Source organism: Marmota flaviventris, chromosome 2 (genome assembly GCF_047511675.1).
Source record: "Marmota flaviventris isolate mMarFla1 chromosome 2, mMarFla1.hap1, whole genome shotgun sequence".
Taxonomy (NCBI): domain Eukaryota; kingdom Metazoa; phylum Chordata; class Mammalia; order Rodentia; family Sciuridae; genus Marmota; species Marmota flaviventris.
Window position 1 is genome coordinate 87,324,808 of NC_092499.1, and position 144,179 is coordinate 87,468,986.

The window sequence follows — 144,179 nt, forward strand, 5'->3', positions numbered from 1 at the left end:
GGAAAGGATAAATAACTAAATATAGACATTAAACAAATATAGTTAAGAATAGTACAATAGAACATATCAAGAACAGCTATATATATATTTTTTTAATATTTTATTTTCTAGTTTTCGGCGGACACAACATCTTTGTTTGTATGTGTTTGTATGTGGTGCTGAGGATCGAACCCGGGCCGCACGCATGCCAGGCGAGCGCGCTACCGCCTGAGCCACATCCCCAGCCCCAAGAACAGCTATATTTCTAAGATGTAGACTAGACCAAATAATATAGGATTTTAGAAAGCAATGCTATTTTTCCAAATCAATCCCAAAAGCCTTATGGAAAACCTCAGGAGATAGACTTAAAATAGGCAAGAACAATAAGAGAGGTTAAACAAAAAAAAAAAAAAAGACTGTTCAAAGTACATGGCATCGCTTGGCAAAGGACCCAGAAGGAAGTCAGGGACACCCAACAAAGGAAGGAAACTTGAAATAAACAAAGATTGGCTAAAACCCAGGAGGCAATAAGGGTGTGAAGTGTTTAGAGCTTTTAGATAAAGAGCTTTAGTTCTGAAAGTGACATTGTCCAGTGCGAAGGAAAGCCAGGGTCTTCTCAGGATTTTAAATCTTACAGAGAATAAAGATATCTTTTTTTGGGCAGATGTCACTGGAACTAAAGTTTTTATCATCTAATAATTTTTAAATATGGAAGCTTTAATATGGTGTATTTTTTGTTTTATTACACAACAGTATAATATCATAAGATTCCAAAACAGACACATTTAGATATGGTAATAATATTAGTGTCATTAGAAGAAAACAATAACATTGAATTTCATTACTTGCTAGGTTTTCAGTCATACTGCATCTCATATTATCTGAATGTCTCCCTTTGGTTTCCATGTCTTCTTCCAAGCTAGACTAAAATTCCCAGAAAGTAGGCTTCATCCTTGAACCTAAAGTGATCCTGCGAATTCTACCACTGACATGTAGTTCTAACTATCCTCTTTGTTGTAGCCCCATGAGTAGTGCCCTAATTTTCCTTGTATAGACTCTCACAACAGCCTTTTTACTGGTCTCTAAAATCTTATAATACAGCTATGGAGACATGGAAAAACAAATGGAAACATTTAGATTATATAAGATTCTATAAAACATAAAATAAAAGTAACTGTTATTTTTTCCTCAAACATTAATATTTCTTTTATACCTCTCCTCCAGCCTCTACCACCTAAACTTACATATTCTGACTTTGAATTATAATTATTAAACTACACACAGTTACATACACAATTAACATAAAACAATGTCATATGTAAATATAGGTTCTTAAGTTTTGTTTTGCCTTTTAAAATTATAGTAGACCACATGGAAATTACAACAAAATTCAAAGTTTTAAGAACACCTGGGGCTGGGGATATAGCTCAGCTGGTAGAGTGCTTGTCTCACATGTATAAGGCCCTGGGTTCAATCCCCAACACACACACACACCAAAACAAAAACAAAAAACAAAACAAAACAAAAACCCAAACAGGCTTTACATACACCTAATGAAATATGAAAAAATCCAACTCAAATGTGATGGTTACACAGTGGGAAGAAGAGGGAAACTTCAGATAAGCCAGAAACAATTTGAAAAAAAAGTTTTTTTGTTTTGTTTTTTAAAGTAGGGAGATCTGAGAGACAAAAGGGAAAAGGAGAGCAGTTCTTAAGGGCATAATTCCTTGATAATCCCAGGACTACAGAGAACTAAGACAGAGTAGAGGGCTTAATTCTGAGATGAGAGGAGTGAGTGGTCTAAATCACAGGCCAGGAAAAAGAGGCTAAAAGGAAACAAGAACAAAAGACCTGTTTAAGGGGACTAGAAAAAGGACTGGAAATGGTGACAGGAATATTTTATTTTTGTATACTTTGAGATTGGACAAGCCCAGGTCATATTATACCCAGGCAAGGTGAGGAAGGGACATTCTTATAAAGAGATTATTTAAAGCACAGCTTCTTTTTTCAATTTTTTAATTTGTTCTAATTAGTTATATATGACAGTAGAATGCATTTTGATACATCATACATTGATGGAGTATAACCTCTCATTCTTCTGGTTGTACATGATGCAGAGTTATACCTGTCATATAATCATATATGCACATAGGGAAATAATGTCCAACTCATTTTACTATCCTTCCTATACCCACAAAAGCACAGCTTCTTAAACTTTTAATATGCACATGAATCATGTAGCAACATTGTTAAAATATGGATTCTGATTCAGTAAGGCTGGGGTGGAGGCCAAGAGCCCACATTTCTAACAAACTTCCAGGTGAAGTTTGTAGCTTTGGGTAGCTGACTTAAGTATTTAGACAGGAGCACTTAAAGTATCTTTATAAAATAATCAATGAATTTGTTTCTTCCAGATAGATATCTTCTGTGGGTTTTTCAAAGACTCTAATTATGAAATTATATCCTCTCTTTTACCTTTAGTGGATGAACAAATAGATGATCTGAGATCAAAGGAGAGAATTCAGTGCCCTAATTCAAGCCAATAACATTTGAAAGTATAATCATTGTTACATGTCTGCATCAATAACAAGATAACTACCTGCATTGCTTGCAACACATCTGCACATTGAGTGCCAAGAGAACAAAGACTGTCCAAAATGGTAACCACTAGCCACATGTGACTATTGAGGACTCGAAATATGGACAGTATACCTAAGCAATAAATAGTCACACATGACTAGGGAACTACCAGGATAATTAATGGCTGCTAGCATCAACTGGAGGCAACCAGATGTTATTTACCTTCTGATTGAAGTAGTCTTGCTATCAAGGCTTAGATTTGGCTACTAATTTACAAGGAGATCCCAGAGTTCTCCAGACCCTACTCTGACAACTGATGGAATAAGGGATCTTAGATAATGTGAACCATAGGAGGCAGTTGATAACTGTCAAGGAATTTCATTTTCTTTTTTGGATAAACTAAAAGTTGGATTTTCCTGCCAAGTCATCCAAAGTAATATTGAATTGAAAAGAAAGTAATATCCCATCTAGGATTCCTTATCTGAAATATTATATAAAATATTGAAAAAACTCACAGACATTTAGATATGTAGTCATACACACTTCTGGGCTCTTGAAGATTTCAGCTTCACCCATACCTTTATTTCTATGTAACCTCTGGTACATAACCTAACCTGTCTGATCATCAGTTCCCAAGTCTCTCTATAAAAGGAGTTGATAATAATACCTACTGGGCAAGGGTGTTAGGAAGGTAAGCTCCTGAAGGGCATTGTAACTCCTGGACAATGGTTAATTATTACTCACAAAAAGGGAAGTCAATGCCATAAAGCAAAATCCAAGAACTGCCTTTTGTTGTCTAAGAATTTTTGTTGTCCTAAATTTGTGTTGTGGGTATATAGCCTTAAAAATCTTTTGTGATGGCTATTTCAATCCTTCCTATTTGTTGTAATGGAACATAGTTTTTGAAGAATGAACATGCCAAAGTCATTTGGGAGAATGATGGTAAGGGAGGAGTGCTTTATTTAGTAGCAGAGGGTCTGGTAAGCATCCTCCCTGCTAAGATTATACGGAGCATAAAGGAAGTCACAGACTGCTCATTTCCCTTGTACTCCTCGTAATCTTGTGGAAACTTCCTGTAAAAGGCAGTTATAGCATTAAAAGTAAACTGATTTCACACTCACCGGATACTAGCAGACCAACAATTGCAGTCCTTAGGGAGAAAAAGAAAATAGCATACTTATCCTTTATACTTTGTATTAGTTTGGAAGAACATGGAAACTCTAGTGATGGAGAAACAGACTCATGCCAGAGGCAAGGAAACTATTTAGAAACATGGTTACCATTTAGTAATTCTACTGAGAGGCAGAGCTCATTAGCCATGAGACTGGTTACACTTAAAAAAAGAAAAGAAAAATTCATTATGCGAACATTAGTATAGCATGAAAATACAGTCCTTTGATAAATAGTTTTCAAATACAAAATTTTAATAACATCTGCTAAGAAATAATGCTAAGGGGAATTTTAGAAATAGAAATGTTCACTTGTATTTTATTAAGAACTTCAATATTGGCATGGTTGTCTCCTATTTAGTGTCCCAAGTGTACAAACATCTGCTGACAGCTAATAGTCCAAGGAACAGGGTGTATGAAATGCTGAACTCTAATAGTATTCTAGTTGCAAGAGGAAGCCATAGGGAACTCCTGGTTCTACCAGAGTGTCAGGCAAACAGCTTCATTTGTACACATAGAAAAAGATTTGGCATAATATTATACGAAAAGCTCTATTATTTAAAACCACTGCTGAAATGCAGCCTGTCTTCAAGTCACTTAAAATTGAACTGGGGAAACAAGCATAAACTAATAAAATGTTAATTAGCAGTGTGTGTGTGTAAGTGTAAACAACAAAGATAAGAGAATCTGATGTTTTTCTTTTTCTTTTTCTTTTTTTTTTTTTTTTTTTGAGATGGGGTCTCAGATTTCCCAGGCTGGTCCAAACTCTTAGGTTTAAGGGATCCTCCTGCCTCAGCCTTGGCCTCCCAAGTGCTGGGACCATAGGCACATACCACTATGCCTAATGCTGAATGATAGATTCTGAGTTCAAAAGAAAGATGGTAACTATGGAGTGAGCAGCCTGGGAAGAGAAATTCTTGCATTGCAGAGCCACATGCCATCTACCAGTATCACAGTAAGCACAGTGAGGACAGTACATTTTGCTATCCTTGTGAATCCTTGGATTGATACCTATCTGGAATCTAGAGTCCATGTAGGCCTTCTTAACTTTGTTGATATCCTGGCAATTACTTGACAGTCAAGATGTTCTTCCTTTCTCTTTGATCCATGTGTTGCTATTGATCAGCACCTCTAACACGGGGCTGTGGCTAATTCTTATATCTGAGTACAATACTACAGAGAGCCACTGTGAGAACCAGCTACTGTTGATGAGGCTTCTCCCGTGGGCTCACCTGAGAAACTACAATCAAGCAAATATATGTGTTCCCTTCCTTGCTGAAGCCTGATATGACCATAGAGTCCCTCTTGACAAGTATCAACTGAATGGAGTTGGAACTTAAGGTGAAATTATATTCTATATTTAGCTTCTCATAAAGTTATTCATGTCTGGCTGGATCCACCTTTCTTAGCAGAACTATCTGTCTGTCCTCAAATAGTATCTACATAAGCCTATGATATACCCTGGACTACCCCTTTTTTGTGTTTGACTACAATGGAGGCTTTAATTAGGGATGTGCTGGGAGACAGGATGACAAAAAGAGTTGGAAAAAAAAAGGGGGGGGGGAGACTATGAAGGACTTAAAAAGGGTCAGGTACCTGGCATATTTCTGAAAAAGATGTTGTTGGTCCCAGTATAGACCTACAGATTTCAATCTGTGGGCTGGAGCCTAGAAAATCTGCATTTTAAAGAAATGCTCACCGTGTATTTAAAAAAAAAAAAAAAAGCTGATCATGAGAAAATTTTGATTATATAAAAAGATAAAGAGAATATGTTTCTCATTAATCCATAGTTAATCTTATTTCTTTATATCCCTACCCACATTTCTCCCTTTTCACTACACTGAATGATTCTGAAGCAAATCAGATATAATTTTATCTGTGAATATTTGAATATTTATCTTTGAAAGATAAGGACTTAAAAAACATAATCATGAAACAAACCTTGAAAAATTTTTTATCTCATCAAATTTTCAGATAATGTTCAAAGTCCCCCAGTTGTATCAAATTTTAAAATATTTTTTCGAATCAGAATCTAAATAAAGTCTCACATATTGCCTTTGATTGCCAGGCACTGGGACAGATCGGTTGTGATACACCTTGAATTTAGGGCAGCTGCTGACTGAACATCAGCTAGAAGATCCCTAGGCTCTGAGCCTCATTGTAGGATCTTTCTGATTGATCGAAGACTTATACAATTACCAGACCATGGAAATTTTTAAAAAAGTTGGTAAGATCGTCAACAATTGGCTAAGAGGAATGACAAATGTGTTGTTAAAAAGGGCACAAAAGTGTCCCAAGAATGGCATGGAGACCACCAAAGGCAGTGAATGGTTTGGTTATTGTGTCTTGGCCATAGGGGTTCAGTACAATCTAAAAAGGGCCAATTCGAGCTGTCAATCACATCTTGACTCTTTAAGTAAGTCATGTGTTTAAAAGTGGCCTACACTGCCTGGTACATGACAACAAAGATGGTTTTCATATCATCTCCTAAAACTGGTATGGATGATTTCCCTGATGTGCCAGAACTTTAAACAGATGTACATCTTCAAAAGTGAAAATTGCTTTTGCAAATGACCAACTTTCTTTACACTTATCCATTACAGTGATAGTTATCTTATCAATAGCTTCTAAAGACCTCATATGTCTAGCAAGGGGAATACACAAAAGATGAACAGTGAATTATTTGTTGAATGAACACCAATAGTGAATCATTTACATTTAGGACTTTCAGAGAAATTGCCATCATTTTGCCATGGAGCTTATCATCTCTGTTTTACAAAATAATCATAATAGCTAGGATTTCTTGAGTTCAATGAACTCAATCTTTTCTAAGTGTTTTGTGAGTTTCTACTATCTTATTAGAAATCAGTACCTTAGCTTTATGAGTTAGGTACTACTATCTCCATTATACACAGGCAAAGAGTTAAGCAACTTGCCTAAAAACAGTGATTATAAGTGTTAGGAATTGATTCAAACCTGAGTGCCCAAAGTGTTTAATGGGTTTTGGAAGAAGAGGCCCAACACTCCCAATTACATGTTCTTCGCAAGGACAAGTTATAAAAGGCGGGTCTTCCTATCATCTTTCCCCATCACTAACGTTGTCCTTCCTTGATGAAGAAGGAAGTTAGTTAAATAAAAAACCCTCAGAAACCAATAGGATGATTTTGGGGCATACTGACTGCTTTCAGTTCTTCCGTTCATTCTTCAAACATTTACTAAGTGCTACCATGTGCAAAACACTATTAATAGGTTAGTATGCACGCTCATCCAGAGAACAATCCTGAAGCTTCCAGAGACAGAGGAGAAGTGTTGGTTTGTTTGGGAGGTTTTCTCACTTTCTTCTTCCTCAGGAATTATTCTACTCCTCAAACTGGCTGGAGCGGCAAGTCTCATTCTCAGGCCACAGAAACCTGAGAGTGAAGTGAAAAGCATTGCGCACAGAGCTAGGCTGACGCCTGGAGTGATGCGTCAGGAACTTGGGAGCGTTTGGGATTCGGTCCTCCAGGCTGCAGCATGTATAGGCTGGCTTTCTAGGTAGAGAAAAGATAATAGAATGTGCAGAATTAGGAGCTCCGAGTCCTCAGTAGGACAGACACTAGGCTTCAGCTCACAATTCCAGGAGTTTTCTTTGCAAAAACCTTTTCGAAATAAATGCATACATTGTCCTCTGACAATGCAAACGTGACAGCTGCCTATCCAATAAGCGTTCCACCTCCTTTCAGAGCAGTTGGTGCTACAGAGGCATCTCCTGCGCTACAGTTATGCAACCTCTCTCGCAGCGGGAGTTATTTCCTGTGCTTCTGGATGCGCCAGATTCATGTAACACGCCTACCCTGGGTTTCAATGGAAGTCATTCTCCATTAACAACCACTCTGGCTTTCAGAGATGAATGCCCTGCACGGCAAATCTCTTGCGCAGTAAGAATCAGGCAGCGAGCTATTAAAACACCCTCCCTCTCCCCACCCCCCCTCTCGTTCTCTCTCTCCTTGTGCATGAAGCTAGGGGACTGCAGCAATGCAACCTTAGGGACAGCAGGAGGAGCTGTCTTTGCAGTCCCAGCCCGTAACCCCCACTAACGATGAACTCAAGCCAGTTCCATTCTTCGTTCTGCAAGACACACACACACACACACACACACACACACCACAAACAGAACAGAGCACCATCCAGATTTGCTCCTTGAGCACACTGTCTTTGTAGCTAATTTGTTCAAGCAACCCAGATATTCCAAGCAGAGTAACGAGGGGTAACGCACCGCAACAATGCAACCTCCCAAGCAGCTCCCCTAGCAGCTCACACCCCCGCCCCCTTTCGCAGCGTGCCAAGAGTTTGGAGCGCGCGCACGCACACCAAGCGCGGTGCAGTGACATATCCCTCCGCCTCCCTCCCCCTTTCCCCGCTCAAGTGGCTCGACAACGATTTGGGAAATGAAGGGAGGAGGGAACTACTTTCCTGAAACTTGCTATGCTGCACACGACTTCGAGTTGCAGTGATTCGTCCGGGGGCTGCAGTTTTTAGTCCTCCCACCCACTGCCCGCCACGGCCGGGGCACCCCCCGCTTGGCAGCCCCACCCCGCGTCCGCTCTGGCCCCCGGGGGAAGCAGGCGGCCGAGAGAAGTCGCGAGGGACTACTTCTCCTCCTTCTCCCGCGGGCGCCCCCGGTTCGGGCAGCGGCGGCGGCGGAAGGAGCGGGCGGCGTGAGCGCTTCCGCGGCCCCCCTCGCAGCTCCCCTCTGGCGGGCGAGAGGAGCTGGCCCGCGGAGCTGTTGGTGGGCACCGGTTGGTGGGGACCTGCGGCCGCTCTCCTCTGCCGCGGCTTCTCGGGACCCTGTATCTACGAGCTCGCCCGCTCTTCTCCGGCTCGGGTGGGAGCAACCAGCTCGTCTGCCCCTCGCCTCTCACGCTCCTCGCCGCCCCTGCCTCCCCCTTCAGGAGGAGTCCCGGCTGGAGCGTGTCTGGAGGAATCCGCCGTCGCGGGCCCCCTTGTCCGGTTCCGCTCGTGCCTGAGGGCCGACCCCGGCGCCGCCGGTGGCTGAGCGGGCAGCCGGCGGCGGGGCGGGAGATGGTGGGGTGGGCTCCGGCAGGACCGCGCCGCCGCCGCCCGGAGCCTGGGCTTGGCACCCCCCCGCCGGCCCCCACCGAGCGGAGCTCTGCTTCCTCCTCGCCGCATCCCTGAGGGAAGCGCCGCCTCTGCTCCCGGCTTCTCCGCCCGCCCGCTTCTTCCTGGCCGGACCGACCCCGCGGCGCTCCACCCCAGTGGCTGGAGGAGCAGCTCTCCAGCCAGCCTTTGCAGCCCCTCTTCCATTTTCCCTTTTCCACCCGGCCTCTCAGGATCTCCCTGGCCGGGCGCTGAGGCGAGGGAAGAGGCTGGGGTCACCACGGCAAAGATTCCTGCTGCCACCCCCCTGCGGGGGTGGCCGGGGTTCCCGGCTGGGGGGGCACCGTTCTGGGTGAGGCATCCACCATGGTGAGGCCCCTGAGCCGCTGCCCCCGCGCCCCCCCGGCCGCCGCTGCCTGCTGCCCCTCGGTGCTGCTGCTACTACCCCGCCTGCTGTTGCTCCTCCATCTCCGGATCGGATCACGGTGAGGGAAAGATGAGCGAGGAGACGGCGACTTCTGACAACGAGTAAGCGCCTCATTGATCTTGATTGCTAACTCCCCTCCCCCAGTTCTCCCTCGGCACTTCCCCAGACTTGGTGGAGACTTGGGTGCCGGAAAACTGGCAGCCCTGGAGAGTTGGTGCATCTTGTGTTGGAGATAACCTATTTTTGGGGCCATTTTATTTAATGGCAGCAACCCCCTCCATCTCTTAGATTTAGTTGCTCTCTGCCTGGGAAGGGTATTAAGTGAAGAAGTGGGATGGCAATTGTTGATGGAGAACTGTGGATGGATAGAAGTGGAATAGAAATTGCCCCTCTGCCTCGAAGACCCCAGCCTCGTCCTTCTTTGCTCTGTCATGCCAGGCAACATACCTTAGATATCCATCCTTCTTCCTTTATAGCTATTTCACTTGGAAACTAATGTGTGGGAGCACCTCCTGCAGCAAACTGCTTTTGAATCTTAATTCGATGAGTCAGTGACTCTTAAATACCGATTAAGCCTTTGTCTTCCCCCTTCGTCTGTCCTTTTAAACTTATGACCTGTAAGATTCTTGTAAAAAATAGGGTTAGGGAAACATTTTTGAAATTTAATAGGATTAAGGTCACCTGGAGTGTGGGAGATGTTGACCTATTGTGTTTACCTTTGTAAATATTGGATGTGTCTTCTCGTAAAGAACTCAGAATTAAGAATTTTGAGTGCTGGTTTCTACTTTTCCGGCTATATTAAGACACAGCAATTACGTTGATTTAACAGAATCTCATAATGCTTGAACATTTTGGTGACTTCATCAACTTCTAGAGTATTCCAGTTTTAAGTTTTTGCTTATTTGGGCTGCCTTTATGTTTTCCAAACGAAATAGTTTGCCTGTTAAATATTTTGTTTCATCGTAGGAGCCGCCTGGGGGAATAATGCTGTGGTGGTAACAGTTTCCTACGGAGAAAGGATTTAATTCTGTGCAGAATATTAGTATCCGTTTTCTTGTAGTTGAGTTTTTGTTTATCTTTGGAGGGTTAGAAAGAGTTAAGTGAGTTAGGACTAGTTCTTAGGATGCGTTCCTTTAAACAAAGTGCATTCCTCTAGTCAGACCTTTTGAGGAAACTTTAAAGTCCGGTGCCGAGGCCAGTTTGACATGAAATAACTACAAAAATGACAAGCAGTATTCCCCCTCCATAAAAAAAAAAAAAAAAACAACAACAACAACAACAAAACCACCCTTCTGATGAGCGGGTGTAGAAGGAGGTAATTGCTGCAGTGTCAGCGCAGTCTGGAAGCAGAAGTGGCCGCCATGTTCTCTCTCTTTTTGTGAATCGCCCTCATTTGCATAACACACTCTTCATTCATAAAAAAATAATTAAACATCCATCACCTTGGACACCTTGTAAGAATTTCCCAAGAAAAAATTCGAAGCTTCTTTGTCTATATGTATATTTTTGATTTCAGGAAGTAAGGAGAACTTGAAGTTTTCGATTAAATTTAGAAACATAACGCACACACAAACAACTACCCCAGTTCTCAGAATGTTGACACAGTTATGTGGGAAATATCAGTTCTGGGAGGTGCTGGGATCACGTGATTGCCTCCATTCATAAAATACCTGGCTGTCCATTCACAGTGCAGAACAGTGTCTCACTGCCTTCCGCAGATTAGACCTACTTTGAGGGAGATCAAGAAGTCTGTCTTAGTGCTTAGTTGGGAGAAAAACTGCTGAAAAGCTGTACGGAATAACGGTAACTTTTGGTATTTTTTAAGTGAGTAGCTGGGATCAAAATGTTAAGTTTCTATTTTAGAAATGGGAAAAGACTTCCTATCAATTTTTGTTTTAAAGTGTTGAATATCTCCTTGTGGCTGCAGCTGATAGAAAAACAAATGGTGGAATTTGAATTTGACACACGTGTAAAATAGATTGTTTCTAAATGGGCCCTTTTAAAAAAAAAAATAAATACTTACCATCATTGATAGATAAACCGGAGTACAAGTGTTTGTGTAAAGCACTGGATGATACATACCCCAGTTACAATAAAATGAGAAAATATTTTAAGAGGTTTATAATTATCAAGATGTTGATTTTTGGAAATACTGAACTTCATTGGTATGATTACTTTTTTCTTTTTAATTCTAAATGTGCTTAGTATGGGACCACTTGGAAATTACCTTACTCATCTAGACTCAACATTCAATTTTCTCAAATGTATCCTGCTTTATTATAAATTATTCTCTACAAACTATATAATACTGTTAAATATTTATTTGGTATTAATATTTTGGTATGAGATGTTAACTCTATATGGGGAAAAATCCTGGTTTCATTTTTAAAAACTATAATAGAAAGTGATGTTCATCTGGTAATAAATTATGCTTGAGCTGACATTGTTTGCTTGTGCATTAGCTAAACCACAAAGAGTGAACTTCTTTGGAATGTAGCTTTTAATCTGATAATTTATGTCTCACTATCTTTAATATATGAAGTAATGTTTTCATGAAAATTTATTATTTATAATCACAATATGAAGAAATAAAAGAGATATTACGGCACAAGCTCTTAATGTCTTAGCATAGTTTAAAACTGTACTGTAATAAGGATTTTATTTGGGCTTTTTACTCATATTCTTTTTTAAAGCCACAGTTCATAGGGATTTAATTACATCAAAGAGTGTTCTTAACCCCAGTCATTTTTTTTTTTTTTAAACCTGATTTCAACAGTATATTTTTGAGGGACACAATTCACTTTAAAAGAAGTGAAAATCACCCATTTCTTGGGATATTAACTTTTTCTAGATAGCTTTTGTGTTAAAATTCAGTAAGGCCTCTAGAGGTCTTAATGTGAAGTCTTATTTGACTTTAGAGTTCTGTGTAGAGAAAAAGATAACTCCTAGAGGATGGTTGTGAATATGTGTTTAAGAATTAATGAAGAATCTGTTTAAGATTTTGTCTTAAACAGTAAACAAGCTAAATGAGGAAGAAAGGAATTTGAATAGCATAAAACATTTGTATCTCAATCTTTCAAATTTGGGTTTAAAATTCTTAACTTTTGAAAATAGGGTAAAATGCTTTCTGTTGTAAATAAATGAAGGGATTAGCTAAACATAATTTTTTTGTCTATAACCTTACAGAAATTATTAATATTCCAGACAAATGCTTCCATTAAAACCATGTGTGTGATTGAATAGAATTTAAGTAGAATTGTAAATATTTAAAGGCAAATTATGTGATACTAAAGGTCTTTGTCCTTTGCTGGTGAGTGAATATAATACTGCATATCCTCTGCCATTTTGGCAAAGTCTTGAAAAGTGAAATAGCTGAAATATTAAACATTTTACTTAGTATGCTCTCATTAGCGAGACATACTTACTATGTCAGTACTAGGTTTTCTAATGGCAAATTGGGATTATATAAGATATTAAAACTAGGTTAACTAGAATTAGGTCACTTGTGATAAACTTGGTGTAATCTGGGTTAGAACCTTTTTATTTCATAAATAAAACACATTTTTATGATTATATTATTTGATGCCTTATTAAAAATGTACCTTGTGATGGATTATTCTGAAGATGTATGTGAAAAAATATATATATTCACGATATATTCACCTACATATATCTTTATGTGTATATGTGCATGCATATATACATGTGTAATTGGAAAGCTCTCTAGATATGAACAGAAGCATTGGAGAGCTGTGTAATATTGTCAAGTAATGTTTATAAATATAGATGTAGTGTATACATAATATAAACGTTTGCTTAGAATGTTTGAGTTAAATGAGCTAAATGACTGCCTAATTGCGTCAGCTTTATTTCCTTCTGCTTTCTGACTTAAAACTTTATGACCTTGAATTGTATTTTTTTAAATACAGCATGCCAGCACACCTAAAATAATCTCTCCCCTGAAGAAATTTTCTCTTAACTTTTGGTATGAGATGTTAACTCAAATCAAAAGATTTTCTCATTTATGCTTTACTGCTCCTCCAACATTCCCTCCTTATGTATTGTCTTGTACCTAGTACATATTTATATTAGGGATTTTTTACAAATCACATAGTATGAAATAATTTGCTTATTTCTGTGTCCCCTTTTACATAATCCCTTGCTTTCATTTGTATGACTAGCACAATTCTTGGTGATAGATGCTTAATAAATAGGTTGAATTAATGTAGTCATACTACCTTGTATTTGTTTCTTGTGAATTTATGCATTTGAGAGCATTAGCTGTGTTAGAAAAATAGATTGAAAATTATGAGAAAAGTAAATCAATATATTATCCTATTCTTTTTATTTTAGGTCAAAATTTGCCTCATTTTTTATTTCAGTAAATTTGAGAAATAACTTAGTTCAGGCTTAAACCTATCCTAGGTGCTGTTGGAATATTTGAATGTACTTAGCCTCTGAGCTTTGTGATATATCTGAAGAACCACGTCATCAGCAAGGAGTGGTAGATGTTTGTCTTTTTTAACATAGAAAATTGAATATATCTCTGGCTTGGATCACTTTAAGTTCTTTAAATCTGATCTTCTCCCCCCAGCTCCTCCAAGGTGCCAATTATGAGAAAGTGACTAGGGATAAAGAATTGGAAATTGAACTGGAAAGGATAAAACATACAGATTTCTTAGTTTTATGGTGTACCTCTTGGTTTTTACATAAAAATGGAGAACTTTGTACTGCTTATTAAAAAAATATATAACATGGTTGAGATGAATAAGTGAGCAGAAGGCTCTTGAACTTAAATGTCAACTTGAATAGTTCTATAAGGAATTACAGCGTACCGATCTTCATTCTTTAATGACCACAAAGTACCAAAAATAATACTTCTCACTTGGTCATTTATTCAAATTATATTGATCTAACACTAAGGAATAATTGTATGTTTATTTAGTTTAAGAAGTTAACATAGATAATGAGTTTTATTATTATTTAATATTTAGATTTAATTCTTCACTGTGACACATGGTGTCAGGAGCTGCATCTCAGTCCAAAAACAAAGTCATTACAAGTCTGTGAGATTTTGTTTTTGTAACATGGAATGGAAAACTGGGTTTTTGTCAAAACAATACACTAATAATGGATCTTAAGCCAAGGTGTTAAATGACTGTAGACAAAGGTTCTTAAAATTCAGAGTGTTTGTGGGCTTGAATGGGAAAAAGTGACATTTTAATTAATATCAAAATTTGTTTATATTCATAAATGAAGAAAATGCCGACAAGCCATAGTGTATTAGAGATACTTATGATAGCAAATATTAGTTTTCTAGGGCTTCCTTAACAAAGCCCCACAAACTCAGTTTTTTTTATAACAAAAGAAATTTATTGCCTCACAATTCTTGAGGGTAAAAGTCCAAAATCAAGTGTTGGTTGTACTATGTTCCTATGTTCCCTCTGAAATGGGGTGTTGGGGGAGGGGGTTCAGCAATCTCACACACACACACACACACACACACACACACACACACACCCCACATGGCACTCCTTCCTTGCTTCTTGGTGGTTGCTGAGAATCCTTGTCATTCCTTGGCTTGCAGCTACATAACCTCAGTCACTGCCTACATCATCATATGTCCTTTTTCCCGTGTGTCTCTATTTTAATCTGATCTTATAAGGATACCAATCATTGGATTAGGAGCCAACCTTACTTCAGAATGACTTCATCTTAATTAATAGATCTGTAAAAACCTTGTTTCTAAGTAAGGTCACATTCTAAGGTATTGGGGATTAGGGACTTCAACAGTATATTTTTGAGGGACACAATTCATCCCATAATACCCACAGAAATTACAGATTTTTTCTTACAGCATAATTTCTGTTCAATTGTTACAGCTATCCTAACAAATATTTATAGTCATCACTACCTTGAAATTATTCTAGTTATTAAAACCATTGCTATATCTTATGTTAAATGTGTTAAGGAACCACCTTATTACTATATAAAAATGAAAAATACTTAGGTCTTCAACATTGATCTGAGAAGGGGGCCATAGGCTTCATTGTACTGCAGAAAGTCCATTACACACAAGATTAAAATCTTCTCTTACAGACTATATGGAGGCTCTAAAAGTTGAAATTAAAGATGGAGATATAAAATATAAAGATTAAGAAATATGAAGGAGATGATGAACAATATAATATATAGCTAATTCCCTAAGAATAGAGATGAGGAGAGTGAATATTTAGAGATATTGGTTATGCATTTTCAAAAACTAAAAAGATCAAACCCAATTCAGTGAACTAAATATAAAACAAAATCTCACAGGGTTTATTTTGAGAATGCTGGATAAACATGAAAAAAAATCAGTTTATCACATCTAAAGATTAGAGGAGAGAAATGATAATATGATCTTAATAAATGTCAGAAATGTAATATTGTCTAATTTCTCCCCATAGGAAATGTTCATAAGTATAGATATATTTTTCTGCTCTTTAGAAATCTAGATTTTTAATTTTTCTGATTTAACTTGAGTATTGGATTTGATCAATTTTAGGGTTTCTTTTAGTTCTAGAATCCTAATTTTTTTCATACTTCTGAAATTCTTTTTTACTAGATCATATCAGTTACTCTTAAATGTAGGATTGACTACTGGAAACTGTGAAATTTTAAAATTATCTTGCAGAGTGTTAGGGAACAAAGAATAAGCTTAGTAAACTCAAGAATAATTGGAAATTTCTATCCATAAGTTTAGTAATTTTATTTTCAAATATTACTTTAGTGTAAATGAATGCTATCTTGACTTAGAATGTGGAATGTAATTATTTTCCTGGTAGTATTTAGTGATACTATTACATACGATTAGATATGTCTTGCTTGGAGAGTACACATGGTTATAAAATGTTTTTGCAAATGCATAGTATTTGTTAATGTCTTCTCTTTAGGATTATTGTAGTAATACCAAAAATTTAGTTGAAATTTAATGAGTTATGACTTTTCTGGACCTTTTTTTTTTTTTTAACCTTAACTTTTACCACATTAGAATGTTATATTAACTTCAACACAAAGTCACCATACCTTTTTTGTTTGTTTGTTTGTTTGTTTTTACTAGCTTATTGTTTTATTTTTGAAACTGAGATTGGATTAGGAATCAGTTCTGGATTTTTCTTCTTGATATGTAACAACATTTTTAGTTACTGGAATACAAACATACATCATACATGTATGTATACATATTTCTTATGCATTAAGGTAAACAGATTTGAACAGACAAAAATGATTTTTTTCTTCAAGGATTTCAGTTTAGTCACATTTGAGTACTTCCCAGGCACTTGACTTTTTCAACTCTGGAGATATAAAGATAAGTAAACTTTTAACTCTTTCACAATTCTCCAAGGAAGATAGATCCTTCAGAAATGTGATGAGCATTCTGCTTATGAAGTTCTTCAAGACTCACGGGGAGGCGATCCTGTCTGGGGGTAGATAGCCTTGGAGGGAATGTGTGAAGAAAGGCTTCAGGATAGAGGTAGCATTTTAGGAGTCATTGATGGATAAGGGCATGGAAAGCAGAAAGGGCATTCCAACCAAGAAGTGGTGGGGGGCTAGCATAGAATGAGAAAAGGAAAAAGGAGAAAAGCAATAGTTTTTTGGATACTTTTGTTTGGAGGAGTTGTGAGGGAGTAAGTATTGGGGGACAAAATTGTTAGTAGTTTAGATTTGTGCTTAATTGTATATCAGCAGTCTTGGGGCAAAGAGAGGTGACTGAACCTGTAACATAAAGCAAATTTATTTAACTGGTCTGTAATGTCATGAATTTTGAACAGAATTTTCGTTAATTTTTCAGATGAAGCACTGAAGAGTTCAAAGAAAATTTTTTCTTTGAAATACTCTCCCAGCACCACAACCCTCTTTAGTCAGTAAGGATACTTAATGAGAAGCACTAGAGGTTTTATTAATGTAGGCAGCAACAGGGAGTCATTATTTTAAGTGAGAGAGTAATAGCAAATTTGTGTGGAAAGCAAACAAAACAAATAAATAGACTCACCAACGCCTGAAGTAGTAAAGTATTTGGAAGTATTTGAGATAAATTTGAGGGGCAATTCAGATGTTTAATACATAGGATTACTTGACTGGATGTAAAGAAAGGAATAGGAAAAATGTGGAATCAACTTAAATAAGGTGAAAATATTGGCAGAATAGGTTTTTTTAATATTTATTTTTTAGTTATATGTGGACACAGTGTCTTTATTTTATTTTTATGTGGTGCTGAGGATCGAACCCAGTGCCTCATGCTTGCCAGGTGAGCGCACTACCACTTGAACCACGTCCCCAGCTCCCAGAATAGGTTTTTAATGGGGAAAAAAAGTCCAGTTTTGAACTTTTAAAGTCTGAGTGCTCGCTAGGTATCAAGGTAGAGAATGTCTCATAATGTGTTATAAATATAGGTTTAGTTTCCAAAGAGAAGTTTTAAGAGAGCAGAGTTAGAAGTGATATCTTAGACTGATGTAATAGTTGAATTCAATGCAAAATTGTCCATGGAAAATATGAAGTATGGGAAAATGAGTAGTGAGAAGCATCAATTTTAAGGGAAAGGAGAAGAAAGAAGAAGTACCAAAAGATAGAAAGTGTTTTAGAAGCCAAGGGTTAAAGGAATCCAAAGAAGGCCACCAGTGTTAGGATATTGCAGAAAGACTGGTGATACCCAAAAGAAGGATTTAATGTTAGGATGTCACTGACGTACTTTGTGGGAGTAGTAGTGGAAGCAAAAATCAGTTATTGCTGTAGATTGAAGAGAAAATGAGAATTGATCAACTAGTGAAGGCAAAGAGTAGATAGTACTCAGAGGAGGAGTTGAGATTATTTGTTGGCTGAGGTGATGTCAACAGTGGAGAGGAAGAGGGCAAAAAAAAATTAAAACGACTAATAATGAGCAAGGCCCAGGAAAGAGGAGTCTCAAACTGTCTTACTACTTGGACAATGTTTGATTTAATCTTTATAAGGACTGTGAATTAAGTATTATCCATAGTTAATAAATAACTTAAACTCATGAAAGATTTAGTAACTTTTCTACAGCTGCACAAAGGAGTAAGTTGTAGAATTGATATTGGAATTGCATAGTATGAGCAGGGCAATGTGGCACACATCTGTAATCCCAGCAGCTCAGGAGACTAAGGTAGAAGGATCACAGATTCAAGGCTAGCTTTGGCAATTTAGTGAGACTCTATCTCAAAATAGTCTGGGGATGTAGCTCAGTCAGTGGTAGAATGGCCTTGGGTTTTGTACCATGCCAAAAAAAAAAAAAAAAAAAAGAATTACGTTGTATCTGTATCATACTGTATTCCACACACCTAATAAGCTATATTTTTTTTTAAAGAGAGAGAGACTTTTTTTTTTAATATTTATTTTTTAGTTTTCGGCGGACACAACATCTGTTTGTATGTGGTGCTGAGGATCGAACCCGCACACATGCCAGGCAAGTGCGCTACCGCTTGAGCCACGTCCCCAGCCCAAATAAGCTATATTTTTAAGATGTGCTTGAAGTGATAGATAGGCATGTAGAACTTATGACTGTATTGAAGGTTTAGTAAAGTTACAGCGCATGTAGATTGCAAGTGGGAGAAATTGAAAGATAAAGAAATTTTTGATCAGAGAACAAGTTCTCTAGAGTGACTTGAGGGAAGATTAAAAAGTAGAAAGAGAGATGAAGGTTATTGGAGTAGAGAAGCCAGGATCTGCTAGTGTGTTTTTTAAAAAGTCAGTTATACAAGTGTTAAAGTTGCTGGAGTGGCATCAGAAATTGAGGAGGAGAGGTACTCTGAGCCAGTGGCAGCATGATTGAGTGAGTGTAGGTTGAGTGACTTAGAGTAGAAATATAAATGTTGCCATCTGTCTCTACAATTTAAAGAGGCAGGAGTAAGAATTTTGGAATTGGAAGTTGAAGAGAAGGGTGTTGGTGGTGAAAGAGGTGTTGAAAGTATGTAGTTTTTGTGAACTTCATTCTTAATGGGGTTTGAGCAGCCCTTTCAAAAGAAAATTTAGTAATTTAATTTCTACAGTTAACCTGTAGTTCACAATTAACATGATCCTGGAGTTAACTGCTGATGTTAGCATTAAAACTTTGGCAAATTGTATAACCTGTCCTTGTGTTTGATTTTCCAACTGTAAAACTAGGATAATGTGTGCCTACTTCATTTTAAGACAAATGTAAACTCTTCTCCCCAATAATATTTTTTTTTCCATTGGAGATAAAAGAATATTAAAAAGAACTTTTAGTTCTTCAGAAGAGTGGTACTATGTTCATGAAATAATTAGTGCTCATTTTCATTTAGCCTGAAGGTGGGGTTACTTTTTTTTTTTTTTTTAAAGGATTATAACCTGTTTGAAAAACTGATTTCAGTTTAAATGTTAGAAAACAGCTCTTCACAAAAACTTAAAATCTAAAAGTTCCAGTAAACAAAAAAGTAGCTACTAATCTGTACTGTGAATGTTTTCTTCCATGTTCTCATCAGACAGTGAAAAATTAGGTAGATAGGATTAGCGTTGGGCAGGACATTGAGACAATGACTTCATTCTGTACATCACGTTTTTGTCTTATTTGTCTTTAATTCACCTTGAAGTTTGTATAGCAGGCTAGCTTTTATGTCTTCTTAACTCATCTTTTTTTAAGAAAATCCTTACATATTCTTTTTTTTATATACCTTTATTTCACTTATTTATTTTTATGTGGTGCTGTGGAATGAACCCAGGGTCTCGCACATGTGAGGCGAGCACTCTACTGCTAAGCCACCACCCCAACCCCTTCTTAACTCATCTTAGGGTTAAAGATTTAATGTTTGTTAACAACATAGAGAAAAGGACCAAAAGAATATTTTGACCTTAGTCTTTCTATAACTGCTAAATTCACATTTTATGTCTTGTAAATAAAATTTTATTTATATGTATATGCATTATACTTTATTTGCTGGGTGGGATTTTAATATTTTTTAAAAATCAGTTCCTTCACTAACAAGCATTTTGAAATGAATAATTTGTAATTCTATGATAATTAGCCCAATTGGGTTAGGATTTAATATAAGAGCTTAAGATGTGTTATTCTATGACATATAAATGGTCCATACAGCCTAGAATTCTGATTGAGAAATGAAGGGGTATTTTAAGTGAAGAACACAGTTATGATTCCAGACTCCTCAAATAATTTGTCATGAACCTACTGATCTAAATTTCTCTCTCCCATCCCATTCAGTTATTTATACTAAAAAACTGAAGATTGTATGGGTGAGAGGTCAAAGTAGAAATAGTGAAGAGATTATATAAACAATGCTTGACTGTCATTGCTGCTTGCCAAATTTGGTAGTCTTGAGAATTTTTAACTGTTACATACTAGAGTTATCAAAGATAGGTGGCAGGTAAAGTAATTATAAACTAAACCTCCTCATATTGCTGTGTTCCTTCAAAAAATTCTTACACTTTAAGGTCCATAGTGAATACCAAGAATGTACAGTGTGTACAAAGAATACACATATGCTCTTCAGGCAGTGTCCAAAATGTTAACATCTTACATCAAGTCAGAAAATTAACATCTAAACAATATTATTATCTATTGATTTAATTCAGGTTTTCTAGTTAGGATACAATCCATTATCACATATTGCATTAAGTTGTCATGTGTCTTTAATTTTATTTAATCTAAAACAGCTCTTCAGACTTTTTTTAATAATCTTGACACTTTTGAAGAGTACTGGCTAGGTATTTTGTAGAATGTTCCAAGTTCAAGTTATTTTTATCAACAGTTTTGTAGTATAGTGAAAGTCTTCTGGTGCATCAGATTAGGAGATTAAAGTTGATCGTACTGACCATTTGTTAAAGATGATATTTGTAGGTTTCTCACATATTAACTTCTCTTTGAAATAAGCATCTTCTGGGAAAATACTTTGAGACCATGTACATATCCTATTTTCTATCATACATTTGTTTACCATTTTTAACATTGTTGATGATTCCTCCCTGCAGTAATTATTGTGATGTTTGCCAAATGATGATTTTTTTCCTAGTCCCACCATTTCTTCTACTTTTATTAATTGAAATTTTATAAACTTTCTTTTTCACATTTATGTATTTCCATTAGTGTGGATTATAGTCCTTTGTTATAATTTTTTTTTTTAATGCTCAGAAGTCCCAGATTTGACTATTGGGATGCCCCATCAAGTTGGCTTCTGTTCTTTTGTCCATCCCTGTATTTGAGCACTTCCTTTCTGGTATCACAAGATGTTCCAGGTTCATTGCATGCTTTCTTTGCCCTAGCTTTTTGGAATCATCCCACTTTTTCCAAGGAACTCTGGTTCCTGTTATTAGAGAATATGTTAGAATTAGGTGCTAGGTGTGCTTAATTTGCTTTGGGGTGAGGTTTTATATATGCAGAAAAACAAGCTGAAGTTGTCTTATTCATAACACCCAGATAAAGTCATAAGAGTTGGAATGTAAACTTGGGCCTTTTTTGTCCAAAGACTGTATCTCTACTTGCCCATATTAGTCCTTTCTTATATTTTCTTTTCCATTATTTTTGCTATTTGTCTTTCCTGGCAAGGAAGAGGGAACAACCTACTTAAAATATATTTAAGAAACGTATTTGATAATAATAAGTACGGTTATTTCAAAACAGAAATAGTTACTGTAGTTCCAAAAGTATTTATTACATGCTTGCTAGGAGTAAGGCAGTATTTTAGACATTGGTGACAAAATTTGAGTGTGATATATTATACTGAGAATGTTTCTGTTTATTGGGACTTTTCCCTAGGTGTATAGTTAAGTAGTGATAGATAATATGGTGATTGTAAATTATTTCAATATCCATGAATTCAAATGGCTTAGAATTTGTATATAAGGTCTAAACATATAATACATAAATATAATACTAGATTTAGTTATTTTTATGTGTGCCTTTTATCACACTGTCATTTCATAATTGTAGTAATTTAATATACTCTAAATCATATCTAACTGTTTAACATTTATAGGGATCTTGTTTGTTACATTTATTCTCAGAACATCTTCATGAGTTGGAATTACTTTTCCCATATTCCAAGTGAGTAAACAAACAGTCTGTGTGAAGAACTGTTTCTGTTCTTTGATATATTTTGTTCAGGCTTTCACACTGTCCTTTAGTTTTAAGATTGATAATCTGGTGAGTAAGTAAGTCTTTTCTGTTTAAAAATTATTTTGGCTTGCACATGTTGATCCTGTTCATTCTCAGTTTATACTTGATTCATAAAACAGTGTAGTTTATCCTTAATAATCTTAGAGTCACTTTATTAGTTTTTATGGGACGTTCTTATGGTGTATTAAATTTTGCTGGACTAGAGACTGACATGTATAAGTACAAAAAGGGATGTACTTCGTGTAGTTCCAAGTTTTAGGCTGATGCTTGTTTGGTAAACATTTTTTTCATAGGCTTCTGTGATAGTTTGTAGTCTATCTTTGTCAAAAAGAATAATATTCTTAAATCTTATATTTGTGCTTCTGTGTTAAAGGAAAAAAAGTGTATTTAAAATTTCTGACCAAGCATGTGGCATGGTCAACACCTTGGGAGGCTGAGGCATGAAGGTTGCAGGTTCACGGCCAGGCTGGGTGACCCTGCTGCAAAATAAAAAATAAAAAGGGATGCAGAAATAGTTCTGGTAGAGCACCCCTGGATGCTAATTTGCCTCCTTAGAATAGAATAGAATGTAGAATAATAATAATAATAATAATAACAACAACAACAACAACAATAACCTTAACACCATAATAATTATTATTATTATTATGGTGTTAAGGTAATATCAGTGGCAAGTAATATGGGATTATGTCTTAGCTATTTCAAAGCAGATTGAAAGATGAAAACCTGTATGAAGGAGTGTATGGTAGAACTGTGTATGTGCTGTTTTCACTAGTAGTAATGAAAATAGATCTCAAGACAAAAATTCATCTTTTTTTATTAGAACCCTTAGAAATGATTCTTTATGTTTACTTAGCACATATGTGTACTCAGTGAATTTGTTTTTTATTGTCTTAGTATAGTGCTTTGAAAGTTGGTGAGTGAACAAGAATTCTAACAGTTTTTAAAATTATATTTTAAATAAGAGTTGATCTATCTGTATAAAGCAATTTCCCAGTGGAAGGCTAAGGCCATTGTTTACATTGGCTGTGGTTTTGCAGTTCAGGTTAAGTTTAGTAAGATTTAGTTTTAAGAGTAGGTGCAGAATTTTGTTTCTTGTTTTCTTAGTATTATCTTATTAAGTTGTAAGTCAGCCTTGTGACCAAAAGAGGATGTGTGTGGTTTTGTGCTATCTTATTTTAATCACAACCTTTGAAATACACTTCTACAGGAAATTTGAGTTCCTTCTAATGACCAGGTTCAGGGCTCCACTATGCCATTTGCCATTTACCAGTTATGTGGTCTTAGACTTCCACAATCCTTAGTTTTCTCATCTCCAAAATGAGGATAATAACCATACCTGTCTGGAAGGTGATTATAAGGATTAAATATAATCCATATAAAGCATTAAACTGTTTCTATACATAGCAAGTACTAAAGTGTTAGCTATCTACTGATGTTACTAGTGGAAGTAATAGAAGCGGAAATTCGTTGCAAAGAAATGTTAAAAGTAACTGCTGTTGGATAAGTGTTGAATAATGCATGCCAAGCATTTATGGGAACTATCTAGCATAAAACCAAGTCTTGGGTGTTTCACAGAATCAAAGAAATTTGGAATTGGAAAGGATTTTGATTAAATAAGATCTTCCTTATTCCTATAGATGAGACCTGGAATTATAAAATAACTTCCCCAAAATATAACAGTTGCATTGTGTCCTTTTAATAGAAAGTATATCTTCAGTGTTTTTTTAACTGAAAATTTCACCTATTGATTTTTCCTACAATATGTCTGTGATCTCATCTCTATGGGGGAAATAATTTGTTTGGAGAACTTATCTTCTTTCTTTATTTTTAGGGATTGTTAGTACCAATAATCACTGATTTTTAAATATATATATATAAATTAAAAGAGAAAATCTAATTTGCCTCCTTAGAGGGATATGAGGGTATAAAAATGCTTTTAATCAGAATTTTTTTATTAATCCCTGCCATAAGGCAATGAAAAAAAAAAACTTTTCTAAAAGGACTATTCAGATTCTCACGGTAACCAACTGGGTCTTGCCAAGAAATAAGTTTATTATTTAGCTTATGGGTAAGTTGCTTTTTTATTTTTAAGAAATTTAAAAAGTACGAATGTACAAAGAAAACAGATATTCTATATCCTTGTTAGGCACAATTAGCCACTTTTACTTTTGTCCCAGATTTTTTAAAAAAATATATTTTATTGTTTTTGTGGGTGTGATTACAGATTGAATTAGGCTATCAATTTAATCTTGCTTAAAAATATATGTCATGAAAAATGATATGATTTTTCAGTTTGGGGCATTTTAGAATAAGTAACATACTCATGAAGTTAATGAGTCTGTATGTGAACATGCATACTGCATTTTCTTTGATCATAAGAAACAGTTGTTTGCAAAACCAAATGATTTAGAATGAATCAATACTAATTTATTATCTCTTACAGGTAAAAGAACTACTTAGGTTGTAAGCATATAACCCAGTGCAGTGGGTTTGACTCTTGGTGACTGCAGAGCCTATCAGCTCCACTGGAAAATAAAAAAAGTGTAGGTTTATTATTACTTGCAGCAAGTAAGGAGAGCACTTGTAGCTATCAAGATCTATTTACCTTCATTTTGAGCAGAGTTGATAAATGAAAACTATTTCTATAGTCAGATAAAAAATCTAGATGTTTTTGTATAGTAGGAATAAACTTAGACTCTGAGAGAAAAAATTAGAATAAGTGAATGGGAATTAATCAAGTAGAGAGCAGATTTTTGTTCTATGAAAGAGGACTTGCTAATGATGTGATTTGTCTGATAGTGGAATGGATTGTGGTGGAAAGTTAGGAGCTTCTTAGTTACTCTCCAACTACAGAAGATTGATCATCCATGTAGATCTTTTTAAAAGAGTGTCATGTTGTGTATTATGTTAGCCTAGATCTTTAAGGTTCCTTATGTCTGCTTAAGTTCCATGCTTTTAATTTTTATACATGCTATTTTTTAGGTTTTTCACCCTCTGAAAATGCATTTTTGTATAAAAATAAAACAAAATACATAGCTTTAAAGAAATGCTGTACAGTTTGAAATTTAAGGATGAGGAACAAATTTTCAGCCAGGCGCCGTAATCTCAGGAGCTTTGGAGGCTGAGGCAGGAGGATTGTGAGTTCAAAGCCAGCCTCAGCAAAAAGTGAGGTACTAAGTAACTCAATGAAATCCTGTCTCTAAATAAAATACAAAATAGGGCTAGGGATGTGGCTCAGTGGTTGAGTATCTCTGAGTTCAATCCCTAGTACCAAAAAAATAAAATAAGAACAAATTATTGTCAACCTCCCTTAATCCTTTCTTATAAAGAAAAGCACGCAGTTTATGCTAAGTTATAAAACTTCCTGAAAATTCTAATTATTAAATTGATTATTAGATTGGTTTTACACAACCAGTTCAATATTAGCTTTTACAGGGAAATTACTAAAGAAAGTAACAGATGGGAGTATAGCTCAGTAATAGATGGGGAGAGCCTGAGAATTTTGATAATCTGTTGGACACCAGCATTACTCAGTTCATACATAGTGAATAATTTTCCATACATAGTCCATAAATACATCTTTTTGGGATTTATTCCTTGTTATGCTGTAGAAACTGTGGGTAGTATGTTTGATTCACTCCAGCTTTGTTTGATTAAAAAAAAAAGCTACTGAATTGATGGTTGTATTATTCAGGATTCTCTAGAGGAACAGAATCAGCAGGAGGTATGACTGTAAAAAGGGGATTTATTAGATTGGTTTACACAATCAGAAGCCTGGATAGTCCATAATGGCCATCTGTAGGCTGGAGAGCTGGAGGAACCAGTAGCTATGCAGTCCAAGATGCTAAAGTCTCACAACAAGAGGGATCAATGATGCTTACTCTGTGACGGGGTAGACAGTACCCCCACAGAGCATCTTCCTGCTCATGAGGTGTGAGCTGCCTAGGAAAATAAAAAGTCTTAAATAATCAGTAAGAAATAAGACAAAGCCAAAGATTAGATTTTAAAAGCGGGTGCCTGGTGAGTCTTCTAGACCTGATAGGAACTGGAACTGAACACTGAAAAGGCCCCAATTCTTTATTTAAGGGGGAGTACATCAAAGAATAAGATTTCAGTGGGAGGAATCTTGTTTAGGTGCTTGCTTCTTAGTGTGGCAGGGGTCTTCAGGTAAACATGTTGGTTGGTGTTTAGCAAGCTATGCCCATCTCTGGGAGTCTGTTTGGCTCCAGTGGTTACTCCTATCTTGGGAGCTGTGTTTGAACTTGAGCTCTGAGCTAGATCAGGACGCCAATGTGAATTGGGCATTCTTGCAGGAGGGCTTTCCACCTTGGAATTCCCAAGACCTGTCTTCCCTGCCTAATGGCTCCAGTGTGGCTCAGTTTGTGGCTTCCTGCACTACTCCAGTCTAAGACCAAAGGCTTTTGGAAAGTCCCTGGAGCATCACTGCCAGAGTCCACTTGGGAAGAGTGAAGGAGGGAGAATCTGTCCTCAGGCAATTGCAGCAACAATAAAGTGCCCATTCAGGAAGAATCAAGCTTGCATCTGCTGCTGCTTCCTTTTCTTCCAACTTTTATTCCATCCAAGCCTCCAACTGATTGGATGGTGCTGCCCACACTTAGGGAGGGTCTCCACTTCAATTCATTATTCCACACTCAGTCATCTCTAAACACACCCAGAAATCTCTTAATCTTCCACATATCTTAATCTAATCAAGTTGGCAGTTCAGATTGCCCATTATAATGTATAAGTGATATTAGAGTGGTTTTAGTTTGGGGATCTTGCAAGTATTTGAAATTTGTTGTCTATGCCCATTTCCCAGTATCAGTAAAAATATATTCTGCATGTCTTTATAGTAATCTTTTGATCATTATAATTTTAGAAATGAAAAGTTTATAACTTTTTTCTAATGGTTATTTTTATTTTGTCATTATGTGTTTTTTTTCTTCTAAGTAGAACCATGGCTTTTTTTTTTTGTTTGTTTATTTATTTATTTTTTTGTAAGTGCCTCACATTTCTATTGCTAGTTTGAATGCCGATTTGAATTCAGTATGGCTTATTGTTAAAAAGTTTCTTGTAAAGCTGAGTGTAGTGGAACATGGCTGGAGCCTAGCTACTTGAGAGGCTGAGGCAGGAGGATGGTGAGTCCAACCCCAGACTGGACAATTGTGCAAGACCATGACTCAAAACAAAAAAAACCTTTTAATTTCTAGTGTATTTTCATGATGATCTGGATTGTTGAACATTTTAGGGAAGAAGAGGAGTTTGTAGGGAAGAAGAAAGAATCTGTAGAAAAGGTGGGCAGATCTGTGAAATAGGATTACAAATTTGAGACTTGTTTCTTTGTGGCAGTAGGACAGGAACATGATTGTGGAATCCTGTTTTGTTTTTCCTGGTAGATGCTCTGATCTCACATTTAGACTTTTCATCTAGACATTTGACCCAGAATATATTAAACTACGTAAATGTTTGCAATTAGGTGTTTACTATTAAATATTAAAGCTCAGATTGCTATTTCATTTTTGGTAGTTTTACTTTTTTTGTGTGTGTGATCATAAAAGAAGAAATTAAGATAATCTCTACTTTTGAGAGATAATCATGATGACTTATACTGTGAGTTTTTCCAGCATAGTTTTTTTTAAAGCAAATTATATACTTTTAAAGTTATTTCTCCAAAACAGATCACACTATTTCATATTGCTTTGCAGTCTGTATTTTTACTGTCAGCCTATACAAAATACACATCCTAATACCTAATGGCTGAAAATTATTTTTGGTATTTTACTAATCCTTAGCCAATTTATAGGTTTTTTAAAATTGTAATAAACAATGCTGTGATGAATAGTTTTATGCATACATTCCCAAATGCACTTCCCTGTTTCTTTACAATAAATTTCTAGACATAAAATTTATGGGTTTAAAGGTATATATATTGTATATTACAAGAATATTTCTAAATGCACACTTTTAATTGTAGTTTATTTTATTTATTTATTTGTAAGCATCAGAAATTTATTGGTTGCTCAAAACATTACATTGATCTTGACATATCATATATCATACATTTGTTTCAAATGGGGTATGAATTCTTATTATTCCCCCGTGTACAGATTGCAGAATCACATTGATTATACAGCCACGTTTATACATACTGCCAAACAAGTGTCTGTTGTATTCTGCTGCCCTTCCTGTCCCCTTTCTATCCCCTCACCCCTCCCCTCCCCTCCCTCTACCCCATCTACCATAGCTCATTTCTCTCACTCTCTCTAATTTATTTATTTATTTATTTTCCTCCCCTTCGCCTCACATCCTCTTATATGTGTATTTGTATAACAGTGCAGGTCTCCTTCCCTCTTCCGTGCAATTCCCCCTCTCTCTCCCATTCCCTCCCACCTCTCATCCATGTTTGATGATAATCTTCTTCTCATGCTCTTCCTCCCTGCTCTGTTTTGAGTCGCCCCCCTTATATCAAAGAAGACATTCAGCATTTGTTTTTAAGGGATTGGCTGACTTCACTTAGCATAATCTGCTCTAATGTCATCCATTTCCCTGCAAATGCCATGATTTTGTTGTTTTTTATTGCTGAGTAATATTCCATTGTGTATATATGCCACATTTTTTTAATCCATTCATCTGTTGAAGGGCATCTAGGTTGGTTCCACAGTCTAGCTATTGTGAATTGTGCTGCTATGAACATTGATGACGCTGTATCCCTGTAGTATGCTCTTTTTAGGTCTTTTGGGAATAGTCCGAGAAGGGGAACAGCTGGGTTGAATGGTGGTTCCATTCCCAACTTTCCGAGGAATCTCCATACTGATTTCCAAATTGGTCCAACCAGTTTGCAGTCATACCAGCAGTGCACCAGTGTACCCTTTTCCCCACATCCTCGCCAGCACTTTTTCTTGTTTGACTTCATAATGGCTTCCTTTTTTACTGGGGTGAGATGGTACCTTAGGGTGGTTTTAATTTGCATTTCTCTGATTGCTAGCGATGGATGGTGAGCATTTTTTCATGTATTTGCTGATTGATTGTATATCCTCCTCCGAGAAGTGTCTATTCAAATCCTTGGCCCATTTGTTGATTGGGTTGTTTGTTTTCTTATTGTTCAATTTTTTGAGTTCTTTGTATGCTCTGGAGATGAGGGCTCTATCTGAGGTGTGAGGGGTAAAAATTTGTTCCCAGGATGTAGGCTCCCTATTTACCTCTCTTATTGTTTCTCTTGCTGAGAAAAAACTCTTTAGTTTGAGTAAGTCCCATTTGTTGATTCTTGATTTTAACTCTTGAGCTACAGGTGAATTGTAGTTTAACGTAGAGATTCAAGTTCTAATTTGTTGTCAGAAGGCTTGCCTTTTACTTTGACACTATTCTTTAAATAATCTGTTGTCCATAGATTTGATATACCTTATTGTTATCACATATTAAATATTTTTGAGTCTGGACTCCATTCCTGTGGCATTCATACATATTCTGTATAAGTATCAGTTCATTTTTTTTTTTTTTTAAATAAAGCATCTCCATGGGCCTTACCTTCAGGAAATCTTGATTCAAAACTTTGGGATTTAGGAGTCAGTTTTATAATAAATACAGTAGATTATTGTGATGCATGAATTTTATGAACTGTAAACTGAGAAACCTTGTTCCATTTCATCTATACCACACTATTTTAAATACTTTATCTTAATTTTTTTTTCTCCACTACCCCTGCTGCCCGGTTGAAAGAACCTCCTGTCGACTCACTCTTTCAAATACTATATATTTACCATATTCTGTGATAATTACTATGAAAATCTCCTCTTCCTAATTGAAATGTTATTTATTCAGTGGATATTATTTAGTGCTGACTCACTGCCAGGTACTCTTCTAGATTAGGGATTATTTAGAGAACAAAACAAAGATCTTTGAGCTTTGCAGTAAGTAGGGGACAGGTGGGAAGTATCACAGAAAATAACAGTGAAATATAGCAAATAAGTTGTAGTGTTGTGGTAGTACAGGATATATGGGATGGTTAGTAGGTAATGGTCATTATCCCATTAATTCTTTGTTTAAAATACGTAAAAACATCTTTATTTCAGACAATGGAAGCAATTGAAAAGGCACAGAGATACATCAGAGAGATCAGAGTTTTGGAAGCACTCTGCGTACAATTTTACCTCCAAAGTATGTCTTTAGTCCATTAAATTTTCTGGTCCATTTTTCCAGTTATCTCATCTTAGTCTTTATTTCTCACCTGGATTAGTAAACTACTGTTTGTGTTCACTCTTCACTCCCTTTTCTTCTATCATCTTTTCCTTTAATTTCTAAGGCAGTGTGATTTTCCTTTTTAAGTGTAGATTTTATATTATTTTTCTTTTAAAAATCTGGTTTTTCTTAATATTAAAAGTAGAATCCTTAATACGATTCTGTGTGAGCCAGTCTATATGTCCTATTAGTGCTCCCTTTCTCGTCTTTAATAAAAAAATCTGTATGAATCTTTTAGTTTATCATTTTCTCTATTGCTCTTTCTTCCTTTGTGTCTTTTACATAAAATAGTTTTCTATCAGGAAAACTCTTTTTTCCTTTTCCTCTTCTAATTTACCTCTATTCTTCCTTCAACTCTCTTAGGATACAGAGTATACCTGGTTCCTGGAAGGACTTGAAATCACTCTGAGATCTGAAATAGTCTTATCTTCTATGAAAATGACATGTAATTGTGAAAAATTCTGTATTTTATGGTTTTTGTCTGGATTGTAAGAATGTACCTATTTCTACCTCTCTATGTCATTAGAGTTGTTATGAAATGTTTTATATTGATCTGACCTAAAGGGCACAGGGCGAATGGTGGCTTCTAGAGAAAAAGAACTCAAAAGATTATGGTAGAGGACGCTGGGATTTGAAAGTTTCCTACATCATCTTGCTAAAATTTCAAAAAATATTTTGTTTTTATAGAGAATCATAGAAATGGCGTGTTAATATTGTAAGGAAGGTTGGGAATTTGTATGCCTTTCCATTCATTTACTCAGCATCCACTATATCCCAGATAATGTTCTGTTAGATACAGTAGTGAGCAAGGAAAACAAAGATTCTGCACACATGAAAAAGAAATCTTATTAAAAAGAAACAGATCCAAAGTTCCCCCATTCTTCCCTTGCCCCGCACCCATTATGGATCAGCATTTACTTACCTGAGAAAACATTTGGCCTTTGGTTTTTGGGGATTGGCTTACATCAATTAGCATGATATTCTCTAACTCTGTCCATTCTCCTTTAAGGGTGAGTAGTATTCCATTTTGTATATATACCGCAGTTTCTTTATTCGTGTATCTATTGAAGGGCATCTAGGCTGTTTCCAAAGGTTAGCATTGTGAATTGAGCTGCTATAAACATTGAGGTGGCTGCATCACTGTAGCATGCTGCTTTAAGTCCTTTGGGTATAGACCTAGGAGTGGGATAGCTGGGTCAAATGGTGGTTCCATTCTGAGTTTTCTAAGGTATTTCTACTGCTTTCCAAAGTGGTTGTACCGTTTTACAATCCTAGCAATGAATCAGTGTACCTTTTTCCCTACACCTTCATCAGCACTTATTGTTGCTTGATTTTTTTGATAATTGCCATTCTGACTAGAGTGAGATAAAGAGGGGAGGGGAGTGTGAGTGTGTGTGTGTGTGGGGGGGGGAAGATAATTGAATGAGATGGACAGTGTTACCCCTATGTATGGGTATGATGGCACAAATGGTGAGACCTACATATGTACAACCAGAGAAATGAAAAGTTGTACTCCATTTGTGTAAAAAGACAAAAATATTTTTTTTAAAAAAGAAACAATAATTGTTTAAATTGATAAGTAAATAAAATAATTTCAGGAAAATAAAGAGAGAGTAGCCTGGTCCTACTCATTTGAGGATGATTCACATTAGCTGATACTGAAGAAGGAGTAAGCCAATAGAATATCTCAGGGGAGAAACCCAGTAAAGGAAAAAGGAAGTATAGAGACCTGGGGTAGAAGAGAACTACTTAAGGAGTAGAGAGATGCGGTTGTAGTTGCAGATTAGTGATTGAGCAATAGAAGGGATCATAAAGGCAAGTAGCTTCTGTTAATGCATTGGCTGAGGTCTTGCAAGTTTGGGATTTTATGTTTAGAACCTAAATATATTTAACACTTTGAAGTGAAAAATGCATTAAAGTGATAGTGTAAGTAAGTAAATAGAATACTAATAGTTCCTTGTTGCTAATGAATTATTTGGTAGATCCCAAAGCATGCTCTGTTTATTTGTATAGTTTTTATTATATAGTTGTTTAGTTTTAAAACAGATAAATGCAGTGGTAAAATGGATAAAAACAATTTATATTTCTCTTTGATTAAAAAGTCATTTAAGACAGAAGATGAAAATTTCTTATATGAGTCAATGCATAAGAAATCATGAGATTTCAATAGGCACAATTTCCAGCATTTTTAAAAACATCAAACCATTCTCATAATAATGAACTTGCATTTCTACAAGGCAGCTGCTGGAGTGGAGTTTGAAGTATCCCTTTAGATAGCTATAGCCTCCACCACTACAAGCTTATAAGCACTCAGAGCCACTTACTTTGCTCATTTGTCTGCTTTAAGACCTGAATACTATTACAAGCAACAGGGTAGGTCACTCTGAATCTAATGTGAAGTAAGAGTAAATTCAAATATTTGAGCTGCTAACTTCATTCTAAAAGACAGACTGTCTTACTTAAAATGATTTGGCCTAACTAAAGATATCAGAAGCTGAATTTATGACTTTATTAATTATTTTAAGTGGAGGAATCAGTGTTCTACCTTAATTGTACCAATCTATTAGTACTTTTGCATTTTAAGAGAAAAACATTGTTTAGACTTTCATCATACTTTATTTTGCAAGTTTTCCACCTGTCTTAAGTATTCCAACCCCTATCAGTGATCTCTTTTCTTTAAAAGGAGTATTTCTAGTTTCCTTTTACATAGGCTTTTGATTTACTTCAGAGCTTCCATTACCAGGAAAAAATCACTTTTTCCTCTGAACTTTGGGTAATGTCTAAAAATTATTGCCCGTATTATATTGAAGATAGTTGTTTTGTGAATACTTTGAGAAAAGGGACCTATGTTTATTCATCTTTGGTTATGTTCTGCTTAATATAGTGTTTGGCTTATAAAAGAGATCAATAAATTCATTCATTGTTTTAGATTTTATGTTGCCATGACCAAAGTACTTCACAACAACTTAGAGGAGGAAAAGTTTATTTGGGCTCATGGTTTCAGAGGTTCAGTCCATTGTTGGCTGGCTCCATTTCTCTGGGCCTGAGGTAGGAAACCATCATGGTGGGAGAGCATGGTGGAGGAAAGCTGCTTAGCTTATCATGGCCAGAAAGGGTGGGGGTGCTCGGGGATCATCAGGGTGACAAAATTTAATCCCCTAGTGACCCGTCTCCTCCATGCCTTACCTGCCTACATTTACCACCTAGTTAGTCCATTCAAATTATTAATTTATCAAATGAACCAGTCCACTTATTAAACATAACTTTTGTAATTTAATCATTTCATCTCTAATATTCCTGCATTAATATAGGAGCTTTGGGGAGACAACTCATATCCAAACCATAGCATGCATGTATACAATTTATTTTTAAATCAAATATCTATATGTGCTAGGTAACTAGTACATAAGATTTCCATGTTTTTTTAGTTACTTTCTTTGAATCTTTTTACTGTGTGTGTTGGCTTTCCATTGCTGTGACAAAATACCGGAACATATGTATAAAGAGGAAAGTTTTATTTCAGTTCACAGCTTCAGAAGTTTCAGTCAGTGGTTGCTTGACTATGTTGCTTGGGCCTGTAATGTGTTGAGCAGCACATCATGTCAGGGAGTGAATAATGAAGCAGAGTTTCTCCCCTCTTGGTGGCCTGGAAGCAGAGAGGGAAAAATGGGTTGAGGTTCTCATATCTCCTTGAAGGGCATGTCTCCTGATAACCTAACTTCTGCCTACTAATCCCCACCTCCTGGAGGTTTCACAACCTCTAAGTAGCACCACAGGCTGGCCACCAAGCCTTTTAGTACATGGCCTCTAGAGGACATTTAAGATCCAAACATTAATACCACATTTCTTAAGTAAACTGTTTTTCTGAGTTTTTTTTTTTTTTTTTTAACTCCTCCCTAAAAGAATAGGTCCAGGATTCTACATTCTACCTCTGTCTTCAAAGACATTGCATACCTTGGCTTTTAATCTTTTTAATCTACTTTTCCTGGGGGACTCATTCGTTCTTCACTTTCAGGCCTTTTCCAGGTGTGTGATTGGTTCAGAGATTAGCAAATAATCTAAGGCAGACAAATCAGACAGTGAGCCTCAGTTCTAGGAATTTTGAACTCTGAAAAGAGGCACTCTGTTGGAACTATAAGGATTTTTATGAATTTGGAGCTAATAAGAAAAGATCAGTGAGGAATCCTTAACAGTTAAGTTTAAAAATGAACTTCATTTTATTTTAAAAACAAAACTTGCCAAATGTGGTGGCAAACACCTGTAATCCCAGCAATTTGGGGGAATGAGACAGGAGGATCACAAGTTCAAGGCTAATCTGGACAACTTAATGAGTCCCTGTCTCAAAATAAAAAGTGCTAGGGATGTTGTTGCTCAGTGGTAAAGAGTCCCTGGGTTTAATCCCTAGTAATTAATAAATAAATAAATAAATAAGAGGCTTCTAGATTTTTAAGATGTCTTTTTGTGTAGTGTTACCTATTTTTATAATCTTCTCATTAGCTGTCCAGTATTATAATTGTTGAGAGCTAGTCAGAATTGACATATACTACGACATGCGTAAAATGCACATCAAATTTCAAAAACTTAAATGTGAAAATCTTTTATTTTTTAATTGAGTGTCATTTTGGATTTACAGATTAAAATAATTAACATTTTACCTGTATTAAGCATTGAGTGAAATTGCATGACATGAATTTAACCATTTTCAAGTAAAAAATTAGTGGCATTTAGTGTAGTCACAATGTTGTACAACATCACCCCTGTCTAGTTTCAAAACATTTTTATCATCCTTAAAGAAAATTCCATATACATTCTATTACCCCTCTTCCCCATCCCTTGGCAACCGCCAAATGGCTTTGTGTTTTGGGGTTTACCTATTCAAAATAATTTAAAACGTGACCTTTTATGTATGGCCTCTTTAATTTGCGACCTTTCACATAAATCAATAGACTGAATGCTTATTCTTTCATGTCTATTTTTATGCCAGTACCACAGTGTTTTGATTACTATAACTTTGTAGTAAGTTTCACAGTTCAGAAGTGTAAGTCCTGAAGTCTCTATTTATTTACCACATGGTCATATTATGATTTGACAGAGATTTCCTTAAGTACCAGAAGTTTAAAAAAGAAAGAAAAACCCAGTCTTTGAAGATTGTGCTATATGGCAGCACTATTGCAAAATTTAGCCATGCCATCTACAGTTCTGTCTTACATCCTTTACTTTGTGCTTATACTGAGCCTAGAGATCAGCTTTCTAAATCCCCCAGAATGTGAGGTCAGTTTTGATTGTCCTAACCCCTGAAGGACTTTCCCCAACTTTTCCTCCTAGACCTTTTTGTGATTATATTGTTGGTGCCAACTGTAATATTTTACCCTTTACCCCTGCCTGGATTCAACTATTCAAGTATGTATCGAATGCTTATTTTGTGGAGATACTTTTAGGACTTCTAATTGTCAGTCATATCCAGAACAATCAGATGTTGGTGGTTTTTAGTCATGTTTTGTAGAAATACTTCCATTTTAAATCAAGTGTAATGGTATACACCTGTAATTCCAGCATCTCAGGAAGCTGAGTCAGGAGGATCCAAGGTTGAGGCCAACCTTGGCAATTTAGTCTCAAAAAATAAAATGGGCTGGAGATGTAGCTCAGTGGTAGAGTGCCCTTGGGTTTGATTCCTAGTATTGGACCAAACCAAACCAAACCAAACAAAAAACTTATTTTCCTTAGGAGATTATTCTGTTGATAAATCTAGGTCCCTGCTACTATCTCCATATATTTTTTTGTATTTCCAGTTTGGTTGTGTATGATCCCTGAAGAATTGTCATCCTAGACATTCAAGGTTGGTGGCTAATCCTTGTTATTCCTTACTTCTTTGACATTAAATGCCAAGATTTTGTGTGTATTCTTAAATTTGGTCTTTTTATGCTATCCCATATTTCTTGAATGTTCTGCTCATGGTTTCTTACCATTTTCACTGTGTGGTCTACAGTCTTTTCAAGATTATCTATTTTGTCTTCATTGTCTGAGGTCCTGTCTTCCAAGTGGTCTAATCTGTTTGTGATGCTTTCAGTTAAACTTTTAATTTGGTTTATTTAGGACTTCTATCTCCCTATTGAAGTAATCTTTTGCTTCCTGTATTTGTTTATGTAGCTCTTTGTCAAAATGATCTTTTGCTGCCTGTATTTGCTCTCTTATATCATCCTTTAATTTGCAGAACATTTTAATCATGTACATCATGAACTCCTTCTCTGTATTTTCTTCTGCTGTGCTGGCCATGAATTCTAATAATGTGGTGTCTTGATTTGTTTGGGGCACTTTCTTCCCTTGTCTTTTTATATTGCTTGTGTCTTCCCTTCTAGCACTGTGGATCCTCGGTACTACTGTTTTTACCCTGTAGGCTTATAGTGCCCCTATAGGGATCCAAAGGGTCTCCTATGAGGTGAAGGACAATATTATCAGATCCCAATGTAAACAGTATACACACTGAAAACAAATGTTTGCTATTAAAACGTTTACAGTTTGGTCACAATGTACAGAAATGGTGAATTCAATTATTATCTACAGTATACTCAGTAGGTTTGTAAAAGGGTTTATAGTTTCTGATGGTGGACAAAGAAGCCGGGTGAGGAGAAGGATGATATGCTGAGGAGGTAGGATGTGAGGATATAGAGTTGTTATGTCTTAGGAAGTATGAAAGAGAAATCTAAAGAGGAAGATAAGTAGCAGGAGAAGGGAGAGGAAGTAATTTGGAGTAGACAAGTAAATGGGAAGACAGTAGAGTACATAAAACAAACACACATATATGTTAAGAAAAATAAAAAATGTTAAAATAGTTGAAATTGGTGGGAAAAAAGAGAAAAAAAGAATATACAACACAACTGTAATACACTATTCAGACGTCCCAGTCCTCAAAATCCTAATTCATGCAAAGTACTTGGTTTCACATATGTTGGGGATGTGAGGACAGGAGAATAGAAAGGAAGAAGAAAAAAAAAATCTCTAAGGAAGAAATAGGGATTGTTTTGGTGCATGATCAGTATCTTTCCTGCTTCCCTTCTCATCTAATATGCAGGGTTGTTTGTTGTTAGCTGGTATCTCTGCCCTCAGGATGGTGAAGGTAACCAGGGTGGGAGGGTTGGTCCTGATTGGAGGGTACCTGGAAGTGGGGTGTGGTACCTGCTGATCATGAAGGGAGACTGCACCTCAAGGATCTCTTTTTGGGCCCACTCATGTGATGTGAAAGCCTGATCTTATTTCCATATTTCGCCTGAAGACCTCTCAGTTCCTCATCTCTGTGTTAGTCTCTAAACTGTATCACACTCACCCTCTCCCTTACTACTTCCTAATAAGGGACCTTTCTCTCTGGGGCTCTTGAGCTTGGCGCTTTCGGCATGCTGCGCACCTGCCCTACTGAGAACTGTTTTGTGTTGGGCAGCCACTGTGCTGGATTAGCCGCTGCTGGGGAGAAGGGGGAGTTAGAAACTGGGAACCTGGCCAGCCAGAGTTCCAAACTGGGAGTCGCCCCCACTAAAGATGGTGATGAAGGTGACCAAAGGTAGTTGCTTTCAGCTATCGGGGGTCAGTTGGGTCGGGTCGGTCGGGTCGGGTGGAGGGAGCCAGGCAGTGGCATTGGATTATGAGTTCAGAGACGAGCTCTGAGGCATGTAGTGTTTGGCTTGTCTGCAGACTTCAGAGCCTGTGTGAAGTTCTTTGGTACATGCAGGCTACTGTGCATAGGGGACTATCTCTGTTGCTACAGAGTCCCAAGATATGTAAGCCACCCGGGGAGCCCCACGTTGGTAGATGGGGGTCCACAAGGGAGGGGTGGGCGGCCGGAGTTCCTGCATGTGGGAAGCTGCAGGGTGTTCTTTATGGGAGCCGCATCTGGGATTTCTGCTTGGGTGGTTGGCCGAAAATTCTGTGCAGGTGCTGATGCCAATGGTCCTGCTCGGGCACCTGGTAGTCCTGTGTGTGGGAGTAGTTGGGAGACCTACTCTGACACTGAGGCCTTGAGCCCTCTTTGGGCACATGGCTCTGATTCCTGTGCGGGAGCAGGAACATCACTGGCAGAGATGCTGTATTCTCACTACTTTAGTCCCAGGTCACAGAGCAACACAGAATGCTGCCTTCCTCTGGCCCTGCCAGCTTGGATCTCCCCTTAGGTGCGTTCTTAACATGGATAAAGCCACACTCTAAATATGTGCCTTTAGGTGCATTTGGAAAAATAGTGCTTTTCACCACTCCTTAATGAAGTTACATGAACAGAACCTTTGAAAAGGAGTTGGCAATGTATTCAGAAGTTTTGGGTATTCAGTGTAACGGATTCTGCTGGCTTCTTTAGTAAAACCCATCTTCAGATGTTGACAATGAAGAAATTACCTTCACCGGAAGGTCACCTGAATCTCCCTGAATGGAGAGAAAAAGATCTCTCACTGAATGCTCTTGCCACTCCCCTAAAGTGGTCAGAAGAATAATACTTTATCCCATGCATAAACCCACAGTTGTCATTATAATCTCTGGTAGCACAAATACGACCCAAATATAATTTTACTAAAAACATTAGAAACAAGAATAATAAACACCTATGCTTTATTTCTAGCTATTTAAAAGGAACTTCTCATATGACACTATAGTGGTAGACATAAGATATCACATACTTAATCTAAGCCAGAAAAATGGAATGGTGTCCAACTTTTATTTTAAGTAAGAATCATTGGCTACAATGAACCATCAAAGACATGGTAACCATCAATTATAAGGTAACTATCAATTATATAAGTCTTCCACTCTCACCTTACATGATGGAAACATTTACAAAAGATAATAACCCATTACTAGCATCAGGGTAGACTTCCTGAAGAGTAACATCTATAATTAGATAATGATTTACAAGTTCAAGATCATCCATGTTCACCTTGGAATATGTAGACATACCTCACTTAGACCTATGCTTCCTTTAGAAAGGTAAGAATCTTATTTCTTCTGCCATTCAGGAACTCCTCTCAAGTGTATCTTTCTTTCTTGAAATCTAGATCCAAGCATAATAAGACTAAAATACTTCCCCTGCTTGCCTACCTTGTGAATTCACATCTTCTTTCTTAGGACTTGTCTATTTTTTGTATATGTAATATAAGAACATCCAGCCTTTCTTCAGATGAGATCTTATTTGCTGATTACCCTACAATTCCTATAGAACAATTACTTTAATGATATGATTCCAGCATCTCTAGAAGAATTAAATGCATATGATGTGAATTGTTGGCTACTTTGTAGAAGAAGAAACTGGGTTGCCAAGACTGTATTTGAGCAAGTTAGGGTGTATTGGGGAGAACTATAAATTTTAAGTAGGTGGGAAAAGAGTTATTGTTAGTTTTCAGAAGTTTTTGGAAAGGGTGCATTGTGTAAGGTACACTAGGTTTTGACATCAGGGCAGGGGTTAATGCTGTTAAAATCTGTATACCATTGAAAATTCTCAGTTGTATTTTAAAGGGAAAGTATACAAAATTTGCTAATTCCTGTTATAGAGACAAGTACTGTTTTTAATTCATAGCCCTTCAGGGTCTATATACCGTGTGTGTGTATATGTTTAGAAGTGAAGTTTGAAAAACAGATTTTTGAATGGATAATGCCTACACCTGGTATAAAATTCAAAAAATAGAAGAGTATTTAATGAAAAGAAAGTTGCCTTTGTCCTTCTGTCCCATTTTCTCCTATTCATATATAAGACAATGGATTCCCTCCTGCTCCAAATGGTGACTTTTAAACATATTTATCTACCTTTTGGGGTGGGAGGAAACTGAATAAATGGAGATTAGCTCCCTTGACCATAGAAGGAGCTTCCTCATTTTTGTCATGGTTGCTTAGTATCCCATTAGATAGATGTTTCATAATTCTCTTTAAATTCTGCTCATAGTGGTATAATTTATACATGGAATAGAAGTTGAATTTGTTACGTCAGAGAATATGTGCATCTTAAATTTTGATGGATATTTTCAAATGACCTTTAAAATTGGTCAGACTAATTTATTCTTCTATACACCTGAATCAACTCCTTTATTAACAAATGTCTTGATAGTTGCTCATCTCTTTAATTTGTGTTTTTCTTGTAAGTAGTTTATTTTCTTTATATATTTGATGGCATATACATTTTTCTTTTGTGGACTTTATTCATGAGCTCTGCCTGTTTTCCCTCTGTTCCTTCCTTTTTTCTTTCCTCCTGTTTTGAGAGTTATTTTTAAGAGAATATCATTTTTTTCTATTACGTTTATGGTAGAATAATGTGCCCTCTATTCCTCCCCTCCCCAAAGATGGCCTTGCCCTAATCCCCAGAGCTTGTAAATAGACTAGGACTTCGCAGGTATGGTTGCAGTTATGAGTTTTGATATAGGGAAGATTAACCTGGATTATCTGCATGGCTATAGTCTAATCACAAGTGTTTAAAAAGTAGAGAACCTTTTCTGACTGTGGGACTGTGGACAGAAAGAGAAGTTACTACAGAAGGCTCATAGAGAAGCAGTATACCTGGCTTGGAAGCAAGAGGGAAGCCAAGGGCCAAAGAATGTGGATGGCTTGTAGGAGCTGTTTTGCTTATAGAACCTCTTGAAAGGGATGCAGTGATACAAATGCCTTGATTTTACCTCAGTGAAACTGTCTGGACTTCCAGTTTCACAGAGTTGTATAAATTTGTAGTGTTTAAGGTACTAACTTAGTGGCGGAATTTATAGTGGCAATAAAAAACTAATATATGCGCGGTATGCTTATTTTATCTCAGTTTGCTAGTTTTTTTTTTTCTTTTTTCTTCTTCTTTTTTTTGGGGTTCGGGGTTTTGAAACCAGGGCTTTGCATGTGAGGTAAGCACTCTACCAACTGAGCTATGTCCCCAGCCCCTTGTTGTTTAATCATCATTTATGGAAATTTCTGCATAGATATGAGTTTAATAAAGTTGAATTATCTTATATTTTAATGCATTCTGAAACTCTCTATTTGTCTATTTTGTATTTATGTTGGTTTTCTTTCTGTAAAATTATTTTTAAATTTTCTGATTTTTATATTCTAATGGTTTTAAGCTCTTCTTTTCTCTGTTCTGATTTCTTGTTGACAGTGAATTCTACTAATAGTTCTTCTGACCCAGACATGGAGAACTTCAATATGAAATCATAGTATCATTGCCGATAACCAAGGAATAATAGTAGTGGTACTAGAAGGCAGGGGACGTACAAAGTCATTAGAGTGTTGAACTACTTTTTAACAGTGGATAATACTGACAATCAGTACCTAGAATGGCTGATTCTAAAGGGATAGTTTGAATATCTTTTTATTTAACCTTCATGTTTTAGTTTTTATTCCCCCCGGCCCCCTTTCTGGAAAACTTACCAGATGTAAGTGCCTCCATCCTGTAAGCAGTTTTGGAAGACTTAGAAAGTGGATTATTTAATTCTTAACCATGGTTAGTGATTCTTCTTTAAACTAAAAAGTCCTGAGAAAGGGACTGCCTCCTGGGTTTGTTATGGACAACCATATAAAATGACGCAAATTTAGACAGTGTCAGAATACAAGTACTATACCAACATAAAGTTGGCTTAACAAATTAAGTCACTGGAACATTATTTGGCATCTATGAGCCAGGTATAATGCTAACCATTTTACATGCATATCGTCATTAACTTCCTTATAACACTATAATAGCTAATCTTATTTTATAGACCTGGCAATGGGAGACACACAGCTTATGTAATCCAAATGTGCTACTTGGGGTAGTTACTACACAGGAAATATTTGCTCCAGTTTTTAAAGTTACTGATGCTAAAGGTGTAATTTAGACTTTTTGTTTCTAACCAATTCATTCCTTAATTTTCTTATCTGTAAGATAGGAAAATGCCTTTTTCATTTAGAGTTGATTCAGCAAAGTTCTTTTAGTTCTTCTATGAAAGATCTTTCAAAACACAAATTGTACTCCTATGTTTATTGCCATTCCTTGTTTTCTTTATTGTAGTAAAATAGATGACTAACCTGAGTATAATATGCAAGGCCTAATTCAGTAAACTAACTGCTGTCTCACTTTCCTTTTCTTGCTTATGTTCATGATTACCTTTTAAATTTAGTTTTGGTCCTTAGCATGACATAGTTGTGTCACACTCCATGAAGTGTCCTGTTTTATAAACTGATACTCAAAATAAACACAAATCAAATGTGAATACTCCTATATTCTCATTATTTATTTTATCTTTGCCCATGAGATGAAGAGTCTCTACAGGAAAGGGACCTTGACTTTTCCATTTTGTTTATGTATGTAGCATATAAATAAGTGCCTATTATTTAACTGAATAAACAAATGAGTAGTGACATGGTTATCTTCTGAATATCTGCAGTCTATATAGTTTGCAAAGCAAGTACTTATATTGTGAAGTGTTATATCATCTTAAATTACTTCTATTAAATACTTATCTTCTAAACTCAGTCTCTGTGATAATGTTTACTGTATGGATGGTATTTGCTTAAAATGTACTATAGAAAGCAAAGGATATTTTGACATTATATGGAAAAAATAGCATAAATTTTTGTGCTGAATAGGATTCTTCTCAATTGTGGTATGTGAGAGGGTTGTTTTAGTACTGTTGTAGTTAGAAATTGAAAATAGTTATGTTTATCTCCTTGCATAGATTGCTTTCATATCCTCAAGAAGGTTTTCTCTTATATTTTATATTAGTTTTCTGTTGCTGCTGAAATAAATTAACACAAACTTCAGGGGCTTGAAACAATAGAAATTGATTACACTGTAGTTTGGAGGCCAGAAATCCAAATGGATCTTATTGGTCTAAAATCAAGGTGTTAATAAGGTATATTGTGGAGAAGAGAGACAAAAGTAGGGAAATAACTTGTTTTAGAAATGTTAAGCTTAAGAACAGTCATCCATTGTATTATAAACTATCAGCAGGAAACTAAAATGTATCTGAACTTAGGAAACAGATCTGAGCAAGAACCAGAGCAGTACAAGTCATTTTGTTTGTTTTTTGTAGTAGGAGTACTTAAAATTGGTTTGCTAGGGTAATCATTTATGCTATTGAAATTGTGATGAAAACTGCGTACTGACTTCTCTAGGAAAATACATATATGTCTAAGAACTCACATTTGAATACAATTTTGGGGATTCACAGTCCCTTCCAAAAGGTGAACAAATGTGAGATTGACTTGGGTCTTGAAAAGTAAGATTGCTCTATAATGGGCTTTTTAGGTCCTTTGATTTATGGCTTTATCAAGATAACATTTCCTTGCAAGTTAGTTAACTTGAGTGTGAGTTAAGTGGAGTCATAGCATTCTCTCAAGTCATAAAATTATTACACTTTGTAAAGAACAAATATATATTTTAAATGGTTCAAAAATAAAACCGATATATGATCAATTACAATTCTGTACAAGTCAATTTTGTATATGGTGATTGATAACTTTTTCCAGTTACTTAGTTGAATGAACTGATAGGTGATAGAACCTTAATTTATAAACACCATGGGCAATTATTTTTTTTTTTTACCTCATAGTAACAAAATCAAACTTATGGTTAATTAATTATTATAAGTTCATGAAAGTATTCAGTGCATTATGCTACCACATATACAAGTCTGCAGTACAGTACATATAGTAGCTATGTTATCTGGCTTTGAATATATTCTGGTTTCCCTATGGTGAGCAAGTGGGAGAAAATGAAAAGGTGGGAACTTTTGGTAGTCATCAGAAAATGAGAAGAATAAGAATCAGTATTAAAACTGTTCAAGTATTCTGTGTACCAAGACATGTCCCAATATGTTATAAGAGTCTGTATATTTTCTAAGGAATTTAATTATTCAAAATTCTGTTTTAAACTTGGTCTTTTCAAACATTTTCTTCTACTTTTCCAGCAGTTGGGAGGGGTCATAGAATAGGCTCAGTAATCACAAAGCAAGAAGGATTTGCAAGGGAGAAAAGAAACTGAAAAAGAAGGTCACTTTAGACCAAAGATACAGTATTTTAACCAGTTAAAACTCTGCAGTGGAAAAATCCAGAATTCCTGTCCTCCAGAAGTTGTATCATCTTGGAAGCAGAGAACTACCTTTAACCAGTGAACCTGCTGGTGACTTGATCCCTCCAGAACTGTGTGAAATAAATTTCTGTTCGTTGTAAATTACTCAGTCTGGTGTTTTATTATAGATTAAAACAGTAGTTTGATTCCTCTACTACATGTGAAAGGATATATTTAGAATAATTGTTTAAATAAAATCAGGGATTAGAAATTTAGGTACAATTTAGATTTTAAATTAGAAGAAACTAAGCATCTTTTAAGAGCTTCTTCATTTGCCTTAGAATTGAAGCTGTCTCCCCAAAGTGATTATTTATGTAGTAATGCTTCCACAGTCTCAAGATGCATACCATGTTTATTTGTAGTAGTAGTACTTGTTCCATCCTACCCTAGAAGAAAGAATATAGTTTGATATCTACACCAAGTTAGCCCTTATGCCTCTTCTCACCAGTTCTCTGTGTTGAAGGTTTTCAGTAATTGGGCCCAAATAAGAATCTGATGAGAGCAATGGAGAATTATGGTTTTCCATGTAAATTTTATTGTTTCCTTACTCTTTCCTGGCTTTGAGTTACCACATGGCAACTTTTTCTATTTTAAATATTTTGTAGACATAATAATAATGATGATAATAATAGTTAATCTTATATTAAATATATGAAAAGATGCTCAACATTATGCATTATCAGGGAAATGAAAAATTATATGAAAAGATGCTCAACATTATGCATTATCAGGGAAATGAAAAATTTAAACCACAGTAGGATACATCACAATGAGTGAAATTTTAAAAACTGAAAACCCTAAATATTGGCAAGGACATAGAACACATGAAACCACCATACATTATTAATGGAATATATAACAGTACAACCACATAGGAAAACTTTCGGTTTTCTGTATAAACTTATATCTATCTTATGATCCATTAATTCAATTTCTAGGTAATTATCTAAGAAAAATGAAAACATCTCCACAAAAAGACTTGTACAAAAGCTTTATTCACAAAGCCAGCAACAAGGAAAAGTCCATAAGCTCATCTGTGTAAGAAAGAATAAAGAAAAAATTGTGATATATTTATTCAACTGAGAATGACTTGGTAAAAAGAAAAATGAACTTCTGATACACGAAACAACATGAGAAAAAGATTTCATATAAAAAGAATGTATGTTGGTCAGTTTTTTGATGCTGTGACCAAAAGACACAGAACAATTTGGAGAAAGAAAAGTTTATTTGGGGTTCATGGTTTCAGAGATTCAGTCCATGGCCAGCCCACTCCATTGCTTTGGCAGAGCATCATGATAGAAGGGCATAATGGAGGAAAGCAGCTCAGTTCAGGGCAGCCAGGAAGCAGAGAGGGAGCTCTAGGAGTCAGGGAAAACAGCATAATCCCAAGGGTACACACCCAGTGGCGTACTTCCTCCAGTACACCTCACCTACTTGTAGTTATCACCCAATAATCTATTTTGATGATTAAACCCATCAAATGGTTTAATCCACAGCTCTCACATTTTACCCCTGAAAATTCCTGCATTGTCTAACATGAGTTTTTTTGGGTGAATGCCTCACATCCAAACCCTAACAGGGTATAGAAGTGATAATTATGTTTGATTCCATGTAATAACAGCTCAGAATAGGTTGAACTAATTGGTATACAAGAAGTCAAAACAATGGTTACTTACTTGGCAGAAAGGAGACATAAAGGAATTTTCTAAAGTGATAAAAATGCCTTCCTTATATCTTGATTATTAGGTTGTTCTACATGTCTTAGTCTGTTTGGGCTACCATAACAAAATACCATGTGTATAAGCTACTTATAGCTTATACACAATAGAAATTTCTCAGTTATAGAGGGTAGGAAGTTCAAGATGAAGGTATCAACAGATTTGGTGTCCAGTGAAGACCTACTTTTGATTCTTGAATCGTACCTTCTAGCCATTACTACATGGTGGAAAGAAAGAGGTAGCTTTGGGGGGTTTCTTTTATAATGATTATAACCTAATGATGAGGGCATTACCTTCGTGATCTAATCACCTGCCCCCGTCTCCCGCCACCTCTGATACCATTACTTTAAGGGTTAGGGATTTCACCATACAAATTTGTGGACTATAGCTGAGATTCAGATAGGACTATCTGTGTGTGTGTGTGTGTGTGTGTGTGTGTGTGTGTGTACACACACATATACATATATACATTTGCTAGCATTCAGTAACTCTAAATTCTGTATTTAAATTGATGCATGTTATTGTATATAAAGTATACTTCAAATAAATATATAAAGTTTTTGGTTTTTTTTTTTTTTTAAAGCAAGGGGAAGCTTTCAGACAGTGACAACAGACAACTTAGTGCAGTGACATGCTAAAAAGCACAGAACCGTTACATAGGCCCTCAATTAATATTCATAATAACCAAGACATGTTTAAGTTACAGTCAGTATAATTTTCTAAGAAGTCAGCAAGGTGTACTGCTCTTAGGATTCTATTACTATTTATTATATTAAAAGTTTCAGAACTAAAAGTCTTAGATGTCGGTTTTGTAGAACATTTAGTATGTTAAACATATTTTCTAGATTTTATGTAAAGATCTTTGTTAACATTGGGAAATGATTCTGAGATGGAACTAGACTGCAGTCTCTTAAGATAGTCTGCCAGAAAGAAATCATGAAAGCTTTCTACACACCAATTTGCTTACTAACTATATTAATATTTATATATTTATTCTGCATATAATTTGTGTAAATTATTTAGATTTCCATTTGTTAGGGAAAAAATGTGACATGTAAGCCTAAGCATGTTTGTTTTAACATTTCATGTATGATGTATTCCAGAATGATTAAGAACTTAGAGATGCTACAGTTAAATGTGCTGAAATATTGCAGTAATTTGTCCTGGCTCTAATGCTGCAACAAATGGACACATAGAGAGAAGTTTGATGATAGCCAGTGTAGTTTGACAATATTTGTCTGTGGGCCTACTTCATGACCCCCTTTGTGAGGATCAAATATGCTTGGACTACTAAAATGATAAATTAAAATATGAGTGTTGTAGCCTTTTATTATAAGGTTAATATTCAAAATAAAGAATAACCTTTAATTGTAGTTATTTTATGATTTTTTTTCAAGTACTTTTTTTTTTTCCTGTGGACTGTCATAGAAATAGTAAACCTGTCAGTTTGCACATGTTAACTATTTGTGACCTTTGGATTCTTAAAACTGACAGCCCGGCTGATTTTTGTTTATGGAAAAGCTAATTCCCAATCTTTGCTTCTATTTTAGTAATAGTTATGCACGAGTGCGAGCTGTGGTGATGACCCGAGATGACTCAAGTGGTGGATGGTTACCCCTTGGAGGGAGTGGACTAAGCAGCGTCACTGTCTTCAAAGTCCCTCATCAGGAAGAGAATGGCTGTGCTGACTTTTTTATCCGTGGAGAGCGACTCAGGGACAAAATGGTAATGAATAATGTATCTATCACTATAAGTTTAGGATATGTTCTACAAAATGGATTATCTATTTAAATTTATGATTAGTATATTACTTACAAGAATTATTTTTTCTTGTGACTCTGATTGTGTTCCTGGAGCTATTTTTTTGTTAAAGACAGTGAAATATGACAGTTTTCAGAACTGGATCTGACATACACATTGGATGTGTGTGCTGCTTTTCTGTTTAAGCTTAGTGCAAGAATATTAATGATTAGCCCAATCATATATAAAAAGCTGAGTGATATAGTATCATTTATGCATAAAGGAAAAGGAGAGCATAAACAACCAAAATGAAAAGTGCTTGAAATTTTTAAGACCCTTGAAAGTAACTAGAATTCCCTTTAAATATACATTTGTGAACCAGTTTATGAGGCTGTTTAACTTATGTGTTGTATTTGTGGAAGTGTGGGTTTTTTTTTTTTTAATATTTATTTTTTGGCAGATACAACACCTTTTGTTTGTATGTGGTGCTGAGGATCGAACCCAGGCCACACACATACCAGGCGAGCGCGCTACCGCTTGAGCTACGTCCCCAGCCCCTGGAAGTGTGTTTTAATAAATAATTCTTTATCCAAATAATTCTTTCATACATGAACATTTTGAATACAACCTTCTTTTATTTGGGGGTTTTGGTTTCTTGAGTTGTTTAACTTATCTGTGGCCCCGTCACATGGAGAGAGAAAGGGAGAGTTACCTTAAATCATCTTGAAAGTGTTTTAACTCCAATGTTTTACAATTTTTAAATTTACTTCTGTTACACACACAGTGTATCTCAATTAACAAGAGTGGCATTTGGTGTTGTAGAAAATCCAGTTGAAGTCAGAAGTGAATATAATAAATTTAACATGTTATCTTTTAAAAAGTTTAAATATTTAAGGTGCTTTTAGCCTTAGATGAAATGATACGTGACACATGATAATACTTTTTAAAGCTTGAAGACATCTAAGAAAAGGCTTATAGTGACCTGTCTAGAGTATAATGTTTTTGGTATGAGCAAAGATAACTGGAAATGTTGCTGAAAAATAAGTTGTAGATTTTAGAAATTGAGCAAAATAAGATCTAAGGTGTTTTTTTTTTTTTAAATGAAACTTTAAAATAATAGAAATAAAAAAAAGTCAAATATGGAGTAAGAGTTGGGGGAGAAAACTTGCTAGGAAAATCATAAGAACAAGGAAAAGATGACTTAGATGTAAAATAGAAAATAAATTAGTAAAACAGAATTTGGGGTATATTAACAGAGATGAACAGTTTATTTTAGAATAATTAAAGGATCAAATCTATATTAACTTAGAGTGAGGCTGGTCAAAGATAACTCAGATTAATGGATTCAGTGATGGTTCAGAATGTGGCTTTTACATAAAGCTAATAAAAATAAACATGGGATTCAGAAAGAACATAAATCTATTCCCTGTGAATAGGGCTTAAGAGGGAGGGAGAAACATACTTAATCTTCTCCTAGAGTATGGAATCATGATATGTTAGCAAGAAAATAGGTTCTTCTGCTAAAGGTACTGACCAGAAATCAGAACACCTGTTGTTCACCTAGTTAATTCTCCTTGAGGAACCCTGTTATTTGTAAAACAGATAATAAACATCTCAGAGTCAACATAAAGGAAAAAATGGAGGGTTGCCATATTTCTTACAGGGATTAGCTATAGTAAAGCATTCTAGGTTGTGGGGACTTATTTGATCAAAGGCAGAGGTAAATCAATTGAAAACAGCAGTGTTGCAGAGTCGGACGAGAAATGAGATGGTAGCATTGAAATAAGCAGATAATTGGCCTCCTCTGCTGAGTGATGGACTTCCAGCACTATTTCTGAAGAACCCAGTGATGAATTAGAAGTATACATACTTTCACAATCATTAATTGGTATTTTTATTGATTAGTGTTTTTCTAGTCTCTCTTTCTGGATTTTGCTTTTTTTCTTTCTTTTTTTCTTTTAAGAAGTACACTGTAACTACCAGGTTATTCCCAAATTAATGATAGCTTTCTTTTAAAAGCTTTCTCAGTAATAAAACAGTCCATTTTCATAGTTTTTCCTATGTAATAATTCATTATATAAAAACGGACAAAAATTATTCTGTACCCATTTGCCTCTTGGTTATATAATTACATGTGAACTTCTTGCCCCAGTGCTCCATGAATAATTTTGTAACCTTTAAGAAATAATAGATAAACAATAAAGGAAAGTGCACATAGTTATTTGTTGGCTAAAAAGACATACTAGATAATATTTTAAAGGATGTTTGTAAGTTAGAATACTAGTAACCATAGTGAAGAAGAAAGAACTTTTCTCAATGATGAGAGAAACAGTGCTATTGCAGAAGACTTTTCCAACCTTTGATTTACAATTATATGTACTAAAAATAATTCTTATTATTTCCTAGAGGGTTATATTATACAATTGGTCCTCGGAATCACAGTTTCTGCATTTGCAGATTCAACCAACTGAGGAATAAAAAAAATTTTTTTAAATACTGAAAACATATACTTTTTTCCTAGTCATTATTCCCTATACAACAGAGTATAAAACTACTTTCATAGCATTTGCAATTGTACTAAGTATCATAAGTAATCTAGAGATAATTTAAACTGTATGGGAGGATGTGTGTAGATTGTGGGCAAATACTACACCTTTTTATGTAAGGGCCTTGGGCATCCTCACCTTTTGGTATCTGCTGGGGCCTGGGTGGGGGTTCTGGAACCAACCTCCTTAAATACTGAGGGACAGCTGTATTCATTTTTTTTTTTTTTTTTTTTTTTTTTTAAATAACAGAGCCAGTACAAATAAAAAGCAGGCTGCCCAGGAATTTTTTCTAAGAAGGCATCATTCTATGTTGAGTCATTACTCATTCACTCACTCATGCATTTTCTTACTAGAAGTAATCAAAAATTATTTCCTATGATATTTACATATAACTTACTCTCTTTTATGATGCCTGTAGAGGAAGAGGTTATTTTCTAGGTTGTCCTTATGATCCTTCTCTAAATTAGAGTTTGCCAGTGCATTTCACCTTTACTGGATTAAAGTAATCAGAACATCCAGACTGATTGCCTTACAGTTTTTTTTTTTTTTTCCCCAAGTGTGTTCTTGAGGAGAAAAATATTGGAAAGCACTGAATAATTGTCTTTCATGCTTTAATTTTGATTGACAAAGACTTTGAAAGAAACACCAGGCTTGGTTGTTATAGCATAAGAAAGTAAATGTACTGTCTTTCTTATAGATACTCTGGGATAGAATGGTCCTCTTTGTAGGAAAGATTTGCAGAATCTCTTTTTTGAGTATGAGTTGCATTCTCCATTTCCTTCTAAATTTGTTCAACCTTGATTTCTTTATTTAATAAAAGTTATTGTTATTTTGGACAACATTTTGTGAGATGCAAACTGAACTTTGACTCAACATGTAACTTAAAAGGAGCTGTACATTCTCATGATAGAAATTTTCTTACATTTAATTTTCATTAGATACAGCTTGTTCTTTAAGTACAACACTCTTATAGATATTTTGTTAAAATATTTACCATTTATACAGGTTGTTATTTGGCCATTTTTAGCTAATTGTATATAGTATGGAAATATAAAATACTAAATTATAATGTACCTTTAGATTCTTTATAGTTACCTAAATTAACTTCAATAGTAGCCTATTAAATTTGCTAAAATATTTATTACTGCCAAACAGTGTTTCATTACCATAGGAATTTAAAATAGCTATTCTTAAGTTTACATATTAGACAAATACTGTAAATTTACTCATATAATTAAAGTAATGCTTTAAAAAGCATATCTGCTAAGAGATGACAGAAGACAGGAGAGGATAAATAAATCAGTAGGATGATCTTTAAAAAACTGAATTACTTAAGATGCTCTGTGAAAACAAGAATAAACAGGGTTAAACGTAGTGTGACAAAGCTAATTTTGAAACGGAAAAAGGGAAAACAAGAAGCATTTCTAGTTTAGGAAGTTGCCACGGAGAGTAAGGAATTATTTTTAGGATTAGTAAATTATTAGGTTGTGAATAAAAAGTTGTTTATAAAACTCAGAGTTTCCTCTTGTTTTAAAAAAAAAAAAACAACCACAGCTTTCGCTGGGGTGCACACCTGTAATTCCATCAACTCATGAAGCCGAAGCAGGAGGGTCCCAAGTTCAAGGTTCAGCAATTTAGCAAGCTCCCAAGATACTTAGTAAGACCTTGTCTCCAAAAAAATACAAGGAATGGGGATGTACATAGGTGGTAAATTGCCCTTGGATTCAATCCCAAGTACCTAAATAAATAGAAAGAACACTTTTTTTCAAAATGGAGTTTCTTGCCGGTTACTAGAGACTAAAATAAAATTGGAATGATTGTTTTCTAGGAAGAAAAATAAAGCATTTATAATATAGCAGTAGCTCTATTAAAAATAAAACTCATCCCCTTTCTATCACAAGAAAGTCTCAGAAGACCAGGGAAACATCTTTTTGCCTTGGGTTGAACCTACACAAGTTCAAAACAGGAATTTCCTGCTAAGCTTTTCCACTATGCCTGTGTGAATTATTCTATTGTGAAACTTCAGTCCTGCAGAATTTTTTATCCATTAAAAACTAGTTGCCTTAACTAGCATTTCTTAGGATTCAGCCTTCCTAGCAGTTTTTTTTTTTTTTTTTTTTTCTCCTGAAAGATATATTCTGATATCTAGAATACCACAGTTAGGTAAAGGGTGGGTAGAGGTGGTACAGAATTGTCATTATTCCTCATTGCTCTTTCCGGCTACTACTGTCACCTGCATACATAAATCTCTTTATTGTTACTCGGTACCATTCCAATCACCATCCTCTAGCTTTCATTCTCATCCACTGACATTAGTAATTGTTTCTCATAAGTAACTTTTCTACACCTGCACCTCATCATCAGTCTTTGCTACTATTCTTTGCAGTCTCTTGACCTTCTGGTCTTTATTTCAGGAGGCTACTTTCCTAGATCTGGTGGTTACTGACAACTGTTCCATTTGAGGAATTTTGTAGTTTCCTGTCATTTTCTTTTTATTCTTCTCTTCAATTTCATGCCTTTTTCTATTACTTTGTCTCCTATTTTCTCCTGTTAACACTAGATTCCCTCTGACTTCGGTATCTTTTATTATTATTATTTATTTATTTTCATTACAATTCTTTTAATTTTTTTCTGCAATCTCGTAAACTACTCTTATTCATATCTTAATAGATGATTTGTTGCCAAGTTTTTTCCTTTATGCTAAAGAAATTTCATATTCCCTTTTACTACTCCCTTTTTAAAGGTGAGTCAATCATTCATGTAACAAAAGTTGAACAGCTACTGTGTGTCAGATACTCTTGTAGGCATTGGGAATATGCAAATGAATACAGGCAGAAATCTCTATTCTTAAATAGAGTATATATTCTATGAGGGTTAAATAAATCAGTAAAATAAATAATATGCTAGATAGTGCTGGGGGAAGGGAATATAGGGAGTTTTTTGGGGGAGGAGGATTGGTTAATATTTAGGTACAGCATCCAAGGAGGGCCTTCCTGAGAAAGTAGATAACATTTGTTTGAAGATGATTTACATTATGAATAACACCTTCTGTTTTAGTTTGTATGTCCAGATTTCCAAATCTTGACCATTCTTAAAAGTAAAATGAATTTATACTCTTTAAGTTTTTATGCCACATTATATAAAATCTTAGCCTTTTTTCCCTCAGTGGATTATTTGCTTTTTTACTATTGAATTTTGAGAGTTCATTATATATTCTAGATACTAGTCCTTTGTGGGAATATGTGGCTTGCAAAAGTTCTTTTTTTTCCCCAGCCAGTAGCTTGCCTCTTCATTCTTTTAACTTGTGGCATGAAATTGTGCAAGAGCAATAGTGGTAAACCTAGGAATTACCAGCGATTCTCCATTTGTTCAAGCAGGTCTTTATTTTTGGTTTTATTTAATCTTTTCCATCTCTCCCTCTCTCATAGCCTACTTGTGCTGCTGCAGTTAAGCCTCCCAGTTTTCATTGCTCCTTTTAGCCTCTTGGTCATTTACCATAAGGAACTTTTTAAAGCTTGGGTCTAATATTTCTTTAGTATTTCCTAATAATTTCCTAGAGACAAACCCATTTTCTTATCTCAACACAAAAAATAGGTTTATGAGCTTGTCCTTACATCATTTGTCTTCAACTGCCTTTTTCTCAAGGAAAAATTTTTGGTATTGCCTTACTGATTTGTTCATGGGTCATCAAAAGTACCATGCATTGAACTTAAGAAAAATGTCCTTTCTTCTTTTCCATTAATAAATATGGAACTATAAAGATAGTATATTATGAGGAATTTATGTAGAGTAGATAATGTTCCTAGATAGCTCACTAGTTCTCAGTAAACAACAGTGACAGCAAACAATTTTCTTTTTTACGGAAAAAAATGAAAAAATAGGAAAATTGGGAAGAGAAAGTATTTGGGCAAACCAGTTTTGCTGTAGATAATTGGAATTGGGAGAATTGTTAATCGTAATTTTCTACCAATCCAAAATTACCTGTTCAATTCAGGGTCAATCCAAATTGAAAAGATAATGAATTGTGCTATTAATATATTTTTCTATAATCATGATTTTTAAAAAAATTTTCTCCCAGCAGTTCTTCTACAACCATTTATTCTTTAACTTTACCAGTATTTCTTTAAGAGGGGAAAAACATCTTCCCCCTCTTGTATATTTGTGATAACTGGTTTTCAAAAATAAAGATTTAGAATATTTGCCAGTTTATCTTCCTGGTAGCTTTTATTTTCTCAGACAACCTCAGCTTAATTCTTTCACTTTCCTTCAATCTACTGTTTACTGTTTTTCACATTTCTTTCTTTTTTTTTTTTAAAGAGAGAGAGAGAACTTTAATATTTATTTTTTAGTTTTTCGGCGGACACAACATCTTTGTTTGTATGTGATGCTGAGGATCAAACCCGGGCCGCACACATGCCAGGCGAGCACGCTACTGCTTGAGCCACATCCCCAGCAGTTTTTCACATTTCATCTTTACTGTTCAGTTATTTGTTTTTAATTAATATAATTCCATTCTTTAGTTATTAACATATATTGGTTTGTACTGATGTTTACTGTTTTGTTCTGTCAAGTTCCTCAGTATTATCTTGGCTTCATCTTTCTCTCATACCTGTTTGTGATATATTTCTGTTACATTCTAATTAGTTAAACTGTTACAATCTCCTTAATAGTTAAATTAAATTCCACACTTTGACCTCAGATTATTGCATTACATGTTAGCCTTCCCTTTCACTACTTTTGTTGTATTAGAATCTAAATTACTATTTGAATCTACCAGTCTTTTAGTTGCTCATTCAATATTATTCCTTATTAAAAAATCAGCTGCTGTTGGAGAAACTTCAGTGTGCTGGGTTTCCTGTATAGACTGTATAGTCTGTCCAGGCTGCCGTAACAAAACATAGATTGGATAGCTTAAACAGAAACTTAATCTTACAGATCTGTAGGCTGGCGAGTCAAAGATAAAGTTATTGACCAATTCTGTTTCTGGTGAGGGCTCTGCCTAGATTGCACACTGTCTCCTTATTGTGTCCTCACATGGCCTAAAGTGAATTGCTCTGATATTTCTTTTATTACAAGGTCACCAATCTTATATGATTATGCTCCCACCTCTGTGATCTGATTTATCACCTTTTCACAAGTCTTAACTCCAGAAAAAGCCACAAGTGGGGTGGGGTATGTGGCAATGGGTGTCCAGGGTCAACATACAACATTTCAGGGGCCTAATTATTATAACTTTTATATAGAGTTTAGTATCTGCTAATAGTAGTTACTCCTTCATTAATTGTCTTTAGCTCTTTTGAAATGCTGTATTTGTTTGCTTATTCTTTCAGAATGCTATAAACAGTTTTTTTAATTTTTTTGGTCCCCCATGGGTACATTCATTTAAATTTTTCATAGCTACATAAGAAATTGGGGAGCTATTGTAAATGATCTCTCTGTCATCTTTTCTGGTATCTGATATCTTTAAAAGCTCTTCCTGTATCTTTTATTTATGGTACTCACTAGAATTTTCAGAATAATGTTAGATAATATTGATGATTGAGGACTTCTATCTTTGTGAATCTAAAGGAATTTATAGTATTATGTGAAGAAATCTGATGGTTATTTTGAGATATCCTTTATCATGAATGGAAATGTCCTTATAGTCCCCACCAGAATTTCATACAGATTTTTATGAAATCTGGTTTTATAAATGTTCCACAGACTTCTAAAATTGATATTTTTATTGAGGAAATTGTAGATTATAAATGTCTTGTGAAAGAATAATATAAAGAGATCCTGTGTACCCTCTAACCAGTTTTTTGAATGGTAATATTTTTTGTAACTATTATAACATTTCAACCAGGATATTCATGTTGATACCATCTACCATATTTAGATTTTTCATTTTACTATTTTTTTAGTGTATTATACAGTTTTATCATTTGTCAACTCTCACAGACAAGATAAAAACAGTCTAGTGACTGTAAGAACTCCTCCCTTGTTACTGTTCTAACCATGTCCATTTCCCTCTTAGACTGGCATCCCCTAATCTGTTTTCTTGATTATTTCTATAATTTATCATTTCAAAGATGTTATAAAAGTGAAATCATAAGTATGCAGTCTTTCAGGATTGGCTTTTTTCTTTCAGCATAATTCACCGAGTTTTCATGAAGGTTGAATGTCAAGAGTTTTTCCATTTTTTGTTGAGTTGTATTCTGTCATATGTATATACCACAGTTTGTTTAGCCATTGAAAGACATCTAGGCTGTTTTCATTGAGGGGCTATTTTACAGATAAGGCTACTATAAGTAATGAAGAGTGTAGTTGCTAGGCTATATGATAGTTGCATGTTTAGTTTTATAAGAAAATGCCAAACTTCTGTTCAGAGTGGCTTGCCATAATACATTGCCACCAACATGTATGAGCAAGTAACTGTCCTAAGGTTCTTTCAACATTTTTGTTTCTTCAGTGCAAGATATTATAGCATCAGCTGAATAATTTCTCAGTCTTTCATGACATAGACATATGTAAGAATACTGGACAATTGTTTTGTAGAAAGTTTGGACTTGCCTAACGTTTCCCCACAATTGGCTTCATTCACATTAAAGCATCCTTGCCCAGAATGTCCTCTATCTTGTGCCACTAAGTAAAGGAGCAAACAAAAGAATCATGTTTAAAAGACAAAAGAATTAGTATGAGAAAGTTCTCTTTGTAAATGATTGTCATACATGGACTAAAATAGGAATCCATGTGATTCGTATCCATAGCTGAACAGGAAAACAAATGAGGTAGAAGAAATTCTTCATTCTTCCTTTTTGTATAATGGGTCTTTTTTTTTGGGGGGGGGAGGGATTGTTATTGGTTTTGTAATTTATATTTCTTATCTTTGTTTCTTTGGATTTATTATATTTAACATTTGACATTGAGTTCTTTTGTTTTCAGATTTTCTTTTTTTCTATTCTTAAATTTTTACTTTATAGATTTCCTTTAAAATTCTGGCTTAGTTATGTACTTTTCTTTTTAATTTATCTTTTCATTTTGTATTTGTGGTTCTGGGGATAAAACTTAAGGCCTCACACATGCTAAGCTACTCACTGAGCTACAACCTCGCCCCCATATGTTTATATGTGGTTATTGCATTATCTGTTGATGATAAGAGTTTTCTAATTTTCATGCTGATTTCCTTGGTTTTTTTCTTTAGAAATTGGTAGAAATTTTTTTCAGAAAAACAGATTATTTTAAACTAGTTTTGATCTGTGTGCTATTTAGAGAATATAGACTGTATGATAACAATTCTTCTTTCAAGACATGTTGTGAGGATATGACTAATTTATTCAAATATTTCTTGTATTTTTGATGAATATTTTTAAGGCATTTATTTTATGCAGGTTTCTATGTGTCACTAGATCAAATTTTTAATGCTGATGTTTAAATATTCTTTATCTTTCCTAATTTTGTGTCTATTTCATCTACCAGTTATTGAGACAGATATTTAAATATTTTACAGTGATTATATATTTGTCAGTTTATTATGGGTCTCATGGAAAATCTGTGGAAGCATTTATCTATTAAGTAAACTGAACTTTTACGTTTCATTGTACTTTTTAATTTAAGAATCCATTTTGTTTGGTTATCATTCAACATTTTTCACTTTTACTTGATATTAGTGATGTCAAATTAGTTTCCAGGTGTACAGTTTTTTAGAACCCTGTAGCCATGGGTGTGCACATACAGTTCAGTTTTATTCTTCAATTTGCAATGTATTCTGATTTTTTTTTTTTTTTTGAAATATTTTTTTGGTTGTTGATGGACCTTTATTTTTTATTTATTTATATGTGGTGCTGAGAATTGAACCCAGTGCCTCACACATGGTAGGCAAGTGCTCTAGCACTGAGCCATGCCCCCAGCCCTCTATTTTGATTTTTATTGTTTGCATAATATGCGTATGCTCTTGCCTCTTATGTGTTTAGTTGTTTATTTTAATGAGAACTAGGTCCAAGTGAGTGCGTATTGTAGTTTGGAAACTAAATATTAGTAGTGTTTCATTTACTGTCTTTTTTGAATGGAAGTAAAATTGTGTGAGTGTGTATGGGTTTGATTGTTGAGTATTTCATCTTTTATATGGTTTAGTCCCACAAAAATAATATGTGTTAAAATATGTGCCATAATTATAAAAATAATACTATTTTCCTTCTTCTCTTTTGTGTTAGCTAAACTATTATTATGTGAGAATCACTGCCATTGTTGCTTCTATTTTTTTAATTTTTAAAATCCTAGCTCAGAACACAGCACTAAACACAATTTTTTTTACTAATAACTAGTAAAAAAAAAAAAAGTACTTTTTACAATATAATTTCATATTTAATAAAAATCATAGTATCTTTCATAAAAGGTAGTACTTTTTATATCATCTAGAAAACTGAAGTTCGTAATATGAGGCAAGTCTGAGATATTAAATCAGTTTGGGTTATTGAATAAATTTAATTTGAATTTGGAATTTTTATTTCAAAAAACAAAATGATTTTTCATTTGATTCAAAGATACTTCAGAAAGCTACAGTAAAATTGTTTTGTTACCAACTACACTGCTTCTTGGATAATATTATTTGTAAACATGTAATTAATTGTAGGTAGTGACTATAATAAAGTACATATTTCTTTAAAAATATATATTTAATTTTACTTTCCTCTCCCAAATTATTATGTTGTTGTTAGTGAAACAAAAATGCACTTGTGTCCATTTTTGGGTTGGTCTATTTTGAAAACTTCTGGCAAACAGTACAGTAATTTTATGATGGGAGCTTTGCTCTATATTTCCCAAAATAGAACACATCTTTAGAAGATTTAGTTTAATGACCACAGTCCCCCACCCCCCTTATCCTCCTTTTTTCCTTTTATAAATTCTTACCCTGGAATTTCTTTCAAATGAAGGGAAAACCTTGCACATTAAAATATTTTCATTGCTTTTAGAATTGATTAACTTAAGCTCTTCAGAATCTATTCACATAAGCTCTTTGAAGTATGGAGTATCTATACTTACCATTCAGAAATTTTCCTGTACTGTACTCAAAAAATATTTCCCCTACAAATCACGACTCCCAGCCTCTCATATCTACTAACTTATCATTGACAAGTGGTATTACCTAGTGACTAACATCATCATCACTACTAGTATTTATTGATAGTTGACTATGAAAGGCATTATTTTGAATAATTCACATATTACATTAATTAATTCTCAGAAGTGAGCTGATTAATAATTGGTGAAGACTAGCTGGGACCCAATTGGTTTTAGCTATTGAGCCCACAAACTTAACTAACAACTATAGCAAACTCCTCTCAACTATACCAATTCTCCATCCTTGGAATCCTGTCCCTTCTATTTTTCATAGCTGAATCATTTTATTTTGACACTTTTTACTCATAGATCCATTCTCATTAACCATCTTTTTTCTCCCTCTCTCTTAACCTGGTAGTATAGGAGGAAGCCTTTTTTTTCCTGTCCCTTTAACAAATTAGATTTTAATACATTTTTGCTGAGTAGTTTTCATTTTGTCTTGAATTCCAGAGTTTACTTATTTATCTATATTTTTCATAGTTAGCATATATTTAACCTTTAGCTAGGATTACAACATATGCCACAATTTCAATTTAACATAATTTCTGAAATACTACTACTCCTACTATTTATAAATGAATATAGTAAAAACATTGCAGCATTCCCTGATGTAATAGTATATTTCTTGAATTCCAGAACTGATTTAATTATCAATTGTATCATTATTATTGTTTCAAAATGTTTGTTTGTTTTGGTACTGGGGATTTAACCCCAAAGTGCTTTACCACTGAGCAACATCCCTATCCCTTTTTATTTTGAGACAGGGTCTTGCTAAGTTGCTAAGGCTGGCTTTGAACTCATCATCCTGCTTGGCCTCCCAAGTCATTGGAATTACAGGCATGTACCACCACCATGCCCAGCAAAATGTTTGTGTAATAAATCTGTGTTAAAATGCCTTAACAAAAAACTAATTCATAAAAGTCATGGATATATGTCTATTCTTTTCTAATACATGTAGAGTCATCAAAGTATAGGTAGCAGAACTGTTGAGGAAGTTTCATTACATTGCTTATAAACAGTCACTTTCTTGGTTATTTATTCTGGAATTAATAAAACTTACTATCAAGAATCATTATAGTTAGTGACATGCTGATAAAGATTTAACAGTTATGGTTGGAGCTGTACCTCAGTGACAAAGTGCTTGCCTAGCATATATGAGGCACTGGTTATTCAATCCTCAGCACCACATAAAAATAAACAAACAAAGGCATTCTGTTCATTTACAACTACAAAAGAAAAAAATTTTAACAGCTTTGAAGATGGAACAAAAGCAGTGATTTCTAGCATTTGCATAATTGCACATTGGTTGATTTCTGTCAGTATAACCTCACTAAATACATCATTGAATTCAGCATTGGAAAGAAATTAGCAGTAGTACAGCTTATGTAATTTTTTCACCATGTAGATAGGAGAGAGATAAACTACTGTTTCAAGAACATATGTAATTGTAAAATGCAGTAAATAATTAGGAAAATATGAATTTTAAATATTTATTACTCTGGTTTTGGTGTAACTTATTTAATTGTAAGGATATATAATTTAGTTTTTAATAATGACCAGCAAAGTTCCTAAAAAAAATTAACATTTGGCTCTCAGAAGCCAGTATTAGTAGGCTCTAGCATACCATTGGTTGTGTTGAACCTAAATCATTCCTAAAGTATCAGAGGTTCTTAATTAATATGATCCATAGGTGAGTTTCAAGGGGAGTACATAAAACCTGATAATTTCTAGAAAAACAGTGTGCATTTTTCTGAGGAGGAATATTTGTTGAGTACTTAATGTATGGTTGCTACTGTATTATAAAAACAGAATATAGTGATGATCAAATGTGGCAGTCTCTGCCCTTACTCAGCTTTTAGATTAATGGCATTGATTAGTCACTCCATTTAAAAAATTATAAATACGGGATGGGGACATAGCTTAGTTGGTAAAGTGCTTGCCCTGGGTTCAATCCCCAGCACCACACACACAAAACAAAATTATAAATACATATAGGAAAGTACACCAGAGACCTTATCAGACCATATCCAATCTAGGGATCAAAAAAGACATTACCTGGGAGGTTAAATGTAAGTTGTTTATTTGAGTTTTAATTTTTGTTTTTGATACTGGAGATTGAACCCGGGGCACTCTTCTACTAAGCTACATCTCCAGCCCATTTTATTTTATTTTATTTTGAGACAGCATCTCTATAAGTTGCTGTGGCCCCAAACTTGAGATCCTCCTGCCTCAGCCTCTTGAGTCCCTGGGGATACAGATGTGCACCACTGTATTCAAACTCAAGAGTTAGTATCTTGAGTAGAATGTTTTTATAAGGTTAAGTTGAAGGAAGAGTTCCAGAGAGGGACTAGTACTGAGTGGGCACCAAAGGGTGTGAATGGTGGATGTAAGTGATGAGTGAACATAGATTTAGGAAGAGTGTGGGAATGAGAATGGAGCTTTGCTCACGCAGGCCCTAGTAGTTCATGATAAGAATTTTGGCTTCAATCTTGAAAGCATTGAGAAGACTGAAGACATTGAAGCAAAGGAGAATTGTCTGATAAGGTTTATACTTGTTCTAAAAGTATTCTGCCTGCATATTAATAAAACTATCTGATCATTATGAGTACTATAAAAAATAAAATAGGATATGGGATCTAGGATTTATTTGGATTGTTTTTAATTCCTCCTGCTTTTTTATAGGATGTTCCCTAAAATATTTAAGATGTGTAGTTTTCGTTTTTGACTAACTAGGCTAATTGCAAGGATTACTACAAATTTACTTTTGTATAGTAATTATGATATCTAATGTTTATTATACTATGAATGTCATGGATATTAAAGGCTAAGAAAAGTGTTCCAGACTGAGAAAGACTGAAGACACATTACAAGTAAATGTAATCTGTCATCCTACAATGGATCCTACACTAGAAGTTTTTAAAAATGCTATAAAAGTTATTATTAGCACACTGGACAGAATTAGAGTATAGACTATAAATTAGATAAAAGTGTTGTCTCAGTTTTAAATTTTCTGAATATGATCAGTGTACAATGATTACATAAAAGAACAGCATTGCTTTTAGGAAATACACTCAAGTATTAAAGAGAATGGACATTATATATGTAAACTTTTTGAAATAGTTCAGAATAAAATAAATGCATGTTTATATAGAGATATTCAGAGAGAAAGAGAGATGGAATGCTAAAAGTAAATGTGATAAATTTGGGTAAAGGGCAGACATGAATTTCTATGTTATTCTTGTTACTTTTCTGTAAAATTTATATCATTTCAAAATAAAAGTGTTGGGGTGGGGGGAATCAAACAAAGTCATATTGTTCCACACAGTTCCTGGAGCTTTTTATGTGAATGCTTATTAAGTAATTCCATAATATGAGGTATTTAATATTGCAATTCTTATTTTCAAGATGAAGAAATTATGGCTTTAAAAGATTAAGTAACCTACTTAATATGTATTCTGAGAAAGTGGCAAAGCAGGAATTTGATCTGCTGCTATGTCCATTAAATTCTCAAACAAAATATTAATGGATTTTTAAAGAATTTAGGGAGGTGCTTTTAAAGTTTCTGTTATCACCACTACCATCACCACCCCTGCCTCTTTCCCAAAAATAATTCCTGTTTTTTTTAAATATGGGAGTATGTATATTCTTTAAAATGAGAGTATAATAAACATCCTGTTTACAAATTGCATGGTCTTTTTGATTCCCATCTTGAGCTTTTTTTTTTTTTTTTTGGTTCTGGAGATTGAACCCAAGGCCTTGTGCATGCAAGGCAAGCACTCTACCAACTGAGCTATATCCCCAGCCCCACCATCTTGAGCTTTTTATTAAATGATTTTGTGATATAAATTGAGATCAAGAGCTTATTACTTTTATGGAGATTCCTTGGAAATCTGGGAATGGAATCACCATTTGACCCAGCTGTCCCTCTCCTCTGTCTATACCCAAAGGACTTAAAATCAGTATACTACAGGGACACAGCCACATCAATGTTTATAGCAGCACAATTCACAATAGCTAAACTATGGAGCCAACCTAGATACCCTTCAGTAGATGAATGGATAAAAAAATGTAATATATACAGAATGGAATTTTACTTAGCAATAAAAGAGAATAAAATCATGGCATTTGCAGGAAAATGTATGTAACTGGAGAAGATAATGCTAAGTGAAGTTAGCCAATCCCCAAAAAACAAATGCTGAATGTTTTCTCTGATATAAGGAGGCTGATTTATAGTAGGGTAGGGAGGGAGCATGGAAGGAAAAGATGAACTCTAGATAGGGCATAGGGGTGGGAGGGAAAAGGAGTGAGCAGGGGGTCAGCAAGGATGGTGGAATGTGATAGACATTATTATCCAAAGTACATGTATGAAGACATGAATTGGTGCAAAAATACTTCATATACAACCAGAGATATGAAAAATTGTGCTGTATATGTGTAACAAGAATTGTAATGCATTCTGCTGTCATTTATTTTTTAAAAAATCAATAAAAAAATAAAATCCTAAATTGAAATTAAAAATAGAATATTTATTATCTATTATTTATTTAAAAAGATAATTTTTCTCACCTTATTTTGTAACTAAGAGCTACCTTAGATACATTTGAAATACATATGTTAATGTTGGTATATGACTTTTGACAGGTGGTTTTGGAATGTATGCTTAAAAAAGACCTTATTTATAATAAGGTCACTCCAACATTTCACCACTGGAAGATTGATGACAAGAAATTTGGCCTTACCTTTCAAAGTCCTGCTGATGCTAGGGCTTTTGATAGAGGCATTCGAAGAGCCATCGAGGATATTTCTCAAGGTAGGTTTCCTTGATTATTTATCAGTTTATGTGTTAAATATACAGAGTAGAGGTCATCTTTCTTAAAAGTTAACCCACAGTAGTTCTTACCAGCTTTTACATTGTGTGATCAGGCCTGGAAATCTCACAATAGGTAAAGATGAAATAATGGACTCCTTAGCCAATTTTATATTTGTCAAATTATAGTCTCTACCAATTGCATTTGTTATTTGGCACATATCAGTAGTCTTCAGCTAAGACTAATGTTTTAAAATAAAGAGTTTGAAGAAGAGGGAACCAGTAAGATCTATCAAAATCCTAGGGAGATATTCTGCTGTATTTGTGGTCTGTCAAGGTGATTAATTTCTAAAGCATGTGGATTTTTTTAAATATATTTTTTAATTGTTGATAGACCTTTACTTTATTTATTTATATGCTGTGCTGAAAATCAAACCCAGGCCAGGCAAGTGCACTACCTCAGGGCAAGTGTCATAGCCCCAGCCCTTTATTTTTTATTTATTTATTTTTATGTGGTGCTGAGGATCAAACCCAGTGCCTCACGTGTGCTAGGCAAGTGGTGCTACCACTGAGCTACAGTCCCAGCTCCTAAAATGTGGATTTTTAAGGAAGTATTTATTTTCATGTAAAACTGGCTTAATGCTTATTTAAACAAAAAGAAATCACATTAAAACTTTTACATAAAGGGAGAAATAACTGAGATATACATTTTTTCTAATTAGGAAGGAAAATATATTTATTAATAGAGATAACTTTCTATATAAAATAACTGAATCAAAACATGTAAGACCACATTATGATTTATATATTTTTAAAAGGGCATGTTACAGGGAAATTTGAAGAAATGAACTAATTTATGACAGGAACATGTAAATGCTTAGTATAGATATTGTTTTCAAAATGCTACTTTAAAAAGATTAGAATTTGAAAAACAATCTAATTTCTACTTCAGGAAAATTACTGTGAAACATTAGCCATTTTCTCTCTATTACAAGACATTATAAATTCTGAAGAGGAAACATCTCTTTAGTAAGTAACTGGAAATTTATCTGTAGATGAAGGAACACCTTTTAACAACAGGATAAGAACCAGTGACCAATATCTAACTGGGTTGCCAGGCAGCCCAGAATAATTTCTGATCAGTCTTCTGAAGGGATTTAATGACACCAGTTAAAAATGAATACTAAAATCTAAGACAGAAATGCTATGCTTAATGAACTTTTACCTGTGTTCTTAGGATGCCCAGCATTGAAAAATGAAGCTGAAGGAGCTGATGACTTACAAGTAAGTACTTTGGCTTGAAAAGAATTTCTAAACATAAAAGATGTAGAGGAAATCACTAGACGTAGTACTAACTAACCTATAAATTATTTAAAAATATTCAAAGATGCTATATTTGTCTGTTTTTTTCAGAGAAATAGAACCAGTATGTGTAGAGGGAGAGTTTTTTATTTTTATTTCTTTAAGGAGTTGGTACACAGGAGTGTGGTGGTTCAAAAGTTTGAAATCCACAGGGCAGGCAGGCGAGCATGCATGCTGGAAATTGACATGGTGTGTCTTCATTTGGATTTCCAGGCAGATCTCAGTCCTTTTCAGCTGTTTAATGAGGCTACCAGTGCTAAGGGAAATCTCCTTGACTTCATGTCTACTGATTTAAATGTTAGTCGCATCTAAAAAACACCTTCATAGCAACATCTAGACTAAAATATGGGCACTGAGCATAGCCTGGCCAAACTAACACATATTATAGACACCCATCCCCAGAAAAAAATGGGCAAGGTTCTTACATACAAAAATGCACAGAAGAGGAATTGCAGATTACTCATGAGCATATGGATACCATTGTGTTTGGACTAACTTATAATTAAAAGATAATATAAATTAAAGCAAATTAACAGTTTTAGTTGCCAAATGACTGAAGTTTTTTAAAAAATGATACTGCCCCATGATGCCCCACTGAAGAGAATGCAGATTGGTAAATTTTTTTCTAGAAAGCAGTTTGTCAGTATGTGTTTAAAAACCTCTACTTGTTCACATGTTGACATTTCTAATTTTTTAAACCTACAGAATCTATTTCTTTTGAAATCTCATAAGTTGCTGGTGTCAATTGAAGAGTAACTTAAAAAAAGAAACATTTGTGTCTCTTTATCTAGGGAATCAGTTTGTAGCAATGTATATGAAGAAAACATACACAAAAATTTTTATACATGGATTTAATATTGTGTGTATATGTATTTAAATATTTGATGATTAAAAAAGTTAAGGCACTATCTAAATAATAGGATGGTGGGAATGGTTGAATAAGGTACATTTGTCATGCAACTATTAAAATTTTGTTATCAGTTTTCCTCATTACTTAGCCAAAATGTTAAAATGCTTTTGTTGTTTACCTTTAAGGTGGAATTCTAAGCAATTTAGCTTTCTTTTTAATGCTCTTCTGTGTTTTTCGTATTTGCTGCTAAAAGTATTAAATTTTTATAAAATACCCAAATTCATACATATATGTCATATTGATATATTACTACTCGTTATTTTTATAAAATAGTTTTGACATAAAGACATGGCAAAATGTTTTATGTACACAGTTGCTCATTTTAATACTTTTAAAATCTGAAATATGAATGTTTGTTTTAGAAAATTTGAGACATATAGCACCACTTAAAGAGAAAGGAAAAAAAAAAAGAAGCCAGACATGGTGGTATGTCCCAGCTATTTGGGAGGCTAAAGCAGGATAATCATGAGTTTAAGGTCAGCCTGGGCAATATAGCAAGAACCTGTAAAGAAAAAAAGAAAGTTATAAATGTGCTACCATCCTTAAGTGGCCCTGGTTGACCTTGAGAGTGTGATCTTCCTGCCTCAACTTCCTAAGTCACTGGGATTATAAGTGTGTGCCATCGCACCTGTTTTTTTTTTATTTTAATATCCTTCTGATTTGGTCTCACATAATTTCTATATTTAATTAACTTTGTGTGGGGAAATAAATGCTGTAACATAATTGTTTGTCAGACTTTATGCAAGTAGCAATTAATTTTGTAAAAAATATTTATTTTCAAAATCATGTTCCCTGATAGTATTATGTGTGTCAAAGTTTTGCCACAGAGTAAGAAAAGCAAAAGATATGAACCAGGAGAAGGTTATTATAGAGACATGCAAAGTAATAAAAAAATTAGAATCAGGAAAGGGAAGCTGGTAAAGAGGGTTATGGTGTAGCAAAAGCAGTAAGAATAATTATTCTGTTTATCTCCATAGGGTCCCTGCTTCATAGTACGCTAGTATCTCTAGTGCCCTCAGTCCAATAATTTACACACAGACCACTAAAGGAGTCTCTATATCTTAGACACTAAAGTACTTGCTTAGTTTTCTTTTTCATAATAAAATAGAAGATAGGCATTATCCCTAGAGATACTAGCCTTTAATTTAAATGTCATTTCAGTAAGAACCATTTTTGTATCAAGTTTTAATTTGTTTTTTAAAAATACTGTGGTGGTGTTAAAGGAGAATCACAGATTTTTAATATTCTTCTTTTTAGTGGAATGTAATCCTCCCACCCCTTGAGTGTGTACTATTAGCGAGTTGTGTTGTTAACAAAGATAATTGTAGAAATGACAGCGTATGACTCCAGGGGTAGGTTATTGCTGCTTCTGTCTTTCTCATACACCACTATTTCTGGGAATGCCCACTTGCTATGTTATGGGGACATTCAAGCTACTCTATGTAGATGTCCATGGGGTGAGGAACTGAAGCCTTGGGACAGTGGCCACATTTACATTTGTCAGTCATCTTGGGAGCCGGTTGTTCATCTCCAGACAAAATCTTCAATGACAATAACTTGCCTGGTGTCCTGACTTAAACCTGGTGAGGAATCCTAAGCCAGAACCATCTAGTTAAGAATTTTTTTGTCGGGGGCAGGGATTGAACTCAGGGGCACTTAACCTCTGAGCCATATCCCCAGCCCTATTTTGTATATTATTTAGAGACAGGGTCTCACTGAGTTGGTTAGTACCTCGCCATTGCTGAGGCTGGCTTTGAACTCTAGATGCTCCTGCCTCAGCCTCCCAAGCCTCTGGGATTACAGGGGCAAGGTGTTTCTTGAATACCAAAAATATCCAAAGTTCCTTTGTTAAGACCTTAGAAAATTCTAAGGTGCTGCCTCAGAGAACCTTTCAGTTAGGATAATAGGGTTTAGAAAAAGTATAAGAATGTGTCCCTTAGCAGAAGTTTAACATAGGTGTCAGAATAATTTATTTTTTGAACCCAGGGGTACTTTACCACTAAGCCACATCCTCGGCCCTTATTATTTTTTATTTTGAGATGGGGTCTCTCTGAGTTGCTCAGGACCTCACTAAGTTGCTGAGCAGGCCCTGAACTTGAGATCCTCCTGCCTCAGCCTCCTGAGTTGCTGGGATTATAGACATTGCCACCACACCCAGCTCAGAATAATTTATGATCGTGCTTTTTAATCTAATGGAGTGAGTCAAAATAAGATTTACAAGACCCACAGAGTTTTCTTTTGGAAGTCAAGGAATCCTGAGCTAGAATCATCTAGTTAAGATATGTTTTTAATTAAATTATTTATTTATTCTAATTTGTTATACACGATGGCAGAATGCAATTCATTTCATATTACACATATAGGGCACAGTTTTTCAAGTACTGATTGTACACAAAGTATTTTCACACCATTCGTGTCTTCATACATGTACTTAGGGTAATGATATCTAACTTATTCCACCATCATCCCCTTGCCCTCTTCCCTCCCCTCCCTCCCCTCACCTCCCTCCCCTTTGCCCTATCTAAAGTTCCTCCATTCCTCCCATGTCCCCCCCCACCGCCATTATGAGTCAGCATCCTTATATCAAAGAAAACATTGGGACTTTGGGTTTTTGGAATTGGCTTGCTTCACTTAGCGTTATATTCTCCAACTCCATCCATTTACCTGCAAATTTTTTTTGCCATGATTTTATTCTCTTAATGCTGAGTAATGTTCCATTGTATATATATACCAAAGTTTCCTTATCCATTCATCTACTGAAGGGCACCTGGCTTGGTTCCACAATTTAACTTTTGAAATATATTGGAGAATATGGTGTATTCTAATTTATTTAACCACTTTACTAGGAATAGAATATATCATCTTAAGTTTCATAATTTATCTTAAATAGGTAAACAGTTATTTCGAATATGAGTTGACTGATTTAAGGTAGTGTTTAGTGTTTATATCAGATTGACTTGTAAAGACAACTAAAATGGTTTAAAAGAATGACCCATTATTTAATTTTTTTTAACCTAGAGTAATAATTGTGTTTATTCAGATTGTAAACATGAAGTCAACAGAAAGAAGCTTGGATTTTTTTGGGGGGGGGTGTGGGGATAGATATTGGGGATTGAATCCAGGCATGCTCTACCACTAAGCTGCATCCCCAGGCCCTTTTATTTTTATTTTGAGATAGGGTCTCACTAAGTTGCTGAGGGTCTCATTAAATTGCTAAGGCTGGCCTCAAACTGGTGGTCATCCTCAGGTTCCCGAGTTGCTGGGATTACAGGTTTGCGCCACCATAATTGTTTGGAATTAAAATCCTATCTTGCTCATGTTTTATTCCTTGTGTCTAGGACAGGACTGATCCAGTACATAGCTGGTACTCAAGAAAGTCTTTTTGAAGAAAAGTCTTAAAAATTAGGATTGTTTTTCTGGGCACAGTGGTGCATGCCTATAATCCCAGTGGCTCCAGAGGCTGAAGCAGGAGGATCCCAAGTTCAGAAGCATTCTTAGCAATTTAGTTACATAAGTTTGATACCGTAGTCAAAACCTATCACCATTCTTTAGTCTTACTATCATACAGTTAATTTCTAAAAGCCTGATATTTTTAGATTAAATTTTATTTATTACCCCAAATTTATGTAAATTTTTGTTTACATATTCAAGTGTGACCTTGGGGTACAATCCTAGAAATGTATTTACCAGCTAAAGAAAGGGTAGTATAAAGATTTATATAGTTAGCAAGAACTGAGTAGCTGTTGCTTATTATCCAAAAAATAGATTCAGATGGTAAACAATTTCTACAAACTTATTATCATGTTTAGAGTAAACTAACATTTCAATAGAAAGGTTTAGTTCTTATATAAGCCAGGACAGCGGACTTTTTTTTCTTCACTATTATTGCCAGACATTGTGTCTTAACACATTTTTTAATGTTCTTTCCATTTAATTCATCACAGATTACTGTTGTGTTCAGGGTGTTTAAAGAAAATACCATATACTATTAATGTTTCTAGACAAAGCTCATAGACAAATAAAAACTAAAAACTAAGGGATTTGTTTATTATCCTTAAAAGTTACTAAAGAAATCTAGTGAACAGAATAGGTGTTGGTTGTGGCCAAAATGAAAATGAATTGATACTGGAAATACTACACCAAAATGTTAATAATGATTTAGTTGGGCTTGTAGAATTATGAGGAGTTTCTTCTGCTCTGTGCCTTTAAGCATATACATATAACTGGTTTAATTTCAGCATATAATTTTAAATATCAATTTTATAATTACTAAAATACCAACAGCATAATTATTAAAACTTCTTGTTAGATATGATGTAGTCACACATTTTTTAATCTTGTGACTTGTGATATACAACTATAAGAATGAAGTTCTAAGCAAATGTAGACTATGATATTTTTCAACACTTATTTATTGGAAATCATTTATTACTTTCCTCTGTCTCAGAATTAACACTGGAAGAAGGGACAAAAGAAGGAGAGAAGCAGAGTCTTTATTTTCTATACAGGTCTTCTATTATGATTTAAGAGATCTGGTATTATTTTATTGCTGTACCCTTTTTTTTTTTAACACACAAAATTACTATAGTAGTCTTGGGAAAAATAAAAAATGAAACAACCTCTTAGCAAGCATAGGAGACTAATTATTATACCAGCTAAGAGTAAAACATATTTCCCTTGTGCATTAAACATTGGCCTGGGTTACTTTATGTATAATACAGATGAGCTTATGCCAGTACACAATATTAAATGCATTGGATTTGGGTGTATATAACTGCCATACATGATTTTTTTAAAAGCTCAGACTAAGTGAGTGAATCAAGTCTTTGTGATATCATATACTAAACTTTTTGCTCTTATGGAAGAATTTTGGCATTTCTCACCTAATTTATGTTCATTTTATTTTATTTATTGCAGTGCTGGTTATTAAACCCAGGGTCTTGTGCATTGTAGGCTACGGAGGTACATCCCTAGCCATTTGTTATATCCAGGTTTCCCTTGTAGCTATTACTTTTCAGGGATTACAGTCGAGCAAAAACAGAAATTTCTTAAAGCTTGAACACTTTTTACTCAGTTATATCCCCAAATTAAGAAAGATGTTTGATCTGGGTGTGGTGTTGCACACCTGTAATCCCAGCAGCTTGGGAGGCGGAGGCAGGAGGATTTCAAGTTCAAAGCCAGCTTCAGCAAAAGTGAGGTGCTACGCAACTCAGTGAGACCCTGTCTTTAAGTAAAATACAGAATGGGGCTGGGGATGTGTTCAGTGGCCAGTTGCTGGTGAGTTCAATCCCCGATACCCCCCCACAAAAAAGAAAGATGTTTGGTTATTATTAATTTTAGTTATAGAAATGATACAGATAATATTTTTGGAAAATAATAAGATATTTTTCTTGGTAGATGGACAAACATTGGTAAAGTGATAAGGCCTAATACAGGTAGAGATGTAAGGAAATAGTCCCTCATATATTATTGAGGGGTTTTCAATTGATACATATGCTTGCTGGAAGTAGCTTGGTAATATAATTGAATATATGCACATGCTTTACTCAACAATTCCATTTATGGAAATTAATCACAAGGAAATATTATTACAGATGTGCTAAGATGTGTCTATAAGGAGTTTCATTGGAGTGTATATGTCAAAAATTTGTAGTGTAAAGATTTATATGGTTAGCAAGAACTAAGTAGCTGTTGCTTATTATCCAAAAAACAGATTTATAAAAATTTATATAGCAATCTATATGCCCATAGTTATACAGATTATTCCATGGGATTTGGATTATGGGAAGGATTTTTTATTTTTGCATAATTTGGATATGTAGCAATTACTAAGAGGTGTTTTGTGTGAAAATTTATTGTTGTTTAAGGAGTTCTCTTTCTGCATTTTTTTTAAGTCACAACATTTACTCCTGAGGTCTGTAATATAATGTGATCTGATTTGTAGATATTTGCATGGCACAGGTTATTTATAGTGTTTTTACTGTGTGCCAGGCTTAATTATTTCTAAGCTAAAGGGATAAAATATGGTCAGAATTTCTTCTTGTTTAGGCTATCCGTGTGTGTGTGTGTGTGTGTGTGTGTGTGTGTGTGTGTGTTTTCCTAGCTGTTTTAACATAGTACCATAGACTGATAGCTTATGAATTACAGAAATTTATTTCTCACAATTTTTGAAGCTGGGAATATCAAAAGCATGGGCAGATTAAATGGTTGATGAGGGCCCACTTTCCAGGTTCCTACATGGCACCTTTTGCTGTGTCCTTACATGGTGGAAAATACTAGACGGCTTTCTGGGTCTAATCCCATCTAATCGCCTCTGAATGGCCCTACATTCAGATATCACTATTTTGATGACTAATATTCCACATGTAGACTTTAGGGGGACAATCATGCAGACCACATAGCACTGGATCATAAGAAAAACATATATACGAGAACATTTAAGAGTATCAGGTTGTAGATATATGTATTTTTATGGAAATTCAAAGAAGGGCATGATTAACTCAAGTAGATCTCCACTGAAGAGTCTATGGTTAAAGTTACGTATAAAGAGGGTTTTCTAGTGAAAAATTTGAAGGTAGCCATTGTGGGAAAAGAAAGAGATGTACAAAATGTACAAAAATGAAATGTCAGGTTGTAATTGAGTGAAAAACTATGTAAGTGTTCTTAAACAGAAATAGATGAGAGTAAAAACACAATGAGCCCTGGTAAGGAAGTATCTTGACTTTTTTTTTTTAAAGAAAGAAACCTGTGCATTCTTGTGTTCATTTTCTTTCTTTCTTTTTTTTTCTTTTAATATTTTTTAGTGTTGATGGACCTTTATTTTTTATTCATTTATTTATATATGTGCTGAGAATTGAACCCAGTGCCTCACACATGTGAGGCAAGCACTCTACCACTGAGCCACAACCCCAGTCCCACATTTTCTAAGTTACTTTTTCATCTAAGGGAAGACATTGTAATTTTGAGTAAGACTGATCCATTGTAGAAATTAAATAGCATATTACATTATATGAGTGAACAATGTGATAATGCCTAGTCTTGGTAAGGATAGGGACCGCTGCTCTGGGGGTATGTGAATTTAAAAACCATCTTGAAAATAATTTTTATCATGAAAACTGGAACATGTATATATCCTGTAACCTAGCATTTCTATCCCTAGATATGTACCAGAGAAACTGTTGTGCATGTGTACTGTGAGGCCTATACAAGATTGTTCATAGCAACATTTTTAAAATAGCAAAAAATTAAAACAACCCAAATATCCAGAGACACAGATTGAGTAGGTGCATTATAGAGTTCTTATTGAGACTCTGCTACATATTAACTTTTATTTTAGGCAAATTCCTTAATTCCCTTGAATTTTAGTTTTTTTGAAGTAGGAAGGATATCTATTTTAGAGGACTGCTGTGGGGATTTAATCAGTTAACATAAAGTACTTGGGACAATGTCTGATACATAGAAAATATTCAGTATGTGTTATTTGTCATTGCTACACAGTTGGTACACATCAATATAAATTTACCCCCAAAAAATTGAGGCAAAAGTTAAGTCTCAGAATGTCCCATGTTGGTGTATTAGCCAAATAAAACTCAAAAGCATCTGGAGCAATCTGTTGTTTAGATAATACTTAGGTAGTAAAACTGTAAAGAAGACTAAGAAAATGAAAATAATGACTTCAAGGTAGTTTTAACTACTGAAGCTCTAAGTGATAGAAAGGAAGAAGGTTTACGTGGAGAAACCCAAGAGTGTTATTTAGTTGTGTTGATTATATTTACTTTTTAAAGTTGAGTCGCAAATATACACATTCATTTCATTATATCATTATAGTGGGTATACCATAATTTTCTTAACCATTCCCTAATTATAGCACATGTAGCTTGTTTTTTTCATGTAGATTGATTTAAATAATCCTTAGAGAAAATGCTTTATACCTAAAAGCTTTTCATTTTTAATACAAGATATTTTTCTTTTTTAGTTTTAAGAAATAGTAAGCATTTGTGGTTTTGATTGTTTGAAACTCTGTTCATAAATATTTTGTTCTTAAGGCATAGTCTAATATTTGAGCACAGGAATTTTGTTTTGGAATGTATTTGTAGTATATTGAGAAAATCCAAATAAAAATACCTTAAAAAATACTATAAAATATAAAATGAGTTCTGAAATGTCTATGCTTTTTAATTTCTTAAATGGCTAAAATGATATAAATGTTTTAAAAGCTGATACATTTATTTAAAATTGCTTTTTAGAAATAGTTGTTACAGATTTGACTTCTGTGTGTATAGAATTAACAATTCTCATGCCCATTTTCCTTATCACTATTTTTAGCATTGTCAGTTTAATCTAAATTTTTAGTTTGGTGAAAAAAAGATATAATTAATAACAAGAAAATCCATTTCGCTAATTTAGAATTCTCTAAAATGTTAATTTGGTTCTCTCAATTCAATGAAAACTTTGAATAGTTCCCTTTTAAAATAAATATATTTAAATAAAATCTGTGTATATATAACTAGAATAGCCTGAGTTATCACAGTAAAATAGGATGGTTATTTGACCTTTTTATGTTTGTTCTGTTTATTTTAATTTACAATTCTTAAATGACTTCTTAGGCTATAATTCAATAAAAGACACCCTAATGAAAACTGTCACCCTTTTAGGCAGGCTTACTTCATGATTATCATTGATGCTCCTGTCACAATTCATACTTGTTTTTGGTTCCCTAATCTCAAGTGTTCCTGTTACGCTGATATAGATACCAAATTTATAATGAAAAGAAATTGTGATTCAGAGAAGTTAGCTGTTTAAGTTCTGTATCTTAATTGGATGAGGCAGAATTTTGAGACCCTTTCTCTTAGACTTTGTGTTTTTTCAGTGTTTTCTTCTATTCATTTTGTTCATGATTTCTGACAATTGACTCATGTATTTTCAGAAATCTCTAGAATAGAAAGTATATTTCTTGAATTTATTTTCTTTTCCCCAAATTGATTGTACATTTTGAAAGAACGGATACAAGTGTTTAGCCAATTCCTTTTCAATAATTTAGCATTAACTGTCTCAACATATTGGGGCATCTGATATGAAAATAAGGTAAAAATAGTGTTTAACTGGTTTTAACATATTTAGTTTTAAGTGAGAGTAAATTCTTTAATATATTGTTTGAAATTTAGTTGCTTATTTCCTGATACAGTAACAGCTTTTAAGAGCATTTTCACTTTTATTATCTCACTAGATCTTATGACAGCACAATGCCATGAATTAGTGTAGGAATTATAAATATTTTGTAATTGAGAAAATTGTGTGCCAAAGAAATTAAATGGCACAAAGCTGTTTTGTTCTAGAGCAAGAACTTGTATTTATAATTTTAAAATCTCCTGGGGGCTTGGAGCATAGCTCAGTGGTAGAGCACTTGCCTAGCATTTTGAGGCCCTGAATTCGAATCTCACACTGCAAAAGGTGGTAATTAAATAAAAAAATAAAATATCACAGTCATTTTATGAATTTTATTGGTTAATTTTAGAAGTAACACCAACAAAAAATTTTTAAGCCCTTTCTTAATTATAAAAAGAAAAGTTTATAAAGGTATGAACCTTTAAATTTGTTAGCCATATATTCTGAATTATTTTAGAATGAGTCTGTAAATATATTTCAGCCTTTTTACTTGTCTATTGCTGTTTTCTCTTAAATAATTATACAACAGTGGAGAAAATTATAGCAGTTACCCACCCACCCCCCTTACCCCGCTTTCTTTAAAAAACTAAATGAATTAAAATAAAACCCTTCTAGGACTTTCTGGTTTGTAGTGTATTAAATTTCCCATTTAACATGTATTTATTTCACAGACCGTATTGTTCATGACCATTTGAAAGCATGTTTTTAGTGCTTGTCTTGTCTAACCATATTCCTCTACCTAAATCTCTTGTGCTGATTTCAACTCTTCTAAGTAAGCAGCAAATTCAGACTAATTGATTGATTCAAAAAGATATGGACTACTACCATCTTCCTTCTTTTTCTCCAGTTCTTGCTACCTAACTGCATACTTTTTATTTTTAACTTGCAAAATAAGACTCTAATTGAACAGTATTTTCTAATAATTTCTTTGGTTTTTTTAGATTCAGATCATTGTTACTATAATTAAAGGCTTTCTTCTAATTAGATGGCTCTTCTACATGGTTACCTTCAATTCTTCCTAAGTTGTTTTCAATAAGAAAGCTTATTTTGCTCAGAAAGTTGATTTATTGTGGTTTTTTTTTTTTTTTTTTCTATTTCTTATTTATTTTAACATGGCTCCCAAATCATGTACCTTGGACTTTTGGAATTGCCATTCATAGCAGTGAGGGTAGTATATACTTAATAATTTGCAAAATACTTGTAATTAAAGTATCTTTTAAAGGATCTTCTTTTGTTAGATCTTTTTTCCCCTGACAACTAATGAGTTGAGGGTTGTTCCCATTAGGCAACTGAAGAGGATACTTCCACTTCTCTAGTGAAAGATCACCTTTTCCAGCAAGAGACAGTTGTTACCAGTGACCCTTACAGGGGCTCAAATATAAGACCATCTCCCTTTGAAGATCTGAATGCCAGAAGAGTCTACCTGCAAAGCCAAGCCAATCAGGTGAGAAAATAAATATTTTTCAGCATGTATAACATATGTGTAGAAATGGTATGTTTTAGAGAAGGATCTTAAGACCATCTTTCTTTACCAGTTAAAATAAACAAAAAGGCAAAAAAACCAGGAATATGATTTACAGTGAATCAAATCCAGAGTGTGACAGCAAACGTAGATCATATAATCCTATGTCAGTATGTAGTAAATGAAGCCATAAATTTTAAATGTTTTGGTGGCAAAGGTAAAAATGGGAAAAGTGTTCAGAGAAATTTTCATTATCCAGAAGGAAAAAGCATCCTAGTCTTTTGAGAAGCAAAAAATATCATTGGTAAACATACATGTGGCAAATACACTGACACATTTCATAAGGTTGCTTCTTATAGCTTACCTCAAAAACTGCTAATGTATTTCTAAATCAGTTCAATGAAAGCATTTCCACTGGGCATTACATATACAATCCGATTTTAGACAACCATTAGATCTAAAAGTGAAGCCTCAGTTATGGAACATAATCCTATTTTTTTGCTATTCACAGATGATATCAAATCTATCAGAATATCTTCAATTCTCTTAGTGAGATAAACAAATATTTTTGTTATTGTTAAATAAGCATTTGAAATTGTTACCTTACGTGAACTCATGGGTTTTAAGTTATACCTGATATCTGTGTACAAAATCAAAGTTCATATGTGTTGTTTTTTGTTGTTGTTGTTGTTTTAATTTTTTTGTAGTTGTAGATGAACAGCATGCCTTTATTTTATTTTTGTATTTTTTTCATATGGTGCTGAGGATCGAACCCAGTGCCTCCCATATCCAAGGCAAGCTCTGCCACTGAGCTATAGCCCCAGCCCCTACATGTGCTTTTAAAAATATTTTAAAAAATCTGTTCTTCTTGATAGATGATATTGAAAAGATGTACAATCGACCCTGTGAATAACAAAGGGTGAGGCAGTGGCCCCTATACATTCAAAACTCCATATTTTGGCACAGTGTCACATGCCTATAATCCCAGCTGTTCGGGAACCTAAGGTAGAAGGATTGCGAGTTCAAAGCTAGCCTCAGCAACTTAGCGAAACCCTGTCTCAAAATAAAACACAAAAAGGGTTGTCAGGGATGTGGCTCAGTGTTCAAGTGCCCCTGGTTCAATCCCTGGTGCCAAAAAATAAAAACAAACACAAAGAACTCCATGTATACCTTTTTTTTGTTTTGAGACAAGTTCTTGTCATGTTGCCTAGGCCAGTCTTGAACTTCTGGGCTCCAGTGATCCTACTGTCTCAGCTCAATACACCTCTCTGGGCTTTTTGAAACATGTTTTCCATTACCAAAAAGAGAGATCTTTAGGTAAAGAGAGATCTTTAGTAAATGCAGATAGTTCTAGTTATATGGTTGGTTGGCAAAAATGAAGTGCTTAAGGTCTTGAACTTCAGGGTTTTTGTTCTTCCATTTTCTGGAATTTCATATTCATTTCGTCTTGTTGGATCACCAGATGATGGTAGCAGTGGTAAACTGACATTTACTATGTCCTGCCCTACTTAGTCCCGGGAATAAATGAATTCTCTAATCCCAAGGCTGGGATCAGTTGCTTTTGTCTCTACCACTCATTGAGGTGGCTGCTGACCTGGGGTCTCACCTTGATTTTCCTTACCCTCTTCATTGTCATCCTTTTCATTGGTGCAGAAAGGCACTATGGAATCATAGTTTATAACCTCGATACATATTGTGTCTCACTGGTTGTTGTTGTCATCCTTTATCTCTTCCTGCACAAGGAGACCCATAGGGTCTCTGTGTGTAGTATGGTGAAAACCTTTGTGTTTGGTGTGGCTGGTATTGTCAGGCCTGACTCAAGAGCATTTTCTAGTCTCTCTTATTGCCCACTCTTACTCTTCTGGAAATTCAACTGATAATTGTATGGAAGACTCCAACTACATGGATAGTGACTATAGTAATTATAGTCTGCTGCATGTTTACTGCCTTCACCTGGAACTTCACCAGATCTTGTAACATTTGCTGTCTCTACTCCTTTTTCTTCTATGACAAAGTCAGACTCCACAGACTCAATATCTCCTGAACTATGAAGAAAGTTCCTGGGGTATTCTTCATGGCAGACTGATTGTATAACTATATCTTGCTTAGTATCAATTCTGTTAATGAAACCATATTTGTTTCTTACATTAAACTATTTTACTGTTCCCCAAACCTTTCTATGACTTTCTTGCACTGGGCGCAAACCAGCTGGGCCATCACTGTTCGTGGTGACGGACTTGGACTTGGCCAGCACTGAGGGTGGTGCCTGCTGGCTGCTTGGTCTTGGCCTTGCTGCTCATGGTTGCAGTGATGATGACTAGGGCCATTGATACCGCCACTGTGGCAGCAATGCCTCCTGGGGTATGATGTAACTAGGCCAGTGCCAGCAGTGGCAGGCTACGTCAGATTCTCTGGGGTCTTCTGTCAACTCCTGCAACTGGTAGAGTTCTTGATATAACTTTTGATTTCCCCCAAATTCAGCTACTAATAGCATGGTCTTGACTGGAAGCCTTACCTATAACATGAATAGTCATTTATACATTTTGTATGTTACATGTATTATATATGGTGAAAAACATGTAAGAATCACAAAGAGGCCAATATTTTCTAAAATATAGAATTTACTGGAAATAAGAGCTGCTTATATGGAAATGATTGGTATCAGAGAGTTAAGCAGATACTTGAAACACTTGCTCTCAAGGCAGTAGCAGTAAGAGTTAGCCACGAAGTTGTTACAGTAGTACAGTACTATTACAGTCATTTCATATAGTAATGATTTAATATTGATGTGTCTATGAACTTGTTTACATTTATCTTGACTGGGAGTGGTGCTATGCACAGTCCGTAAGTATATAAGTTTTTATAAATTTTGACTTTTTGTAATAGATTTGTGTATACTTAATGGTAGTAAATGATATAGACTATCTTCTTCATACTTTATGTAATAATGACATACCTAACTTTTCCTAACTTTTTGATATTTCTAAAGCTATGGAGTTTATCTATAAGCTCTTTCAAATTGTCACATCTCAGAAAAAAAAAAAAAAAATCTACATAAAAGTGGACCCATATAGTTCCAACCCATGTTGTTCAAAGGTCAACAGTATTAGTGTCCAGTGGCAGAGCTGCTCAGCTAAAAGCCTCCCTGATTCTCTCTTAATAATTTTCATTTTGATCTGAGGAATTCAGACATGCAGTTCGTTAAGGAAGAAATTTGCATCTACGTAGATAATGAGACAGATCAAATAAAGCATTCAGTTCAACATATTATTGCCATTAAATATGTTATACAGTATGTATATAGCATCTGTCAGACCCTGAGCTTAGAGTTGAGGGATACAAAGATAAATGAGCCATAATCTAAAGGAGATTCTGATAATATGTGCAAGCTCATAAAGCTATGGAAGTACAGAATGAGTGCATTAAACTCATGCTAGAAGATGACTTTTCTAGATATGCTTAAACTTTTTAAGGATAAGATATATCATTAGCTAATTGAAGGGTTGGGCTAGCAATGAAAATTATGGGAAAGGACACAAGAAGAGTGGAGGATGAGTGTTTAAAATGGGATGTTTTAGCTTAGACTGCAAAGATACAAACTAGGTGGCTCAAACAAAAAATTTTTTTCTTTCAGTTTTAGCAGCTAGAAGGCTAAGGTCAGAGTTGCTACCATGGCTCTGTTCTGGTGAGGCTTTTTTGCCATGTCCTTACTTGTCAGGATAAGAGAACCCAAGTCTGCTGGTGGCTCTCCTTACAAGGACACTGATCCCATCAGACCAGGGCCCTACCCTCATTATCTATCTCTCAAAGTTGTGTCACCAAACAACCATGACCTTGGGGATTAGAAGTTTAATATCTGAACTTTAGGGAGACCTTTTCTGTCTGTAACAGGGAATCAAAGATGTGAATGATCTGGTGGAAAGACAACATGGAGCATTAAAAAGGGGGGGAAAAAAACAGAAAGGACAAGGACCCAATAATTAGATGTTTATGTTGTGCAAAACACGTTAGGCTTTATTTAGGTTGTTTTACAAACCTGGTCTACAGTCATGTGCAAGAAGATACAGGAAACCACAGGCTAAACAAGAACATTTTATGGACTGTTAGTTTTACTCAAAAACAAAAATTCAAATTAGTCTTCCAGTTTACATTTCTACAAGTGGTAGAGGTTTCCCTAAACACATGGTATGGCACCCCACATACACATACCAGTATATCACACGCATCCCTGATTTGGTCTTCTTTATTACTTTGGGTAGAAGCAAAGTTATATTTTATTGTGATTTTAATTTATGTTTTCATAATTTAAAATTATGAAATAATAATTGATATTTATGTTTTTATAATTTAAAATTATGAAATAATAATTGATATTTATATTTTCATAATTATGAACCAGTTAATATACTTATTTACCACTTAGAAACTTTTTCATAAAGTACCTTTTTGGGTCTTTAAGCACATCTTAAATTGAATTTTTGACTTTTTATTATTGATTCATAGGCATTGTTTGTATTTATTAGAGCTAAGTTCTTTGTTGAACGTATGTATCACAATCTCTTTGTGTCTTTGTATCTTTACCTATACATTGTGATGATATTAGTATCTAACTGCTAAAGTTATTATGAAAGTACAATGATTAAATGTATTTATAAAGCACTTAGCAAAAAGTGTTTTGTTAAATAAAACAGTACTATTCCTAGTCACTTATAATTGATACTTTTCCTTATATCCCAAATTAATGTGACATAGAGAAACAAGGGTTTTTGTCTTGGTCCCTTTGTGTTGCTATAACAGAATACCACCAACTAAGTAGTTTATAAAGAAAGGAAATTTATTTCTCATAGTTCCAAAGAATTTTAAATATCAAGGTGCCAGTGTCATGTGAAAGCCTTCTTGCTGTGTCATCCCATGGCAGAAGGCAAGAAGGTGAGAGGGTAAGAGAGAATAAGGGGAAGGAGACCAAATTCATCTTTTAATCAGGAACCTACTCCTGCAATTAAGGCATTCATCCACTTCTAAGATTAGAGCCCTTGTGACCTACTCATCTTTTAAAGGTACCATCTTTCAGTGCTTGTGTTGGGGATTAATTTCCAACACATGAACTTTGTAGTATGTATTCATTCAAACCATAGCAGTGAAATTATATAAACTAAGTGTTCACACATATCTCAATTTAATAGGACTTAGAATGGAATGGTTTTTCTCTTTTAAAGTTACACATATAAGTAAATAAATAGTGTAGAAATTTCTTAAAGGGAATAAAGCACACTTATATTCAGCAAATACTGTTGGGATTTTATACCAGTCATCCATTTGCATGTGACCCAAAAGACATGAAAAATGAATTTCCATTGTACAGAATCTGGCCCTCAGCTTGCTGGTCAGAAGCTTCATTTTTTTCAAGACTAAAGTCATCTTTCAAAGATTTAAATAATTGAGTTTAAGAAAATGATATGCAAAACTCAGAATGTAAAATTTAAACCACTAGTACTATAGGTACTAGTGAATACAAGTTTGTACATTCTCTACATAAAATAGATATTCATGACTTACCAGATCATCTCTGAAAGCTAGTTTGGTGTGTATGAATGCTCAACAGAGTTAATTAATACGCCTTGAATATTTAGTTGTACTTTGGGGATAGTTTGATGAGTCCTTTTCTAAAAAAGAGGAACAGCCTTATCAAAACAACTAGACTATGGCTTTGTTGAACTATAAAGAGTCTTAACATTTTACCTTGGGTTAGAGACAAAGGATTTTATTACTTATAGCACAATATATAACAGCATGAGCTTCATGTTTGTGTTGGTCCCCACACCCTTCCCACCACCACCACCAAGATCCATGAGAGTGATGCTCAAGAAGATGTTTACACAGTCAAGTCTTTTCTAATAGGCAATAAGACTGCCTGATTTACCTTGTGCAAGGAGATACTGTCTGTTTTTTTGATCACTGAACAAGCCTGTCTTCATAGGAGAATACTATCTTCCAAAGGTTTCACTATATGCATGTCCTTGAAAAGATAAACTAAAACAAAGGTAGACGATGCCTATGTGCAGTAAGTAGATTTACAGAAATGAAACCTGTGGTGAATTGTTACCTAATGCTAGCTTAGGTTTTTCCTTCTAGTAATGTTAGTAAAACAATAACATTGTCAATGTTTTGTCTTCGATTATTTTGTATACATTGTGGACTGTTTAAATCCTTTGGATAAATAAATTGATTCAAAATGGTAACACAGGCAGGTTTTAGTTGCAATGTATTGGGCTGAAAGCCATTATTTTTCTTACTTTCAAGTTTTTGAGGATCATTTCATTATAGACAAATAAGAGTGTGTTTGAATAAGCAAATAATGAAAGATTTATAACACATTTAATACCTAAGAAACCATCAAAAAACTTGTAAAGGAAGATCTCCAATGTATTCCCTTTCCTTCATTCTGAAGTAACCATTACCTTGAATTTTATTTCTAATGGGCAATAAGACTGCCTGACTGCCTGATTTATCTTTTTTTTTTAATCACTGAACAAGACTGTCTTCATAGGGAGAACACTATATTCCAACGGTCTCACTATATGCATATCCCTGAAAAGATAATCCTGGGTTTTCTCATGATTTCCACCACTTACATAGTTTTCTTCTGCCAGAGGATAAACCCACTCTTTCTAGGTTTTTGTTGTTATTAGGCATAGTGCAGGTACAAACTTCTTGTCTATGTGCATGAAATTTCTTCAGGATGTATGGAAGTGAGCTTTTGATGATGTATTATTTTTTAAAAAACTGAAATAAATTAACAGTTGATTTGTGTCATGTATACAGGGGATAGTGGAAACAGTGGTTGTTTCTTACAAATCAGCTTTAAATACCTACTCTAACCTGATTGCCGAGTAATAAAATTTTCATTATCAACTTCTTGTGTATTTTGAGTACAAATCCTTCTTAAGTTTTATTTGTGGCTAGCATCTCCTAGTTAGTGATTGTTAATTTTACTCTTATGTTCAGTATTTTAGTGAGCAGACATTCTAGTTTAAGCTTTGTCTTTTAATCTAATTTGAACTGATTTTTTTCATGCTAGGGATCCAGTCCCCTCTGTAACTACTTGTTGATTAACAGTGTCATATTTGTCATGTATCAAGTCTCCATGTATGTTTGGATCTGTTTCTTGTCTCTCTAAACTGATTGGTTGGTCTCCTGTCTGTCATTGCATTAGTCTTTACTATGCAATTGCTGTAGTTCTATGATAAGTCTTAATATATATGTACAGCAAATGCTCTTACTTTGTTTTTCCTTTGAGTTCTTTATTTGACTGCTTGACCTTTCATAAAATTTAGAATCAGTTTGTCAGGTTTGATGAAAAATATTTTTGTGGTTTATGTTCAAATTACACTGAATTTGTGTATTAGCTTAAAGGAAGCTACAGTTTTATCCATGAGTATGATATATCCCTCTATTTAGTTCTCTCTTTTTAAAAAATATTTTTAATTGTCAATGGATCATTTATTTATTTATTTGCGGTGCTGAGGATTGAACTCAGGGCCTCACATATGCCAGGAAAGCACTATACCACTGAGCCACAAACCCAACCCTAGTTCTCTCTTAATAAAACTTTGCATTTTCTTTATGAGTATTTTCCTATTTTAAAAAATCTCTTATCTTTTATAATCTTTTCTTCTTTCATATCATTTTGTTGTCATTTTAAATGGAATCCTTTAAAAATTTTTTTTTGTGACCAACTTTGAAGAAGCACCTCCTGTGTATATCTCAGCTGATAAATTCTTCTGAAGACTATAAAATAGTTTTGGTTCTCAGTGCTTTAAAAAGCAATAGTTAGTTGGGTGTATCTTACAACATCTGTGTTTAATAAGTGTATAGACAACATCCATTTGTCTTTTCACTTACGGATCATGTGGGAGACCTAATAATTATAAACTGTTGACTCAGGTAGATTTCACCGTTACATCTGTTTAAGTAGTACATGTGACTTTTTTCTGAGACAGTAAAATTTAGGTAATAAGTGAAAAAGTAGACGTCCTTGCTTCTTAAGGTATAGGAATGTGTATTTAATATATAAGTTGAAGTCATTAAATTTTATCAGGAAAAAAATTGTTTCTTTTTGGTGGTGGTGGTGGTGATTGTACTTGACCAAATACTTAACTCATTCTGTGTTTACTTCAAGCCCAGTTTCCTTCATGAAGCCTTTCTACACTATTTAATCCATTGTGAATTTTTTCCATTAATTCCTGAATTCTTATATGTTTTACCTATAAGTATACAAAAGTATCTGTAATGTATCACTAACTGTAAGAAAAATCAAGAAAAGCATTCCATTTGTATTTAAAACTTTTAAAGATGTACATGTTTGTGTGTGTAAATTTTTGGAAGAATTCACTAAAAATTGTTTTTTATTAGTTAACTTCTAGGATGGGGACCAAACATCTAATATGGAAGATTTTTATTGTATGTACTTCAATACTGTTTGAAAAATTTGCCATGTTACTTGTATTATTTTTTTATTTTCAAGGTTATAGTCTTATTAATAGTAGGATTTGGATTAAAATAATCCAGGAAAATAATCAATAAGAAAATAAGATTACTGCAGTATTGATAATTATTGAAGCTAGGTGGTAGATGTGGAAATTCATTTATAATAATTTTTTATTATAAAATTCTAAAAATTAAGCTTTGGTAACTTTCAGCTATAAAATCTGGCTCCAATCCCAAAAACCCAAATGCCGAATGTTTTCTTTGATATAAGGAGGCTGATTCACAGTGGGATAGGGAGAGGGAGCAAGGGAGGAATAGACAAACTCTAGATAGGACAGAGGGGTTAGAGGGGAAAGGAAGGGGCATGGAGTTAGAAATGATGGTAGAATGTGATGATCATTATTATCCAAAGTACATGTATGAAGACACGAGTTGGTGTGAATATACTTTGTATACAACCAGAGATATGAAAAATTGTGCTTTAAATGTATAATAAAAATTATAATGCATTTCATTGTCATTAAAAAAAATCTAGCTCCAAAATGGGCTTTGCAATTCAAACAACTAAGAAATGTCCCTATCACATATATATATATATATTATTCATATATCATTAAGTCATCCTTTTAAATGTACAATTTGTTGGTTTTTAGTAAATTCATAAGACTGTGCCACCATCACCACTATTGAATTCCAGGAAATTTTCATCCCCCTCCAAAATTTCGTACCAATTAGCAGTCATTACCACTCCATCTTTTCCTTCAGTCCTTATCAATCACTATTATAACATAATATCAATATTTTATTCCTTTTTTAGCTGAGGAATATTCCACTATATGGATTGCCACATTTTGTTTATACTTTCATCAGTTGATAGATATATTTGGGTGATTTCTAATTTTTTGAGTACTTGTTAATTGGTGAATGTAATGCATACATTTTAAAATGTATAGGAAAATAGCTTTTTTAAAAAAAAATTAAGGTGAGGGGAATTACAATACCTTTTATAAAACCATTTTGAAAATGTGCACTGTGTATGGTTTCATTAAGAGCAAGAAATTCATTCTGTCATCATTTACATAAGACACTGTTTGTATTTTAGATAACATTTGGGCAGCCTGGCCTAGACATTCAGAGCAGAAGTGTGGAATATGTGCAGCGGCAAATACCCAAGGAATGTGGAAGCTTAAAATCCCAAAACCGGGTAAGTAATATCTTCTGCAATGAAATATAGGCAATTAGCATATAGGTGAAGTTTTCTAGTCATTTGAATTCTCTATATAGTTGAAATAATTTCCATGTATAAATTTGCTTCATATTTACTTATAAACCCTGTTATTTAAACTCCATCCAAAATTTTTCTTTTGAATTTGTATGTATATCGGATAGGACCAATAAGAATAATATACTGTTAATTTAGTGGACTTCACCCATCAGCCCATCCTTAGCCCAGACTTGGAATTTAATCCCAATTTCAAATATCTGTAGAATAAAAGATTGCCCCAAACTGGATTAGACACTTGTTTGTACACTAGTCCTTGTATCCTGGAACTAGAACTAGGTAATACAGATTTGACTACTAGAAAACCATCTCCTTTGTGGATGGTGGGTAGGGTCAAAAGACAGTTTTGTTCCCCAACCCCAAAAAGTCATCTATCCACGAGTTGGATACAAAGAGAAGACAAATGAGAGAAAGAGAGATGGGGTTGGTATGTAAGTCATTTTTTAGGGATTTTTCTGTATAGCTGAGCTATAAACATGTATATTCTTATATTAGTTTGAGGGGGCTGCCAGGGTAAAATACCACAGACAAAGTGGCTAAAATAGTAGTTTTATTTTCTCACAGTTTTTGAGGCTGAATTTCAAGATCAAGGTCAAGGGGTTGGTATGTTTAGTTTCTTCTAAGCCCTTTTTCTTTGACTTATTAATGGCTACCATCTCATGTGGTTTTTCTTCTACACATGCTTCCCTACTATATCTCTCTGTGTGTCCAGATTTCCTCTTACAAGGCCACCAGTAAGACTGGTTAAGGTCTACCCTGATTCCTTATTTTAAGGAATCTCTCTCTCTCTCTCTCTCTCTCTCTCTCTCTCTCTCTCTCTCTCTCTCTAAGTCACCTCTTTAAAAGCCCCATCTCCAAATATCATATTCTGATGTTAAGGCCTCAACATATGAATTGGGGAAGGATATGATTCAGCCCATAATATTCTTCCCACTGGCTCCAAAGTTCATGCCTTCTCACATACAAAATACACATGCCTTTATTTCTGTGGCCCCACAGTCTTGACAGATTCCAGTATCTACTCTAATTGCCAAATTTCTTCTAAATAGCATTTCTGCCAGTTGTGGGTGTGTTGAGGTATGATTGAGGTATGATTCATTTTGAGACAGATTTCCCTGCCACCTGTCAGCCTGTGACACTAGACAAGTTATTGCTTCTAAAGTATAGTGTGGTAGGAAAGGCATAGGGTAGACATTCCCATTCAAAATGAGAGAAACTGAAATGAAGAAAATTGTCATATGAGTCCTAAGCAAATCTAAACCTGATGGGAAATTTCATTAGGTTTTAAGACTTGAGATTAATTCTCCTTAGCTTTATGCTCTGTCCTCTAGGCCCACTGGGATGGTGATTCTACACCCAGCCCTGGGTATAAACTTCTCCTCCACGGCCTTGCACTGCTACTGCATGGCCCACTAAAACTCAGAAGTTAGCTTCACCCTCTGGAACTCAGAGGGGACAGTCCTACTTCAGGATCCTCTTTCTCTTTTGAGATATGACATGTCATGAACATGACACTTGTTCACAGCCACATAACTCTTGGCACATTCTGTAGAATCCCACAAGTCCTACAGCCATTCTTTGTTTCATCTTGCTTCTGTCCCTTTACATCCAAATTGGTAACGTCTTGCTTTATCCTGTGATCATCCAGCCACACCCTTAGTATTCTCTTTAGAACACACCTTGCTTAGAAAGTTCCTCTGCTGAATGTTCATGTATATCTCTCCTACCTTCCAAAAAATACTAAAACACAATTCATCCACGTTCTTTGTTATTTTATACCAAGGATTGCCCTTTCTTCCAATGTCCAGTAATGTGTTCATTTCCATCTTAAACCCTACCAGATGCATCTTTAAGTCCATGTTTCTACCAGTTGTCTCTTCAAGGCTCTTTCTAATGTCCATCTTAAAATTTTGTCAGCTTCTGGGGCTGGGGATGTGGCTCAAGCAGTAGCGCGCTCGCCTGGCATGCGTGCCACCCGGGTTCGATCCTCAGCATCACATACAAACAAAGATGTTGTGTCCGCCGAAAAACTAAAAAATAAATATTAAAACTCTCTCTCTCTCTCTCTCTCTCTCTCTCTCTCTCTCTCTCTGACTCTCTCTCTCTTTAAAAAAATATTAAAAAAAAAAGAAAAAAAATTTTGTCAGCTTCTACTTATTACTCAGTTCCAAAACCATTTCCACATTTTCAAGATATTTATTATAGTAGCATGTCACTTCCTGGCATGAAAGTCTGTAATAAGGTTCTCCAGAGAAACAGATTGAGTAGGATTTAGTTTTAATGAATTGGTTCATGCCACCATGGAAATACAGATCTCAAGTTTTCAGGGTAAACTGTGTCAGGCTGAAGACCCAAGGAAGAGTTGCAATCTGAGTCCAAAGGCAGCCTGCTGGCAGAGTTTTTCTTGTCTGGGGAAAGGAATATTTGTTCTATTAAAGTCTTCAGCTGATTAGAAGAGGTCCACCCACATCATAGAAGGTATTGTGCTTAGCTCACAGTCCATCAATTAAAATATTGTTCTTACCCCCCAAAAAATCACTGAAACACCTAGAACAATATTTGAACAAATATCTGGGCAGTGTCACTCCATCAAATTGACACCTAAAATTAACTGCTGTAGTCCTTACTGTATTTTTCATTTTTTAGGTCCCTTTGAAATCAATCAGACATGTCAGCTTTCAAGACGAGGATGAGATTGTCAGAATAAACCCTCGAGATATCTTAATACGTCGGTATGCAGACTACAGACATCCCGACATGTGGAAAAATGACTTGGAGAGAGATGATACTGACTCCAATATTCACTTTCCTAAACCAGACAGTAAAAAGTCAGACTATCTCTACTCTTGTGGGGATGAGACTAAGTTAAGTTCACTCAAAGACTCTGTGGTATTTAAGACACAGCCTTCTTCCTCATTAAAAATTAAGAAGTCAAAACGAAGAAAAGAGGATGGTGAACGTTCTCGCTGCGTATACTGCCAGGAAAGGTTTAATCATGAAGAAAATGGCAGGGGAAAATGTCAGGATGCTCCAGATCCTATTAAAAGATGCATATATCAAGTTAGTTGTATGCTCTGTGCAGAGAGCATGTTGTATCATTGTATGTCAGACTCAGAGGGAGATTTTTCTGATCCCTGTTCATGTGACACTAGTGATGACAAGTTCTGCTTACGATGGTTAGCCCTGGTAGCTTTGTCTTTCATTGTACCATGTATGTGCTGCTACGTCCCTTTGAGAATGTGCCATCGCTGTGGTGAGGCATGTGGGTGCTGTGGTGGGAAACATAAAGCTGCTGGATGAAATGATCCAGTGCCAAAAGGAGCTTAAAATCTTTGTTTCCAGGAATTAGCTAACTTGGTTTTGTGGAAGCTTTTGGCAAGCAATATGGAATCTTGCCTGGTATCACTGGGGCCACACATGGAAGAAGCAGAACTCGTCAGTTCTTGGCATTTCACAGATGCTAGCCATGCATTTTTTTCCTTGAGTGCATGGCATGTTTCATTACAGGTTGTAGAGTATTTGCAGAAGGAAATCATTTTTGGCTATTGACTATAAAAAGTCAGCATAAATATGATCCAACAAAAAGGGATTAATTTTTGGCATTTTTGTATATTTATGCATTAGGTGATGGGAATTTAAAGGTTTGAATTCATGAACTAAAAATAAAAATGCACTAGGGGACAGTTGATTTCAATCTAAGAAAAGTTAACACTTGGGAATTATAAGAAGTAAAATAAGTGCAACTAAAACATTTATTAGTTGTTTTTCTGAAAGCAGTTTTATGTATAAATAACAAAATGTTTATATTTAACTAAATGTAAGGTACGAATTATTACATATTAAACCTTTCTTGCCCTTCCTAATTCTGAAGTAGATACACATTTATCTACTGTCACATTCCATATATTTTGAATATTTAACTCATCTAGTTAATAACATTTTTATTCCATGTGAATGATTTGATATTTTCATCCTTGTTTATCTTTGGCTACAATTTATATTGAGTTATATCTGTACATTCTGGTAATCTAAAAACCTTTAAGATATTCTAATAGCCTTGTGTGACCAACATTTTTTTAAAGCACAGATGTAATTGTCTAATGTTCTGATGGGAACTTAACCCTTATTTTTATATAAAAAGAGACTGAGTAAACAGAAAATTTAAGGGTTTTGGTTGTTTTGTTTTTTTGTGGTATCCAACCAGCAAGTTGTTTTCTTTCAGAGTTTCCTCCTTCAAAAAATAATATTGCAAAAACAAACGTTTTACAAGGCAAAAAGTGTAAATGCATAGTTGGTGTAAAACAGTTTCCTCTTGAAATCTCCATTTATTGTTCTGCTACACCGAAATATGTTCAGCTGCATTACTAATGTTTTAGCTTACTCCTCAGTACTTACTATTCATATAACACTGATCTTTCTCAGCTATATTTTTTTTTTATTTAAACTGGCCAAAAACAAAATTATTTTGTTAAAATGTATGCTAACGTATCCCAGGAAAGTATTTAATCCAACATCATTGTGAATGAAATATCTTGTAGATATAAATTTTATTTCTTTTGCAGAGCATTGTATTACTGCTGTTTAATTTACAAAGTAGTAGGATATGTGTTCCAGCATACCATTTTAAAATACCATGGGGTCATTTTTTTTTTTTTAACATCAAAACTAACCAAATGAGGAATTCTTTAAGAACATTCCCTTACAGGAATAAAGTTGAGACGTGTGCCTTTTTTTTTTTTTTTTTAATTAATGGCTCGAAATACTAGAGGTGATAGAAATTAAAATCACACTACCATTTGAAGCTCATTTTCTATGCAGGTTTTAAATGTCATTTATATATCATTTGTTTTACATATCAAACTTAAGCTTGTGTTAGCATTCTTCTTTTGCCCCCTATCAAACTGAACAATGTATATAACACTATCTTGTCTGTAAAATACTTTTTTTTAAAAAAAAAAAAGAAAGCATTTATATTTATATGACAGCTTGAACTGACAACATTGTACATAGATCATCTTGAAGTATTATTTCACATTGAAAAGAAGAAAATTATATTGTTAACTGTAGATGTTATGAAGAAGAGGTTATTTCTAGTTTTGTACTAAAAATCAATTGGATGAACTAAATCCAAAACATGACATTGTAGCAGCAGTTTTAAGTCTTATTTTTACTGTTTATATATTTGAATGCTGCTACACCTGGTGATCTTCATCCCTGAAGTTTTCAGCTAAACTTGGTTTCCTAGAATAGACTGTTAACTTTCAAAATTCCTTTTTATGGATGAAATGGAAATACTGGTTCTCTTTTTGAATGAATTTTCATATTTGTAAGTACTGAGTTTTTAATTCAGGTTTGAGCGAGGTGTGAATGACTGAAGAAAATAACTTGCTGGCTATATAGGAAAATGCTGTGGAAATGAACTGTGTATATACTTCTGGGAAGAACAAATTTAATCATTTCTTCTGTTAAGCACTAATCAGTATAGTGCAACTCCTGGTTCTGTACTGTATTTTATATGCAACATATATGCTTTAATATTTTAATGTTTGTGCATTAATATTTTCAATTTGTTTAACCACTTTGCTGCTAAGATTTTGCCGTCCCATCCCCGTTTTTTCCTTTACAGTTTTAAACAAGTTTCTTCATTAAAAACTATGGTGATGAAATTGGTTCTTATTTCACCTTGGATCTTTATAACTGAAATAGTCAGTTTCCAAATCAATCTAGGAAACAAAAACTGATAATGTAGTGTAAATTTTCTCTTTGGAGTAGTTGAGAATTCCTATGTGCAAACAAATGGATAGTTTAAGTCTCTGATTCTCAAATGTGTTTTAGGTACATTCAGAAACTGTTTCCATTCTCTATACAGATTTGGCACTGCCATTTGGCATTTCTTCTAAAACTTTTTTATCTGATTGTATAAGCAAATGGCTCAACAAAACTGTTAAAGTAAACACTAAAAATGAGATCATCTAAGTGGCATGATAAGAAAGAATTTGGCCTGATGAGTTTGTTTTGTTTGGAACTGATAGTTTTCAAATGATAATCTGGATCATTTGTTTCCATGTGTGGAACTTCAGCACCACCTACTGGATAATATCCAGACCAGAGAAAAAGATGGCAATAGGCATCTGCAGGGTTCATTCACTACCACCAGTAAAGGGCTAGTCAAGTGGTGGCCACCTCCTACAGGGAAACCAGGAGTAAGAAATATCTCAAAGGAACTGTAAAATGATTCTTTTCTCTAATTAATTTTGTTGGTCACTGAAAGATTTTAAGCACTTTTTTCTTACATATCCTGTTTTGAAATATTTATTGCTATTTGGAGCTGGCAATCAAACTTAATGGATATGCTGAGGCATTTATAGAACCAGTTCCTTTAACTTGGAAGCCATTACCAAAATGGTATTTTTCCCTCCCATTGTCAGTCAGGGAGAATTTTTTTATATATAAATAGATAAACATAACCACCTGTATTTTATCATGACAACTTTAAAGAAAGTGTGTGTATGTTTCTGAGACAAAGATGGGGCAGGGATTAAAATTTAAAGGGAAAAACTTGAAACTACCTATTTTCATTGGTTATTCAATAGTGCCTAAAATGAGCTTTTGAAGTTATACAAATGCACTTTCAATTCATGTGTATAGTGCCATCTAATATCTTTGGTAAGTCATGCTTTTTCTTTACTTTTTCCTCTCTCCTTTCCCCTTAATTGAATGGCTCAAAGATATTTCCTAATATTCATGTAAGTATCCAGAGTACAGGAAACATACTACTTCAGATATGCAGTATAAAGATATTTTAAGGATTTTTCTGTTGTTATTACTGAAACTGACTCTAGATTTTGTGATTATACTTGGAATATGTAACTTGGGTTTAAGATTAGGTTTTTACTTGTAGCCCAAAGGTACATTAAGAAAATACACATTTTTCTACAGAAAAGTTAGAGAACTTTAGTGTTACCTAAAAAACAGATTTCTCAATGATACAATTCTCATTCTTCATTTGACCTCCATGATCACATTTCTAAGGGAAAGTGCTAGAAACTTGCATTATTGTTGCACTTAAAAATGTCTATAAATCCTAATAGCACCATAAGGTGTTTTGCAGTAAGTCAAACATAGAAAAATATTTTTTTAAAAAAAGAAACACGACCAGAGGTGATTTATATTAAAATGAGAGGGAGAGAGAGGGAGAAAAAGGGCTTTAAAGTACTATTTGCCTAGCAGCCAGGTGGTTATAAAACTTTCATATGCTTTGGTACACTGATAAATGATAGCCATTGTTACTGAAAGCTTAAATTGCATAATTGTTTTGAAATTTTTCAAGAATAATCTAGTTGAAAAGCCTTTGTATTAAAGATACACATAGATTTTTGTGAACATTTCCAGTGTGTAGTATCATTTGCTTTCTATTCTCTTGACCTCAAAAGTGCCTCACTTGTACATTATTTCCATTAAAAGCTTGACTGCATTTTTTCTAATGAGCAATGAAAAATTGTTTAACTCATGTCATAATGTTATCTCCTCAGATATAGTTGACTAGCTTGATAGTTTCGAGTATACAATGTAAATACGCATATATACATTTGTAACTTTTTGTTACGATACTCATGTAATTGGACATACCAGATGATATCATAAGAATTTGTTTTAATGGTTCCCTCCCTCTTGGAATTACCTAATTAAACCTATCATGAAATATTAAAGGACTTTTTCTTACTCTTTTAGAGCTATCAAATTATCACATAAGAGATAACAATTACTGGAGGACAATGTAAATGGAAACTTTCGATCAGAATTTTGTTTCATTCTTTTTTTAACTGAAAGTTCACAAATAGTTAATCATATATTTATGCATCCAGTTGTTATGTTTGTTTTTTCCAGTCTGGTATTACATTATGTGTATTGGTTTGGAAATACGTTGCAGTGCTGGGTATGGTGCCACACACCAATAACACCAGCTACTTGGGAGGCAGAGGCAGAAAGATTGCAAATTCAAGGCCAGCCTGGTCAACTTGGCAAGATCCTGTCTCAAAATTTAGGGGTTGGGGATGTAGCTCAGTAATCAAGTGCTTGCTTAGCATGTGCAAGGCCCCAAGTTCAATTTCCCCCACATTATAGGGGAAAAAGTAGTCTGGAAACATAATGTAGTTAAGTTTGGTTTAAAAACCTTAGATGATAGTGGCAGATGTACACAACAGTTGCACTTGTAAACAAAAACAAATGAAAAGTTACTATGGCAGTACTACTCAAAAGTCAGTGTATCTCAACATCAGAATAACTTTGTTTTACTAATTTACAGTTGTAGTCAACTGAAAAAGTCAAGAGTTAACTGTGCCCTTATGTGAATTATAAAATGTAGTCTCATTAGAACTTGCTCTATATTCTTCATATCAAGATATCATGCACAAGTAAGTTGAATAGTTTTTATATCAGAATTGGAACTAGGATTCCTGCTTGGTCCTCAATACAGTGTCATGCACAGTATTCCTTGAAGGGGAAAAAATCAATAGTAATGAAAGTTGGAGTCAATTATTTTTAAATTAACTGCTTTAAGATTTGAAGTTTTAGACCCTTGAAGTGATGGCTCCAAAAGTACCTTTTGTAACAAAAGTCTAACAATTATAATTGAAACCATGTTTATTTTTGTTTCATAACATCTTTTTTAAAAAATATTTTTTGTTGTTGTTGTCAATGGACCTTTATTTTATTTACTTATATGTAGTGCTGATAATTGAACCCAGGGCCTCACACAATCTAGGCAAGCAAGCACTCCACCACTGAGCCACAATCCCAGCCCCTTAATCACTTTTAATCCTTAGAAAAATTTGTAATATGGTATTATCTTCCTCATTTTACTGAAGAGAAGATTGCGACTTTGAGACTACTTGACAGACCACGAGGGTCTGAACCAAATTCTGACTCCAAAGCCCATGCTTTTAAGTCCCAGTGCAGTTTTGCCTTTATATTATAGGGGTGCGGATATACTTAGTAGACCAATCATATCGTTCAAGTGAAATTCTAATGATTATTTTAAGCTATTCACATGTCAGTTATTTCACAGAAAAAATCCTGTCCTTGGAACCGGGGTTGTGTTTATTGTCCAGGCTATTTAAATGTCAGATTGAAGACATTTCTCTTCCCTTGAACTTAAAATTATTGATTCTGCTAATGTGGAAATGATTTAATTTGAAGTTATATTTAAATCAGAAGAAAGGAAGACAGGAGAATCCAGACTATTCAGTGTTGAAATGATTGAGATAATTATGTCTGGACAGGAGACTTGGTATTTCCATCACTTCTTAATTTTGTGTTGCCACACTGCAAGATGCCAATTTAAATGTTTATTTTCTTTTTAAAAAAATATATAGGAAACCTTACAGATTTTGCTTATCCAACCCCTTTTTCATGCCCTTCATATTTTCTGCTCCTCTGTTGCCCTCTTATAGAAATAATGTCCTTTGAACATCCAAGTCTATGAGGGCAAGAATTCATGGAAAAGAATTTGTGTATATACATGTGTGTATTTGTATAGATCAATATATATTTATGTGTATGTTCTATCAATAAATTGATTGATTGATTCTATGCTGTATTCTTCCCAAGAAAGGCCAGGAAGCTTAATTTGTGTCTTTAATAAGTAGGGGAAGTCAGTCTTTTTGACTTTTAGTCATAAAATTTAAAACAAAGTTGTATGAATACTTGAGCTCCCAGCTAGTTAATAGTTTTTGTTCAAATATCAAAGTAAAATGCTCATAGACAGCATGGTACTCCAGAGTTTTAAGATGAGACTGGAAACCAAACCAAACCAAGTTACTTAATGACTAAAGTTGTCAGATTCTCTGAAGTTTTAGGCTGGGAAGTACCAAAGAGATTATCTAGAATAGCATGCTCCTTATAAATGTAGTAACTGAAATTCAAAAGGTTTAGGTGTTAGTGCAAACTCTTTCACTTACAGGAGAACAACCTGCACTAAAACTGTATACCCAGCTGTCCAAGTGCATCTCTTGCAAGCACCTCACATTCAGTATGCCGAAACAGATTTCATGATTTCCCCTGTTCATTCTTTTTTTCTCCTCTGCCATGATAGATGGCATTGACACCACTGCCCAGCTAATTTTTCTAGACATAAACCTGGTCATCATACTTAATTTCTCATTTTCTTCTTGCTTTTCACCCTTGATTCTCAATTTCCTATGGTTCTATTTTCTAAATGTCCCTCAAATCTGTCCCACCTTCCTCTATCCCTAGTGTCACTATCCTAGTAGAAGTCAGATCATACTACTGTCACTGCAAATTAAACAACCAATAAATCACCTGGGTGTCTTTATTAACAAAGGATGGTTTGTATTTTAAATATAATTGGAATATGAAAGCATTTTATACAACAAAATAGTGATATAAAGTTATGATCTTCCAATTGAGATATTCCCAGATTAAGAAAAAAAAATTTTTAAATGGTTTATGATGAGCTGGCACAGTGGCACACGCCTGTAATCCCAGTGACTCAGAAGGCTGAGGCAGGAGGACTGCAAGTTCAGAGCCAGCCTCAGCAACATTGTAAGGCCCTAAACAACTTAGTGAGAACTTGCCTCTAAATGAAAAATAAAAAGCCTTAGGAATGTGGCTTGGTGGTTAAGTGCCACAAGGTTCACTATCTGTACCCCAAAAAAGTTTTTAAGTTGAATCATTGTGACTTATAAGAGCAGTTCAGCATCCTGGCGGTAATTGAGAGCAAATCAAACTATAGAATGCAAACTTACAGAAATGACGAACTGTAATTTATGTCCCTGTTCTCAAATCCAGTTTTTCTAAGTGATTTTAAGCTTGTTATCTATTGTTATTGTTTTCTGAGAACTTGGGTGAAAGAGGCCATTACTAGAAAGTTTTTGAATCTTATTGTTGATAGCATTATAAGTAAATCAATAGCTGCATAACCAGGTGAACCTATTTCAGAAGTTTACCTTTTTTTTTTTTGCAACTCATTTTTTGCTGAAGCAAGGTCAAAAACACCTTGCCTGGTGCAGCTTTCCTCCCCTTTTGTAGGTCACACCTCTAGGAAAGGCTAAGTACTTAAATGATGTTGTGAAGGTACAGGAGAAGGCCATACACCTAAGTGAGAAAGGAACCATTCTGGTTAAAGAAAAGCAAACGCAAAGGCTTTGAGTAGGAAAGGTCTTGGCTTATTGAAGGAGGAGCAAGAAGATTAGTATGGCTAAAGGGACTGAATGAGACAGCTTGGGGAAGAAGCTAAGGACAGACACAGCAAGTGCCAGATCTTGTAGGAATTTGTAGGGCATAGTAAGTTCAGATTTTAATTCTGAGTGTAGAAGAAATCTACTGAAAGGTTTTCAACAGAGAAATTTTATGGCTATGTAGCTTTTTTCTTTTTTTTTTAAACCATAAACCCCATTTCTGGTCTCAGATCTTGTTGGACTGGTATTGCATTACCTCAGGCATTATCTTAGCTATTCAACTGAAATGCTGTCAACAAGATCTACTACTACTTCCACATTTCTGAACTTGGTGGATGTTTTTTTAACCTTCACCTCACTGAGCAGCTTTTGACATATTCTTCACTAGGCTTCCGTGGGAATAAACTGTCCAAATTTCCTCCTCTTTGATTGGTTCTTCCTTTCTGCTGGCTCCTCTTTCTGCTGGCTCCTCTTTCCACTCACTACAAGGTGGAATTCCTCAGGTACAGTAATATATGCTCCCCTCTTGGGGAATTGCATCCATTCTCATAGTTAAATAACATAGGCTAAGGTTATCCACTTTTAGATCTTCTTGATATCTCCACTTGGACGTCTCACAGGCATTTCAATTTTATAAGGCCAAAATAGAACTCTTGTTGGTTCTCTACTCTAAACCTGCTCCACCTATAGTTGCCTCATTTTAAAAAAACGATCATTTACTCAGTTGCTAAAGAGTTAGTCTTTTTGCGTCATGTTTCCAGTCCAGACCATCTGCAAGAGACTCAACTTAAAATAGATTTCAAATCTGAATAGTTCTCACCATGTGCACCACTACCATCTCAGTACAAGGTTCAGTTATCTCCAGCCTACAATTTCTGTAACAGCTTCCTGCTTCTATTCTTTCTCCCCGGGGTGGGGGTGGGGGGGCTTTTATTTTTAGAATGATTCATCACCTCATGTTCATTACATATTAATTTCGGGATTATTACTACCTTTTCTCTGGATTTGACAGTTCCCTTTATCCTATTCCTTTCCTTCTGCCTGCACCTGTAATGAGGAAAAATAACTTAGTGTTTATTGGCTGCCTGTTAGGGACCAGGCACTGTGTTGAACATACTCAATAACTTTGTGAAGTCAGCATAATTACTTCCACTTCAGAGATAAGGAAACTGGGCGTGGAGAAATTTAAAAACTAGATTCTTAATTAAGTGGGGGAACTGAAATCCAAACCTTTCTGTTCCTGACTCCCACATTTTCTTGGCTTACATTTTGCCTCTGTGGGGTGTGTCTCCTTTGTCCCCCTCTTTAAGTCTCCAGCCTCTCCCCTGCTTTTATTTCAGCGCTCCATCTGCATTATCTCCTTTTCTCCCCCTTCAAATTCTGGCCTCAGTGTTCTCTCATTCTGCATTTTCTTTCACACTCACTGGCCTGTCTTACCCACAGTTGAGAGTCAGGTAATACTGAAATTTCAAGACAATCTGGGATTAACTTCATGATTCCCATGAATAGTGAAGCCATGAAAAGATGTTAAGTCTATGCTTTGAAATTTTAGAAAGAAAATGACTCATTAGAAGATCAGGGTGAGCCTCTATAGCATGCTTCTGCAATGCCTGGATTCTAACAAAGAGGTCTTTATTTGCTCTCTGGTAATGGTGCAGCATTAAGTCCATTGTACTTCAGCAAATGTGGGCACCTATCCATTACTTCCTGTATTTTGATCTGCAATTGATTAATCACTTTCCTTTTTTTTTTCTTTGTCACTGGGAATGGAACTCAGAGCCTCATACATGCCAAGTATGTGCTTTCTACCTGCCACTGAGCCACATCCCCACCCCAGACATCTCAACTTCTGATGACACAGGTTTGACCACGGTATATCTTAATAGAGAATATCTACTCTTCTGCATTTAAAAATCTTTTTCTTCTATATAAATGATACTTTCCTTAGGCTTTCCATTTTCTCCACTTAATTTTTAGTAAAAGTGAACCTGTTTTATTCAGCTTTTTCACTGCTATGACTGAAAGACCCAATCAGGACAACTGTAGAGGAGAAATGGTTTATTTAGGTGCTCACAATTTCAGAGGTCTCACTCCATAAGTCCATAAGCTGGCTCCATTCCTTGGAGTCAAAGTGAGGTAGGACATCATGGCGAAAGAGTGCAGCAAAGGGAAGCAGCTCATATGATGATCAGGCAGCTACAGACTCCACTCACCAGATACAAAATATATACCTCAAAGCCATGCCCCCAATGACCACCTCCTCCAGCCACACCCCACCTGCCTCCAGTTACTACTCAATTAATCCCATCAGGGTATAATTCACTGATTCCGTTAAGGCTCTCACAATCCAATCACTTCCCCTCTGAATCCATTGTCTCACACGTGAGCCTTTGGGGGATTTCTCAAATCCAAACCATAACACCTAATGATACATGATAATGTTTTTAATATGAAATAAAGTCATTAGCAGTAGGTTTATCTAATTTTTGCACTCCTCTATGTCTCTCAAGAAGTTGTTTGGCTCAGAAAATCATAAAAGAAAATGGAATAAAGAATAAGAACTCTGGAAAAATGGTGTTAAGGCATAAGACCACTCTTGCTTCACTAAAATTCTATCAGCCAAAAACAGGTGAGAAATCCACAACCTCAAAAGGCCTATTCAAATATAGCCATAGAGGATAATAAACAAAGAGTTACTTCCTATTAGGTACTGCATAATGACAATGAAAGATAGCAGGTCCTAATTCCTCAGAATCTGCAGATATTATATTGGAAAATTGTCTTCACAGTGTGATGAAGAATCTTGAGATGGGGAGATTTTCCAGATTATACGGGTGTATGCTAAATGTGTCCTTATAAGAAAGAGGTAGAGAAGGGAACAACATACTCAGGAGAAGGTGAAGTAAAGAGAGCAGAGCTATGTGAAGATTGCACTTGTGTAGATGAAGCCACAAGCTAAGGAATGCTGGTGGCCAACAAAAGTTGAAATAAGCAGAGAACAGATTCTCCCCTACCTAGAGCCTCCAGATGACTAGCTTTATTTCAGTCCAGCAATTTTAATTTCAAAACAATGGCATCTGGAACTGTAGTAACTTAAAAATGTGATTTCTTAAAACAGTCAAAGAAAACTAATACACTTTCCAAAAGCATCAGATCACAGAGAACAGTGTTTTTTGTTTTGCTTTGTTTTGTTTTGTTTTTATCAGAAGAATCAGGGACTCAAAAGGGATTTATTTTTAAGGCAGAAGACCATTCTAGATCCTCCTGAGTGAGATCTTAGAATTGCTATGGGCTATTGATTTGTATTTACTATTCCCATTCTTTTCAAATGAGAATGTTTATTGCAATTATCCTGTTCTTGCTTCTTATATACTGCATGTGTTGGAGGAATAAGCAACTACTTTGATTCCTGGTTCATAAACCTATGGAGAAGAGCCATAAAGAAGAGAATACACAGATCACCTGGAGATCCAGGACAGCTAGATGCAACAAGAAGACGGAACTTTACATCATCAACCGCAAGAAAGGATTGAGTGTGTTCTTTGGATTTAAAAATAATCATTCAGATGATCGTTAAAACAGAAGAACAAAAGGGCAGACTTTATTCAGGACTATTGTGATAGATGTGGGGTCTACAGCAATTGGAGGTTTTGCAGTCGGGAAGAAAGATTGGTCTCAATTGAATACAATAAGGACAAGTGAGGATTAATAGTTAAGGAGAAGAGAAGGTACCAGTTGATGTAAGTTACTAAGAGGAAATAGGATAGGTTAAGGGGGATTTTTCCTAAATGAACTTAACAATATCCTTTCTGAAGGCAAGCCAGAGTGATATCAAGAGGGGTGGGTGAGGACTTGGATCCAATATAAAGAATAGGGGTGGGGACTGTCACTAAACTGACACAGCAGGATTCTTGCTGGAATTTTACTTAGCTGAGGAGAGAGCCCAAATTTGGAACCTGGTCAAGCAGTGGTCTCACAAGCTGCACTCCAGTCATTCAGAGAATCTTTCTCAGTGGATAGAAAGGGTCAGAGGAATAACTGATGGCCTGATTAAGACAGAGTTAGTGTTTTTCCAGTATCCATTTGCTTTTCTATCTCTCCAAGTTTACAAGAGAGATAGGTTGAGGCTAACCTAATTTTTTTTTTAAAGAAACGAAAGTTTATTATTTTCAAACTGTATAGTTTATAACCAATATGTAAATGAACACTGATATGCAAAATAATGTCAGTTGATAAAAACAATGACAATTACAGTAGGCTTACATCAAACATGATCATGTAACTGCAGAAATCTTTAAACACAAAAATGTAATTACTAGAACCAGAAGTTGAGGGCATTTTAAAGGTATCCTTAATATTATGAGGCCTAGGTGTCAAAAAACTACCAATTCTTGAATGGATTCTACTCTGGAACTGTTTCCTGACTACTTCTTGTTGCATCTCTTTCAGTGTGGAATGAAACCTTTGAAATTCAGGTGTGGCATCCACAAAGTCAAGAAGGTAGTCCAAACTTTCTCTCACAGCAGATAACTTAAATTCAGTAGCCTGCTTCTCAATTCCTTCTCTTTGGGCAACTCCCTTTGTAATTCTACCTTTAGTTTTTGGAGGACAACCCTTTTCTTCATCAATTCCATTTAACCACATCTTATCATCATCTACCTTAGTTTTTAACTCACCACATTTTTCAAGAATCTCTCTGTAATCTCTACTTTCTAAGCCTTGGAGAGCACAGGAGGCTAACCTAATTTAAATTAAGGGACGTGTGACATGAGTCACATGCAGGGCAGGGCAGTTAAGAACTTTGTGCTTTTGTCTCTTTTGCTTAGCTACAGTGATCTTGGAGGTCATGTGTCCTTTGCTGTAGCTACAAAGTGGAGGAAAGCAGCCTGAACTTCACTGGAGTCTGCTAGTTTGACCTAACCTATTGTAATACAGGCCCTGAGGTGAGAGTGAGCTTTATGGGTTACAAGAGAGAAAAGAACAGAACAGGAACTGAGTGAGCAAGGGAGAGAGAGAAGTCAGATTCTATAGGCTTTGTAAACCAAGGTAAGAAGTTTTGATTTTATTCCAAGTATGAGGAAATAATTGAAGGGTTTTACATGGAAAGTGGCACTTTATCATTATAATAGACTATTCTGAGAACTCTATGGAGAATTGATTGAGGAAGAAGGAGGAAAAGAGAATGCAAGAAGACCAATTAGAAGCTATTATAGTGGTCTGAATGAGAGTTATTTTTGTTTGGACCAGGGTAGCAGTTGTAAAGTTGAAAAGAAATAGGCAGATACTACATATGTTTTAATGATAGCACCAACAAGATTTCCTAATGGATTAAATGGGGTAGGAGGAGGGAATCAATGAAAGAAGCTTTTTGCTTTTTGTTTTGTTTTGTTTTGTTTGGTACCAGGGATGCTTACCCACTGAGCCATATCCCCAGTCCTTTCTGTGTTTTATTTTGAGACAGGATCTCACTAAGTTGCTTAGGGCCTCACTAAGTTTCTGAGGCTGGCTTTGAAGTCACCATCCTCCTGCCTCAGACTTCCAAGTTGTTCCACTATGCCCAGTGGAAGAGAATAATCTTTGGTTGCAAATCTGGAACATTAGAAAAATACTGAGAAAAAGATTCTTAGTTCAAAGAGGGACCTATGATAAGAATTTAATATGATTTAAACCAGAACAATAGTAACCAGTATCAAATATCAAAACTTGTAAGCTGTGGCCAAAGCAGTACTTAGAGAGAAATTTATAGATATAAATTAAATTTTAATTTTTAAAAAAAGAAGGACATCTTAATGAGTTACTAAAGAGTTAACATAAGAAGTCGGAAAAGGAGGAGCTCAATAAGGTCAAAGAAAGTAATGGAAGGGAGGAAATATATAATATTAGAACTTAATAAACTAGAAAATAAGCATAGAGTACAGATCAACAGAGCCAAAAGGTGGTTTTTGAAAACACTGATAAAGGTGATAAACCTCTGGCAAGATTGATCAAATAACCAAGGGACAAATAAACAAGATCAGGATTTTATATCCACCAAAATATATTTCAGAAACAAAGGTGAAAGAAAGACTTGTTCAGATATACAAAAGCTGGATGGATCCCTCACCAGCAGACCCATGTGCACAAAGTGTAAAAGGAGGCCTTTCAGCCAGAGTGAGGCGACACCAGATGAAATCTAGACCTTCACAGTGAGAGTGCCAGAGGGAGGAGCCTCCTGATCACATAAAGACTTTATTCATATTTACTTCTTTTAAGGAGAATATTGGCTATTTAACCACAAATAAAACCAATATAGAATGATCTTTAATGTAGAAAACATTTGACAATAGCACAAAGGCTAGCAGGGAAGAAGTGGCTTCACTGAGCTCTGTCTAGATGTAAAACATTATGACATCACTTGAAGATAGATTGTTAAATATATTCCTCTGAAGGAATCACCACAATAGCTAACAGAGCTATGCAAAGATTTCCTCTGTCTACCGGACAGAACCTCTTACATTATTAGAATGGGAAGACTTGGCTCTCCTCATGGATCTCAAAACCTAACTTTGTATTACACATAAACACACACCCGCACACATACACATGCACACGCACACACACACACACCACTCATTAAGGTGTTTTCTGAAACAGAGATGCTAGTCTCATTCCTGATCATTGGCTATCATCAATATAAGCAAACCAGGCTTTGAAATGATAAGTTTTCTTAGGCAGGGCTTCTATCCACACAAGTTTTGGTAAAAGGAAGGAGTGCAATAGAAAAATTTCCAGTCTACACCACAGATGCCTTTTTATGTACATATCAAATCTTCTGTTAAAAAAAAATACAATTTTCCCTTGGGCAGGGACCAAATGTTATTTAAATGTCTTTTTAAAAAATCTTTCAGTACTATAGGGTGCTCTTCATTTTGATTTGTTCCTTTTCTTAGAAGTTCACCAAATATTTGCAGAATAAAGGAATGACTGGCTGCAGGCTATGCAAGCCCATGAGGAAGGAGAAGAAATGAATCCTAGAGATGGGAGGGGATTTTAGAGATGGGAGGTCCCTGCCTTCCCACCTTGCCACTTCAATGTCTATGTGCTGAGAATGTGTCAGTGATGGGACTGTTCTTGCCATCCTTTTGAACTGCATCATGACACTGCACTACTTCTGTGCTTCTGCCATGATTATCCTGGCCTCAAGTCACAAGATCACCTGTACACACTTCTAATTAGCTTGGTCATCAAGCTTGTTCTGCAATGACCAAAAGAGCAATCGTTTTCCACTCCCAACACTGAATAAACTGCATTTATTCTCTGCATTCTCTATCCAGTGTTACAGTCTTTTGAAAACTTAAGAGTTAGAGGAAATAGAGTCAACACAACTCTCACTCTCTTTCTAAAAGACTTCTACTTAATGACATCTCTAGAAAAGTTTATTTTCCTTCCCAGGAAGGTACAAATAATGATGTTTGCAAATACTAATTCATAGAGTTTGATTTATTGGTCTCTTTCTCCCTTTGCTAAATTATCATGGCTTATTAATATTAATTATGCCAGCACTCCTTAAGAAACTCTTTATATGCAATAATGTCACCTGGTATTTAAATAACATGAGATTTGACAAAGTTATCATAGTTTTTGTATGAAAGAATTGGACAGAAAGGAGTGTGAAGAGTTCCACATTTCAGAGTTGCATGCCTTTATCTCTACCTGTAACTTTGGAAATAGTACCTGGGGTGTGGAAAGTTGGGGTTGGGGGGCAGGAATGAAAGTAGGGACAAGAGGTTGAGGTTTCAGGTGGGGAAGGCTGGTGGAGGAGGGCTGGATTGTGGTTCCTCCAACCTCTCTTCACTAGCTCCTCATCTCTAGCTGCTGGGGCACCTAAGATTCCATTCCAGGATCTTTTGCTTCCAATCAGTGCCTACTGCTGGGGAAATTTCACTGGCTTTAGGGAATTCAAACACCAACCAAATGCCAGTGACACTTGCCTCTATGATGTTAGCTCAGATATTCTCAACTGTGTAAAACTAAAGTTCCAATTAACTTTGCAGTAGAGCAGGACTTGGAAAACAATAGCCTGGGGACTAAGCTGGGCCTGCCACCTGGTCTTATTCAGCCTATAATCTAAGAATGGGTTTTACACCTTTAAGTGTTTGGAAAAAAAAGGTGACACTCAGGAGGCTGAGGCAGGAGGTCTGCAAGTTAGAGGCCAGCCTCAGCAATTCAGTGAGACCCTGTCTCCAAATTAAAAAAGGGCTGAAGATGTAGCTCAGTGGTAAACTGCCCCTGAGTTCAAGCCCCAGTACTAAAAACAGATAAATAACAACAACATAACACACACACACACACACACACACACACACACACACAGCCTTACTGTTCTGTATTGTATTGATTGGGGCTACTTTTGTGGTTTAGTGGTTGTTATGGTTTGGATGTGAGATGTCTTCCAAAAGCTCATATGTGAGACAATGTAAGAAAGCTTGAGGTAAAATAATTGGGTTATGATAGTCTTAAACCAATCAGTGAATTAATCCCCTGATAGGAATTAACTGGGTGGTAATTTAAGGCAGGTAGGGTATGGCTGGAAGAGGCCTGTTATTGCGGGCCTGTCTTTTGGGGTATTTATTTTTGTATCTGGTAAGTGGAGTCAGTGTCTCTCTCTCTCTCTCTCTCTCTCTCTCTCTCTCTCTCTCTCTCTCTCTGCTTTATGATCATGTCCTGAGCCACTTTCCTCTGTCACACCTTTCCACCATGATGTTGTGCCTCATCTTTAGCCCCAAGGAATGGAACTGACCTTCTCTGGCCACTGAGACCTCTGAAACCATGAGCCCCCTCAAAAACTCTTCCTCCTCTAAAATTGTTCTTGTCAGGTCTTTTGGTCACAGCAGTGAAAAACTGACTAAACAGTGGTCGAATTGAGTAGTTGTGACAGAGTCCTTATAGCCTACAAAGTCTAGAACATGCACTAGCTGGATTTTTACAGGAAAAAAAAAATTGTCCCACTCTAGAGTACAACTGGAGTGATGCTTTGTGATTTCCAAGACTAGACCATAAAAGGTGACTGAATTCCTGCCTTGCCAACTGGAATGCTCAACTTTGAAGCCTTCAGTTTCCGCAGAAGCAGCCTGACGCCCTGGGCTCACCGTATTGTAAGAATGGTCCACAGCTGACCTGCAGAGTCCCTGAGACTACCCAAGAGAGAGCTGCTCCTGTCCCCTGCCCAGATCCCCCGACCACACTGCAAGTTCAGTGTGGACTCCCAAGCCAGAGCTGCTCAGCTGAGCCCTCCCTGAACTCTAGACCCACAGAAACCATTAGCAACAATAAAATTGCTGTTGTTTTGAATCACTTTGGGTGTGATTTGTTGTGCCACAACAGGCAACAAGAATGCTACCATACTTTTTTCTGGGCCATGATGACAGCTTTTTGCTCATTCCTCCTAAAGCCATCTGTACTATACTGTGTTGTCATTTCCAATCATCTGTTCCCACCTCTGAAAGAGCATTTTACGTATTCATCCTTGCCGTCCCTTCCTATAGGTGGAGTGTGTGTTCTATTCCCCTTGGTGTAGCCATGTAGTTTGCTCAACCCAATGGACATGTGAGTGACTTCCAAGCAGATGCATTATGGGAAGTTCCCTTCTTGCCTTCTGCGTGAGAAGGGAGCACCTCAGAGAAGGGCTGCTCCTTAACCTGAGGCTCTAGAATGAGCATCCATGCAGGGCTGGCATGCAATCCACTTGCCACCTAGAGCAGAACCTCAGAATCACAGAGCTGCTGAACCTCACCAGATCTATTGATGACATGTGACATGAATGATAAATAACATTTGTTTTTGCAAATGCTGAAATTTTGAAGTCATTTGTTCCTCAGCACAATGGTGCTTGTACTGTGCAAAATCAGCTTATACTGTGCCAAAACCCTGGGCAGAAATAGAGCACACTACTCACTACTGTGAGTCACTTCTACTCTTTAGCATGGCGTAGGAATCCTTCATGATCTGATCTCTCATCTCCCGCCATAACCTGACCATCTCTTCCCAGCAGTTCCATGTTCGTATGCCCTTTGAACACACTATCCTCTTCCTGGAATGCTCTTGATTGCCTACCAAATTATATGTACTCTTCAAAACTTCACTGAAGTATCATCTCCTTTTTGAAGTCTCCTCCAGTGGCCCCTAACAGACTCCTAGTACCTTCTCCAGCATTTGTTTACATGCCAGTGAACACCTGTCTTTATTAGTGATATTTGTTCACCAGTCCAAGTGCCCTGCTAGACTCCTTTGCAGATAGAGTGTCTTTGCATGTTTGCATCACATGCCCCAGTCCTAGCACAAGGCCTGGCACTGAAAACTTCTCAAGGAACGTTATTTGAACAAATGGTCCAAATAGAAGGAGTCCTGATGGTGAGGAATAGGATTTAAGTTTGGGCTAAATCCTGTTTAGAACATTTCTTATCTCCAACATTCTCCTACAGAACAAATCAAATTGAAGTAAATTTCAAGCACAAGCTTCAATGATAAAGGAGTCACAAAAAATTTTGTCTCAAACATCATTTTGGTCTTAGGAGTTCTAGATTGATTTTATGTATATAAAGCTTGTTCTGTTTGTTTAAGCACAACTATTCATTCTGTCATCTACTCCTCTCCGTTTAACAATCTTTTTTTTTTTTTTCTCCCATTGCTGGGGATCCAACCCAGGGATAAGCTAGATAAGCACTCTCCACTGAGCTACACTCCCAGCCTATTTAAGAGTCTTCTTGTCCTCACCATTTCCACAACCAAATTCCACAACCATTAAATTTCAGGCAGCCAATTTGCAATATTGTAGCACACCTTCAAAGAATTGCCCTAGCTTCCTGCCAGAGGAGACATTTATGAATCACCTGCTCACTTAAACCCTTTGGGAGTTGCTGAGTGAAGCTTTGGAGAGAAGGCCATTGAAGAAAATGTCTGGTGTGGATCAGTCCCTTCTTAGGAGGGGCAGAGATGAGTAAGGCTTTTCCATTTACCAGTGCCAACAGCATCACTGCATGGAGCCACAGGCCATTTGCTGATTGATGGGACTGCTTGTCAACAGATCTGGGTTGTTCTTTTAGCACATTCATTTCTTTTAAAAACTCTACATGAAAATAATATATCAACTATCAGAGATTGTGAGTGTTAATTGGATGTGTACTTGTTTTATTTGACTACAATCCTGGTTCTTCCTCTGGCTATCTCTTTGGGCCTCAGAAAAATAAGTGGTTTGGTAGTAACTGAGAGCTAATGTTCCCTTAAACCTCAGAGAGTCTAAGATTTCATAATGGATTTAGCAGCTGCAGGTTTTTGATGATGTGCCCAGAAATACACATCATAATTGGACCAAGATTGTGAATGCACTGATCTTTCAATAAGGACGGGTAGGAGAAGCGATGAAATTTTGGTGAGGATAAAGTAAAAGGCTGGATGTGAACATGCTTTGAAAATGTTTATGTATTTTATGCAAGGTCCCACCCATACTGAAGAGTGAAGTACCACATTCAATAGTTTCACCCTCTAATAGTGAGGGTGGTTATTTTGTACTAATGGGAGTCCAAAGAAGAGAAAAGAGCTGAAAACAAGTTCTTTTAAGAGACAGAGGCTCCTCACGTTATTCACAGTCTTCCGCCCCTTTGCTCTGTGAATGGGTGGTTTTCGTCACTGTCCATCACCATCTCACCAGTCTACAAACTAGAAACCCAGAGTCCTTCTGGACCCACCCTCTCCTGCATTCCTGTGCCTTGGCCATTGCTCAGCACCAGCCCCCTAGTCCAAGCTGCCATCAGACTTTTGCATTAGTCTATTTCCACCTACATCGATAGGTACTCCATCCACTCTTCAACTCCTTCCCTATACTTCAAATAGGCTGGGATCCCTTCCAGTTTCCGTTTGGCCTTACTACTGCTGTGTGAACTCCACAGCCCCCTTGTCCTTCTTTTTTTTTTATTTTTTTTAAGAGAGAGAGAGAGAGAATTTTAATATTTATTTATTTATTTACTTTTAGTTTTTGGCGGACACAACATCTTTGTTTGTATGTGGTGCTGAGGATCGAACCCGGGGAGCATGCATGCCAGGCGAGCACGCCACTTCCCCAGCCTCCCCGCCCCCCCTTGTCCTTCTTTCGTTCTTTCTTCCATTCTCCCTCCAACCACAGGGACTTCACTTATGCAAGCTTCACCCCGGCAGCTCCCACCATATGTCCTCTTCTAACCAACCTCTGAACCTTTCAAGCAGCCCTAGCATCATTTCATCAGGAAAGTACTTCTGGAATCCCAAACAGTTATGCCTTTCTCACAGTTCCATGACCACACTTGACATTTATTTGTGTGACTGTCTCACATGCAATAAATTACAATTCCCATGAGACCAGGTGCCAGGTTTTTTTGTTGTTGTTGTTCATTCATCAGCACCCAGCAGTCTAGGAGCTCAACATTTTTGAAGGAATGAATAGTGTTAGGCATTTTCCTCTTTCCCTCAACTTCTCTTAAGGCACAAGTACCCTAGAGTGAGAACTCCCCAGTTATCAGGTCTATTTTCTTTTTTATATTTATTTTTGAGTTGTAGTGGGACACATTACATTTATCTATTTATTTATTTATTTTTATGTGTGCTGAGGATTGAACCCAGGGCCTCACATGTGCTAGGTGAGCGCTCTACTGCTGAGCCCGAGCCCAAGCCCAAGGTCTGTTTTCTTCAGTGGCAATAGCCATCAAGAAGCCAATGAGATCATTTGATACCTTTGCTAGCTCCTCCTCCTCCATCAAGCAGCTAGCTATTCCTCAACTCTTTAATATGGTTAATTAAACACTCTTTAATCTGAGTGTTTTCATCCTGAAATGTGGCTTTAAGTACCACTTATTAACGGGATAGCTCCCAAATGTCTATCTTCACTTATGCCTCTTCCCTGAATCTCAGGCTTGTATAACCCAAAAAACCTTTTTACCATCTGTATTAGTGTGGTAGTGGATGTTTCCATTTACCCTCCAGATTAAATCTCCAGCCATCTCCTTCATATCCTGTGCCCTAGGAGGCTAGTCTGTATGCTGCATCACCAGGCTCTCTGGGCCTGTTGCTACCAGTTGAGTTTGCCCCATGGGAGGTGCTAGCTATCCCAGAGAAGGCAGGAGAAGAGTGAGGGGAGGGTATGCATCTCCTTGTCTTCCCTGTTGCCTACTCACCATGGGTTAGGTATTTTCCTCTACTGAAGTCAACCCTCAGCAGTGACAGCTACTTCCTGGTTTCTGGTCAGTCCAACCTTTCTCCCATTGTCCCTAAAAGCTAGAGGTAGTAATCATTCTGTGCTATGACTTGTGCCAGAGCACTTCACCACCCCCTTGTTGATTTCTTTGTCCATATTTCTTGTATCAGTTCCTTTATTTAACTCTTGTTGATTTTCTAGTTTGAGAATACATCTGGTTCTTGCTTTATCCTGACAGAGAATGGACACCTACAAGATCCCTCAAATTCAATATGGCCAAAGTAAAACCTATCTCCTTCCTAGAGCATCTAGTCCTCATTATCACAATAAGCGCCAGCGTGTATCTCTTGTTCCAGCTAAAAAATTAAGACTCAATTTTATTATAAAATATACTTTTTCTGGGTTCTCAGCATTTTTAGACGGATCTATTTATCTGTGACTCTCCATTTGTACCAATGACAATGTATAATTAGAAGATTGGGACTTGTTCTGAATGCTGTTTTGTCCATGTTTAAAAAGGATTTCCTAGCATTTCTTACCACACTTTGAATTCTTAATAGAATAACCTTATTCATCTTTGTATAATTATGTAGCTCAGAACTTGAAATATAGTAGAAGCCCCCAAAGTGTATGTTAGGTTTATGAGTTAAGGTTTGTTAGGTAATGGTCTAGTTATTGGAACCCTTTTTGTTCTCATGCATTTGAACTTTTAATAAAGGATAAATCTTTTATCTGATAGTGCTATACATTTTGTATGATCTTAACTTGCGTGGAGATAATTCTTTCTTAGTCTTAATATTCTATGACTCTTAGTTTGATTTCTTCTAAAGTGCAGGACATGAAGATTAAGTAGGAATGTTTTTGGCTTTTGAGATGTTTTTCAGCTGAATGAAGTTTGTAAGACTACTGGGAGACTTTTACATGCACATCTGTTATGTGACCCGGTAGAAGGAAATGTGCATTAAAGAAAAAAAAGAGGGGGCAAAGTATAAATAATAAACATGCTGGGAGGTCAAATTGAGAAGAGGAAGAGGAAGGCTGGGAATGGGAGGACTGAGAAAAGGGAATATTTCACATTAGCTCTGAAGGAGCTAAGCATTTTTCCTGATGTCTTTAAAAGAAGTTTTAACCATTTTTGGAGAAGAGATGATTGTGGCTATTTATGAACATCGCGTTGCTAGGTGACACCATGGGATGAGCACCATGCTAACCTATCACTCACTGACTTCCAGAACTAGCAATGAGGGGCTGCAGGGAGGCATGCAGGAGCCTCATGCAGGAAGGCATAAATGTCCTGGTTGGTTGAATCAGTTTTAGAAAGACCTTCATTTCTCTCTCTCCAATCCAGTAAAATGATCTGTTCAGGATCTTAGGTCCAGCTTTTCTCCTGCTCTCTCATTAGGGCCCCCTTGCTGCTTAGCAGCCTTTTTCTCTATTATGACATTTGGCCTCCTTTGGGAGAAAAGCTGATCTGCTTCCTACAGAAGCCAAGTGGGGAAGTCACCAGGGAGGAAACGGAGAAGCCAGGCTCCCCGAGCAGCAAGTCTGAGAACAGGCATTTCCTTCTCAGTCAGTGCACACACATAGTGGGAATGTGTGGGAGGCCGTGCATCTGCCCTTGAGTGTAAGTCCGGGCTTCAAGTATGGGCTGTGTGGCAAGATCCACTTCCAATCAGCTGCCTGCCTGCCAGAAGCCAGAGTCTTAGCAACAATTCAAATATATTTTTTAGCCATTTTGAAATAATAGTGACAGTAATTTAAATACATTTTAATATTCTGAAATAATAGTGACCTGAGGCAAAGTCAGTCACCATTTTGAAATACACCAGGTGAAAACCAGGCTCCTGATGTACATTTGCCTAATAACCTGGACTTGCACTGGGAGTCCCCAGGTTCACAACTAGCTAGAATCCGTGAATGGCCACTTGCAGAATATTAACCAGCATCCTGAGGGTATTGAGGATATATGAATGCTTTGGAGCAGGATGGTATGTGGGCATGTGTTACATAGCCTGTTTCCTAAAGCTACTCCCACCTTAGGGACAAGAGCTGGCACAAAATTGCAAAGTAGACACTTTAAGCCCCGTTCAAAGCACTTCCTAAAATCAGAATGCCTTTTCACCCCACCTGTCATGGAGGCCACAGTGAGTCTAATGCACCTCCTAGTGGCCATAACTTTGCTCTGTCCTGGTCCCTTCCTCTCTGTGCTGTTGTTCTGCTGCTCCTTGAAGAACTAGGCTTGTTTTGTTCTCCCTCCTGGGCTCTCCCCTCACTTCTGTTGCTGATGTCTCTACCACTGACACAGTTCTTTGGCAGTTTTCTGAATTAGAGAAGAGGTTTTCTTAATGAGACTGGTTTTTGAATGCCACTGCTGTTTAGAGCCCCTGTGTCACCTTAGGCAAAAATTGTAAAGGCTATTTCTCAGAAATAGGTAATAGATGACTGCTCTGAATGGACCATTTGGAAAACAAACAAACCAACAAACAAACATGTCCCTTCTTCCTGCTGACACCACTGCCCAGCAAGGCAAATGGCTTGGCAAGAGAAGTGAGGGCTGGGCTTCTGCCCCTACATATCCTCTCAACTTGGTGGGTGCCCTGTGAACACCATATGTGGTAGCCTTGTGTTTAACTGAGATCAGATGCTCATTTTAAAAAAAAATGTTCTATTGTGGAAAAAATTTAAATCTATACAGAGTAGGTGGAATGAACTGAGATGCTTCCATAAAGGGAAAGCTCTCAAAAGCTGTTAAGTTGCCCTGAAGTTTAAGAAATACAAGAAAGTCAGGATAAACCCTCCATTCTTTCCCTTCAGATGCCAGTTTTCAAAATAGTGAAGTGGTTCCCTACAGTCTTTCAAAAGCAGCCAAGGAGATTTGAGGGGTTTGATGTGTTTCAATATCTTACAGATATTACCTTTATTAATGTTCAAATTGTCCTATCTTTGATCAGTAGAAACTCATATGGTTTGGCTTCCCCAGGATTGTCTCTGTGTTATTATTGCTGCTGCTGCTCTGCTTTCACTTATTTATTCATTCATCAGTCTTGAAACCTCCTCCTGTTCATTTTAACATATATCTCTACATATATTGTTGTTATTCTACTATAAAGCAAAGCTTTCCTTTTAAAACATTTATTATTTATTTTATTTTATAAGTGTGGACTCATATTCTCAAAAGGTTAGAGCATATTATTATTATTACTATTATTTATTTGATTATTATTATTATTACTATTATTTATTTGATTATCTGTTGTCCCAAATTTGGCCTGTGTGATTCCCTTCCAATGGCTTCTCTCGTGTGCCCATTGTTCTTTGAGGGTCTTCTTACTTTCTGGAATCACAGATGTTCCGGTCTCATTTTGAACATTCCTGAGACCAGACATTTCTCCGTGAGCTCTAGTGAAGGAAAGTATTCAGGAATCAAGATCTAGCCACTAGGTGCTTGGCTGTTGTGAGGTGTTACTTCTGCCAGAACTTCTCAGTGGACAGATCCAGGAATAAATGTACACATAACACATATTCCCATGTCGCGAGCCAGCCATGGGCTGTGTGTGTGAGCTATGCGCATTTGAGCACATGAGGGGACTGGACTGACCTTGCTGCTCTGACTGGATGTGCAAGTAAGTGTAACTTTCACTTGCTCTGCCTTTGATCCCACATGGCACCTGAGATGGGTGTGGCTTTCCAAGATGTCAGTCAATCTGCTGACTGCAAGACATCACCAAGCAACCCCCTGAAACCCAACCCCTTGCCTTATTTGGGTTGAACTTTCTCAATAAATAGGATGGTCTCAGGCATGCTTCTCTCTCTCTTTTGTCTGCCTCTTTTGCCTCCCTTGTGGGAGCTGGGGCAGAAGAGTTGTCACTGAACCCCTGTGTCTGTGTGATTATTTAGTGCCAGCCCAATTCACCTGGAGTGACCCCAACTGATTTAGTCGCTGTGGTGGCATTCACACATTTACATCTCTGTCTATCTCTTTAATAAATAATGAGTTCACTCTAATGTCTCTACTTCCAATCTAATACCACAGGGTTCATCCTAGTCTTTCCCCTTCTCATGTTTGTAAGTGTATTCTTCAAGAATGAGAAACTTGTTATCCTCCAAATGTCCTTATTTGTTCATTCTTTCTCCACCCTACATAGCACATATTCCTGTGTGGGCCCTGTACCCGCCACTGAGATGCTACTGTCACTGGCTTAACTTCCTTGCATGAGTGTTTAGCAACCTCAGGAATACCAGGCACATCTTACTCAACTCCCAGGCCTTCAAGAATTTTTGAACTGAACTAGAAAGGAAGAGAGGGAGAAAAGGTGATGTGATGGAGGGAGGAAAGATTAGGCAAATACAGAAATGAAGGAATGAAGGAAGGATTAGTGTTCTTTTTTTTTTTTCCAAGAAGGATTCTATAGAAATAATCAAACTCTCCAAAGAATCCATGAAAATGGCCAAGAGCTCTCACTTACATAGCTTGTGGCAACATAGTTAAATGTTTCGGAGTTCTCAGATGAGAAAAGTACAGATGCTTCCCAACTTGTGATAGGGATAAATTCATTGTAAGTGGAAAATATCTCAAATTGTTATTGCAACTTCTATCTACTGAACCTACCTGGCTCAGCCTACCTTAAATGTGCTCAGGACTCTTATTAGCCTACACCTAGGCAAACTCATCTTCACAAAGCCTACTTTAAAATAAAGCATTGAAAATAGCTCTTGTAATTTACTGAATTTTGTATTGAAAGTGAAGCACAGAATGGTTTTTTGAGGACTCAAAGTACTGTTTCTATGGAACACATTTTGATTTCACAACAACGTAAAATTAAAAAATCTTATATCAAACCATGGGAAATCATGAAGAAAAATCTTATATCAAGCCATCTGAATTTTAAAAGAGTGGGGTATTATAGTTTCAGATGTTCTTTAATTTTTCGAGCCATGGTTAAAGTAGTAACCATGTAGTGAGGTGGTTCTCTACAGTCCTTCAAAAGCAGCCAAAGAGATTTGAGGAGCTTTGATGTGTTTCAATACATTACAGATACAAATCTTATTAATGTTCAAATTGTCCTATCTTTGGTCAGTAGAAAATCACACAGTTTGGCTGTAGTAAGGTAGTAGGTAATGATTTGATGTGATATGGAAAAAAAAATGATAAAACTTCTTCACATATTTATTTTTAATTTAAAAATTTGAAAGAAATTAAGCTGTACAAATACTATGCACTGAAATCTTTATGTTAGTCCATCATGCTACACAGATGCTAACCAAGGTGAAGTGAGACAAGCCTAGAAACTCACCATTTCAGAGGGCTGTCCTATTGGCAATGAGCTGCTGTTTTTATATACCTAGTTAAAGGAACGAAGAGATGATATTCTTTCATTTCAAACAAAGAAACCATGCTGAAATAGAGAAAAAGATTTTTTTGCAGATTATTGCAAAGAAATTTGGGATTTCAGATAACACTGTTAGTATAAGCACATGCTTACACACAGCAAACCTTGGTACAGTAGAAGCTCTGTGACAGCAACATGAGACTCAAACAATGACGCCTTAAAGTCCGACCAGAGAATCAAAGGATGTCAAAAACGCCCTTTCTTGTGTGAATTTCTATCCCCTACCCTCAATACTGACTCTTATTGTTATTTAAAACATTAGCCAGCAAGCATTCAATAAATTAAAAAGAAAGAAAGAAAGAAAGAAAGAAAGAAAGAAAGAAAGAAAGAAAGAAAGAAAGAAAGAAAGAGATCCAAATGTGAAGACAAACCTCTATATTTTCTCCAGGAGTGTTTAAATTTATGTATTGTAATACTCAGTCCAGTACCATATATTCCCTTTCTAAACTCTATTATAGGAGTTTAGAAGATTCTTTTCTTTGCTATTAAATAAAGAGTTTTTAAAATTATCATTGGGAAACATTTTCTGGGTTAAAATGACTGAAATGATGCATAGGAACTGACCTGGCCATGATGTAAACTGCACTCTGATGTTAGAAGATTCTGTTGGAAGACACAGAAATCATTGCTGATAAAATGCAGATATAAAAATAAGAAAAACTTATGTAGAGTGGACGTTTGCCAGCCAGTCAGATCAAGGATGGGTGAACTGTGGCCCATTTTGTGAAACTGGGCCGTCACTGATTTCTGTAAATACAGTGTTGCTGGAACACAGCCACACTTACGTGCTTACGTGCTGTCTGTGGTTACTTCCGTCCTACAGTGGCAGAGTTAGTAATTATGACAGAAGGCACAAGTGGACTGCAAGGCTCAAATATTTACTATCTAGCCTTTTACAGAAATGTCTGCTGACCCTTGAGTAAGATGAAAAGAAAATGGCCCTATATTTTATTTCCTGAAATGTTTTAATGATGAAATATGCAAAAGTCTTTTTGCATGCATCTCTATGTAAAAGTGTGTTAGAAACTATATAATTTCTGTAGTAAATGACATTTTAAGTTAACAAACACCAATGTGTGTTGGAGGTTTGTGTCAGTGGAACTGAAAGGAGTGGCTGCTTTGACCCAAATAAATAAAGGAGTCTGGAGTTACAAATATAGCACCATAGAAAACTCATTCTCTACATGATTCATAGGCAATCTATTGCTCCCAAAATGGGTGAGGCCAGGAATTTACAGAGAGCCACCAGATGTGATAAATAAGGTAAATATATAAACAAAACTATTTGTGATTATTTGTGCCTCAAAAATTTTTGTCACTTACCTATACAAAAGTACCTGACTATACTTTCCAGTCTATCAGCAAGTATGGAAAATTCTCGTCATTATCTCTTCAAATGTTTCTTTAGCCCCAATTTTCTCTATGCTTTCTTTCTGTTACGCTAATTATAGATCCCACCCCCATTTTTACCACACACAATATATAGTGTGTATATATGTGTGTATTTGTGTGTGTGTATAATAACATATATATAATCTCTTTGTGCTTCAGTCTAAATATTTTCTTCAATCTACTTACAAAATTTTTAAATGTGTGCCTAATTTTCTTTTAAATCCATCCATGGAAGTCCAATTTGTTTTTTAGTTTTATTTGATTATTTTTTATACCTCCCAAATTCCCTGCCAACATTCTTAAGACTTGTCTTTTAATTAATTAAACATATTAATCATATATATTTTAAATTCATACCTAATAGCTTCATTGCCCAGACCCCTTGGTTATTTGTTATCTATCCTGTGTGTTTTCTTTCTCTTGATTTTCAATTATGCTTCTCTTTACCTGATAATATTTAAATTGAGATCTTGACATCAAAGAAATATTGTAAAGCTCTAGATTATGTTATCCTCCTCAATAAGAAATTACCCGTTTTCTAAAGCAGATGTGTAAGTAAGGAGTAATATCAATTACAGATCATCTTAATTCAAGTAGGGACTGAAATGATGTGCAGCTGGGCTTTAGTCCTTGAGAAGGATGATTAATTTCTAACACACCTTACCCTAAGGGTTTAGTCCCTGCAGTGTTCACCAAGGCCCTTCTCTGATTCTCATTACCCAGTCCAGTGACTGTTGAAAGCTGCCGTAGGCTTTCAGCCCTGTGAAGACTATCAATTGCCTGGCGGGGACAAGCAGCTCTAACTGCCACGCTCACCTCCCTGGGCGTCCCTGCTCTCCAGGAGAGTCCTCACCACGTTCACAGCTCTCTAATACCTTCAGATTTAAAAAGATTTTTTTTTGTTGTTGTTGTTAAACTTTTATAGAAGTCTTAAATAAGAAAATACTAAACAAACTAGTCTACCAAAGCTGGAAGCAAAATTCCTTGAAAGGGAAAGAAGAGGTGTGAGCTTTCATTTTATGAAGGATCAAATGTACCAAATTTACTGTTTCCTCTGATGCCATATAGTTACACCCTTGTATACTATCAATAAAGTATAGTATACTTTCTTGATCTATGCTTTCTCCTCTTTGTCCTCCTTCTTCTTGTTTTTAATAGTGGGAATTGAACCCAGGGGTCCTTTACCACCAAACTACATCCCCAGGCCTTTTAAATTTTATTTTTAAATTTTGAGACAGAGTCTCACTAAGTTGCCTAGGCTGACCTTGAGCTTATGATCCTCCTTCCTCAGCCTCCTGAGTCCCTGGGGTTACAGGTATGTAGTACTAAGCCTGACTTCACAGTTAAGTAAGACAGATAACGCTTTTTAAGAGTACAGGGTTTTTTGTTTGTTTGTTTGTTTTGTTGTTGTTGTTGTTTTGAGAAGGGGTCCTATCATGCTGTTCAGGCTGGCCTTGAACTAGCAGTCTTCCCATCTTGGTCTCTCGAATAGTGGGGATTACAGATGTGCAACACCACACCCAGGCAGGAACCACTTGAAAAAATAAATATGCTAGAGAGAAATTTGCAAAGGAGCAATTGTAAAACTATCCATCATTTTAACATGTCATTGTTGAAAATGATAATAGTTTAGCCCTTTTAAATTTTCCCATCTGCATAACAGTTGAAAAGTAAGAATCATAATTTGCTAACCTATTTACATTTTTCTAACAGAAAAAAAAAATCAATGAGTCTTCAAGTCATTTGCTAAAAGTACAAAAATGTAGCATCTTCTAATTATTTGTCTAACAGCAACAAAAATGGAAATTTACTAAATTCTAAATTCAACCTTCTATGGTCCCCTCTCCCAAAATCCTTTGCATAACTGATAGTTGGGATTAAAAATAATAAGAACTGTTGTTTAATAAACATAGCCAGTGATGAACTTCTTTCATTTGGGTTTACATATCTTTGTGATTTTTTTTCTAATTATAGTAGCCATTTAACATCAAGTATAAAAATAAACTAAATTTAGAACCAGACATTTGAAGCATATTCAGTTAACTTACATTAACAATTCTTTAATGAAATTGATTTTGTACTATTTTAACACGTTATTTAAAAAATATTTTATCATTCTTTACTTTTTAGATGTTAATTAGAATGCAATGTATAAGTATTATAATATACATATCATTTACAAACAAACTTACATATATAAGGAGTAATGCTTAGAAATATTTGATGATGAGTATGTGATCTAAAAATGTGAATGCTACTTTTCTAGGGACTATATCAAGAGTCAGCGTATAAAAAAAAATTTAAAAAAGAAAGAAAGAAAAGAACCCCAATGTTTGTATTTCAAAGACAAAACAGTCAAACTGCTTAAAACAACAACAAAAACAACAACGACAACAAAAAATAGCTGGGTTAGCATTCTTTTGAGTTGGAAAGCCAGGCGGAAGTTGAGTTTCTGCTTCAAATTACTTTTCTTTGTTTTTAGACAAGGCACCAGGGTTTCCACAAAGCTCTCTGGAGGCCAGAGACTTAGCCATCCCATGATAGCTAGAAGCAAAAGTTTTGAGTTCTGGTGAAGTTGTGTGAACTCAGGAGAGTTATATACATTTCTTTTTTATTATTATTATTGATTTTATTTTTTTAAATACACGACAGTGGAATGCATTACAATTCTTATTACACATATAAAGTACAATTTTTCATATCTTTGTATTTAGAGTATGTTCACACCAATTCATGCCTTTATACATGTACTTTTTGGTTGTTTTTTTTTTTTGCATTACAATTATGATTACACATATATACCACAATTTTTTTAATATGTCTGTTTATATATAAAGGATGTTAACACCCAATTCGAGTCTTCATACTGTACTTTGGATAATGATGTCCATCACATTCCACCATCCTTGTTAATCCCCTCCCCTCTCCCTTTCCCTCCCACTTCCTTGCTATCTAGAATTCATCTAATCCTCCTATGCTCCCCACTCCCTACCCCACTATGTGTCAGCCTCCTTATATCAGAGAAAACATTCGGCATTTGTTTTTGGGGGATTGGCAGACTTCACTTAGCATTATCTTCTCCACTCCAATAAAAAAGAAGATATTGAAGGCATCGACAAATTTCTTAAGTCATATGATTTGCCCAGATTGAGTCAGGATATACACAATTTAAACAGACCAATATCAAGTGAGGAAATAGAAGATGCCATCAGAAGCTTACCAACCAAGAAAAGCCCAGGACCGGATGGATACACAGCCAAGTTCTACAAGACCTTTAAAGAAGAACTAATACTAATACTCTTCAATTTGTTTCAGGAAATAGAAAAAGAGGCAGTAATCCCAAACTCATTCTATGAGGCCAATATCACCCTGATCCCAAAACCAGGCAAAGACGCATCAAAGAAAGAAAACTTCAGACCAAAATCTCTAATGAACAGAGATGCAAAAATTCTCAATAAAATTCTGGCAAATCGAATACAAAAACATATCAAAAAGATTGTGCACCATGATCAAGTGGGATTCATCCAGGGGATGCAAGTTTGGTTCAAAATATGGAAATCAATAAGTGTAATTCATAACATCAATAGACTTAAAGATAAAAATCATATGATCATCTCAATAGATACAGAAAAGGCATTTGACAAAATACAGCACCCCTTTATGTTCAAAACACTAGAAAAACTAGGGATAACAGGAACATATGTCAACATTGTAAAGGCTATCTACGCTAAGCCTTAGGCCAACATCATTCTAAATGGAGAAAAATTGAAGGTATTCCCTCTAAAAACTGGAACAAGACAGGGATGCCCTCTTTCACCACTTCTATTCAAGAGTTATATATGTTTCACACACCCGGTTTTCTCATCTGTAGGATGGGCTAATAGTAAAGCCACATTTTGCTTATTTATTTCTGCCAGCTAGGCACCCTCCAGTCTATATTTGTACTCCTGGCCACTTTGGGAATCTCTGTGGAAGCCAAAGCATGCAATCTTTTCTGCACCTTGGCACACACAGCACCAGTGGCCATGGTGGAACTGATTGCTCGGTATTAACAAGGAAAGTGAAGGATCCTAGCCAGGGCATTGCTGGAATATCACCTTCCCAGTCCTAATTCTTTGTCCTTGTCAGTTCTGTGAGCCAATGAAGAGTATTCAAATAAACTCTTTTCTGACTAAATTAACTAGAATCACTCCCGATGCTCGTCTCCAAGGATCTTGACAGACATGCTATCTTCCTGTGATTTAACTGTTGTTCATTTAATTTTAAAAATGACCATACAGAAATAGTGCAAACACTTTTTTTTGTTGTTGTTGACGTGCAGCCAAATTCACCTATGTGAATTCATGCACCACCACCATCAGGATACAGAACAGGTTCCTATCTGGCAAACTACCTTCTGCCGACTTACCCTCATGTGCACCAACCAACAGTCAGACTGAATCCAGGGTACAGATCTATTGTTTGTTCAGTTCTCAAAATTAGGATCAGATCATGAATGTTCAACTAGGGGGTGAGCCTAGTAGTTCATAAACAACTTTATGGGGTCCCTTTTCAGAGTTCATTTCTGTCTACAACTTTTTAGTTCTCAGAGTCTCCTCTTTCATCCTCTGACAGAATGCAGAGGTTTTAGTCACCCCATTCAACCATCCATGGAACCAGCTGGTATAACACTGAAGCGGGGTGTGGAGGACAGAGGAGCGAGGTGAGAGGATAGAGGACAGAGGACAGAGGAGAGTAGAAGCAGGGTCACAGCTCCCTGCACTGAGGAGGAAGAATCCTTTCTCCCACAGTTTTGGCTTCAGTTGAATTATAGCCTCTATCTCTGTTTCCATAGAGTTGCAGGGTATATAGAAAATGGAAAGGGAGGGAGATTTCTGCATCCTCTCAGTTTTAATAGATTCCTTTTTGCTCTAAAACCAAAGCTAGAGGGTTTCTCTTCTATCTAGTCACTTTAATGCCCACACTCCAGTTGTTCAAGACTGCATTACATTCAGGCTGAGGGATGCCTGCAAGGAAAATATTGATAAGCACCACCACTTTGAATTCTAGTGTTCTTAATTCTTCCCTCTTCCATTTAACTTCCAGAGTCATCAGATACCTGCTTTATACACTCAGTCCAGGATTTATAGTTGCATTTACTGGGAAACTCCCTGAGTTTTTGCAAAGACACAAGGTGATATTGATACCATGTGTCAGAATGCCTAATACAAACTGAAAAATCATTAAATATTAGATACTATTATCTTCCATTACCAGATGAATTTATTAACATCATATTTCTTCTTATAAACAATTATGCCCAGGACTGTGTTTGATATTGCCATCTCTGGAAAAGATTTCCCTGAAACATTTCTCCTCCCCTCCTTACTTTCAAAGTGATTTAGAGCTCCGGTTAGTTAAAGTTAGGATATTCTATTTTCAAATAGTATTTATGCTATGAGAAAAACTAATTTCAAGGTGCACCAGAGTCCTAACATTTGTAGATCAATTTGGGATGTTAGGAATGGATGGGACAGGGAAGCTCTGGTTCAAGGATGCTGTTTTTCTTTTTTTCTGAGTCCTCATTTGTAAGCTCAAAGCAATTAGTATGAAGATTACCAGTGTTTTTGTTTTCTGCATAATTCAGACCAGTGAAAAGAGAATAGGAAGTAGAGTCTGAAGAATTTGGTTCTTCTAGACCAGGGGTTGGCAAACTACAATTCATGAACCAGACAACTCAGTTCACCCAGCACCTGGAAATACACACAGGCATATATAAAGTAATAAGGTAATAAATATTGTAATTAGTAAATGAAGTATTTTTGGGAACACAGGCATACTCATTTCTTTACATATTTATATATATATATATATATATATGTATATATATATATATATATATATATATATATATATAGTAGAGTTATGCAAGAGAAGCTAGACTGCTAACCCTAAAATATTTACTACTACATGATTCTTTACAGAAAATCCTTTAAAGAGAATTCTTTACAGAAAATGTTTGTGTTGAAAATCCAAAACAACAGAAAACCTCCTGTAACTAACAAGTGATAGCATTGTTGGAGAATACAAAGTTAATGTCTAAAAAAATCACTTTCCAATATTCCACAAATAAAAAAAATGGAATTTGAAATTTAAAAGTTGCCACTTAATAGTAGTATCCCCCACAATGAAATTATGTAGGTATAAAAATGTAAAAAAAAAAGTCCAATATCTACATGAAGAAAGCTATAAAACTATGATGAAAGAAATCAAAGCACAAGATAAATGAAGAGAGATTCCAAGTTCACGATGAGGAAGACTCAATACTGTCAAGATGTCAATTCTTCCCAACTTGATTTACAGATTCAGTGCAAAACCCTAGCATGTCATTTTGTGTATAACAACAAACTGATTCTAATGTTTATATGGAGAAGCAAAAAACCCACCATAGCCAATATGACACTAGGAGAGAAGAGTTGCACAAAACTGAAGAAGGACTGGCATGACCCAACCTCAAGACAAGGAAAGCTACATTCATCAAGTCAGTGTGGTGTGGGTGAAAGAACAAAGAGAGCAGAGCAGACCAGACTGCCCAGAAACAGACCCACAAAAATATCACCAACTGACTTTTAGACAAAGGAGCAAAGCCAAACAATAAAATAACTGGATACCCAAATGCAAAAAAAAAAAAATTGAAACTAGATACAGATGTTATACTTCTTATGAAAAAAAAAATCACTGCAAATAGATCACAAAACCAAACATAAAATGCAAAATTATAAACTCCAAGAAGGTAACAGAGAGGAAATGCAGATGGCCTTGAGTTTTGGTGATGACTTCTTTTGATGCAATACCAGAGGTCTGATTTGTGAAAGAAGGAATTGATAAGCTAGACTGCATTGAAATTTTTAAAATTCTGCTCTGTGGAAAACACTGTCAAGAGAAAGAAAAGATAAGCCACAATCTGGGAGAAAAATGTTTGCAAGACATATCTGATAAAGGACTGTTATCCAAAATATACAAAGAATTCTTAAAACTCAACAGTAAGAAAACAACACAATTTTTAAAATAGGCCAAAGACCTTACAGTTATCTCACCAAAGAAGATAGTTAATTGGCAAATAAGTATATTTGCCCTATGTCATATGTCATCAGAGAAATACAAATTAAAATGACAATGAGCTACTACTACACACATATTCAGAATAGTCAAAATCCAGAACCCTGGCAACACCAAATGCTAGTGAGGATGTGGAACAACAGGAACTCTCATTTCTTGTTAGCGGGAATGCAGAATAGTACAGATACTTTGAAAGGCAGTTTGTTAGTTTCTAACAAAATTAAATGTAAATCATTCTTACTATACAAAACAGTAATCCAGAGGTAAAAACGTGCAAACAAATGTTAATAGCAGCTCTGTTCATAATTGCTCAAACTTGGAAGCAACCAAGATAGCCCTTATTAGGTGAAATGGGTAAATTAACTGTGGTACCTTCAAACCATGGAAGATTATTTAGAGCTGAACATAGATGAAATAAACTGGGCATGGTGGTGCACACCTGTAATCCTAGTGACTCCATGAGGCTGGGGCAGGAAGATCACAAGTTCAAGGTCAGCTTCAGGAACTCAAACAGACTCTATCTCAAAATAAACAAATGCTGGAGATATAACTTAGTAGTAAAGTGCCCCTGGGTCCAATCCCTAGTGTCATAATCAATCAATCAAATTATCAAATATTAAATCATGAAAAGACACAGGGAATTTAATTACATATTACTAAATGAAAAAAGTCAGTCTGAAAAGGCCACATACCTTATGATTCCAAGTATATGATATAATGGATAATGCAAAACTATGGAGATAGTAAAAACAAAACAAAACCGGTTCCCAGAGATTGGGGGAAGAAAAGAGAAAAAAAATGCACAGAGGACATTTTTTTTTTAAGTTTAAATTTTTAGAGCAGTCTAAGTTTGTTCCCAGAAAAATTGAGAGGGATGTAAAGAGATATTTCATACACCCTCTACTGTCATACATGCACATCCTATAGGGTGCATGGGGTTTTTAGGGCAGTAAAAATACTCTGTTGGGTACCATAACAGTAGGTACATGTCATTATGCACTTGTCCACACTAGAATATACAACCCCTAATGTAAATTTGGACTTTGGGTGATAAGAGATGTGTTAATGTAAGTTCATTAATTGAACAAATGTACCACTCTGGTGGGAGATATTGATAATGGGGGAGCTTCTATATGTATAGGGGAAGGGGCATATGGGGTAGCTCTGTATATTCCTCTCAATTTCACTGTTAACCTAAAACTGCTGAAAGACTTTAGGAAATATCACCCCAAAATATATCACTTGGTGTGATGGTTACTTCAAACTGAGGATCCTTGGGGAAGTGGGACAGAAGATTTCCCTGGGCCCCCTTGATCTGCCTAAAGACAGATCCTCTGAAAGGAATCAGTCATGAATATCCTCCACAGAAAACTGATCAGAAAAGAGAGACCACGTCCAATCACCTGTACTTCTGAGGACTGTTCCAAGACAACTCAATTACCAGAGAGATTTTTCTGCATAACAAGACACCTTGAACCACTACACCTTTTTTTTCTCTTCACCTTCCCATAACTCACCACCCCCAGAAGCCCAAAGCCCTGTGCCTTTCTATAGCTCAGGGTGCTAAAGGAGCTTCAGCCATCTGACCCTTCTTGTATATTTTGTGGGACTCCCATGCATACATATATAACTAAATATGATTTTTTCTCTATTCATCTGTCTGGTGTCAATTTAATTCATAGCTCAATCAAAGAATATAGGAGAGCAGAGGAAAGCAATTTTATGTTATGGGTCCTTATTCTAGACCTACCTCTTTGGGAAAATAGTTTCCCCCACCCCCTGTGGGTATGTTAGTTTTCGCCTTTATATAAAAACAAAGAGCTCAATTAAATGATCTATAAGGTCATGTTAGTGCCCGATGTGCTATGGTTCTCCCACTATTGTTAAAGCCCCTGTGTGACCTGACAGCATCACTGGTTGATCATAAACTTTTACTTAAGAGGAATTTCAAACACATTTGAAAGTAGAGAGAATAGTATAACAAATCCTCAGGGACTCATCACCCGACTTTAGCGAGTATAAGCTCATGGCCATTCTCATTTCATCTATCCCCTCCCATATTACCTACCTCCATCCCATTAGATTTTATAAAAGCAAATCCTAGACATCATCACGTCATCCATAAATAAAGTATACATCTATAGGCAATAAAGGCTCTTTTAAAAATGTCACTATACTATTTTAAACATTTTTTTTTATCAAGATAAAATTCATGTAACATAAAATTCACCATTTTAAAGTACACAGTTCAGTGGTTTTATGCATGTTTACAATGTTGTTCTTCACCACTGGCAAATCCATCCTTCACCACAGTGAGCATGGGAAACTGGAAATTTCAGTACACTTTAGTCACCCCCCAAAAGAAATCTCTTACCCAATAGTAGCCACTTCCATTCCCTTCTCCCTCCATCCTCCCAACCACTTACCTGCTTTCTGATTTTCTGGATATTGCATATCAATAGAATCACACTATGAGAGGCTCTTTTGGCTTCTTACACTTAGCATACTATTTTCAAAATTCATCAATTTTGAATCAGTTATCAGTACTTTATTCCTTCTTACAGCGGAATATCATGCCATTGTATGCATATATCACATTTGATTCATCATTCATCAGTTGATGTGCAGTTGGGTTGTTTTCTCCACTTCTTGGCTATTGTGGTTAATGATGCAATGAGGATTTGTGTATAATTTTTTATGAAGGCATATGTTTTCCTTTCTGTTGGGCATCATTATAGTTTGGATAAAAGATGTCCCCCAGAAGCTCATATGGCAATGCAGGAATTTTCAGAGATAGAATGATTAGATTATGTGAGCTGTAACCTAGTCAGCAGATTAATCAATTTGATAGATTAATAATTTGAATGAATTATTGGGTGGTAACTGTAGGCAGGTGGCATGTGGATAGAGTAGGTGGCTCAGTGGAGATGTGTCTTCAAGGATTTTATTTTGTCTCCTGTTCTCTGTCCTCTCTGCTTCCTGGATGCCATGAACTGAGCAGCATTCCTCTGCCGCATCCTTCTGCCATGATGTTCTGCCCCATTTGGGCCTAGAGCAATGGAATCAGCTGACCATGGACTGAACCTCTGAAACCATAAGGCCCAAATAAGCTTTTCCTTCTGTAAATTGTTCTTGTCAGGTATCTGGGTCACAGAAACAAAATCCTGACCAACACGGGATTATACCTAGGAGTGGAATTACTGGATCATATGGTAATTCTGCATTTAGTTTTCTGAGGAATTACCAAACTGCTTTCCAAAATGGCTGCATTATTTAACATTCCCACCAGCAACATATGTGGTTTTGATTTCTCCACATTCTTGCTAACACTTGTTATTTATCCATCCTTTTTATTATAACCATTCTAGATGGTATGAGCTGACATGTTTTTGTGGTTTTAATTTGCATTTCCCTAATAACTAATGATATTGAGCATCTTTTTGTGTGTTTATTGGCCATGTATATAGGTATTTTTTTGAGAAATGTCTTTTCAAGTTTGTTACCAATTTTTAATTTAGTTGTTTGTCTTTCTGTTGTCACATTTAAGAGTTCTCTAATTATTTTTGATCCTCAATCCTGTCAGATATATGACTTGAAGAGTATTTTCTCCCATTCTGTGGATTTTGTTTTCACTTTCATAATGGTGTCTTGATGCACAAAAGTTTTAATGTTGATGAAGTCTAATTTATTTTTTATTTTGTGTTGTTTTTGGTGTCATATTTAAGAAACGGTTGTTTAATCCAAGGTTGCAACATTATTGTTACAACTAAATAAATTTTAACAATTTTCTTATATCAATTTGTAGCCAATATTCATATTTCCTCCATGATCTTATAAAGGCCTTTTGCAATTGGTTTTTGTTTATAGATTCGACTGATGATTAAATAATTCAAATAAGGATTTAAAAGATGGCATCTGGTGATGTCTCTTTTAACGAAACATTTCCTCCTCTTATTCTTTTTTTCTTGCCACTCATTCTCTGTACAGGTAATCAAAAATCCATTCTGGACTTTGCTGATTGCCCCCAAGGTATCATTCATCCTGTTTCTCTATTTCCTGGGTTTCCAAGTAAATAAATAGTTAGAGCTAGAAACTGGATCAAATTCAATTTCCTTATTTTGGCAAAATAATTTCCTAAGTGGTGTCATAAAATTTCGACTGCATTCTATCACAAATTACATACTGTCCAGTTATCTCTCATTTTGTAATGCTAAGATTTATTAGAGAGAGACAAGGTCTGTGGCCCACTCTTGAAATCCCAACTTTTCTGGAGGTTCAGCCACAAGGATAGCAAGTTTGAAGACACTCTGAGCAACTTAGTTAGACCTTGTCTCAAAATAAAAAATAATAAGGGCTGGGGATATAGAGAACCCGTGTTCAATATCCAGTACCAAAAAAAAAAAAAAAAGATAAGTGAATTCAGATGTTTTTAGCTTGACCTACCCATGAATCAGTCCCCAACCCTTGTTTAATTAATGGTTTTAGCAAGTCATTGATGATCATTGCCTAGATCTTTTGTTTCATTAGGCATTGCAAAATGCAGCAGATTCATTTGATCAAATAGCTATTGTCCACTGGATTTTGAAACTCCTAAATGGATTATTTGCTTGGAATAATTCTAAACTACTGATACTTCTCTGTGTTTACCCTCTTCCTTATACTCTGATTTTTAAGTTCTTGACATTTTTTTCAGTTAAGTTGCAGCTCAGATTATGTGGATCATATCCATGGAATTGTCTTGCCATTTGTTTACGATCTGGTTTCAGTAACCCCAGGAAATAAGTACTGATAAGTACTGTTCTGGACATTGTTTACACTGACAATCCTTGGAATAATTATAAAAATCCCCTGATGGTCTTCTCTGTCTCTCTTTTCTTTCTGGCTTCAGACCCCTTGATTTCCATACTTGTCCCTTTCATTTCCTCAATATACATATCTCTTATCTTTCAAAGACTTTCTAAAGTTAGAATGAACTAGGAGGAGTTTCATACTAGAGCCTATGGGTCTTGCTCTTTTTGCCTCTTAACAAGTGTGCGTTTTAAAGAATCTCTGGTGATGGTTGTTAGAGATATTTTTCAAACCATAACTTTCTCTGAGAAACATCACTAATCACAGATCTTTTTTACCTTGAAAACCAGAGTCTAGTCTGTGCATGCATCTGCTCTTGGGTGGTAACCTCACTGTTCTCAGATGTTCTATGTTCTTTTACAAAACCCTCGTAGGTCTCTTGTGTGTGTTGAGAGCCATAGCATCAAATGAATAAGTAGTGGACATGGATAGGATGGATGCTTATGACAATTTCAGCTTAACAGAACAGGTTTAGGTTTACATGTTAGTGAATTTAGACTTCTCGCCACTCCCTTGATAAAATAACCTTGATAAAATAACACTTAAAAATAGCTTATTTGTTATAGATCGCTTTCACTGAAAACAATAGAGAAACTTAAAATAATGTGGTTTAAGCAGTGTGGATGTTCATCCTTTCATGTTCCAGGGATCTAGTTTGTCAATGCAGAACAATCTGGGCACTGCCTGTGCTAGAGATCTAGGTTTCTTCCATTTTCTTGTTCCACCACATGCAGTTTCCATTCTCAAGGATCCCACAGCCCTAACTTATTACAAAAACATGACTCATCATATCTGGTTCCCAACCAACAAAAAAGAGGAAGAGGGCAAAGAAGAGCTTGCCCCCTCTTTCAGGGTATGCTCATAAGTTGCATATAACATTTCCTCTTTGTATTAGTGAGAATTAGTTAGGTGCTATGCTTATCTGCAAGGGAGAATAGGAAATATCTTTGTTCCATGAGGGAGAATAGGAAAGACCATGTTCTATGCAATCATGTTTTAGGTTTTTTAATGAAAGGAGAAATAAACGGGTACCAGGAGACAACTACCAATAATTCAACTAATATCAGCTACAAATAAACACTATGATAGCAAACAAAAAACAATGTGATATTTAGTCCTTAAATTAAAACAAAGATACCTGGGCTGGAGATGCAGCTCAGCAGAAGAGTACTTGCCTAACATGTATTGTGTTTGATTCCCACCATTGCAAAGAAGAAAACAAAGAAAGAAAGAAAAAAAAGAAACAAAATCCTAAGGTATTGTTATACAGTTAAATCACTTATGTTAAACTATTAACAATTATTTTGGGTAAGGCTAACCTTACTTCCTAACATTGCATCAAACTGTTGTAGTCTGCTTCTCCTACCAAAAAAACCTATTTTTTTTTCCTGGTGCCTTTTTGATGTAAGTTGAAAGCCCACACTTGATGAAAACCAAATTATTGTGGCCAGTTGTCTCTATTTCAGTGACTTCCCTTTTTTCAGGGGGGAAAAAAACTTCTAAAATAGTTTCATGTGTATTATATTTTTAAAGTTAGAGTAAATGAATGCTCCTTGAATCCATTTGGTACTTGGGTTTGTCGGCTTGGGTTTTTGAATTGGTCATGTGGGAGAGGAATTCCTTGAAATCATTTATTTATTTTCTGCTTTATATAAAGCACACCATGTTCCCAGGCTCAAATGTTGTAAAAGAAATCCCTCACTTCCAAAACAACATATTGTCCAAAGTGGTTGCCCTAACTTACTCCTCTGGGTAATGGCGGCTGATTCATTGTGTTCTGGCAAGACTTCTGCCTTCCACAAACAGTGTGAATTCTGTAGACAGTAGGATAAGCTTCCCATTTGGTCAGGCAGTGGCTAAGAATCAAATGAAAGTTGTGGTTTATCTCTCTAGTTTGGTACTCAAGATGCAGCTCACTGTGGGAGAGTTCAGGGGCCACTCTGATGGGATGACAGAGAAGGGCTCAGGGATCCTCCCACCAGTCATCCTTTGATCCGCTCCCATGGTAAAGATCCAAATTCTCATATTTCCAAACTTTTCCCTGATCAGCATTTTATTTAATTTTATGTTTTTTTTTTTTTTTTTTTGGCCAGGGGGTCAGGGTTGTATTAGAGATTATACTTCACTACTGAGCTACATCCCCAGGCCCTTTTATTTTGTTTTATTTTGAGGCAGGGTCTTGCTAAGTTGCTGAGGCTGAACTTGAACTTGCAATTCTCCTGTCTCAGCCTCCTGAGTTGCAGTGATTACAGACATGTGCCACCCTTTCCAGATCCCAAACAAGTTCCTCTGGTTTGTGCCTCTACTTCCCAAACATGTGATCAAGGTGAGTGCCATGATTTGCATGCTTGTTCCCCAGGATTTAATTTGTGATCAAAAACTTTGTCCCAAATTTTCTTTGAGCTGTTTCTTTCTGCAGTCATTTCTAGATCCCTTCATTTATTCTTGCATATCTCCCCCTTATTTCTCTCTTCCTTCCACCTCCATACTTTTTTGTCATCATCATTCTTTTTTAATATGTCCCCCCCCCACAAATGCTATAACTCTTCTTTTGCAATTGTTTTGTTCTGGAATGACCCAGCACCTCTCCCCCACTTCTACAAGGGCTGTCTGAATTTGTGCCTCATTCAAAGTATCTTGGATGAAGGCCAAAACTCCAAGTCAAAACAGGGAGTGGGGTGACTACAATTCTTTGCCATAACTGTAAAGTATAACTTTAAGGATAATGCACATAAAACAAAGCAAAACCCAGCTCCTAATTCTTGGATTCCAAGGGGTTTTTCTATTCCTTTCTTCAGCCCTACTGTTTTGGAGAGTTTTATAGGAGTGGTAAGGTAAGAGTGTCAGATCAAGTTTTGAAATGTTTTCTTTTTCAGGCCATCACTTTTTTAAGGAGTATAGCATTTTAAGTGTACGCTTCAGTGGCATTAACTACATTAATGGTTTTGTGTAACCATCAATACCAACCATGTCCAGAACCTCTTTATCTTGCAGATTAAAACTCTGTACCCATTAATAATTCCCCATTCTCCCATCCTCCAGCCACTGGCCACCACCAGTCTACTTTTGGTCTTTATGAAGTTGACATCTCTGGGTACAGGCCTAAGAGAAATCATACAGTATGTGTCCTTTTGTGACTGGCTTATTTCATGTAAATCAGTGTGCTTTCAAGTTTCATCCGCGCTGTAGCATGTGTCAGAATGTCCTTCCTTTTAAAGTTGGAGTAATAGTCCATTGTATGTACATATCACATTTGTCCATTCATTTGCCAGTGGACGCTTGGGTTGCTTCCACCTTCACACAATTGTGAATAATGCTATTTTGAATACTGATGTATGAATATCTTTTTGAGACCCTGCTTTCTATACTTTAGGCTATATACCCAGAAGTGGAATTGCAGGAGCATATGGTAATTCTATTTTTAATTTCTTGAAGGCTTGTCATACTGCTTTTTGTCAACTTATTCTGTTCAACTTAAAATGTATTCTCATGGTAGCAAGCAATCCACCCTGTATTTGAGTTTGCTTTTGAAGGACTGTTGAAAACAGAGCAATTTAATGATAGCCCCCAAGTTGGAAAAATTGCATGGCAATTCAAATCCACCTAATATACAAGAGGGGAATATAGCATAGGAAATAAATAATGAACAATGGATTTAAATGTAAATACTCTGCCTACTTGGAACTGTGCAAAGATTAATGCCCCACACTCCTTTGCTATTTCAGGTGTCTCTGAGAGGCTCCTGGTGATTAGCACTTGGCAGAGCCTGTTTCTGTTCCACAGAAACACTTCCACAGTAGTCAGACAGAAGCAGTGTGGAGTCTATTCATCATGGTTTGATACCCTGTGGATTTCTCTGGAATGAATCATTAAATTGGGCTTCCAGAATACTACCCTGAGAAAAGTGGGCAGAGCTCTCTTTGAATTAGAAAATAAAAAACAAAGGTCTGGAACACATCTTGTGTTCTCCTGCCAAGCAGAGGCCGTCTGTGGGGAGGCCTGCATCTGTGGCATGGTGGGCCTGCTTCCCACAGCTGCGAGTGGACATTTCTGGGAAATGAGAGAACTTATTTGTCCAGACTTCAAACTTGTCACTACTCATAAGCTCATAGGTTAGACCTGAGGTTGCCTGCTTTCAAGTTCTGGGCTTAGGCTTTATTGGCAAAATATAACTCCCAGCTTCAAAAATTGGGGGTAAGGGTGGGAAAGGAGGATCTTATAAAAACTTATGTTAAAAAAAAGTAAAAAGAAAAAAAGCACATCAGGCTTCTTAGACACCAATGGCTCATTTAAAGTTGTGTTTTGATGGGATAAGGGTAAATGAGCCCAAAACATGTGGATTAAATTTTCCAAGAAGAACACATGGATTTAAAAATCAGAAGAAAGGAGATCTTGGTAATGTTAGTTTTGGGCTTTCCCAGACTCTCCAAATGCTTTGCTGTTCTTGGTGCCTGGTGGGTTTCCATAGTCAGACTCTTTTTTTTTTTTTTTTCTGTAACAGTGACTCAGAGGATGGTTGGCTGAGTAGTTAGCTGAGAAACAGGGTTTGCCAGTGGCCAAACTAGCATCTCAGACTGAAAACTCCCCTTGAGCTCTAATTATGCAGATTATCTCTCCATATCATCAGGTTTACTGATGATAAAGCCATTCTTCTTTCTCATCTGGCACATAAACATCATGAACACCAACCAACAGTTCTGCCAACATCACCACCTTCCTATGTAAAGGGTAGCGTATGTCTGGGGAGTACTCTCATCCACTCCTGCTTCATTTGGGTAGAATGGTGAAGGAAGTATCACATCAAAAAGAGCCAAGTCAATTTTCTTCCTTCAACACTGCAGCTTCATGCTTATCATAGCATTGTGAGAATAAGGGGCAACATATAGGAAGTGGCCCAAAGAATGCTGGGTACCTAGAAGGTGCTTAATAAACACTAGTTGGTGGTAGGCTGCCCATTTCAGTTTCTTTTACGTGTGTGTGTGCTACTCCCTGATTCCAGAGGCTTCCATAACAATTCACTCACTCACTACCCTTTCTTTAGTGGTCTTGTATTTGTGTTCTGTTCCCTAGACCAGAATTATAAAACTCAACAATGAGTAAAGATTACCTTGGGTGCTTTTTAAAATGTAGGTTCCCAGGTTGCATGCTCCAGCTTCTGAGGATGGTGGAGTGGGAATGTGTATGAGTGTTTCCAGCAATCCTGATACAGGTCTGAGACCTGCACTTTGCAAACAGATCCCCCAGGTCTTTCTCTTTGCAATCAGGAAAACTGTATCCTGTGAACCATGCACAGGTGCTCCCAGATAATAATGGCTTAAGTCTGTCACTTCAGTGGTATAGTAGCCCTTGATTATACAACAGGATTATATTGTCAGAAAGAAAATGAGGGTCAGTCTGCTCAGATGTCAGTTTTGAAAATGATGTCTGTGTGGAAAGGGGCCTGGCTGGCAGTTAAGGTAGAGAGCATTCTCAAGCAGACCAGGCCATGTCCAAGACGGGTCTCATCCCACTCCTACTCCTCTTTATCAAAGATACTTGAATGGGGTCATTACTTTGAGACTTTGAGATAATCATCTGGAGCACTGGTTCTCAAAGTATGGCTCAGACAAACAGGATCAGCAACACCAAGGAATTTGTTAGAAATGCAAATTCTCAGGCCCATACCCAAACCTGCTAAATTAGAAACTCTGGGAGTGGGGCCCAGCAATCATAAGCCTCAGCGGTGATTCTGGAGCATGGTATAGCTTGAAAATCACTAACTTAGAAAAACAAAGACATTCCTTGCAATCGAATATCGAATGACTAGTATCTGAGTACATTTATAGGCTTTAGAACTGTGTCTATCCTAAAATGTGTTAAAATAGTATATATTTTATGTGGACACACGACACACATATGCTGCTCTATTATAAATATATTCTGGAATTATACAGCAGATCTCATTCTGGGTGTTGGGATGAAGAGAGAATTTTAATTTTCACCTTATACTTTTCTGAACTGTTTGGTATCTTTTCTTTTAAATATGTGCATATGTTATTATTATTTAGAAAATTTCATTACTTAACAAAAACTACAAAAGAAATAAAAGACAACTAAAAGAAAGCACAGATATTTTTCTGATTGCAAGAGGGAAAAACATGCAAAGGCCATAATCACAAAGAAAAAAAAGGATAGAATTACATAACAGTGTAAAACATTTATAAATCAATATACCACCAATACAAACACATGTTAAAAATGCAAAGTGACTTAAAAGAATGATAGTCCCTGGGTGTTGCTGATACTGCTGATCTGGGACTTTAATAGGCCTTTGGCAAGACAAATCATGGATAAAACATATGTCAAAAATAATTGGAATGAAAAAGAGGACATTGATACATCATATAAATTAAAAAGCAAAAATAAATTATACAATTTTTGGCAAATATGCTGGGTGTGGTGGCACATGCCAGTAATCCCAGTGGCTCAGGGGGCTGAGGCAGGAGGATCGTGGGTTCAAAATCAAGCTCAGCAAAAGCGAGGTGCTAAGCAACTCAGTGAGACCCCTGTCTCTAAATAAAAATTCAAAATAGGGCTGGGGATGTGGCTCAGTGCCCCTGAGTTCAATTCCTGGTACACCCCCTCCACCCAAAAAACATTTCTGGCAAATAATTACAAATTTTAGATGAGATGCACTAAATGCAAGAAAAGGTAATTTACCAAAACTTGCAAAAAAAGAGGAAAATTTGAAGTCTTATATGTAATGAAGAAATGGAATCCATAATTAAAAAGAAAACTACAGGTCAATCAATATAAGCTGTGAATTACCACAAACACTCAATAAAGGGGAAACAACCCAATTTTACAAAAACAATAACAAGAAGAGTAAAACCAAGTAACAATAGGAAAAGAGGGTGCTTCTCAATTTATTTTCTGAGGCCAGCACACCATGGATACTGAAACTTAACATGTTAAGTTACCAGAAAGATAATCAGAGGCCAATTCTCTAATAAAGAATGCAAAAATATAAATAAAAGTGAGTAATACAAGTTGAAAACATCACTGCAATGTTGGGTTTATTTCAAAAATGCAAGATTTGCAAACATTAAAAAGATCAGCAAATGCAATTCATCATGTTAACAGAATAAAGGAGAAAAATCATCTGATTATCCTCATGGATGCAGAAAAATGCATTGATAAAAATGAACATCCCTTCATGATAAGCATGGTAAACTAGGACTGGCAGGGACCTCCCTCAGGCTCTTAAATAGAGCTTACATTTTAAAAACTATCATGAAACAGTGACTGACCACTCGTTAAGCCAGTGTCAGATTGTGAAAGAATTTTACAATTACAAAATCAAAAAAGCTCATGTGGAAAACGCAATTCTTTTCTGTGCTGTGTGGCAACTAACAAAGATGGGATGGCCCACACCTCTTTATCTCTCATTCAGAAAGATCTGTACCCGGTGAAGAACTGGGCAATCTTCCCTCTACTCTATTGGCCCTTTGTCTCCAAGCAGCCAGTGTTCTCCCTGTTTCCCATCTGTACCTGTTTCTTGTATTCAGCAGAATAAAACACTTTCAAGAAACAACGGGGCAGGAAGTAAGGGAGGACTGAATTTCATCCTGGGAGGTTTGATTCCCACAAGTAAAGCGCTGTGGTGGGAGCCGTCGGGAAGCATTGGCGGCTCATGGGGACCGTCGTGCTTTATGAACTCCATCTGTTCCGAGCATCCACGAGGCAGGCAGTGGGGCTGGGCAAGATTCTATTTCATTCCAGCATCGCCCTGCTAGATGAAACCCTGCTGGAAACGGAACCAGCTACAAATTGTATGCATCAACTAACTCATCGTACACAGACATCAGTCATGGATCTGAGAAAGGGACTGTCGGCCCAAACGGATCCGAGATGATGCGATCCACCCCACTTGGCATGGGGCCAAGAGCAAAGCATGCATTCTGTGTGTATCAACTAAGCAGGATCTGAATGGAGTCCATTCTAGGATGACAAAACAGGTGACACTTGAGTCCTATGGGGAAAACTACAGCCAAGTAAGAAAAGGCAAGCACTGTTCTCAAGATTCAGAGTAGGGAAAGTAGTTTATCATAAGAACCAGGAGAAAATTAGTTTGTGCCTAGGATGTAGGAAGACACAATTCTATTAAATAGGTACAGAAAACCCACAAAAGACAAAAAGGGAGCATGGATGAGATGCAAAAGCAATAGCAATAAGTGGAAAGAGGTGCAGGAGAGAACAGAAAAATTAAGAATCTCATAGTAACTGTTCATTTGTTATTTATTTCAGAAACATGTATTGAAAATGTTTTATATGCTAAGCATAGAAATAGACGCAGTAGGGAGCAGAGTGAACATGATAAACATTGAACCAGAGGTGTGGAACACAAACTTGAGAAGATCCTCAAAAATACAGGGGGAAGAACCAAGAGATGACAATGAGAGAAAAGAGGATCAGCGTGTAGGACAGGGATTGTTGGTTTAATCCAGCAGTAACAGATGCTTCTAAAGATAAAGGCAAGGGCAACCAGAGTACAAACCATGACCAAAGACAACCAAATTTACCCATGTTTAAAAAGTAAAAACAAGTATGGTACATAATGAATTAGTTTACTGTATTGCATGAAAAACCAGTGAAAAGAGAACCATGTTTAAGCATAACCTGAAATTAAGAAAAAAAAAAAAAACTAATAGTGGCTAAAAAATGATTTTAAAAATATTCAACCATGGTAAAAGTCATTTAAAAAGAAGTAACACCCATACTGGCCCCAGACTGCTCACTTGTAAAACAAATGCTAGATAAAAAGGTAGCAAAATTGCCAAAGTTATACGGTTTAATGGTTGTAAGTTAGTAACTTTATACATAACGCCCTTGTCTAAAAATGCAAAACAGTTACAAATACATTAGAATGGAAAATAACATGGAATACTACCCTATATGTTCTAATTTATAGAAAGCTTGTGATACACTAAATAACATTCATCCTCTCTATCCACATACTGCAAAGTGAAAAACAGTTCCCTAGTAGAAAAACAGGAGTGAAGCACAGGAACCAAAACACTCTCCTTGTACTGTGATTACAGCCATATTGGAGATTGTGTCTCATACTGGAACCAAAGGACTAAGCATCTGGACCTACAAAGGTCTCCCCCATGTGTCTTCCGAGCAAGGAGGACTGGGCAGGACACAGGCTCTGGAAGCAGGTTGGTTCAAAAAGGATGGTGCAGAACCAGACTTGGCGGATTTTTCATCAAATGAGTCCCTGCTCCTCTCCTGCTCCTATGGAGGGAGAGTGAGTGAGTGATGGAAAAGAAGCCAGGAGTGTTCCCCTGGCATCATCAGAAGTAAGTAAGGAGGAAACATTCTCCTTTTCCTCCATATCTCCCCCCAAAGCTGCTGCCTGAGAAATATGTGAAAATGAAAAACCGAATATTGGAGAAGTTGTAATATAAAGGGTCTTGTTAGAACCTATACCAGGGGAAAATATCTGAAATAAGGACAAAATTTACATTATTCATTATAGCACATTTGGTAATTAAAATAACTTTGTACTATTTATGATGGCAAATTATTGTAAATGACTAAATGAGCATCTTCAGGAAGTGGAAAATCATTCTGCCTTAAAAGTTTTTTTTTTTTTTCTTTTGGGTACTGGGAATTGAACTCAGGGGCACTCAACCACTGAACCACATCCCCAGCCCTTTTTTGTATTTTATTTAGAGACAGGTCTCACAGAGTTGCTTAGTGCCTCACTTTTGCTGAGGCTGGTTTTGAACTCTTGATCTTCCTGCCTCAGCCTCCTGAGTTGCTGGGATGGCAGGCATGCGCCACTACACCTATACAATGGAATATTACTCAGCATTAAAAGAGAATAATAATAATAATAATCATAGCATTTGCCAGTAAATGGATGGAGTTGGAGAATATAATGCTAAGTGAAGTAAGCCCATCCTAAAAAAAACAAATGCCAAATGTCTTCTCTTATATAAGGATGCTGATTCATAATGGGGATGGAGGCGGAGCATGGGAGGAATAGAGGAACTTTAGATTAGGGCAAAGGGGAGGGAGGGAAAGAGAGGTCCTAGGGGTAGGGAAGATGGTAGAATGAGATGGACATCATTACCCTAAGTACATGTATGAAAATACAAATGGTGTGACTCTACTTTGTGTTCAACCAGAGACATGAAAAACTGTGCTCTATTTGTGTAGTATGAGTTGAATTGCATTCTGCTGTCATATATAACTAGTTAGAATAAATAAAATTTAAAAAATTAAAAAGTGATTTTTAAAAAAAGATTTTAACAAAATGGGGAAATGCAAGAATCATAACAATAGAGAGGGAGGAAATTGTAGATAAATTTTCGCTCACATGTCAACTAGAATTGATTGTGAATGCATTCTCTTTTTCTTTTTGTCAGATTGATTTTGAGGCCACATTTGGGCCTCAGAGAACAGAATAGAAAGAATGGTGTGGACAAAAGTTGTGGGATAAAATGGGGTTCAGGGTAGGGGATGCTGTGATACCTGCCAAATATTTGCCACCTGCCTTATAACATAGTTTCAACTGTGTAAGAAGAAGAATGCTAATCAAAAGATGGCAAGAGAAAGATATACTAAAGCCTAAGTAGATGTGGTCTAGATAGCTGAGAGCAGGTGAGGATTTCTGCGCTTCCTATTAAGTGTTGCCATTGTGACTCTAGGGCCAGGTTCCCTGGAATTGAGCCTCAGTTTTGCACCTGACTGGCATATGTTGCTTAACCTCTCCACACCTCTTTTTCATCTTCCAAAGAAATGGTGATAGTTGCACATGCCCCATAGGGTCATGTCAAGCAGATGGGACAAACTTAAATACATCAAAATATGTAGTGTGCTTAGGACAGCACCCGGAATGTAGAAACCCCATTGGAATTGTAGTCAATATTAGCAGTAATACTACAGGGAGCAAATCTTATCTTTATAATGAGATAAAAAGCAAAAATAGGAAAGACAACACAGAAGAGTGAACAACTGTTTGACAAAGTGGGAAGTGGCAGAAGTCTTATGCTACAGTTTAGATCTGGAATGTCCCCCAAATACCATGTGTTCAAGGCTTGATCCTCAAGACGGTGCTTTTGGAAAGTTGCAGTACTTGTGGGAGGTGGGGCCTAGAGGAAGGTCTTTGGGTCCTCGGGGTTGTGCCCTTGAGCAGGGGGGACCCCAGTCTTTTTCTTTGTCTGTTTCATTTCCTGACCGTGAGGTGAGCAGTTTTGCTCCACCACATAATCCTGCTATGGTGAGCTGCCTCACTACAGGCTCAAGGCAGCAGGACCAATCAGTCATGGGATCAAACCTCCACATATGTGAGCCAAAATTAGCCTTTTATCTTTATAAGTTGATTGTTTCAGGCATTTGTTATAATGATAGAAGGTCAACTAACATATGATTTTAAGTTTAATATAAAATCTCTTAAAAGCTTTTCATTTTTTATATTCCTTTGAAATATTTTTCCACATGCAGTTATATATATATATATATGCATATATAAGTATATATAAAACTGTTATATATATTTATAAAACTGCATGTGGAAAGTCTTTTAAGAAATTGAAATTATGGGCTTTCAAAAAACATTTCTTATTATGTCTTTATTAAATTAGTTTAAAATATGCATTTGATTAAAGGGTTCCCTCCCCTACACCCTTACAAACAAATAACTTCATCTATACTAAATATCTATAATTGTGTTTGCTTAGTATCTCTCTACCTTTGTTCTGGGAAGAAGAATCCCTGTTACTGAACTTCCACTTCTGGTTAACCATGGAGTTTGTGCAAATGCTGGTAAATCTGCTTGACTTAAGGGAGGGCACTTAACCCAAGCTGAGCCAATTAGAACCCTTCTGTGGGGAATTTTGAACTTGAGACTATAGAATATGATTCCATGTCTCTCTCTGGTGGTAAAAGCCATGGTTTGAAAGCATTGGCAGCTATGAAGAATGGTTTTCTTTTTTTTTGGTTAGATGACTCTGTGTGTGTGTGTGTGTGTGTGTGTGTGTGTGTACATGGAGAGAGAGAGACAGTCAGAGAAAGAGAGTCATTCTCCTGATGATATTTAATTCTTTTCTTCCCTTATTCCTCTATCCCTGTCTTGTCTGCAATTTCATTGTTTAGTTGTTTTGTCTTTTATGGAGAAGTCCCAGTACCATTACAATAAATACCCCTTTTTCCCTGAGGTAGTGTGTGTTGGTTGCAACCAAGAACCATAACTAATTCATTATTATAGCTTTATTAATAAAAACAAAAATAATGAGAAGTCTAAATGTACAATATTAAGGAATTGTTAAATAAATTATGGTATATAATGGGAAATTATTCAGTCTTTAAAACTTCCTTCAAAAAGTATTGGAAATCTTTCAAATGTTAACTAAAAAAGGAGACTGTATGACATTGATGGAGATTTTTTTCACAGTACAGGAAGAAAGACAAGCAAGTAAGTAGGCCTTCAGGTTGGGTGAAGTTAACATGTTAAGGCACTGATAACAGACCTTTATACATGGGACAAAGAAATCATATTCCTAGCACTCAGCCTTACAGTTTATGATTTAGTAGGTCTAAGACAAAGCCTGGAAATTTGTATTTCAAATAAGCTCCCAGTTGATGCTGGTGATGCTGATCTGGGGACCATACTTGAGAAACGTTGCTGTAGATGTATGCTGATTATGAAGCCTACTCAGGCTTTCTGTAATGGCTTAAATTTCGAATGCCTTTTTTTTTTTTTTGGCCTTTTCTTGTGAGTTTCTTGTTCTGATTTGTTTGTTTTTTACATCTCTAATGTATCTCTGTTGCATTTCAGTCCTAAATTCATGGCTTGACTTCTCCAGCTGAACCGGGGTTGAGGCGGGGGCACTTCTCAGTGATCTAGTCAGGAAGCTATGACCATTTTTATCTGTTGCCCTTTGTTCTTAGACTACACTGGGCTTAGTTTCTCCCCCCCCCCCCACCAAATACTGGTGGCTTTAGAGCTTCTCATATCTAAATATTCCTAAATCCCTGTATTAGTAAGTTTTTCATTACTACTTTATCAAAAAAAGTTTTATTTAACTCACAGTTGTGGAGGCTGGAAGTCAAACAGCATGGTACAGACTTGGTGAGGGCCTCCTTTGATTCATCAAGTCATGGTGAGAATATGTATAATTCCATGTCTGATCTCTTCTTATGAAGCCATGAGGTTCAGTCATCAGGGCTCTACCCTTAGAGTCATATCTAGATCTAACCACTCCAAATGCCTCCTCTCTCAACACCATAGTTGGATTAAGTGACCACTCTCTCACTTACATTCATATATGACTTTAGGGTTTAACCTAAATTCCAGTACATATTTTTTAAATTATGCAGTTTTCTTCTGCCGGCCAGCTGCAAATAAACTCACTTTTTTTTTTTTTTTTTTTTTTGTACCAGGGATTGAACCCAGTGGTGCTCAACCACTGAGCCACATCCTCCTCAGCCCTTTTTAATATTTTATTTCGAGAGAGGGTCTCGAAAAGTTGTTTAGGGCCTTACTAAATTACTTAGGCTGGCTTTGAACTCGTGATCCTTCTGAGCCACAGGGATTACAGGCATGTGCCACTGTGCCTGGCTCAGATAAACTCACATCTGCTCTCTGCAATTGTTCCTTTGAGGTGCACTTCTTCAGCTACAATCCTTAAGTTCTTGCGCCCTCTCCTATCTCAGGGACCACATCCTTACTGTAAGGCTGCAGACCCCGTGACCTTCTGGACCTATCTTGCAGATCTCTAGAGGCCCAATTGCTATGCTGACCA

At 35.9% G+C, this 144,179-nt stretch overlaps 1 protein-coding gene across 1 annotated transcript; it reads left to right on the plus strand.

The window, feature by feature from the left end:
• The first annotated feature begins 8,407 nt into the window (after positions 1-8,407).
• On the plus strand, positions 8,408-92,009 carry Spred1 (sprouty related EVH1 domain containing 1). The gene is made up of 7 exons (XM_027926171.2): positions 8,408-9,353; positions 47,950-48,124; positions 64,426-64,594; positions 65,829-65,875; positions 77,314-77,472; positions 87,080-87,181; positions 89,906-92,009. The coding sequence occupies exons 1-7, from the start codon at positions 9,322-9,324 to the stop codon at positions 90,557-90,559; spliced, it is 1,338 nt and encodes a 445-aa protein (XP_027781972.1). The 5' UTR covers positions 8,408-9,321; the 3' UTR covers positions 90,560-92,009.
• Positions 92,010-144,179: the final 52,170 nt, after the last annotated feature.

What these genes read in the sequence shown, in the direction of transcription:
- Spred1 (XM_027926171.2), top strand. Translation starts at nt 9,322, where the DNA reads ATGAGCGAGGAGACGGCGACTTCTGACAACGA. An exon ending in ACGGCGACTTCTGACAACGA is followed by an intron (nt 9,354 to 47,949) that starts GTAAGCGCCTCA and finishes CTTCTATTTTAG; the next exon opens with TAATAGTTATGCACGAGTGC. An exon ending in CATCGAGGATATTTCTCAAG is followed by an intron (nt 64,595 to 65,828) that starts GTAGGTTTCCTT and finishes CTGTGTTCTTAG; the next exon opens with GATGCCCAGCATTGAAAAAT.